The 144,179-nt window shown below is 43.9% G+C and overlaps 3 protein-coding genes across 3 annotated transcripts; all 3 read right to left on the reverse strand.

Moving 5' to 3' along the window:
• Positions 1-36,088: 36,088 nt before the first annotated feature.
• On the reverse strand, positions 36,089-88,214 carry LOC137439482 (uncharacterized). The gene is made up of 10 exons (XM_068135258.2): positions 86,842-88,214; positions 86,598-86,706; positions 80,796-80,879; positions 73,654-73,725; positions 56,831-56,863; positions 54,080-54,145; positions 53,520-53,576; positions 50,998-51,103; positions 49,765-49,867; positions 36,089-37,715 (listed from the first exon to the last, which is right to left on the reverse strand). The coding sequence occupies exons 1-10, from the start codon at positions 87,986-87,988 to the stop codon at positions 37,708-37,710; spliced, it is 1,785 nt and encodes a 594-aa protein (XP_067991359.2). The 5' UTR covers positions 87,989-88,214; the 3' UTR covers positions 36,089-37,707.
• A 1,625-nt stretch (positions 88,215-89,839) lies between these two features.
• On the reverse strand, positions 89,840-108,394 carry LOC144888761 (uncharacterized). The gene is made up of 3 exons (XM_078767946.1): positions 108,155-108,394; positions 106,886-107,976; positions 89,840-89,984 (listed from the first exon to the last, which is right to left on the reverse strand). Exons 1-3 carry the CDS (start codon positions 108,269-108,271, stop codon positions 89,840-89,842), a joined length of 1,353 nt encoding a protein of 450 aa, XP_078624072.1. The 5' UTR covers positions 108,272-108,394.
• A 3,296-nt stretch (positions 108,395-111,690) lies between these two features.
• LOC144888762 (uncharacterized) lies at positions 111,691-121,598 on the reverse strand. The gene is made up of 3 exons (XM_078767948.1): positions 120,170-121,598; positions 119,239-120,133; positions 111,691-111,703 (listed from the first exon to the last, which is right to left on the reverse strand). Exons 1-3 carry the CDS (start codon positions 120,306-120,308, stop codon positions 111,691-111,693), a joined length of 1,047 nt encoding a protein of 348 aa, XP_078624074.1. The 5' UTR covers positions 120,309-121,598.
• Positions 121,599-144,179: the final 22,581 nt, after the last annotated feature.

Below are 144,179 nucleotides of genomic sequence, written 5' to 3' on the forward strand. Positions count from 1 at the left end.
ATGTTGTTTAAAGGAGGCTTTCATGGCTGGCATTGTCAGCAAAATGTAAAGGGAAAGTTACAGAGGGAAAATCACATCCTGGAGAAAACTAACCTTAATGCCTAACTAATTAACACTGCTTCACCCCTCGTGTGAAGACACATAAACAATCTTAAGCTACAGTTTCCCGACTTAAGTACATCGAGATTTCTCTGACACGTCCACGGTCCATGCTACAATTATACAATCCTACCTTCCCTATGGGATCTTTTATCTACCCCCATAAACGTAATAATACATATACTGGACGGACAGACAAACACTGTTCCAGACAGCATTGCCCTATGCCGTAAAAAGGATCCAAAAATTCCAAATTGTCCTTTTTTTTTTCCAAATGTTAGTAAATGTTATTTTGCCCAAAATACTCCGTGACACTCACTGATAAACATCTGAAAGTTTGATGAAGATCTGTTTGGCCATTTCTGAGAAAAATGGTGAAACACACACAGAAAGACAGACAGGTAGACAAACATCTATCTCTCTTATAGTATAGATATAGAAACCCAGGGTATATATATATGGGAGCGTACGCTGGATCAGCACTTCACTGTGTCCTTGTATGACTCCTCAGCACCATCCCGACACACACCACTGTGTGTGCTTTGGAATGAGGTGTTTTTTATGGCGGCCGGAGTGCAAAACCTGCCACCAACCTCCTTGAGAAAGGACCCAGTACCCTGGTACTTATCTATCTATAATTCCAGCAATCTCTGTGTGTATGTTTGTATGTTTGTATGTTTGTATGTTTGTATGTATGTTTGTCTGTGACCGCTGTTTCTCGACAACTACCGGTCCGATATACTTGAAACTTGCCAGGTATATTGCTGGGGACCCGAGGATGTGCCTTTTCAAGGTTTTAAATTAATCGCAGAAGTAGTTACCGAGCTATGTCCAAAAAACGATTCAACCAATCAGAGAGCAGCGAGCTATCACGTGTGCCGAACGTGGCGAACAGACTCTGCCTCGGATGGCACATTTGAGAGCGTATTCATTTATTTCCCGTCGGCAAACTATGTTGCCGTTAAACTATGTTTTAAAACTAATTAAAACTAATTTGCGATTCATCGTAACTGCGATTTGCGACCTTCCGGACAGTCAAATGAGGATGTCACTTCCGGACTTACGTAGCGGCTAGCGGGCGCCATTTGGAGGAGCTGGGAGGACTCAGCCGTGATAGAGTGAGCCTGAGTGAGTATATCAAGACAAGAACAAGATCTAGAAGGAGGTATGTACGGTGCGATTCATATAATATATTGTTTAGTTATCGTCGATGAGGAATTTGGGGGCCCGATTAACTGCAGCGCCATCCGAGCTGCGGCGTCGGGACGATACATTCATTGTACGGTAACATCACGCACTTACGGGCACGTCCTATATATATAGTACGGGCATGCCCTAGTATAGAAAAATACAATACAAATTGTTTATAGCGAATTAATTTTGACATTTATATTATTTATTTATTTTTGCAGGTAACCCATGGGGCAACTAACAACAGAGGAAAGAATCTTCATTGTCAAGAAGAACGAAGAGCTGAAATCGGTGATAAGAGTAATAATTGACAATCAATTCCATAGACGTAATACACCAACCTCAACGACTTTACGTCATACAGTTTCAAAGTGGAGAGGGACATGTTCTGTGGTCTGTGATGAACAATATGGAGGACACTGGACATACGAGTAGCATTCGAACTCCAGAGACCGCATAAAAACAATTAACAAAGTGATTGCGCATATCCCTGGAAAATATTGACCAAAACGCATTTCACATGGAATTGGAGCATCTCCAAGCAGTTCCTAGTAGTGGCAGGAGTATCATGTGGCAGAACCTTCGAGTAGTGCCACAAATGTCATGTTGACTTCAATGGTTTTGGTAAACAAACAAAAAAGAATTGTCGGTTTTGAGGCATGGAAAAAGCAGCCCACTTTGGTGAGTTACCCCTCCGCTTGCCAAAACAATAATATGATGTGGTCTCAGTTACCCACCAATCTGGATCACCTTGGCCTACAAGATCTCCTGACCTCCCACCTTTAGATTTTTTTTTAGTAAAGGAAAATGTTTTCAAAGTGAACCCATTAAACATTCTTGATCTCAAAGATGCTGTAACGAGAGTTATGTCCAGACTCTCACATGAAACACTTCAGAGTTCCTTTGTGTATCAAATAAATCTCTCACCTTGTCAAATACTACATCGATCCTTTTGTATGCACTTCCTTTTTACAACACACATTTCACAAATGCATCTGCCACATGACCAAATGTTTTGGCCTTGTCTGGCTTTCCAAGTGCTACAACCAGTGCTTGGCCATCAATAAATCAATCCTGAATCCCCAAAATTGCAATGAGAGGGATGGCAAAGTGGCTCACTGGAGGTACTGGATGTACTTGGCAGTGATTTTTCAAGTCTCTCAATTTTGCCTTTATGGGGAAACTCAGCATAGCAATTTCTGTGCCACACAACTGGATGTTTTTCATCTGATTGAATGTATTCTTCAATACGGTCAATTGCATCCAGATTTTTCACATCTTTTACTTTCCTACGGTTTTGTGCCGCAAGTTCTAAAGTTTGCAATCCTTTTTCTGTTCCAGCATGCAATACATCCTTATTTTCAGAGACTTGACAGATAAGGCATGCAGTGGCTTGTGTGGAAGAAGTCCGTTTTCTTTTCAGGCTTGTATCTTGTGTTACGGATTCGTCACTTCCGTCTTTGTGGCTGTCATCCACTTGAAGCATTTTTAGTTTCATGTACTATTATTGTTACAGTTTGAGTGTGAAATGGAGATAACTGTCTTCAAAGGTAAAAATAATGTCTCAGAAGGAAAACGAGATGGGTGAGGGCGAAAACGGAAGAAGAAGAGGCGGCGAGCGAGCGGATCGAGTGAGATCGGGAAAGGAAGGCCTATCTGCTTCGAGGTGTCGAGCGGACGCTGGTGGACATTGGTCACGAGCGAATATTGGTTTCCCCGGGAAGGGATTCCTGTGACAGTGTCGTTATTGCTGTGGCAAATAAACCTACGTGACGGGTTTTGCTTTTGGTTCCGAAAGTGAATCATCGCTGGAGAGCAGGACGTCACTTCCGTCCACGCCCTATATGGTGTTTGCTGTGCAAGTGAGGTTTCCTTGTACGTGCGTTACTTGTTATTATTGTGTGGTTTTAATACAATACTTGGTTTATGTAACCACTGATTGGTGTGGTTTCACCATTGGTCATTGGCACACATAATAGCACATCTTTCTGCCGTGACTCCTTTCGGGGCTCGGAGGTACACCATGGCCGGGGTTTTGGGAGGAGCACGTAACACTTGCTCCATGTTGCAGCCATCCATGACAGTCTGGAAAAGAAAATACATAACACTACTACTACAACTTTCTTGTTCCCAAAAATGTGGGTATAGCCACCAAAATCAACTTTCTACATTGTTTAGTAGCTGAAATATAAGCTTTTTAGTGTGAATTGGTGGCCATTTTGAATTTTGTCATTTTGGGCATGTTAACTTCAAAATTCAGCTTGGCAACATTGTTTTTTGAATTCAGCATCCACAAACACATAGGAAAAGATATGTTGCCGACTTTCTCAAAGGAACGCCCGTGGATTCATTGATTGGCAACTTTTGGAAATATCCGACCAGTCTACTTATGCGATAGTGCGTTCCGTCTAGAGTCCCTGTATATAGAGAGTTGTGTCAACTCAAATTTGGACGCCATTTTGTGTCTAAGTGTGTCGGATTAGATATACATGTACATTCGCGATATGGGGTGATATATTCTAAACCTGCTAAAAAAAAATTTACTACACATATTTAGTCTTATTATTACATACAGGTGATATTTGTTTTGTCAAAAACTCAGCTATTGCCGTGAAAAAGAGCTATGTGGTGATATTAAAAGTGGTATGGCAATGCATATTACAAGCCAACACTGCATATAAGAGCTAACATTATAAGTACTAGGGCATGCCCGTACTATATATATATCTAAAATTATATCCCCCCCCCCCTCTATTTACATGAAATGGTTTGGTCCATTCGCAAAGCCAAAGCGAACGGCTTGCGAGTACGGTGACAATCCCCCCCCTCTATTTACATGAAATGGTTTGGTCCATTCGCAAAGCCAAAGCGAACGGCTTGCGAGTACGGTGACAATCCCCCCCCTCTATTTACATGAAATGGTTTGGTCCATTCGCAAAGCCAAAGCGAACGGCTTGCGGAGTTTGGTAAATAAATCGCCATAGCTCGGTAACTACTTCTCCGATTAATATGAAACCTTGAAAAGGCACATCCTCGGGTCCCCAGCAATATACCTGGCAAGTTTCAAGTATATCGGACCCGTGGTTGTCGAGAAACAGCGGTCACAGACAAACACACACACATACACACACACACATACACACAGAGATTACTGGAATTATAGATAGAAGACAAACCAATGCTGTCGTTCTCTGAATTTTAATAACTTTTAGAAAGGAGTGTGGGTTTTTTATTTTTCTCCTCCAATCTCAGCAGCCGTTCTTCAATAGAATCACTAGTATCTTGGCCCTCTTGTGTATCAGTGTCCATAGGTTCACTCTCAGCTACAAAAGAGCACATATACAATTAATGGCCAACTGGAAAATTGGTATGTACAATTGCTCAGTATTCTGTAGATAAATGTTGTAATCGGGAAAGATAATTTTATACTTAACGTTAAATATAACACAATTTTTTTACAATTTAATTTTGCAAAATATTTAGAATAATGTCAAAAGAAAATGGCAACAGGAAGATAGTCATCATAATCTGAACGTACAATAATTATAGTTCAAAGAGCTATACAAATATAGACAAGCACATGCCTGTCATTTTGTAATCGTTTAAAATACTAGGGCATGCCCGTACTATATCTATATCTAAAATTATATCCCCCCCCTCTATTTACATGAAATGGTTTGGTCCAAAGCGAACGGCTTGCGAGTACGGTGACAATCCCCCCCCTCTATTTACATGAAATGGTTTGGTCCATTCGCAAAGCCAAAGCGAACGGCAGTTACGAATCGCAGTTACGATGAATCGCAAAGTAGTTTTAATTAGTTTTAAAACATAGTTTAACGCCAACATAGTTTGCCAACGTGAAATAAATGAATACGCTCTCAAATGTGCCGTCCGAGGCAGAGTCTGTTCGCCACGTTTGGCACACGTGATAACTCGCTGCTCTCTGATTGGTTGAATCGTTTTTTGGACATAGCTCGGTAACTACTTGTCCGATTAATATGAAACCTTGAAAAGGCACATCCTCGGGTCCCCAGCAATATACCTGGCAAGTTTCAAGTATATCGGACCGGTAGTTGTCGAGAAACAGCGGTCGCATACACACACACACACACAGACAGAGATTAGTGGAATTATAGATAGACTAGGGCATGCCCGTACTATATATAAGCTAGGACGTGCCCGTACGTGGGTGCCCGTTCCTTGCCAAAAAAAAAAAAAAAAAAAAATTTGTGTAGGGGTGTGTGTGTGTAAACATCCTAGGGCGTGCCCGTACGTGGGTGCAAAAAAACATGCGTGCAAACAACAACAACAAAAAAAAACTTTGAAACCACGTGGCAGTAACGACCACAGAACCCCCCCCCCCCCCTCTATTTACATGAATGGTTTGGTCCATTCGCAACGACCACAGAACCCCCCCCCCCCTCTATTTACATGCAATGGTTTGGTCCATTCGCAACGCCAAAGCGAACGGCGAACGGCTAAATCGCCATAGCTCGGTAAGTACTTGTCCGATTAATTTCAAACCTTGAAAAGGCACATCCTCGGGTCCCCAGCAATATACCTGGCAAGTTTAAAGTATATCGGACCCGTGGTTGTCGAGAAACAGCGGTCACAGACAAACAAACGTACAAACGTACAAACAAACAAACACACAGAGATTACTGGAATTATAGATAGATGTCATTGATTGAACATGTCCTGCCATGATTTTGTAATAAATAAAACAATTCTTACATTGAGATTCATTTGAGGAGTCAATACGTTCATGAGTGGAGTAGGTGTGATCGGACAAGTTTGGTAGATGTAGTCTCTCAGTTCTGGACGGTCCACGCTTCTTGGGGGAGTTGCGCAGCTTCACGGGTTTCCGGTAGCTAAATATTGTTGGAACTGCAGAGCACTTCAACCTCTTTTTGTCATCAGCTCGCCCCCTCTCAAACTGATTCACATCGAAATGTTCCTGCAATCATACAATGAGTGTCCTTGATGTATTTATTTATTGAAATTTTTATTCTAACACAACACAGTTTAATTTTAATGAGCTGTCATGTACTAGTACTTCCACAACAGAAAATCACATGGACAATCTTCCGGAAGATGGCCAGACAAATCGCTAGCTCTATCGACCACATGTATATTGATATCAAACAGGGATGACAGCTTTTGAAAGTTGAGCCAGTTTTAAATGTGGGTACACAAATACACCTGTTTTACTGCATTAATCACCTAGAAATATTGTATGTTTTGGGAACGATAGCTGTCACCAGGTTAAATATATAGGGATTGTCCAATGTGCAAAATCTTCCATCACTACAATTTGGCCATAAATCCCGGGGTGGGAAATATTTGAGCAAATATGCCACAAGACGCATGAGCACTGTACAAAGCAAACAATAACTCGTCAAATTTTGGACGTATGGATGGCTGCACAACCCGCAAAAAAATTGAGCAGGTCCCCCCCTAAAATTGCTTTTATGATTGCCGATTAGGCTAAAGATTTTAAACCAAAAAAATAACTTGCCTCGGAATAAGTTTTGAATGGACAGACAGACAACTGAAAACAAAACGGACCATGGGTTTCCCACCCCTATAAAATCAAAATTAATTCCCTCTGAAAAAGTACAGTGACATTGCCCGCAGACTACCCAACCGCAGACCAGGCAATGTCACTGTACCGGGACATTTCATCAATCAATGACAATATGCGGTCCGCTAGGACTACCCGAAAAAAATTGAGCAGGGTTCTTCCCACGGAAATGCATTTTTGGTCAGCTCCTTGAAGATTATAAACAAACACAAATCACTTCCCTTTAAAAGGGTTTTCAACGGACAGACAACCAAAAAAAAACCGAGCAGATAGAATTGCTTTTGAACATCGATCATCAAGCGGCGTGGGCCTACTATACCTGGCAGAGTCTCGAGGAGTCGATCGCTTTCCAGCTCTTTCGTCTGACTTTCGCTTCCCAAATTTGTCTTCTGACTTTATCACTTGGAAATCTATACATCTTATATTTCCCAGATTGGTTTGAACAACCAAAAGCAGAACAACCAGTCATTTTGTTTGGCAATAAACAACATTCCCGTACCAAGCTGACGTTCACGCACGGTGAAGTTAGACACAAAATGGCGCCACGAAATCACGTGACCAGAAATCTCGGGTCAGCGCATGGCGCAACTCTCTTTATACAGGGTCTCTAGTTCCGTCCATCAGTCAGTAAGCACTTGCAACTTCTTCTTCGAAACTGCTGATGGGATTGTGACCAAACGTGGAACAAATTCTATTTGGTATGCATGTTTGTTCACGGCATTTAAAAAAAATCATGGCTGAGGGGTCTACCAGGGGTCAAAGTAGGTCCAGGTTTGACCTCTCAAAATAGGAATTTGCCTTTTCCTCTGAAACTACACACACCATTTTGATGAAACATGACCACAACCTTCTCACGTGTTGTACCAAAGTTTGTTCACGGCACTGAAAAAAAATCGAGCTCGAAGGGGGTCCACGAAAATGGTGGGGGGGGGGGGGGGGGAGGAGGGAGAGAGGAGCAATCTGACACAACAAAGGGAAATCTGACGCAACAAACCTGGGCAACATATAATCAGCATTGGCCTACAGGCCTAATGTGTTAGGTCCACCAGAAAACCAAGATGGCCACCACATTATTTTGTCTTGGTGCTATAGTGGGTGGAGTCAAGAGAAGATTTGGGTGTGGTCTGGCAGCCGTCCGACCAATGGGTGCACTCGACCGTGGATTTCAAAAATCGACCCCCAACAAGAACCCCAACAACAGCACCGCAAAGCTCTTGTTGACCTGCGATATGTTGCAGGTAAAAATAATGTTCAAATACACCACAAAACAGTTTCCCTTCTCGATAGACTATTAGTCCTGCGACATAGCAGACCAATTGTTCAAATTGTTCTAAAAGCACCAAAATTGGCACACATGTAGATTAATATATTCTAAACATTTTTGGATATGGAGGCATTCAAGATTAGCCCTGTGGAAGATATGGCGGCCATTGTTCAAAATGGCCGCCATTTACCATTAGCGTCATTACATAGACTTCATTATGTGTCGTTAGTATGGTGCTAGATGGGCCAAAATTCCTTTTTTTTTACATCAGAATTAACATCAATAAGTGTTTAACAGATATTTAGATACAAAATATCTGTTATCTGTTAAATAACAGATATTTAACAGATATTTAGTTTAACAGATACAAACCTCTCGATGACATGCATTGTATCCTCTTGGATGCTTGTGGGTGCATTTGCCAGACTCAGCAGGGCATCAGTGAGTTCTGGCAGCGTGTTCCATGTTGCCCAGGCAGATTTCTTCCCATGTCCGACGAAGGCTGACACAGTATCACACCCTGTGATGGCATGAAACATTGGAAGAGTGCATTTTGAATGAATCTTGAATGAATGAAAAGAGAAAGAAAAAAAAAAGAGAAAAAAAAGAAGAAAAAAAAAAGAAAAAAGAAAAAAAAAAATGAAAAGAGAATCTTGAATGCCTCCATATCCAAAATTGTTCAGAATGTATTAATCTACATGTGTGCCAATTTTGGTGCTTTTAGAACAATTTGAACAATTGGTTTCGTATTTTTTACTATGCCGCTGGGCTATATGGAGAACTGCGCTCATCTGTGGGATTTGAGTCTTTCGGATCACAGTTCCTTCGGAGGCCGTGGTCAGCTGACAACGCCAAACAGGTAAACCCTGCACAGATGTGAGGGATCTTTGCATCACTCCCAGGAGATCAATCCGGCCTGGTCGAACAGAACAGAATGGGGAAAAACAACAACAACCATCATCACCACCACCATCACATTGATGTAAGAACCGGAGAGCTGTGCCTTCGAATGAATGGTTCTGCTCACAGGTGTGGTAAGTGAGACTACAAGTTGGGTTTAACTGCAGGTAACCCACGTTATGTGCAATGCATGACATGAGCCTTAATGGACACGACAAACAATTCACCACTTTTTCAGGAAATTAATTTTTCCGCTCTCACCTATCCTCATAATCTCCCAAAACCATGCTTCGGTATTACCTTGGCATGGAAACTCATAAAAGACAGGTGACCAATCAAGTTTACCTTTCATTACGATATGACGGTCAGATAAACCAACAATTAATCACATTTATAGGGAAGCTTTGAAGTTAGCAAAACTATTACTAACTGAATATAACTTGCGTGGTTGAGTTTGCTGACAAATCCACTGATCCAAGTGACACACAAAATTTTCTGATTAATCACGTGATTTCCGACGATAAACAAACCATCCAGCTATGGAAGCACGGGCTAAGAAGAAATCTCGGGCCAAGAATCTCCTGCAGTGCCAAGGTGGTTTGGGTGGAAAAGATTGTGGCTGAGATTGTGACCGCAAAGCCAGAGAGGTTTGAATGGAAAAAATACCCTGATACCTCAACCCTGATAAAAAGAAAGAAATTGTGCTCTCCAAACCCTTGCTGAGACCTTTACTTCTCATTTGGTCATATAGTTTACCCTTGGATTTGTGGAGTCTGGTGGGGAAGGTTTTGGGCCCTGGAGTCTTCATTTCTGCTCCCGACAATCTACCCGACAATGGATGGAGGCCTAGCTCAATGTCAGACAAGACATCAAGGCCGTATCTCTTGACATATCTCGAGTATCCACCACAGTCTGCCACTCTGCACGTTGCTCTCCAAACTCTCTGCCTTTGGCATCAAAGGTCAACTCCACTCGGGTTACTTACAGTGCATTCAGAAAGTATTCAGACCCCTTAACTTTTTTCACATTTTGTTATCTTGCAGTCTTATGCTGAAATCGTTTAAATTCATTTTTTCCCTCATCAATCTACACTCAATACCCCATTATGACAAAGAGAAAACAGGATTTTAGAAAGTTTTTTGCAAATTTATTTTAAAAAATATGAAATATCACATTGACATAAGTATTCAGACCCTTAACTCAGTACTTAGTTGAAGCACCTTTGGCACCGATTACAGCCTCGAGTTTTCTTGGGTATGACGCGATAAGCTTTGCACACCTGGATTTTGGGATTTTCTGCCATTCTTCTCTACAGATCCTCTCAAGCTCTGTCAGGTTGGATGGGACCGTCGGTGGACAGCCATTTTCAGGTCTCTCCAGAGATGTTCGATTGGGTTCAGGGTTCTGGTTCAGGGCTCTGGCTGGGCCACTCAAGGACCTTTACAGAGTTGTCCCTAAGCCACTCTTGCATTGTCTTGGCTGTGTGCTTCGGGTCATTGTCCTGTTGGAAGGTGAACCTCCGGCCCAGTCTGAGGTCCTGAGCGCTCTGTTTCAGGTTTTCATTGAGGATATCTCTGTACTTTGCTCCGTTCATTGTTCCCTCAACCCTGACCAGTCCCCCAGTCCCTGCTGCTGAAAAACACCCCCACAGCATGATGCTGCCACCACCATGCTTTACCATTACGATGGTATTGGGCAGATGATGAGCGGTGCCTGGTTTCCTCCAGACATGACGCTTAGAATTGAGGCCAAACAGTTCAAGCATGGTTTCATCAGACCACAGAATCTTGTTTCTCACAGTCTGAGAGTCCTTTAGGTGCTTTTTTGCAAACTCCAAGCGGGCTTTCATGTGTCTTTCACTGAGGAGAGGTTTCCGTCTGGCCACTCTACTCTAAAGCCCAGATCGGTGGAGTGTTGCAGTGATAGTGATGGTTGTCCTTCTGGAAGTTTCTCCCATCTCCACACATGATCTCTGGAGCTCAGCCATAGTGACCATCGGGTTCATGGTCACCTCATTTTTCAAGGCCCTTCTCCCCCGATTGCTCAGTTTGTCCGGGCGGCCAGCTCTCGGAAGAGCCCTGGTTGTTCCAAACTTCTTCCATTTAAGAATTATGGAGGCCTCTGTGCTCGTGGGAACCTTCAATGCAGCAGAAATGTTTTTGTAGGCTTCCCCTGATCTGTGCCTCGACACAATCCTGTCTCTGATCTCTGCAGGCAGTTCCTTCGACCTCGTGGCTTGGTTTTTGCTCTGATATGCATTGTCAGCTGTGAGACCTTATATAGACAGGTGTGTGCCTTTCCAAATCATGTCCAATCAATTGAATTTACCACAGGTGGACTCCAATCAAGGTGTAGAAACATCTCAACGATGATCAAGAGAAATGGGAGGCACCTGAGCTGAATTTCAAGTGTCGTAGCAAAGGGTCTAAATATTTATGTCGATGTGATATTTCAGTTTTTTCTTTTTAATAAATTTGCAAAACTTTCTGAAATCCTGTTTTCTCTTTGTCATTATGGGGTATTGAGTGCAGATTGATGAGGGAAAAAATGAATTTAAACGATTTCAGCATAAGGCTGCAACATAACAAAATGTGAAAAAAGTGAAGGGGTATGAATACTTTCTGAATGCACTGTACTTCCTCTGCTCTCATAGCCAACGTGTGGCTCTCGACGGAACCCTTTCATATCCTCTCTCTCTGTTAAAGCTGGAGTTGCCAAGGCAGTGGTCTGCGCCATATTCCTGATCTTCATCAATGATCTCTCTGACTCTGGAAAATCCCCTTAATCTATTTGCTGATGATTCCATTCTCTGCAATGAGATCCCTCATTCTTCAGGCAGATAGGGAACCACAGAATCTTGTGGTATGGGCTCTTCCCTCTCTGCAGACTTTGATAAAATCACAAAATTGGAATAGATCCTTCAATCCTGAGAAATCCCACACTCTCACTATCTCTCTGTGAAAGGGAAGTCTGGCAAACCCTTCCATGTAACTGCTTAACTTAACAACGTTCTTAATTTGGGTCTCGCTATCAGCCATTATCTTGCTTGGGCAAACCACATTTCAAAGGTGGCCTCAAAAATCCAGTCGCCAACTGGGCATCCTCCATCGTACAGCTTTCCTCAGCACACCTTAGCTCCTATCCACGTGCAATGCTTTCCTCCGCAGCATGATGGTGTACTGCTCTCCCCTCTGGGCTGGCCTCACACGTTGCTCAGCTTGACGCCATGGAAACCAAGGCCTTCAACACCATTGGTTTCTCCTGTGATGAAGCGGAGTCTATCTCTATGGGCCTATTGTATTGGCTATCACCTTCAAATTGCAGAGAGGTCGGTGGTCTCTCTGTCATCTAATCTCCCGCCTCCTTTCTGTTTTTCACCCTCTGCTTTTTACAGCGGCCCGTAGGGCAATGTCATCTGGAACAGCTTTTGTCTCTCCGTATGTATGTATGGCCCTTCCCCCGGCATTTTACGGGTTTATTCCCTTTAAAATAAGTTTTCTCTGCAACCGTTGATCTGATTCACACGGAATTTTCACCATCAGAGCGCTTCCTCCTGCCGATAAAAAAAGAAGATAATTATGACGTCATCAGTCAAGTGGTATGGGCGCCATCTTGGAAAAAACGAAAAACTTTGCACTTCTACATTTCCGAAACCGCTCCATGGAAAAAAAAATTGAAGGGTGGCTCATTGTAAAGAACTCCGCATGGGGAATAACATATGTTAATGATGATGTAATAGGTGCGTTCATAATGACGTCGTAAATCGATAAGTAGAATGCTTGATCAGAACAGGATAAATTTTATTGAGCGTGATCTAGGGAAATATTGGTTGAGAAAAAAAATATGATGACGTCATCGGTCATGCGGTTCAGCAGCCATATTTTTACGGCGTAGCCCATTGAGCTATGCCATGTGGAATAGTGTTAGTCTCTCCTCCCGGTGTATGTATGTATGTCCCTCACAAATGTCCATCAATCAGAGCTGACGATCTGGTCACATGACAGGGGGACAGAAGTTCCAAACCCGGCCACACCGTTGTTAGACTATCGGTCTTGTTTAGTTAAACAAGCGGCATATCAGAACCAGAAAAGGGTCTTCAGTCTAGCACAAGTGCTGGGATGTGTTCCATTACCAATCAGGTTGTAGAGCGCTCGCCAAATGGCTTAAGCACTCAAGCTAGACCCAAATGAAACGGTTGATAACGAAGAGCTGGCTTTGTAAGCGATAATATAACATACCCCTGGATCAGCTTTTTGCGTGAGTTTGCTTTACGGCTGGCGGTGTCAGGTGCGATATAGTGGGCTACTAATCGCATAAAATAATGAAAAATACATCTATGGGAGAAGTCAGGGGGGGTCACGTTATTCTTTTTAATACTGACAATTGTTAATATTATTATTGTTGAGTGGTGATCGGCCGGGGAGGGAGTAGGGACCTGGCGTTGCGGCTACATTGCTATGATTAAAGACCATTCTCTGTATGTTCTGGAGTATGTGGGTCTATCATGTTGTGAGGCACAGAATGTAGCTCAGGATAGAGATAAATGGCGAAATCCCTTATTGGGACAAAGAGGATAAGTAATTATTATTGTTAATATTATTTATATTATTATTTTGCAATACTGTAATGTTATTATTATTATTATTATTATTATGCTATTATCATTATCCCTGTTATTACTTTTGTCATTTGAAGAGTCTTGGAAAAATGCCATGATGAGGTGGAACAAGCTGCTACATATTGTCGTGTGCTTGCCCTCTGGTGAACACCGCCGGGGCGGCACAGATAACCAAACGAGCTTTAACTCCGAGGCGTTCAATTCAAAAACTAGATGGTATTCATAGAATACTTACCCTGTGCAGTCAACTTGGTGTGAGCCAACTCTTCTATTTTTGAACGTTTCTTTTTTTTAAAATCCAATATGGCTGCCAGACCACGTGAGCGATGACATCATAAATTTATATTCTCTAAATAATTGTTGCATAGATCATGCTCAATAAATTTCAAACTGATCACACTAAGCGTTGTCCCTGTCGAATTATGACGTCGTAATTATGGCACCAGTGATGTCATTGTTAACAACACCAATTCCCCATATGGAGTTATTTACAATGAGCCACGTTTCAATTTTTAAAATGCTGACACGGCACACACTTTACTTTACTGAAATGCATACACAAATGTTATATTTTTGTCAAAAATTGTCGGAATTTCGCCAAATCTGTTTTGGTCGTTTGTTAATATACCTCAGCGATTGACAAATCTGAAATTAGAATTTTATTTGAGGTCATAATGACCCCGTGAGGTCGCTCCGTACGTTGCCTGCTCATCATTTGCAGTGTGATAATTAATTCCATGCCCACTCTAGAAGACTTCTTCTTCACGCAATAACAACTTCTAGCTTCAAGACCGTACATCCAATCATCTTGAAATTTTGCACACATGTTACACTTCATTACCTCTACTATAATATAAAGTTTCACGTCAATCAATGAAGCGGTTCAAGAGGTACAATTTTTAAAAATATTTTCGTTTATTTATTTATATCTGCCAAACCACGTGCCTGATCGCAAATTCCAAAAGGTGCTTTTAGTAGCTGATATACTGAACACATCTGTGACGTTTCCCCTCGATAGGATCGCAAATGAGGGAGGAGCTTGGATTTAAACGTTTATGCTTAAAAACGTCATAACTCCGAAACCATGTGACGCATGACGTCATTATCGCTGACTTTTTTTTGTTCGTCATGGGTATGCGATTCTGCCTGCAAAGTTTGGCCTCGATCTGTTCAGTTGTTGAGGAGGAAATTGGATGTTAGTGGTTTTTCACTCAAAACAATATGGCGTCCGAACCACGTGACCTACGACGTCATTATAATTTTATTTCTGCATCAATTTCTACCGGGAAGATGCTCAAGAAATTTCATCCTGATCGGATAAAGTGTTTTACTTGTCGAATTATGACGTCATAACAGCGGCAGCTATGACGTCATGATTCACACATGTTATTCCGCATGGAGAGTTCTTTGCAATGAGACCTGTCTCAATTATTTCTGTGCAGCGGTTTTTGAGATATGGAGGTGCAAAGTTTTTTGGTTTTTCCAAGATGGTGCCCATACCACTTGACCTGTGACGTCATAGTATTCACTAAAATATTCTACAGGAGTGCCACCTATGGTGAAAATTTCATGTCAATCGGACCAACGGATGCCGAGAAAATGAATTTTTAAAATGCAGACACGCACGTACGTACGCACGACCTACGGATGGACCCAAATGCTTAACCCTGCCTTTTGCTTTGCGAGCGCAGGGTAATGACGGTATTCTTTCCACGCGAGGGAAAGGGGGATGACGAACTTACCTGGACGACTTCCACCCGACTTCTTTGCACTTGGATAAATTAACTGAAACGACACGGAATTAAACTGTACAAAAATACCGGCTTTATTAAAGACAATACCAGTAACAAAATAAAACACGGCCAAATAAAAACTGATTCCTAAATGGGACGTCCCCACATACAGACTCGAATACGGACAAAGGGAAGTATAAAAGAATGAAAATAAAAGTGTGTTAGTTATTGTGGGGACTTAGCTCCGAGTTGCTCTTGAACCCCGTCAGGAATCGTCAAAGATCGTCTGAGGCCTTTACGTCCTTGCGTGCGAAAACGTGCTCGTTGGCGCGCAGTAGGCCTTGGAGCGCAGCCCGCTCTTCCAGCCGCGCTTGTCCTCACGATCTCGCCCACCAACCCAACACCATGGCCAGACGATGCAAGGAAGCCCAGAGCCTTGACCCCTGCCGTCAAAAGCCAGGACTCGGGAAACAAAGAAGAAGAGCGATGTCGGGACATAACCGTTCACCACCAGATCCAGAACCCAAGAGAGAAAATGTCCACCGTTCTAATTGTTTTGTACTCGAGGCTCTGATGTTCACGACGTCCCCGTGTCCGCTCCTATCAGCGAGTCCCATATTACCAGTCCTTGCGGCAATCAAATCCCGGAACAATCACTGCTCTTCGGGGCGTGACTTCACGGACCTTTTGTGCCTGTGTGCCCACCAAGTCGGTGTTATCCACGGTAGTGCTCAATGTCCTGTTTCCGGTTGGTTTTTATTTAGTGTCATAAATGGGCGAATACCTGGCTATGTGTGTGCTGCGTGTGTCATAAGGAACAGAGGAAAAATAACAGAGGCCATTACATACAGGGGTTTTATTACCCATTAACATAACCCACCCCTATTACCCATGAACATAACCTAACTAATTAACATAACTCACCCCTCGTGATGGGAACGAAGATTATGCTCTTCCACGACATATGGTCTACCGGATCCCTACTTATGATACATGAGGGTTTCTTCTTCTTCACGACAGTGGGAGCACACTACCGATGCAATTCTACCTGGACTAAGGTATTGCCTACCCCCCACAAACATAACAATATATACACCTTTCCAAGGGAGAAAAGGGGCAATATAACATGGGAATTCCTCTGGATTTCTTGCAGTCAAGTTCAGTCTAAAGCAACAAAGGCTAAGCACGTGTGAAAATAATATGGAGGCCTTTTACTCGTGATACAATTGAGGGTTCTGAAGCATCACTCATAATACCCTCTACCACCACCACCACCACCAGGAGCGGTGCAACACGGTACACATTTACAAAGATACAGCAATTTGCATCATGCCACCATTGGAACTCCTGGTGAGGGTGGGAAATGAAGTCATATGACCAACCTATGTCATATGACCCATAGTTCCCTTGGCAAGCTTAGTTGGTTGAGATTACATAAGTAACGACCGAATACATCGACGTCAGACAGACAGCTCGAATGAGCGGTCCCACTGAGACATTATTGCATGGGGCCCCCAAATCAATAATGCCGCACCTGGGTGCATCACAGGATAGATGGACAGAATTACATGAAATTCTCCTTTTCTGTTTTCATGGGTCAATTTCACTTTCGAAGATCACAGCTTGCATGCGTTGGAGATCTACGTCAATTTGAATGGTGACTCATTGACCTATGTAGCTGTGTGGGATTATATCACTCTATCCATTGCCACATGCAGTAGGCTAGCTTCATCTGCTAATCCCACAAATAATTACAAGATATAATGAAATGTCTGTTGACCTTTCAGAATGATCCTGGTATTTGATAAATAACTGGAAACAGCTGCAAGGAAACAAGACATTTCAGGTTTCCCTCTGATTCAGCATCTCGAGTTCTGGAAAACCTGCTGGAGGAGAAAACAAAATGTCACTTATAACACAGGCACATCCGGTGGTGAGGCTTTGTGGTGTGCCCAATACATCTGCCTGGTTATATGGTTATTGCCATGTATATTCCAACGTTGCAAGTACATTTCAATGATAAACTCACGTTGCATAAATTGAGCTATGCGAGATCGCAAGCTAACCCTAACCTGTTAAAACAAAATGAGGAACTTCAGTTTGTGCGTGTCCTCGTCCCTTCCCCCTCTACCACCAAAGTCATCATGGGGTGAAAAAGTTTATAATCATTCCCTAAAGATCCTCGACTTTTTGCATCGCATTGTAATTTATCGATAGAACATTCTCATTCTGATGTACTATAATCTGTTATGGAGCGTTGGTGCTGCCGAAGCCTTTTCTTGACAAGGGTTATCCTGGGTGCTTTGCCATTGGCTTCCCAGGAGTATTTAGGGGAGCGGAGGGTTTTGTAATCTGATATAAAATACACATATTAGAATATGGTATAAGAATGATGAGAGCTTCTGTAAGGCGATTAATGAAGTGGATGCTGTTGCTATGTTCAGTTCATACAATATATATACATATACACATACAGTGCATTCAGAAAGTATTCAGACCCCTTCACTTTTTTCACATGTTGTTATGTTGCAGCCTTTTGCTGAAATCGTTTAAATTCATTTTTTCCCTCATCAATCTACACCCAATACCCCATAATGACAAAGAGAAAACAGGATTTTAGAAAGTTTTGTAAATTTATTTTAAAAAAAAAACTGAAATATCACATTGACATAAGTATTCATACCCTTTGCTATGACACTTGAAATTTAGCTCAGGTGCCTCCCATTTCTCTTGATCATCTTTGAGATGTTTCTACACCTTGATTGGAGTCCACCTGTGGTAAATTCAATTGATTGGACATGATTTGGAAAGGCACACACCTGTCTATATAAGGTCTCACAGCTGACAATGCATATCAGAGCAAAAACCAAGCCATGAGGTCGAAGGAACTGCCTGCAGAGCTCAGAGACAGGATTGTGTCGAGGCACAGATCTGGGGAAGCCTACGAAAAACATTCTGCTGCATTGAAGGTTCCCAGAGCACAGTGGCCTCCATAATTCTTAAATGGAAGAAGTTTGGAACAACTTGGACTCTTCCTAGAGCTGGTCGCCCGGCCAAACAGATCAATCGGGGGAGAAGGGCCTTGGTAAGAGAGGTGACCAAGACCCCGATGGTCACTCTGGCTGAGCTCCAGATATCCTGTGTGGAGATGGGAGAAACTTCCAGAAGGACAACCATCACTGCAACACTCCACCGATCTGGGCTTTCCTGGGTCCATCTCTTGAGACTAGAGGTCTCAGCGCTGAGGTTTCTATCTTAACGGGATCCTCAGATGTGACAATATGTTATTACCTCCGCCACCAAAGGTGGATAGAGGTTATGTTTTCACCCCTGTCTGTCCGATTGTGAACAAATTTTCTCAAAAAGTTGTGGACGGATTCGAACGAAATTTGGCAGAGATGTAGCGAATGTGACAAGGACGAAATGATTAGATTTTGGTGAAGATCCGGATTCGGCTACTACAATTTTTTTAAAGTGATTCTTCACCATTGGGAGATGGGGCCAAAAACGATACATAGCAGGATATCTCAAAAAGTTGTTGCTGGATTTGGATGAGACTTGGTGGACCGGTTGGGTGTGTAACATGGAAGAAAAGAAAAAAAAAAAAACACCTTTAGAGGCCATTTTTCCCCGCAAAGCAGGGGTTGGCCTTTTTCGGGAACTGTGGTTGTTGTTGTTTTTCGGTCCCCTTTTTGAAGCAATGTTTTACGGCCGGATGCCCTTCCTGACGCCAACCCTTTTTGCTGCCTTTAACGACAAGCAGGGAATTACCAGTGAACTGGTACTCAATTTGCCGACCTCGGAAGGATGACAGGCTGAGTCAACCCCCCTGCCTGTAATTCTACACGGATTACACGATGTGTAACATGGAAGAATCGATTAAATTTTGGCGAAGAATGTTTGTACATTATATAAAATCTGTATTGTGATTTTCTGGTCTACTCTGAAACACAAAACGTAAACTGTTCACCCGGTGGAGGTGTGCTCTCTACTGAGTGCTGTTTTAGTTACCCTCGCCAGAGGAGAGGACATTGCATGTGAGTCCGTTTGTCTGTCTCTTTGTTTGACCGCACAGAATAAATTTTTTTTTCTCTGCAACCGTTGGTCCGATTGATAGGAAATTTTCACCATAGGTGCAACTCCACCTGTATAATTTTTTAAATAATTATGACGTCATAGGTCACGTGGTTCGGCCGCCATCTTGGAAAAACCGAAAAACTTTGCACTTCTATATCTTGGAAAGTGCTGAATAGAAAAAATTGAGACATGCCTCATTGTAAAGAACTCCCCATGGGGAATAAAATATGTTAATGATGATGTCATAGGTGCCTCCATTATGACGTCATAATTCGACAAGTACAAAACTTCATCCAATCAAGATGAAATTTCTGGAGCACCATGTCGGCATAAACTGGTGGAGAAAAAAATAATAATGTTGACGTCATCGGTCATGTGGTTCGGCCGCCATCTTGGAAAAACGGAAAAACTTTGCACCTCTATATCTCCGAAAGCGCTGAATATAAAAAATTGAGACATGTTTCCGGTAGTTTCCGGTCCGGTCGTGAGAGGACGCTGGCGTCACTTGCTCGCCGCTTCTCTGACTGGACCATTGTCCGTATCTTGCTTTCCTGGTGGTCGTGGCGGATTTTTGGCCATTGAGTCTGCCCTCTGCACGGTCCCGGCTCTGCTCTGCTGCTCCTGGCTTCACCTGCTCGGCTCCTTCGCTGTTTCCTCGGGCTCACTCTCGTGGGTTGTGCCCATTGTTTGCAGCGGCGGTGGTGGCGGTTTGCCGCCGTGATCTTGATTAGCGGCGGCGGTCGTTTGCCGCTGCATTTGCCGCTTTGCCTCCTCAACCTTGGCCTCGTGCTCGTCTCTTCGCTCCTGTCTGCCCTCTGCATGGTCCCGGCTCTGCTCCTGGCTTCACCTGCTCGGCTCCTTCGCTGTTTCCTCGGGCCCACTCCCGTGGGTTGTGACGATTGTTTCGCCTCCTCACCCTTGGCCTCGTGCTCGTCCCTTCGCTCCTGCTGGCATGGCTCTGCGGTACTCCGCCGCAAGGCTTCTCCTGCTTAAAACCCGCTCCACCCCATCATGCATCTCTGCAATCAAATCGAATGGACTCCTGCGTCGACCCAGGTACATTCACCGTGGCTCCGGTCGTAAATTGTTTATTTACAATCAGGTCACTCCATCCCCATCCTCTGGTCGGCTCAGCGCACTCCCACTCATCGTCCCAACACACCTGGTCACAACAACGCACAAAATCGCACCTCCTGTCTGCGAACCCTGGCCAAATCACCTGGATTCATACCCGCCGTACAAAACAACATCAAGCTCACCCTGTTCAATACCTCAACCTGGTCCCTCAACAACAAATGCCTCATCCTGAACGACTACATCCTGGAAAATAAACTGGACTTTCTCTGTCTCACTGAGACCTGGCAACAACCACTGGACTACTACACGCTCAACCTCACCACACCCAATGGATATTCTTACATCAATAAACCACGCTCGGAGGGCCGAGGTGGTGGAATTGCCGTTATTCACCGACAAGACATCAAGACCAACCTCATCTCCATCTCATCTGCTCCATCATTTGAACACCTGGCTTTTAAACTCTCTGGTCACACACAGTCAGTCATGGCTGTTGTCTACCGCCCTCCCAAACCACATCCATCATTCCTGTCTGACTTCTCCTACTTTCTGACCCAGCTATGTTCCCTCTCCCCCTCAATCCTCCTCCTTGGTGATTTCAATATCCACATGGACTCCACTGACTCCACGCTAACCACTGACTTCACTGATTTACTCACCTGCTTTAACCTCACTCAACATGTCAACTTTCCTACCCATAACCGTGGTCACATTTTGGACCTTGTCTGCTCTACTGGACTAATTTTGCACCATCTCTCTGGCTCCGACCTCACTCTCTCTGACCACCTAGCCATCACTCTGACCATCAACATCCCCACCCCAGCACCAAGGCATTATCGCACTATCAACTTCCGTAAGCTAAACGCTCTTTCACCTACCTCATTCTCATCGACCCTCTCTGAAAAAATGTCCACTTCTCCCTTCGTTGACCTCCACACCCCTTCTGACCTCACTGACTACTACAACCACACTCTCTCCTCCTGCCTTGACCAACTTGCGCCTATAAAAACCAAAACAGTTTCTTTCACCCATTCTGCTCCCTGGTTTACCCCTGAACTCCGCCTGATGAAAACTCGTGCTCGCCAACTTGAAAGACTCCGCAATAAAACAGGTCTCACAGTTCACTCCCAGGCCTACAAGGACCACATACAACACTATAAAGATGCCCTCTCCCACGCCCGCTCCGCCTACTACTCTCAAATTATCCACTCTGGCTCCGGAAACCCAAAAGCACTCTTCTCTACAATAAACAAACTCCTCAGCCCCCTGAACACCACCACCCAGTCATTCACAATAGACAACTGCATCTCCTTCCTTTCATTCTTCCAACGCAAAATTGAAAACATCTACAACAGTTTGACCACCGCCGCACCTGCTCAAACCACCTGCCCCCCCTTATCCTGCCATCCCCTGTCTCAATTCTCCCCAGTCTCCCCTACTGACCTCTCTGAACTCCTCATCGGAATGAAAACTGCCACCTGCACTCTTGACCCCATCCCCTCCAGCTTTGTCAAGGCCTCCCTTCCTGCTCTCTCTCCACTTATCATTGCAACAATAAACTCCTCCCTGTCTACAGGCATCGTCCCACCATCCCTCAAAATTGCTGCTGTTACCCCCATTCTGAAAAAACCTGGACTAAACCCTGACATCCTAAATAACTTCAGACCCATCTCCAACCTACCCTTTCTGTCAAAGGTTTTGGAACGCGCTGTAGCCACTCAACTCAAACATCACCTCTCTGCCAATAACCTGTATGAAACATTCCAATCCGGATTCCGCTCCTACCACAGTACTGAAACTGCTCTCCTCAAAATCACCAACGACCTTCTCCTCTCCTCTGACGCTGGCAACCTCAACATTCTCATCCTCCTCGACCTCAGCGCCGCCTTTGACACCATCGATCACACCATCCTCCTCACCCGACTTGAAACCACCTTTAACATTACCGGCACTGCCCTCTCTTGGATTAAATCATACCTCTCTGACAGACGTCAGTTCATCTCCATCAATAACTGCAAATCCCCCACTGCTCCCCTCCCCCAAGGTGTCCCCCAAGGTTCAGTTATTGGCCCCCTCCTCTTCATCCTTTACCTGTCCCCCCTCGGTCACTTAATCCGCCGTCATGGTCTCCAATTCCACTGCTTCGCCGATGACATCCAGCTTTTCATCTCCACCAAGTCCATCTCCACCGCCACCCACTCTATCCTGACAAACTGCATCACTGAAATAAAATCCTGGCTTCAAATCAACTTCCTCAAACTTAACTGTGATAAATCTGAAATAATCATCATTGGCCCAAAAACGCTCACCAAGTCCACCCATAACTTTGCCCTCAACATCGACGGTTTCCCAGTATCCACCTCCCCTCACATCCGGAATCTTGGCATCATCTTTGACCAAACCCTCTCCTTCGACAAATACACTAAACAGATCACAAAGACAGCCTTCTTTCACCTGAAAAACATCGCCTGTCTCCGCTCATCCCTCTCCTCCACGGCTGCAGAAACCCTCATCCACGCCTTCATCACCTCCCGTCTGGACTACTGCAATAGCCTCCTTTATGGTTCACCCTCAACAATCACCAATAAACTCCAATACATTCAGAACTCCGCTGCCCGTCTACTCACCCATTCCCGGACCCGTGACCACATCACCCCCGTCCTTTACAAGCTTCACTGGCTCCCCATCTCCCAGAGAATCCAGTACAAAATCCTCCTCTTGACCTACAAAGCCCTCCATAACCTGGCCCCATCCTACCTGGCTGACCTCCTCTCCAGACACACTCCCACCCGCAACCTCCGCTCTGCTGGTACCAACCTCCTGACCCCCCCCCCCCCATCCGGACCAAATTTAGATCCTGGGGGGACAGGGCCTTCTCCATCGCTGCTCCCACCCTCTGGAACTCGCTATCTCACACCATCAGAGACTCCTCCTCACTCACCACATTCAAAACATCACTCAAGACCCACCTGTTCAACACTGCATTCAACATTTAACCCACAGCATCTAACCCCTGACTATCTCCTCTCCTTCTCCCTCCTTTGTGCTTTGAATATTTCCCTATTGATTCTTCTTTTTTGCAATTGTTTTTATGTTTTGCTATGCATTATGTTTTGCACTCTGTCAAAGCGTCTTTGGGCTTCCTGAAAAGCGCTATCTATCTATAATTCCAGTAATCTCTGTGTGTTTGTTTGTTTGTACGTTTGTCTGTGACCGCTGTTTCTCGACAACCACGGGTCCGATATACTTTAAACTTGCCAGGTATATTGCTGGGGACCCGAGGATGTGCCTTTTCAAGGTTTCATATTAATCGGACAATTACTTACCGAGCTATGTCCAAAAAACGATTCAACCAATCAGAGAGCAGCGAGCTATCGCGTGTGCCGAACGTGGCGGACACACTCTGCCTCGGATGGCACATTTGAGAGCGTATTCATTTATTTCACGTTTGCAAACTATGTTGCCGCTATGTTGGCGTTAAACTATGTTTTAAAACTAATAAAAACCATTTCATCTAAATAGAGGGGGGGGGGGGGGGGGGGGGATTGTCACTCTACTCGCAAGCCGTTCGCCGTTCGCTTTGGCGTTGCGAATGGACCAAAACATTTCATGCACCAAACCATTTCATGTAAAGCGTTCGCCGTTCGCTTTGGCGTTGCGAATGGACCAAAACATTTCATGGACCAAACCATTTCATGTAAATAGAGGGGGGGATATAATTTTAGATATAGATATAGTACGGGCATGCCCTAGTATAAAATAAATGCATTATTATTATTATTATTATTATGGCTCATTGTAAAGAACTCTCCATGGGGAATAAAATGTGTTAATGATGATGTCATAGGTGCCTCCATTATGACGTCATAATTCGACAAGTACAAAACTTCATCTGATCAAGATGAAATTTCTTGAGCATAATCTAGGAATAAATTCGTTTAGAAAAAAATAATGACGTCATCGGTCACGTGGTTCGGCCGCCATATTCGTCCTAACATAAAAGCCTTAAAAACCACTGAAAATACATCCTGGCAAGGGTTTGCAATCTCTGATTGCTCTTTTTCTTTTTAGAATATGTTATGACGTCCGGAGACTTAACCTGAGCTGAATTTCAAATTTTTCAACTGTGGAATTGAGCTTAGAAGCTGTTTCACTGCTAAAAAAAAAGTGTTCATTTGTTCTCCAGGCGTCTACGGATGCCTCCGGGCAGACGACTCGGATAAAGTACACCAAACACAAAAACGGCAACCACAACAATTTAATAATAATAATAATTCATTTATTTTGTATAGCGCTTTTCCAGAAGCCCAAAGGCGCTTTGACAGAGTGGAAAACATAATGCATAACAATACATGAAAACAACAATTGCAAAAAGACAAGAATCAAGAAAACAAACAGCAGCGATATACGGCATATATATAAGACAAGAATCAAAAAGACAAGACAAGAATCAATAGGGAAATATTTAAAGCAAAAGGAGGGAGAAGGAGAAGAGATAGTCAGGGGTTAAATGCTGTGGGTTGAATGTTGAATGCAGCGTTGAACAGGTGGGTCTTTAGTGATGTTTTGAATGTGGTGAGTGAGGAGGAGTCTCTGATGGTGTGAGGTAGTGAGTTCCAGAGGGTGGGAGCAGCGATGGAGAAGGCCCTGTCCCCCCAGGATCTGAATTTGGTCCGGATGGAGGGGGTCAGGAGGTTGGTACCAGCAGAGCGGAGGTTGCGGGTGGGAGTGTGTCTGGAGAGGAGGTCAGCCAGGTAGGATGGGGCCAGGTTATGGAGGGCTTTGTATGTCAAGAGGAGGATTTTGTACTGGATTCTCTGGGGGATGGGGAGCCAGTGAAGCTTGTAAAGGACGGGGGTGATGTGGTCACGGGTCCGGGAATGAGTGAGTAGACGGGCAGCGGAGTTCTGAATGTATTGGAGTTTATTGGTGATTTTTGAGGGTGAACCATAGAGGAGGCTATTGCAGTAGTCCAGACGGGAGGTGATGAAGGCGTGGATGAGGGTTTCTGCAGCCGTGGAGGAGAGGGATGAGCGGAGACGGGCAATGTTTTTCAGGTGAAAGAAGGCTGACTTTGTGATCTGTTTAGTGTATTTGTCGAAGGAAAGGGTTTGGTCAAAGATGACGCCAAGATTCCGGATGTGAGGGGAGGTGGATACTGGGATACCGTCGATGTTGAGGGCAAAGTTATGGGTGGATTTTGTGAGCGTTTTTGGGCCAATGATGATTATTTCAGATTTATCACAGTTAAGCTTGAGGAAGTTGATTTGAAGCCAGGATTTTATTTCAGTGATGCAGTTTGTCAGGATAGAGTGGGTGTCGGCGGAGACGGACTTGGTGGAGATGAAAAGCTGGATGTCATCGGCGAAGCAGTGGAATTGGAGACCATGACGGCGGATTAAGTGACCGAGCGGGGACAGGTAAAGGATGAAGAGGAGGGGGCCAAGAACTGAACCTTGGGGGACACCTTGGGGGAGGGGAGCAGTGGGGGATTTGCAGTTATTGATGGAGATGAACTGGCATCTGTCAGAGAGGTATGATTTAATCCAAGAGAGGGCAGTGCCGGTGACGTTAAAGGTGGATTCAAGTCGGGTGAGGAGGATAGTGTGATCGATGGTGTCAAAGGCAGCGCTGAGGTCGAGGAGGACGAGAATGTTGAGGTTGCCAGCGTCAGAGGAGAGGAGAAGGTCGTTGGTGATTTTGAGGAGAGCAGTTTCAGTACTGTGGTTGGAGCGGAATCCGGATTGGAATGTTTCATACAAGTTATTGGCAGAGAGATGATGTTTGAGTTGAGTGGCTACAGCGCGTTCCAAAACTTTTGACAGAAAGGGTAGGTTGGAGATGGGTCTGAAGTTGTTTAGGGTGTCAGGGTTTAGACCAGGTTTTTTTAGAATGGGGGTAACAGCAGCAATTTTGAGGGAAGGTGGGACGATGCCTGTAGACAGGGAGGAGTTTATTGTTGCAATGATAAGTGGAGAGAGAGCAGGGAGGGAGGCTTTGACAAAGCTGGAGGGGATGGGGTCAAGAGTGCAGGTGGCAGTTTTCATTCCTATGAGGAGTTCAGAGAGGTCAGTAGGAGAGATTGGGGAGAACCGAGACAGGGGATGGCAGGACAAGGGGGGGCAGGTGGTTGGAGGGGGAGCGGGTGCGGCGGTGGTCAAGCTGTTGTAGATGTTGTCAATTTTGCGTTGGAAGAAAGAGAGGAAGGAGATGCAGTTGTCTACTGTGAATGACTGGGTGGTGGTGTTCAGGGGGCGGAGGAGTTTGTTTATTGTCGAGAAGAGTGCTTATGGGTTTCCGGAGCCAGAGTGGATAATTTGAGAGTAGTAGGCAGAGCGGGCGCGGGAGAGGGCATCTTTGTAGTGTTGTATGTGGTCCTTGTAGGCTTGGGAGTGAACTGAGACCCGTTTTATTGCGGAGTCTTTCAAGTTGGCGAGCACGAGTTTTCATCAGGTGGATTTAACTTTAAACAGAGTTCTTAAAGAGTGAAATTCAAATAGGAAATTATCAAAATACAATTTACCGCAGTGAGCACACAAAATTCCAGCCAATGCCTTGCCAGCTAGAGCTCAACATGGCGGAGTTCCAAACACGAGGTGATATGTAACGTTGGTTTTTTTTATAGGTATATGTTTGTTGGTATATTTATATAACTATATTAATACATTGAAAGCAGATCACACAAAAAGGTGAAAAAAGAGTGTGTACGTAATTGCTGAAAAGGACTCCCTGTCGACTGCATCGCCATGGCTTGCAAAAACAGCTTTTAAAGCACGTCGATCCCGCTGGTTAATTATTTTCATTGCAATCAGAGAAGTTACACTTTCTGCACATTCCTTCATCTTTTCTTCACTCAATATAATCGTCCAAACAGCAGAAAATGACATGTTTAATGCTTTTTTTGAATAAATACGCTTAGTTATAATAATTAGAATCGGTAATTTATTTAATTTTTAGGATTCCACTCCAGATTCGACATTTATTTAGTCCACGAGATGCGATCTTCAAATCCGTTATAATATTGCCATAATATACTTTAATTATTCTGTGAGAGTAGTTCGTATTTCCAAGGCAAGGCTTTTTGAGTTGGCCGAATCAAAAGACCCCAGCGAGGTGATGTTGAGCTGGCCAAGGATAAAGCCTTTCATGAAGGTAAGCACCTATGTCTCTTCAAAAATGGTGTTTATATTGAGCATTCACCCAGTTTATTCACCCATACAACACCCAGTTTTCATACATGCATTCCATTGGAGTTCCCTTAGTAAACATGCAAAGTGTGGTGCTGCTGGGTTTCATGGTTTTGGAGTCATGGAGGATACACACACACACACACACACACACACAAGCAAACAAACACACACTGACTGACGCATTGTTTTTATCATGTCTAGAGGTATGCACACTCACCTCTATGTCGTCTAGCCTGGGTTTGAATCCCAACGCAGCTAAAAACTGTCAAGCCCAGTGCTTCACGGACAGGATGATTCATCAATGCGTGTGCTGTCCTTTGGATGGACGTTAAACTGGGCATCCCGTCTGCTTGTGGCGGACACGAAAGCTCACTGCCGTGATGGCATCATTCCGCGCACCAAGTGGGCGGCGGCCATGCCCGAGGGGTAGGCGTGGCCGCGGGATATACACCGGGCGCGCAGCCCGGAGCGCTCCAGTGCTACAGTTGAGCTCTTATAATAAAGACTCTTTAAACTCACCGCGTTGTCCGCTTCCTCCTTGTTATACAAGTTGCGCGCGTAGCACCGTGCTTCATTGGTGACCCTCTGACGTTCTGGTCAGCCGTCGCTGACCACCCGAACCCACCACAGCAATGGCAACCAACGCGGTCCAAATCAAACTCCCCGAGTTCTGGGAGACGCAAGCCGAAGTCTGGTTCCTGCAGGCAGAAGCCCAGTTCCGACTTCGAGGCATCACGGTGGACGAGACCAGGTACTGCCACGTGGTTGCCTCCCTCGGGCCCGGCACGGCCGCCCGCGTCATGTCGGTCCTGAGGAACCCACCGGCCGACAGCAGGTACGAGGCGATCAAGCGTCTCCTCCTTGCCACGTTCTGCCTCACGGTGGACGCACGGGCCGACCGCCTCCTGGATCTCCCCGAGCTCGGTGACACACGACCGTCGGTCCGCATGCACCATATGCTGTCGTTGATGGGCGACGAAACCCCGAACGCTCTATTCCGGGCGTTATTTCGACGCCAGCTGCCGGCACGAGTCCGCCTCGCGTTGGCCGGTTCTGCGACGACGGAACCCCGAGCTCTCGCTGCCGAGGCCGACAGGTTCTTCGCGGCTTTGGACATGCAGGCGAGTTTTGGCGCGGCCGCCGCGGCTCTCGGGGCTGACCCTGATGCTGATGCACCACACCTCGGGGATCTCGAGGCTGATGCGCACTTCGTGTCCGCCGCCACGCCCCGCCCACCACCGCCGCCGTGGAGAAAACCGCGGCCTCTGCCACCGTCACCGCAAACCTGGTGTTTTTTCCACGCACAGTTCGGCCACAAGGCTCGGCAATGTTGCCCGCCGTGCTCATTCGGCAGGTCGGGAAACGCCTGGGCCGGCCCTCGGTAGTGGCACTGAGCGCCGGCCGTTCAAACAGCCTACTGTTCATCACGGACACCTTATCCGGGCGCCGTTACCTGTGCGACACGGGAATGCAGGTGAGTGTCGTTCCCGCCGGTACGTCCGACAAGCAGTCCGCGGGCCGGGGCCCCGCGCTGCTTGCTGCCAACGGTACGTCCATTCGCACATACGGAAAACGCTGCCTTTCTCTGCGGTTCGGAGGGCAGGTTTTCTGCTGGTCGTTCGTCACTGCCGACGTGCCTATGGCACTGCTCGGTGCGGACTTCCTCTGTGCCAATGGCCTGTTGGTGGACGTAAAGCACAGAAGGCTTGTCCAGGCTGAGATGTTCAGCTCGCTCGCTTGCGCGCTGCCCGCCTCGTTGAGCAGCTCCCGGAGCGGCTTATCGAGCGGCTCGCAGAGCGGCTTGCTGAGCGGTTCGGTTCCGGCCAGGTTCATCTGTACGCTTCGGGCAGCGAACGAATTCACCCGCCTCCTCACCGGTTTCCCGGCCCTCACGCGGCCCACTTTCACGGCGGGGGCCGTCAAGCATGGGGTGGAACACCACATCCCCACCGCCGGGCCACCGGTCTACGCCCGGGCACGCCGCCTCGAGCCGACGAAGCTCGCGGTAGCTAAAGCGGCGTTCGCTACGCTGGAGCGGCTCGGCATCGTGCGGCGCTCCGAGAGTGCTTGGGCGTCGCCGCTCCACATCGTGCCAAAGCCCGGCGGGGGATGGCGACCATGCGGGGACTACCGGTGCCTCAACGACGCCACCACCCCCGACCGCTACCCCGTCCCCCACATTCAGGACTTCTCCGCCCGGTTGGCGGGCATGTCCTTCTTTTCGAAGGTGGACCTCATACGCGGCTACCATCAGGTCCCCGTCAGGCCGGAGGACATCCCGAAGACGGCGGTCATCACGCCGTTCGGGCTTTTCGAATTTCTTCGGATGCCCTTCGGGTTAAAAAATGCGGCTCAGGCGTTCCAGCGACTAATGGACAGCGTCTTGCGCGACTTGGATTTCGTCTTCGTGTACCTGGACGACATCCTCGTCGCAAGCGCGTCCCGCGAAGAGCGCCTACACCATCTCCGCACGCTCTTCGAACGTCTGGGCCAGCATGGCCTAATCGTGAACCCCGCCAAGTGCTGGTTCAGCATCGCCGACATCGACTTTTTGGGGCACCGCGTCACCAGGCACGGGGCCGTCCCCCTACCGGCCAAGGTGGAGGCGGTGAAGGGGTTTCCGCGCCCCCGCACGATCAAGGGGCTCCAGGAGTTCCTGGACATGGTGAACTTTTACCATCGGTTCCTGCCCCGCATCGCCCAGCTCCTGCGCCCCTTGCACGAGGCCCTCCGAGGCAAGCCGGGCAAAGGTGACGTTACCTGGACCGAGCAGATGGACGCGGCGTTCGCGGGCACGAAGCTCGCCTTGGCTAACGCCACCATGCTCGCGCACCCGGCGCCCGATGCACCGATCGCCCTCACCACCGACGCCTCAGATCACGCGGTGGGCGCGGTGCACGAGCAATGGGTGCGTGGTGCTTGGCAACTGCTGGCGTTCTTCAGCCGGCAGCTTCGCCCGGCCGAACGCCGTTATAGTACCTTCGACCGCGAGTTGCTCGGGCTTCACCTGGCGGTCAGGCACTTCCGCCATCTGCTCGAGGGCCGTGCGTTCACGGCCTTTGTCGACCACAAGCCACTGGTCTTCGTGATGGGCAAGGTCGCCGAGCCGTGGTCGGCCCGGCAGCAGCGTCACCTCTCGGCCATGTCCGAATATACGATGGACATCCGGCACATCGCGGGGAAGGACAACCCGGTGGCGGATTGCCTTTCCTGGTCCGTCACCCACGCAGTCCACCTTGGCATCGACTATGCCCGGATGGCGGCGGACCAGGCCGCCGACTCCGGCATCCAGGCCTTGTGGACCGCCGTCACGGGCCTCCGCGTCACCGAGCTGCCGTTCGACGGCGCGGGCACGGCCCTCTTGTGCGACGTCTCCCTCGGGCGGCCTCGCCCCATCGTGCCCGCGGGCTGGCAGCGCCAGGTTTTTGACGCCATCCACAGCCTGTCCCACCCGGGCACGAAGGCCTCCCAGAGGTTGGTCGCCGACAAGTTTGTCTGGCATGGCCTCCGTAAGGCAGTCCACGGCTGGACCAGGACGTGCCTCGCGTGCCAGCGCGCGAAGGTGCACCGGCACACCCAGGCCCCATTGGCCCCGTTTACGGTGCCAGAACGTAGGTTCGACCTCGTGCACTTGCACCTGGTGGGACCTCTGCCCCCCTCGCGGGGTTTCACCCATGTCCTGACAATGGTGGACCGCACCACCCGGTGGCCGGAGGCCGTGCCTTTGACGGCGACGACGGCGGCGGACGTCGCGCAGGCATTCATCGCCACCTGGGTTGCCCGGTTCGGCGCCCCCTCAGACATCTCGTCCGACCGCGGCCCCCAGTTCACCTCGGAGCTCTGGGGGGCGGTCGCGCGGGGGCTCGGGGTCCAACTGCACTGAACCACGGCCTACCACCCCCAGGCCAACGGCCTGTGCGAGCGGTTCCACCGCTCATTGAAGGCCGCGCTCCGGGCCACCCTCCGCGACGGCGGCTGGGTCGACAGGCTCCCCTGGGTCCTGCTGGGCCTCCGGACGGCGCCCAAGGACGACCTGCACGCATCCGCGGCGGAGTTGGTCTTCGGACAACCGCTGCGGGTGCCGGGCGAGTTCCTCCCCGACCCCACGGCACCATGGTCCGCGGCGCGGGAGCGCTCCGCGCTGCAGGAGACAGCCCGGAGGTTCGCCCCTCCGGGCTGTCCTGCGGGCGGACCCCCCGGCACCGCCCAGGCCCGCCGCCCCCCAGTCCTGCACCCATCCCAGGTGCAGCCGGAGGCACCCCAGCTGGCATCCCTGCAACCCGGACGCCGCCGGTCGCCAGAGGGCGCTTCGGCCGGGTCATCCGTTTGCCCCGCAAACTGGCCCTCCAGGTGCGTGGGAATTCTGGGGGGGCGCATGTGGCGGACACGAAAGCTCACTGCCGTGATGGCATCATTCCGCGCACCAAGTGGGCGGTGGCCACGCCCGAGGGGTAGGCGTGGCCGCGGGATATACACCGGGCGCGCAGACCGGAGCGCTCCAGTGCTACAGTTGAGCTCTTATAATAAAGACTCTTTAAACTCACCGCGTTGTCCGCTTCCTCCTTGTTATACAAGTTGCGCACGTAGCACCGCGCTTCATGCTGACATTAGTTGATGGACGTTAATGATCCGACTATGTCTGCAAAGAGTAGGCAAGCTATCACAGGCATCCTGAATAAATTGCAAATTCCTGCTGGGAAGGCAATGCCAAACCACCCAGTTTTACCCTTACCAAGAAATCGCTTTGGCAGCAATTGCCGAAATGAAAATTTGTTCTGTAACAGAGTATGGTACATGGTACATCAGAGATCATTATATATATATATATATATATATATATATATATATATATATATATATATATATATATATATATATATATATACAGACTTGGCATTTAATATAGAATTTTTTTTTTTTCTTGACGCATTTACTTTCTGAACTCAGTAGATCAATCTGGTGAGTTTCTTTTACCCTTCGGTGATTTCTTTGTTGAAAGAACCATGTCACTGATTGTCTTTCGCAGCAAGAAGTCAATAACAGGATTATATCACAGGTGGCGTGACAAAATGTAAGGACAGGTACATTTGACGATTGGCTTCACAATCGGGTATATAAGGGTTGTTGCGTTCTGTATTAGTGGAAAACAACTGCTGCACGTCTACAAAAGTTATTGCCGCTTCCCCTGGAGATGGTCCGTCAACTCGACAATGCTGTTTGTCATGGAGTGGTGGCTTTACGAAATTCTGGCATGAAACAGCGTGCTATTGCTCGGCAGTATGGCATCACTCAAGGTCAGGTGTCCAAGATCCTGAAACGAAATGCTCAGAGGGGTGTCCCTACTCCAATACCGAGGCCAGGACGTCCACGCAGAACCACAAGGAGAGATGATCGCCAGCTGCACCGGTTAGTCTGCAATGGCCGTACCAAGTCAGCTAATCGGCTTAGGGCTGAGTGGCAGCATCTGACAAATGTGTCTGTATCCAGAAGGCTAGTCAATCAACGACTGGTTCAAGCAGGCTATCGTGCCAGGCGTCCCCTGAGAAAGCCACACCTGACCAGACAACACAGCCAGCGCCGATTGCAGTGGGCCAGAGAGCACCGTCAATGGCAGCCAGGACACTGGAATCACGTGACCTTCAGTGACGAGTCTAGATTTCTGGTCTATCGTCAAGATGGCCGCGTCCGAGTGCGCAGACAAGTGCATGAAGCCCACAACGAAGATTGTATAGTGCCAAGAGTCCAAGCTGGAGGTGGTGGGGTGACGGTTTGGGCTGCTTTTCATGCAGGGGGCAAAACTGACCTGGTTGTTCTGAATGGAAACCTGAACCAGTTCAAGTACAGGGTCATTCTGGAAGAAACATTGCTTCCATTTGCTCGTGCAGCCTTTCGAGGAAACTTTGTCTTCCAAGATGACAATGCACGGCCTCATCGTGCTCGCATGATCCAATACTTTCTTGCTGACCGTGGTGATGAGCATATGGAGTGGCCTGCCATGTCCCCGGATATGAATCCAATAGAGAATTTGTGGGCAGAATTAACGCGTCAAATCGACAACTTGGACCAGCAGCCTACCTCTGTGCGTGAATTGCAGCAGACTATTGTAACTGCATGGCAAGCGATTCCTGTCCAAACCTTGGAAAATCTCGTGAACAGCATGCCTCGATGTGTACGTGCTCTCCTGAATGCTCGTGGGGGTTACACGAAGTACTGAACTGTAATTTTACTGTCCGTAATCCCAGTCATAATTTAGCTTTTGTTTTTGTTGAAAAAAAATTTGGCTAATGTGCAAAATAAAGAGATACTTCTGGAAAACGTACAGAAGTTTAACACAGTACTGTCCATGAATTGAGTTCGATATCAGTTCACATCACTTTCAAGGATCAATTTATTTGCTTCAAAATGTCAAATGTGGTTTTTGTTTCTTTTAAAGGTCACATTAACAAAATCTAGAATAATTTCAACATAATTCCAATTAACTTTTGGTTCTAAGTCATCTTGAAAAGTAAGTTCACCCCCACAAAAAAAATATTCCATATTAAATGCCAAGTCTGTATATATATATATGTATATGTATATAGTGTATATGTATATATGTATATATGTATATAGTCTGTATATATATATATGTATATATATATATACAGACTTGGCATTTAATATGGAATATGGAATAAACATAAATGTGGAATAATATGGAATAAACATAAATGCAAAATTCGCATGTGGAAAAAGTAAGTACACCCTTGGCTCGAATAGGTGGTATTGCCCCCTTTGGCAGAAGCAACCTCAAGTAGGTGTTTCTTATAACTGTCTACCAGTCTCTGGCATCGACTGGGAGAAATGTTTGCCCACTCCTCCATGCAGAATTCTTTCAGCTGTGCGATGTTTAAGGGGTTTCTTGCATGCACAGCTCGTTTCAAATCCCCCCACAACATCTCGATGGGATTTCGATCCGGGCTTTGACTTGGCCATTCCAGAACCCTCCATTTCTTTCTTTTCAGCTTTTCCCTGGTGGATTTACTGGTATGTTTAGGGTCATTGTCATGTTGCAAGATTCACCTTCGGTTGAGCTTCAACTTTGCGACAGATGGCCTCACATTATCCTCAAGCACCCTCTGGTACAATGAAGAATTCATAGTGGATTCTATGATTGTGAGCTGCCCAGGCCCTGATGCAGCAAACCTGCCCCAAACCATAATATTTCCACCACCATGCTTTACAGTTGGTATCAGGTTCTTGTGGTCAAATGCTGTCTTTGGTTTTAGCCAAACATGTCTCCTGGTACTGTGGCCAAATAGCTCTACCTTTGACTCATCTGTCCAGAGCACATTGTTCCAGAAGTGCTGGTCTTTGCCTCGGTGTTCATTGGCAAACTTTAGTCTTGCCTGGATGTTCTTTCTGGACAGCAAAGGGTGTACTTACTTTTTCCACATGCAAAATTTGCATTTATGTTTATTTAAATTATACAATGGACTACAAAATGTAAATGTTTCATGATATTTGTTATTTTATATCACCTTTATCTATCAATATTGTTGAAATGAAGATCAAATCGCTGTATGTTGAAATATGTTGAAAAAGTCAAAGCTTTACATGGGGTGTACTTACTTTTTCACGTGACTGTACCGTAAATTTTTTTGTTTTTTTCCATACTGAGCACTCTTTTCCATCAAGCAGGAAATGGATTATTTTGGTAAACATTCAGAATAAATCATTCTGCCTGAATTGCTTGGACAGAAAATTAATTCACGAATGCGAACCAAGGGTACGAAAATGATCCATCATATTCTCTCCCTTTGACCAAATGTAGCGGGTTTGTAATCAGCCAGGCGAGTGTGCAGATCTGTGGTGTCCCTGTGGCCTTTGCCACAGTTACCACATTTGAAAACTCGTTGCAAAGAAGGAAAATGAGGATCGCAGTTGCAACCAAGTTATATGCCACAAACAGTCAGTGGATAGATAGCATTCACGTTTTGCTCCTTTACTTATAACTGACCTTGAGTGAGCTGGTAATTCCTGCAACTTTGGAGGTTCTGCTGAAGCAATGAAGTTGAGATCGTTACACATGTAGTAAAAACTGTCTTTGTCGATGCTTTTCATTCACTGGGTGCAGATGAACGATTTCTGAATTTTTCATGACGATTGGTTTTACCGGCCCCAATATACGTCTTCCAAGGAAACACAAGGAACTTGGACACAGCAGGAGGAGGCCATTTGGTCCACGATGCCTGTGATTCATGCAAACCTCATCAGTTAAAACAACAAGGCAATGATGTTAACCCATTCTTAGTGGGGCAAGCACAGGGAATATTAATTTATTTTTAGGGAGTGAAGAATGAACAAACACCCCCGGCACATTCACTTTTTAATGATCTCAATCACAATAACTACACATGTATGCAATCAGCCATCCATAGACCCAAGCTATTCCCCAGCCATGTCCCCAAATGTACATGCATCCCGATATCCCCAAAGCTTCCACCTGCTGATCGAATTCCAGGTTAAACCTATCTACTGTTTTTTCTGCCATGACATTTCCAGAAAGACTATTCCACGCATTAAATACTGAGTGACAGATCCCTGCCTGACAACCATCGGAACTCTCTTCTCTAATCTCAGGCTGTGACCCTGCTTTGGTCACTGTTACCTTGAGAGAAAAAAAGAAAGGTTGAAAAGGAATTATTGCAATATGGAGACATGGGAGGAAGGTGGCAGGATAGATCGGTCTCTTAGATTTCATCAGTCAAGTGGAAGAATGCAAATCTGCATTTCTATGCAATATATTAATGTCACCGGCAGCACAAAAAAATGTGACACCATTTAATTGTTATTATTGCTCGGAAAATTGACAAAGCAGAACACCAAATGGGGTCACGAACTCCGATTGAATCATAACCACAAAATGTCTGTCCTCCTGTGGCCGTATGATAAAATGTGTTACCCCATTAGCACAGTGTAAATACTATATATATATATATGTGTGTGTGTGTGTGTAGACTCCTCCCATGCTCTTCTAGCCGAAGAAAGTTGCGTAAAGCAACCCTGAACAGCTACACGAGGTATAAGCCCTTTGCAGTTTCAAACCCTTTCCAGAGTTCCTCCACAGCTGCACAAATAATACATACGTAAGAATCCCTATACTACACACCCCATCAGCCACCGAAGTATAAGTGTCTGGCGATGCTCAAACTCATGCAATCATCGACGCATATCTACGTCAAAAATCCCGATCCAGCTTCTTAAACAGTGAGACTTGGCAAAGTCACATGGCAAAGAGGAGGCAAATTGGAAAAAATGGAAGATAAAAGGTTTCTTGTTCCACTCCTCCTGTGGTCATTTTACGAGAACAACCTTTCCGGGAAAAATAAAAACAGTGTGAACTGTGCTTGGTGTGATACTAATGTTTTTTTGTGGACTCTGTTTACATCGGTTGTATGTTGTTTCAACCAGAAGAGTTTCAAAAAAGAAGAAAGAAACCAACCCCTAGTGAACACTATTCACCAGCATGTTTACCGCAGTGCGTGGTGGAAAGGTCGTCGTGAAATGAGGCCACAAAGCAAAAATCACATGGGCAGGAAAATAACAAAAAGTGCTGAATGGTAATTCTCTTCACCAGAGCTATAACAATAATGACAAGCTCCCCCCAACTGTTAAAAAGAAGAATAAGCGTTATTTAACAATTATCTAATCCCCAACATCGACAAGACTTGACAAACACCAGGAATCTATTTTGATGTGAACTCCAAAATGCAAGTGGTAAAGCCATTGCTGCCCGACGACGACGAGACGGGTTGATAAATGCAAAAGGTAAAACACAGAAAGATCTTGCTGGCTTTGTTCGTGTCTCTAGCTCACAACCAGAGGGCATGGGGATCGGTTTCGGCCCATTAACCGTATCGTCGCAATCCGTGAAGCAAAATGAAGCTGGGCTTGGGAACTCCAGTTTTGTTGATCTTGGATCTCGGTGTCTCCTACATACCTGAAGGAGAAAGAAAGAAAGTAACAATAAATTAATTAATTAATAAAATTAAATTTATAAAGATCATTGTATTTCAAATGGTACAAAAACTTTTACCCTTTTAAAAACGTTTCAGAGCCAACCACATGACCGTGGGAATTTATTTTTTGCAACTGGCTGGAAACAACTTGGAAAAGGATGAACACTAGTGCATGACCATTACTTCCTGGGTGAGGGATAAACTTTTACATGCTGTCTGGTGAGATTAAAGAAAACTATAGACTTTTGTAAACTAAAATCCCTCTCCTCCTGTCGCTGATGAGGAAGTCCCCTCGAGGAATATTGGGTTTGCAGGTGACGAAGTCTTCTTTAGCCAAAAGGAGAATTCTTCCTCCGAACTCTCAATATAGCAACGCAAAATACCCCACAGGTCTTGCCTGGCATCAAGCTCAGAACTTTTATACTTGGCCGAGTCTTTTGTACCAGCACATCGACGATAAACTTTGTCAACCTATTAACAGAAATCTGGAACCAATAACTTGTTGGGTATTTTAAAGAGAGACGAATGCAATACTCCGTGAGAAATCGAAACAAGTTTAAAAAACTGGAATGAATGAGGAATGGCTAACAGGATAGCTCGGTAGCAGGCAATGGTGAAATAGGTGGCACACTCACCTTTGAGCTGTCTAGTCTGGGATCAACCCACAACCCGATTATAAACTAACGGACAGGTAAATATCAATGAGGATACCTCATTTAACCTGGTGTTGGCTTAGCGGATCGGGTGCAGGCTTGGGATCCGAGGATCCTGAGTTTGAATCCCGGTCGATCGGTGAATTCAACGCCAGGGGGGTTGACTCAGCCTGTCATCCTTCCGAGGTCGGCAAACTGAGTACCAGCTTGCTGGGATGAATGATCCCGGTGTGTACCCCAATTTAGAATAGGTACACCGTATCCCTGCTCATCATAAGAGGCGACTAAGGGTTGGTGTCAGGAAGGGCATCCGGCCAAAAAGCAAAAAAACATTGCCTCAAATAGGGAACCATGATTGTCATGCGGCCCGCAAGGCTAACCCCTGCTCTAGCGGGGAAAAATGGCCTTAACACGATCATTCATACCATTTATTTGAGTCAAGCTGGCGGTTCCTGGATCCTGCCAGAGATCGTGCGTGCAAGCATTTGCCAATGGGCATTAAAGATCCCACTATACCTGTGGACTATGCCAGGGGCCATGTCTCCAAGTAATCAGTAATGGGCGTTAACAATCTCTTAATTCTTCCTTTTATTCTGGTTAAGTGGTTATTGCATCCCCTCAAACGTCCAACTCGTCCTTGGAAAAATGCCCATACTAGCGGTGTTGGAGCGGTGACCCGTCCAGGACCAAAAACAACACCTGGCAAAGGGCGGATGAGCCCCCGTAGGCAGCCAATGGCCATCCAGTAAGGAGATGGTGTCTCCTAAAAAAAAACACCCATCCGGTTTGGACCGGTTCGAGTCATACCAAAGACTTTTAAAATAGTAAGTGCTGCTTCTTTGCTTGAAAAGGATAGAGCACGAATAATCTCCATCGGTTGGCATCCATGGGGAGGAGGAAATTCCTCTTGAGGAAATGCCCCGCTGAGTATGGTGAGAAAAGCGGCGCCATGGTTATGATGTCACTGGTACCCAGAGTATCCCAGGAAGTGACGTTAGTGACGGCATTTCCCTCAAGCTCAGTGGCTGTGTTGGGTGTTTGTCTCATCAGTGTGTCTGTGTGTGTGAGTGTGTGTGTGTGTGTGTGTGTGAGCACTATTTCGAGCATTAGCCCACGTATAAAAAAAAATTGACTGTTACATTTTGAACACAAATCAGAACATGAATTGGAAAATGAACTTGACTTGTAGTTTAGCAGTACTTGTTCTCTGAATTGTTCCGATTGTGCATGCACAGAGAGTTGCTCCAGTCAGTTCTGGTTGAACAGAACAGGCAGAGAGATAGCCAATCAATCTCACAGGAGCAACCCAGAGATCCCTCACATCCAAGATGTTGTGTGTGCTCTTGCCTACGTGAAGCCAGAACCGCGCAGCCTTCCATGATAATTTTTATTGTGTGTGCAGAGACCTGGCAGTGGTTGCAGGTGTCGTCAAGTCTATGTTTGTAGTGTAAAAGCTGTTGGTGGTGCTGGGGAGTAGTTTTTTTTCCTGTGTCATTGATGGATGGAGGCTTTGTGCCCAACATACTGTTTGGGCCCAGGTTGTTTATTACGTTTATGGTGATATACTGTAGGTATGGATGTCATTTTTGGAGCTTCCGTTGTTTGGTGGGGGGGGGGGGGGGGGGGGGGTTTACAAAGGATGCCACTGCAGTGTCTTTGTGGAGTAGTTTTAATGTGTCTAGCGGCCCGTGGGTGGTTGTACATGTCGTGGCATCGGTGATTAGGGTAATTTAACCTGTTAAATAAAGTGCTGTAAAAGACGGTGTATAAACTGCTGAAAGTAAACTTCTGAAAATGTTTTTTTCTACAACCTTTACAATCTTTATTACCTTCGCCAGAGGTGAGGGTATTGCACATGGACCCGTTTGTTATAACAAGCATTGAACATTTTCGTCATATGCCGGTCTGTCTCGTTTGTATGTTTGTTAGTTGCAAAATCGAAGATTTTTCAAGTATATTGGTCGGTTCCGTTTGTGGTTCTGTCTGTTTGTTTGTCTGTTTGTCACCGGCCTACAGGTCACAATTCTAAACCGATCGTCACGAAACTTCACCAAGTTGTATAAGTCCTCCCAATTGAGAAGCCTATTGATTTTGAGGTCAAAGGTAATCTGGAGGTCAAATTTCTAAAATCGCCATTTTAAATCCTATTGACTTGAAAATTGAATAGCATTTGTATATCAAGTCACTAAATTTGGAAATGAACTATTTTTGAGGTCAAAAGGTCAAAGGTCAACTTAAGGTCAAATTTTAAAAATCATCAATTTTCATCTAAAAAGCCGTCAATTCTCAACCGATTGACTTGAAAATTGAACAGCATTTGCATATCGAGTCACTAATTTGGGAAACATACTATTTTTAGGTCAAAAGGTGAAAAAGTCAACTCAAGGTCAAACTTCCAAAATCATCACTTTTTATCTGAAAAACCGTAAATTTTCATCCGATTGACTTGAAAATTGAACAGCATTTGTCCATTGAGTCACTAAATAGGGAAACCAACTATGTTTGAGGTCAAAAGGTCAAAGGTCAACTCAAGGTCAACCTTCCAAAATCATTTTTCATCTGAAAAATCGTCACTTTTCTTCCTGTTGACCCGAGCTTTGATCAAGATTGTCAATTTTAATCTTGATGAAATGGACAATTTGCTGTATCAATGGAATTTTTTTTCTTGGGGGGCGTTTGGGGGGCGTATTTTGCAAGTATCGTGCTCCGCATGACGTCTTCTTGTTTGTTTGTTTATATGTATATGAGCGTGATAAATTAGGAACGCTTTCAGTTATCTACGTCAAACTTTACCAGACGATTCTGAAGGAAAAAAGTGAGACTGTCAATGTTTTTTGACGATATAGGTCAAAGGTCAAGGTTCTCTTGTTTGTCTGGGTGATATCTCAGCCATCCTTTGAGGTAGGAAGCTGAAATTTGGCCACAATAGTGGGCAAAAATGTTAGTTTTTGTTTTTTGGTTAATTGATCATTTTTAATTATTATTGATTTATTAAGTAATTATTTATTTCATTTCTCATCTGGGCAATACTTCAGACACATTTTGAGCAAAGACGGTGTTGTGCTTAAATGGGGTAAACAATAAAGGCTATTCAATCACAAGAATAAATATATAAACTTCATCCGATGTTAATCATGATGGTTTAGGCTGCCAGCTTATCATGTTGAAAACAAATGGCTGTGCATGAAGTTATTAAGCTGACCGTGCCAAGCTGATATGGTGCCAACTTAATTTGCTGGCCACATTGGATGGAGCTGGGCCATGTTGGGTATGCCGTTGACCTTTTTCCATTGGGTCACTGTTTACTGTGTGTTTAGTAAGCCAAGAACTCGAGTTTGGGACAGGTCCAGCATGTTTGTGGCCAAAATAGTGCCACCGACTTTGTCTCGATCACAGTGCCTTCAGAAAGTATTCATACCCCTTGACTTTAACATTTTGTTGTGTTACAGCCTGAATTGAAACTGGATTAAATTGAGATTTTTTTTTTGTCACCGATTTGCACATAATACCCCATAATGACAAAGTGAAAACATGTTTTTAGAAATTTTAGTTTTTAGCAATTTTTAGTACGCAGTGTTCAAGGACTCGATATACTTTAATTTAAATAAAATAATGATTTATTCAAGTCTGTTTCTGGTGTTTGTTCCCCCTCCATCCCCTCCCTTACCTCCAACAGCTAAACAGCTGACTTCCCATGACAAAAGCTGAATGCCTCAACTCTGTGTTTGCCTCAAAATATTGTGTCCCAAACCCATCACTTTCTGTACCCACCTTACCCAGTCAAACCCAGCTGCTCCTGGACTCTGTGTCCTTCTCTCCTGACGAGATGGAGAAGTTTCTGTCAAACCTCGACTCTGATTCTGCAACTGGACAAGACGGCAGCAGCCCACGGGTCCTAAAATCCAGCTCTGCTGCTCTATCTCACCCTCTCTTTGTTCTCTTCACCCTCTCTTTTGATCAAGGTCATCTGTCATCGGCTTAGAAATTAGCCAACTTACTGCTTTACACAAAAAAGGTGCAAAATCAGATGCTTGCAACTACAGACCAATCAGCCTGCTCCCAATCATCAGCAAGGTCATACAATCCCAATCCATCATCGCTTCTGATATTAAATCCTTCCTCTTCTCCAAAGGCTTGATCTCTGATCATCAATGTGGATTCACACCAAGTCACTCCACTCTGGACTTGCTGCTTCTATCTCAACAATGGATGGAGGTCCTCAATGCGAAACAGAAAATCAAAGCTGTCTCCCTTGACATATCATGTGACTTCGATACGGCCTGGCACCCCACCCTGCTCACCAAATTCTCCTCCTATGGTATCTATGGAAATCTCCACAAATGGCTTGCCTCTCTGGTCACAGTCAACGTGTGGCCCTGAATGGAATTCTCTCATCGCCTCTTCCTGTCCAGGCTGGAGTTCCTCGAGGCAGTGTTATGGGCCCTGCGCTTTTTATAATCTTCATTAGTGATCTCTCCGACTATCTGGAAAGTCCTCTCTATCTCTTTGCTGATGACTCCACTCTCTGATGCTCCATATCTCAACCCTCAGATCGGCAGTCTGCAGCCCCTTCACTCTCTGCAGACCTGGACAATATCACAAACTGGTCAAACAAGTGGAACATGTCTTTCAATCCTGACAAATCTCACACTCTCACTATGTCTCTCTGAAAAGGCCATCTGGACAACCCTCCCATCTACTTTCTCAATAATCCTATCGAAGAGGTTCTGTCACTAAGCTTTTGGGTCTCATTATCTGCCATGATCTTACGAGGGAAAACCACATTTTCAAGCTGGCCTCCAAAGCCAGTCGCCGTCTGGGGATCTTCTGTCGTGCGAAGTCCTTTCTTAGCAATACTGAGCTTCTCACTACATACAAAGCGTTCATCTGCAGCTTGATGGAGTACTGCTCTCCCCTGTGGGCTGGTGCTCCTGCCTCACACAAAGCTCGGCTTCACACTGTAGAAACCAAAGCTTTTAGAATCTGTGGTATCTCCTGTGATGAAGCTGATTCTGAGGGCCTTTCACTCTCTCACTGCAGGCAGGTTCGGTGGTCATTCTATCTTCTACTGACTCCTCTCCGGCACAGCTCCTCCAGCTCTGTCTGTGCTCTGTCCCCCACATATTCCTGCAGGACACACCAGGTCTGCCAGCAATCCTCTTCTGATGAAACTGCCAAAATTAAGAGTCTCTGCTCTCCTTCACTCTTTCATTCCTCTTTTTTCCCACCTATGGAACAAACTCCCACACTCTCTTCAATCCCAATCCTCCCTCCAGGTCTTCAAAATAGCTGTTCACCACCATGGCAAAATAGCAGAATCATTGGAATCTCCTGCGATGTAGTCAACTCCGAGGGCCTTTCACTCACTCACCGCAGGCAGGTTGGTGGTCTTTCTGTCTTCTACCGACTCCTCTCCGGCCTTGCTCCCCCAGCTCTCTCTGTGCTCTGTCCCCCCAATATTCCTTCAGGTCGCACAAGATCTGCCTGCAACCCTCTTATGGTTAAACTGCCAAAGTCTAGGCTCTCTGCTCACCTTCACTCTTTCATTCCCCTTTTCTCCCGCCTCTGGAACAAACTCCCCCACTCCCTTCAATCCCACTCCTCCCTCCAGGGCTTTAAAACAGCTGTTCACCACCATCTCTTATCTTCCCCCATCGAAAACCTTGATCTTTTCTACCCCCGGTAATTCACCCCAGAGTCCTTGCAGTGTTCATATGTTTTATTCCTCTCCCACCTCCCCCCAAGTCCTCCCGATGTCCCTGCTCTCAAATGTTGTGTTTGTGTCCTTCCCCCTCTCTCCCCATCTTGTCTGCCGCTCCCCTTGTTTTTTGTGTTTTGTGTGTCGGTTTGTCTTTTTGTGTGATTAATGTTAGCTCTTTCACGAGCCTCGATCTTGTATCCCCCCCAAAAAAAAAAAAAAAATCTCCTATCTTCCCCCATCCAAAACATTGGTCTTTTCTACCCCTGTTAATGCACCCCAAACCCACCTCCTTCCAATTCCGTTTTCTTTACTGAAGGTCTTTGTAGTGTCCATCTTGTTTATCCCGTGTACCCAGCCCCAGCCATATCCCTTCCACAGATCTCCCGATGTCCCTGTTCTCCACCTCTTTTGTGCTTGTGTGCTTCCTTCGCACTCCCCCTCCTGTCTCCCACTCCCTTTATTATATTATTATGGCCTCCAACGTCTCACAAACTCCAACGACCTCCATCTTCTCCAACTATTATTACGGCCTCCAAAGCCAGTCGCCGACTGGGCATCCTCCGTCGTGTGAAGTTCTTCCTTGGCACCTCTTAGCTCTTCACCACATGCAAAGCTTTCATCCGCAGCTTGATGGAACACTGCTCTCCCCTCTGGGCTGGTGCTCCTGCCTCACACCTGGCTCGGCTTTCAGGATCATTGGAATCTCCCGCGATGTAGCTGATTCCGAGGGCCTTTCACTCGCTCACCGCAGGCAGGTTGGTGGTCTTTCTGTCTTCCACCGACTCCTCTCTGGCCTAGCTCCCCCAGCTCTGTCTGTGCTGTGTCCCCCAAATATTCCTGCAGGACGCATTAGAACTGCCAGCAAACTTCTTCTTGTGAAACTGCCAAAATCAAGACTCTCTGCTCACCTTCACTCTTTTATTCCTCTTTTTTCCCACCTCTGGAACAAACTTCCACACTCTCTTGAATCCCACTACTCCCTCCAGGTCTTTAAAACAGCTGTTCACCACCATCTGTTATCTTCCCCCATCCAAAACCTTGATCTTTTCTACCCCCGTTAATACACCCCAAATCCACCTCTTTCAATCTCCGACTTCATTCCTGAAATTCCTAGTAGTGTCAATTTGTTTTATACCGTTTAACCCTTCCCTCCCTCCCCCCCCCCCCCCCCACCCCAGGCCTCTCCCTTCCACAGATCTCCCGATGTCCCTGTTCTTTACTGTTGTGCATGTATGCTTCCCTCTCTCTTACCACCTTGTCTCCCCCTCCCTTTATTGTTTTACAGTGCATTCAGAAAGTATTCAGACCCCTTCACTTTTTTCACATTTTGTTAGGTTGCAGCCTTATGCTGAAATCGTTTAAATTCATTTTTTCCCCTCATCATTCAACACTCAATACCCCATAATGACAAAGAGAGAACAGGATTTTAGAAAGTTTTGCAAATTTATTAAAAAGAAAAAACTGAAATATCACATTGACATAAGTATTCAGACCCTTAACTCAGTACTTAGTTGAAGCACCTTTGGCAGCGATTACAGCCTCGAGTTTTCTTTGGTATGACGCGACAAGCTTTGCACACCTGAATTTGGGGATTTTCTGCCATTCTTCTCTGCAGATCCTCTCAAGCTCTGTCAGGTTGGATGGGACCGTTGGTGGACAGCCATTTTCAGGTCTCTCCAGAGATGTTCGATTGGGTTCAAGTCAGGGCTCTGGCTGGGCCACTCGAGGACCTTCACAGAGTTGTCCCAAAGCCACTCTTGCGTTGTCTTGGCTGTGTGGTTGGGGTCATTGTCCTGTTGGAAGGTGAACCTTCTGCCCAGTCTGAGGTCCTGAGTGCTCTGTTTCAGGTTTTCATTGAGGATATCTCCGTACTTTGCTCCGTTCATTGTTCCCTCAACCCTGACCAGTCCCCCAGTCCCTGCTGCTGAAAAACACCCCCACAGCATGATGCTGCCACCACCATGCTTCACCGTTGGGATGGTATTGGGCAGGTGATGAGCGTTGCCTGGTTTCCTCCAGACATGATGCTTAGAATTGAGGCCAAACAGTTCAATCTTGGTTTCATCAGACCACAGAATCTTGTTTCTCACAGTCTGAAAGTCCTTTAGGTGCTTTTTTGCAAACTCCAAGCGGGCTTTCATGTGTCTTTCACTGAGGAGAGGCTTCCATCTGGCCACCCTGCCATAAAGCTCAGATTGGTGGAGTGTTGCAGTGATGGTTGTCCTTCTGGAAGTTTCTCCCATCTCCTCATAGAATTTATGGAGCTCAGCCAGAGTGACCATCGGGTTCTTGGTCACCTCTCTTACCAAGGCCCTTCTCCCCCGATTGCTCAGTTTGGGCGGGCGGCCAGCTCTAGGAAGAGCCCTGGTTGTTCCAAACTTTTTCCATTTAAGAATTATGGAGGCCGCTGTGCTCTTGGGAACCTTCTATGCAGCAGAATTTTTTTTGTAGGCTTCCCCAGATCTGTGCCTCGACACAGTCCTGTCTCTGAGCTCTGCAGGCAATTCCTTCGACCTCATGGCTTGGTTTTTGCTCTGATATGCATTGTCAGCTGTGAGACCTTATATAGACAGGTGTGTGCCTTTCCAAATTATGTCCAATCAATTGAATTTACCACAGGTGGACTCCAATCAAGGTGTAGAAACATCTCAAAGATGAGCAAGAGAAATGGGAGGCACCTGAGATAAATTTCAAGTGTCATAGCAAAGGGTCTGAATACTTATGTCAATGTGATATTTCAGTTTTTTCTTTTTAATAAATTTACAAAACTTTCTAAAATCCTGTTTTCTCTTTGTCATCATGGGGTATTGAGTGTAGATTGATGAGGGAAAAAATGAATTTAAACAATTTCAGCATAATGCTGCAACATAACAAAATGTGAAAAAGTGAAGGGGTCTGAATACTTTCTGAATGCACTGTATGTGTCCGTTTATGTTTTTTTGTGTTTTATGTGGTAATGTGTGTTTAACGTGCTCGGTCTTACACGAGCCTCAATCTTGTATACAAAAAAAAAAATGTTCTGTGCGTTCGCTCTTTTTCGAGCCTCGACTTAGTATACAAAAAGAAAAAAGTAATAAGAAGGTTATTTGTATTCTACAATGTTCAAGCATATAATTCAATCATACTAAAATATGCAATTTGGTGTCTGTCCGTCTGACCGCAATGCATTTGGTCGTTACTTCTCCAATCTCAACCACACTTGCCAGGGGAACTAAGGGTCACACAACTGAGGTTTAAGTGACTTAAATTGCACCCGTCCCCAAAATACCCTCCGTCCCCAAGGGGGATTTCAGCCTTGGAGGAACTTTGTTTTAAAGTGTGTATAACGCAGCGTGGTGTTTCCTCGGGCACAGTACCTACTGGAAGTAAAAATTATTATAACCACAAACTATTCTGTCAATTCGTTCCATCGTAATAATTACCTTTTTAAACAGTCGCTGCTGAAATAAATTTGGAGGAAACCCGACGTCCTTGAGGCATTGTATGCTTATCGCATGGCCCACAGACTAATGGATCCAAGGCATCTCAAATTGCTCGGCCTCCAGGTAAGATGCTCAAATGAGTATTTCCACATGAATGACGTATCCCATGGTCTGTGTGATTTTTCAAGCCATAGGATTTTGTGGACTGTACATGGATTGTTTATAACTTATATCTTGGGGTCTCATGTGTCATTTATCCCAGCCATGGCTTCAAGTGCGACATGCGATATTGCCCTGAGACCATTACAGCCCAATTGTGGCCTTTATTCGATGCATAACCCCTTTTTTTAATGCACACGCATGTCTAAGCTGTCCAGCCTGGGTGTTTCCCAGCGCAGCTATAAACCCAGAATCCCAGTTTCCCAGGCCAGAATCTCGACCCAGCTATAAACTGTCATCCTGGTGTTTCACAGGCAGGGTGATTCATCAATGTGTGCTATCCCTCCGATGGATGCTAAACTGGGCGTTCTGTCTGCTGGGATAAATTGGTGGGTGTTAAAGATCTCACCACGGTGTCCGTCACATAGAGTTGGCAAGCTATCACCGGCACCCTAAACAAATTACAAATCCCTGCTCTAAGCTTCGTCAAATACGAGGCCTGGTCAGCTGGTTCATGAAAGACTTGGGCCAAGCTTCCCACATCCAACCCGACAAGAACATGGGAATAATTGTGGCCGTTAAACAATCTATAATAATAATAATAATAATAATACTGAGTATAAATCCACCGCCATTCACATTATCAATATGACCCACCGCCACTTCCCCTCTCCCCACCCCCTGGCTGCTCCTGTATGGAGCAGGTGTTTCTAGTGTAAATAAAATAAAGATTGTAAAACTCGTATAAATAAATTAATTCCAGAGGTTTACTGAAGTTTTACCGCCGTTGATGCATTGGCCATTACACCACCTTATTTAACACGTTAAATTAGTTATTATTGCATGTTTTTTGTGTCCTTCATGACGTCCTTAAAAACTGAGTTTCCTGTTTGGAATGATTTTCAATTTTGTTTGTCGACAGACTTATTTCTTTTTGGACAGACATGAATAAATTGCTTTACCCCGCTTTATACTTTGCATGCGCGGGGTAAAAAGCACTTTCTTACTTCAAGGCAAAATTGTCAGTATGTCCTGTCATAGAACTCACCTGTGGCTTTCAAGCTTCTGTTCTGCATTGTTATTTTAGACCTGATCTTTGTTGTTGAGGTTTCTCATATCTTCCAGATTCTTCTTCCTCAAAATAAAATTCATTTTAAAAAAAATATTCCTTTTTTTTTTTTTGTATAAAAGATTGAGGCTCATGTAAGAGCTGACATCAATCACAAAAAAAAAACCAATCGGACAAACAAAACATACAATAAAGGGAGCGGGAGACAAGATGGGGAGAGAGAGGGAAGCACACAAGTACAACAGCAGAGAACAGGGACATCGGAAGATCTGTGGGAGGGAGAGGGCTTGGGGGGAGGAGGTGTGGGAAGTGGGGGGGGGGGGGGGGGGAGAGGTTTAAAACACATGGACACTACTAGGACTTCCAGGAAAGAAGTCAGTGTTTCAAAAAAGTGCATCAGGGGTAAATTAACGGGGGTAGAAAAGATCATGGTTTTGGATGGGGGAAGATAAGAGATGGTTGTGAACAGCTAGCTATTTTAAAGACCTGGAGGGAGGAGTGGGATTGAAGGATTGTCCCAGAGGTGGGAGAAAAGACGTTATTTAACTTCACGTTATTTAACTTATTTTTGTTTGATTGTGGTGTATCATTTCTATCCCTCTCTTTCCTCCATCATTTTTCAATCCACCCCCATCCTTCCCCACAATCTTTATTTATCCCCATTAACCCGTTACAACCTAACCCTCTTATTTTCAAGTTGCAGGGTTTCCTTTCTCTTTTTTTTCTCTTTTTTTCTCTCTTTTTCTTTCTTTCTTTCTTTCTTTCTTTCTTTCTCTCTTTCTCTCTCTCTTTCTTTCTCTTTCTTTGTCTCTTTCTCTTTCTCTTTCTCTTTCTCTTTCTCTTTCTCTTTCTCTCTCTCTCTCTCTTTCTCTCTCTCTACCGTTTGTTCATTCCCTTACTTATTGTGGTTCAAGAGTTTCCCCGCTGCCCTACTGTTACTTCTACGCTCCATAACCTCACTCTTCCATGAGCCTCAGTCTTGTAGAAAATAAAAGTCATGTGTGTTTCACAGTTGTTGTAACTTACCTTGTACTTTCTTGTAACAAGGGTTGCAGTGCACTCTCTGATCGATAACAAACATGGACGTACCCTCACCGCTATCCCCAAATGGTGCGTCACATTTGGTACACTGGAGGAATGGGAGTTTGGGGGTCAATGGGTAAAGGAAGAAAAATTTTAGGCAAATACCAATTGAGCTTAAATCAATGAAGATGCATGTTACGTTAATGATAAAAAAAAATTAGGATACTGTAACTATATTCAAGACAAGCAAAATTGATATACCGAATTCAAAGACATCAGAGATGATTATAAGGTGTGGGCAAGAGAATTTTTATAAATAAATAAATATTATGTTATAGGGATTTACTGGCAAAGGTAATTAACCTATAACGAAAATAGATAAATAAAACGTGAGATATTGTTTGACGTCCTGCATTCCACCAAGTACTTCAGCTTCCAATATCATCAGTGTCAAACACCATGAATCACATCACTCTTCAATTTTAGTAAATAATTTTTGCTTGTGTTACAACAGTAACTTCCCGAAACAAATGGAATAAATGCCATTGCTCGCAATAGCATAATTCCATAACTGAGAACACCACAAACCACCACATTGCAAGAAATGTGGAAGGCAACGTGGCAACGCTGGCCGAGTGGTGAGGACGTCGGAATGGTTTCACAGGGGTTGTGGGTTCAAATCCACCTGATGGTGATGATATTGAGGATTTGGATACGGAGCTTCCTGAAACTGTGATCGTCTTGGGAAGCTTAGCATGTCATCATCGGATTTGTCAATGAATTGTCACCCGACTATCCTTCAGGGAGGAGGTATTCTGTCTGCCCTACCAAGGTACGGTCTGCTTTCTGGTTGACGCTTTAGTGCCCGAAGGCAAAATGGCGCCTTTAAAAGGAAGCGCAACATACATCGCTATAACTCAATAAGAAAAATAAATAAATAAATATTATGTCATGGGGATATATTTATAAATGACTCAGCATTCAGCTTGAGACTTGAAGTGACATCAGAGGCTATTGGAGTCGACTCTTCTTTTTGGAGAGCTTAAGGACTTCCCTTGCCAACATGAGAAAGTGAAAGAATAATTAAAAAGAGCTGGGCCTAGGTTTTGGGACCATGTTGGGTCTGTAGCCAATCATACAGTTTTCTGCAATTGCTGTCGGGAAGATTAACCAACAAACAAACCAGGAACAACCAATAACATTGAATTGCACTGTATTTTGATCACAATCTCTTACCCGGAAACAGTCGGCGTGATAGTAAAGGTTGTAACAGTCAAGCAGGAACTTTGTTTTTCCTTTCAGGGATTCTCCACAGCGAGAACAATTCCTCTCATCAGATGGTCTGCAACAAAAAACATCAAAGGCAAAGAATAAAACAGAGTAAATGTGAATGACATTTTAAAAGAAGAAGGAACTAGAACGGCACTCTTCGAAGTCGAAACGGTCAATTTAAATACTTCCAGCTGTTCTTCAGCATCACATTTTCACCGGGCATGATATGTGACCTTTGACCTCTTGATGCCAAAATATAATCAGTTCATCTTTGCTTCATCATATATACTTGTACCAAGTTTGGTCAAAATCCCATCATTACCTTCGCAAAAGCGGAAGGTTATGTTTTGATCGCTGTGTATTTATTTGTATGTCTGTGTGTGTGTGTGTGTGTATGTTATTCGCATAACTCAAAAAGTATTCAACCGAATTGCATGAAATTTGGTGGGATGATTGGTTATTATACGGGACACATTTGATTAGATTTTGGGAGCAATCGGGTCAAAGGTCAAGGTCAAGGTCACGAAAAGGTCAAAATCGTATTTTTGTTGTTCTGTTCCCTACACTCCCATGCCAAGTACAGAACAGTAGCTGCGGCGAAGGTATGCGCTCTACCGAGTGCCCGTTCTAGTTGGTTCATAAATTAGTGCAAGAACAGAATTTTTACCATACAGGACATCTGACCTTTGACCTCTTGACCCCAAAATCTAATCAGTTAATCTTTGCAGCATCATATATACTTATACCAAGTTTGGTCAAAATCCCATCACTGATTCACAAATTAGCGCAAGAACAGAATTTTTACCAAACAGGACATCTGACCTTTGACCTCTTGACCCCAAAATCTAATCAGTTAAACTTTCCAGCATCATATATACTTATACCAAGTTTGGTCAAAATCCCATCACTGGTTCACAAATTAGCACAAGAACAGAATTTTTACCAAACAGGACATCTGACCTTTGACCTCTTGACCCCAAAATCGAATCCGTTAATCTTCGCAGCATCATATATACTTATACCAAGTTTGGTCAAAATCCCATCACTGGTTCACAAATTAGGGCAGGAACAGAATTTTTACAAATAGGACATCTGACCTTTGACCTCTTGACCCCAAAATATAATCAGTTAATCTTTGCATCATTATACATGCTTGTACCAAATTTGACTTAGATCCCTTCAGTCATTCGCAAGTTATCGCGGTAACAAAAACATATTATGCACTCTGACCTTTGACCTTTTGATGCCGAAATATAATCGGTTCATCTTTACACCATAATATATGCTTGTACCATGTTTGGTCAAAATCCAATCACCGGTTCACAAGTTAGCGTGGTAACAGAATTTTTACCGAACAGGACCTCTGACCTTTGACCTTTGACGTTTTGACCCCAAAATCGAATCAGTTCATCTTTTCACCATTTATACATACTTGTTTCATGTTTGACTTAGATCTCTCTTCAGCGGTTCTTAAGTTATCGTGGTAACGAAAACCTATCTCGGACAGATGGATGTACGGACAGAGGGACGGACGGACAACGTAAAAACAATGCAACTACGTTGGCGGAGGTAGAATTTTTTTTTAAACAACATACTTGCAAATAAAGTACATCTTGCAAATAACTTGCAAATAACGACCTAAGGCATGATTAATTATCTGACAGGAACAAGTTACTTTTGGCATGGACCCAAGTCATAAGAACGTATTTTTCCCCATAAAGCGACTAAGTCGTGGATTTTATGGTTGCAATGTGTTCAGTTAAATATCTTACGTCCATCAGATTGAAACAAACGCCTGGTGTTGGCTTAGGGTTAGGGTGCGGCTTGGGATCAAAGGATCCTGGGTTCCAATCCCGGTCGATCGCTGAATTAACGCCAGGGGGGTTGACTCAGCCTGTCATCCTTCCGAGGTCGGCAAATTGAGTACCAGCTCACTGGTAATTCCCTGTGTGTCGCAAGAGGCGACTAACAGGGTTGGCGGCAGGAAGGGCATCCGGCCGTAAAACATTGCTTCAAAAAGGGGACCACGGTGCCCGAAAAAGGCCAACCCCTGCTCTGCGGGGAAAAATGGCCTCTAAAGGTGGTTCATCAGATTGAAACAGGCCAACAGATATGAAGGGGTCAGAAAGATAACTTGGAGGTACACACTCTGAGCTGTCTAACCTGGGTTGGATCTCATCCCAGCTACAAAATGCCATCTTGGTGTCTCACAGGCAGGGTGATTCATCAATGTGGGTGCCGTCCCTCAGATGGACCTTAAACTGGGTGACCTGTCTGCGAGCATTAGTTGATGGACGTTAAAGATCTGACGGTGTCCTGCGTGAAGAGTAGGCACCATTAACAAATTACTAATTCCTGCTCTAACTTGCATCAGAGGCACAGCTGCACTCCCAAACCATGACAACAGCCTTGTGCTGCATATGAAAGAAGAAGAAGAAGAAGAAGAAGAGAAAGAAGAAGGAGAAGGAGAAGACAAAAGCACTTACATTTCCTTTCGCACTTGCTCCTCCTTTTGTGAAAAATTTTCCTCACTTTTTGTCATGCTGTATCAATGGTGGGATAAAAACATGTGTGACGTCAGGAATACATTTAGGCCACGTGGTAATATAATGAACAACAAAAATAAAGAGAAACTTGAAAACTGCACAAAACCTACAAATGTAATCAAACTTGACAACTCCATAACCAACCACCTCAACTACTCAACTTGTACCCACATTTGAATGTTGCTAACTCAGCTCGGGAGACGAAGGGTTCCAAAATGCAAACCAAAATAATGATGATTATAAAACAAAACCAAGTACCCATTCTATCATGCGTGTTATGCATGGCCCAATCAAGTTTAGATCGGGGTATGTCATGACTAGCAGACCCATCTGGGAGGGCAGGAAAAGCAAAAGGTTTAGCCAAAGGTAGAGGGGTTAGGAGGTCCAGGAGAAGAAAGGAAGGGATCGTCAGAAGAATATTGTTGCCAAGGGTATGTATACCTGTTGGTGGAAGTGAAACCCAAAAATGGAATCCAGAAGAATTATTATGAACCACAAACCTGATATGCTCCGTGACTTGCTGTTCCTCTCTATCCCCAGCATGCTCTGCGTTGTGCTCTTGCGGCCTGAGGTCAGGCACACAACATGCAATGTGCAACGTTGTAACTTTGGAGAAGCAGGATGGGGATCAAAATGGTGAAGTAAGAGGATGGTTCACATTTGACCTGTAAGTATGCTTATATAAGGTAGAGTAGTGAACATAGATTAATTATTTTTGAGGGAATTTGCTTTTGGTGTTGCTAACCAATACCCATGAACATGCGTTTCCCACTCAAATGCATGTGCTCAAAAACAAAAATGGCGGCGAAGGAGATAATGAAGGACGGAGGAGTGGATAATTTTGAAATTTCCGGTCAACGAAAGCATCAGCTTTTGTAGAATGAAGCCTGTTGAGATTTTCAGATGACTGGTCGAACAGAATCTGCCGATTGTCTGCGAAAGACATCCTTAAGAGCACCTTGGGGGCAATACGTTTTTGATGAAGAAAACACTGATGTTATCGCGGTTAGGGTGCGGCTTGGGATCCTGGGTTCGAATCACGGTCTATCGCTGAATTAATGCAGGGGGGTTGACTCAGCCTGTCATCCTTCCAAGGTCGGCAAATTGAGTACCAGCTCACTGGTAATTCCCTGTGCGTCGCAAGAGGCGACTAACAGGGTTGGCGGCAGGAAGGGCATCCGGCCATAAGACATTGCTTCAAAAAAGGGGACCACGGTGCCCGAAAAAGGCCAACCCCCGCCTTGCGGGGAAAAATGGCCTCTAAAGGTGGTATATATACACTGATATTATCGATACATCATGGCATTCTCAGTCACCAATATGAACCCAATTGAGCATTTATGGGATATTCTGGAACGATGCCTGAGAATGAGATAGCGATTTCCACCTCCATCTAACAGGTGTGAGTTGATTGACCTTCTCATGGAAGAATGGTAACCCTAACCACATCCCTCCTGCAGAATTCCAAATGCAGGTGGACTCGATGCCACGGCGCACGCAGGCCATACTGGCTGCAGGTGGTAGCCCAACGCCCTATTAAGTGACTTTACCTTGCTGTTTCCATTTTTTTCCCCACTACCTACTCTACCGGTCAAAAGTTTTAGAACACCTGTTTTTTTCAGTTTTATTGAAATTTACGCAGTTTAATGTCCAGTGAATAACCTGAAATGGTACAAAGGTAAGCAGTAAACTGCTCGAGGTTGAAAAAAAGTTTAGATTAGCAAAAACGGGAAAATAATGTAAATTGCACAGTTATATTGTAAAAAAAAGGCCTTCTTCAGGGAACATGTAATGGGTTAACAACTTACAGCTATTCTGCAGCAACGTAGGTAAATTAAGCCTTGAAACTTGATGCAAACAATTCCTACAGGTGGCCCAACCTCTGCTGATTACTTGATTACAAACCCCCTGTCTGTATAAAAGCAGTATTGGAACAGACTGTTATTACACCCTCTTAAGCATTATTTGGACAATATTGCACTGCAGGAAGTAGTATATTGGAAACTGGAGGAAACTCTGACAGGAAGAGGTCTGGCAGACCCAAAGCCACAACAGAATCAGAAGTCTAGTTTCTGAGAGTCAGCAGCTTGCGTGATAGGCATCTCACAGGACAACAGCTTCAAGCACAGCTTAACACTGGTCGAAGTAAGCAAGTCTCAGTTTCAACTGTGAGGAGAAGACTTCGAGCTGCAAGTTTGACAGGTCGAGTGGCAGTAAGAAAGCCATTGCTAAGATGGCAAAATAAGAAAAAGAGGCTTGCCTGGGCCATGAAGCACCATCAGTGGACTACTGCAGACTGGAAGAAGGTCTTATGGACCGATTAATCAAAATTTGAAATCTTTGGTTCATCATACAGGGTTTTTGTACGCCGTCGAGTAGGCGAAAGGATGGTTCCTCAGTGTGTGACACCAACTGTCAAACATGGAGGAGGAAGCGTGATGGTCTGGTGCTCTTTTGCTGGATCCAGAGTCGGCGACTTGCACAGAGTGACTGGCACCCTGAATCAAAAGGGCTACCACAGCATTTTGCAGCACCATGCAATACCCTCTGGTATACGCCTAGTTGGTCAGGGGTTCATCCTACGGCAAGATAATGACCCTAAACACACCTCCAGGCGATGTCAAAACTACCTTCGAGGAAAAGAACAAGACGGTAGGCTTCAAATCATGGAATGGCCAGCACAGTCTCCAGACTTAAACCCCATCGAGCTGGTTTGGGATGAACTGGACAGAAGGGTGAAAGCAAAGCAACCTACAAGTGCAACACATTTGTGGGAACTTCTGCAACAGTGTTGGGAAGAACTTCCCGAACAATATTTGATTTCCATTGCAGAAAGAATGACACGAGTGTGTTCGGCGGTTATATCTGTAAAAGGTGGCTACTTTGCCGAGTCAAAATTTATATTACATTTTGTTAAACAAAATGATTCTTTGATTTCTTTTTTTATCTCCAATTGTTTATTTGCTCTTTGCTTAATTTCAGAGTACATTGAGACATTAAACTGCGTAAATTTCAATAAAAACTGGAAAAATTGAGGTGTTCTAAAAATTTGACCGGTAGTGTATATACTCCTGGTCAATTTTGAAGCATCCTCAACCACAACTTGATGAAATTGTAACTTCCCCACTTGTACGACATAGTAAAGGAGTGTGCAAATGCAGTATGGTGCCTTTGTAAACCATCAATGAGATGTATGGGTAACCAAAACCAAAATAATTTAAATAAATAGCAGACAGCAGAATATTTCTTACCTGTGAAAACTTGCTCGAGTGACCGAGTTCTCCCTGCAAGAGGCAAACACATATTGTAACTAATCTTGCTTTCCTGTGCGAATTACCTCTTTACAGCATCTCTAGTAAGATAATTATTTATTTTTTAAACAACAACTTAGGACACCAAACAAGTGCAACCCATTAATAGCAATCTCCTGTCACCTGCCAAAATATTACACAATACACCTCCAGTAGTGGGTTGGACCTGATATTAATCTGTATATATGCTGTCACCTTGTTTACTGATCAACTTTTACTTGATTTGTGCAACCGTCACATATCTGTGACTTCTCATGTATAATGCGCTAACAGTTTCACATTGGTGCTCTGTTTGTACCAAAAGTTCTGCTTCCTGGTGGATGTTTCTCCCATTTGCAGGTGTACCTAAAAAACTGTCTAGACTCGAGGTGGACACACAAACCTGTTTAGCCAGTGACTAAGTCAAGCTATTATTGGGTATGCACCTTGTGAAGTCTCTTACATATACCTCTGCTTACCTGCATTGCAAAGGGAACGGACATTCACAATCTGCAGCTGCTCTTTGTTTCCTGGAACTCTTATGGAGTGATGCGGAACACATTCCGATGCATCGTAATTCATAAACACCTTTACGGGAACGATTTATATAATTTCTTGGGGACACTGTAATTAATTATTTGGCCAGTGGTCGTCAAGCACATATAGGCTCAGAGGAGTAAAGGGAACACTTATAGTATTGTTGCGAATATGGAATTTGGCCTCCATATCCGCTTGTAAATATTCCCCTATTTTCTCCAATACTCCCCAACTTTCCCCAGTCCCCCATTCCCTAGTCCCATTGCATGTAAATAACAATCAGTAGAGCCGACCTTCCCCTTATTCCCCCATTAAATGTCGTGCCCAGGTCCACCGCACCACACGTAGCCAACTTTCGGACATCTTCCTTGTTATTCTTAATCTATGTCAGTTAAGGCCTCGTTTCCATTAATTATGACTCTTCGTTGCACCAGAATGTGATTATATGGCATCAGTAGTGAGTTTAGGACCTTTCCCATACCTCCTCCCATCTTCTTCCCCAAACAACAACAATAACAACAACTACAACAACAATTACAACAACAACAGAAGAGATGGCGGCGGAGCGGGGGAGGATGCGTCCTCACACCGGCTCGATTAGCTCCAGACCATGCGCTCCACGGGGTTACCCCGAAGGGGCTGGCTGTCAGCTCCTCGTCAGGGGCGGAGCCAGTAACCCCCCCCGCACGCACCCAATGAGAAGCAACGTGCCGATTCCACGAGGCGGAGCTAACGAGCCGAGGGCGTGTCACTCCCCGCCGGATATACGCAGCCGCTTGCCGGACGTGACGAGAGATGCGCCCCCAGCCTGGAGAGAGAAGTCGCCACCCCTCGAGCGCTGCAATACCTCCACCGCATCTCTTGAACTGGACCGTACGTGATCCTGCCCTGAGCACAGGTGCACCTGGAGCGATCGCTACCCGCTTTCCTGGCCATCAAACCCCGTGTGAGTGAGCCTTGTCCCGCGTTTACCTGTCGTCTGTCCGGGGATAATATAAGTGTGTTTAAGTGCCCACCTTCCTATGTTTCCCTCTTGTCCCTGTAATCTAAACCTTCCGCAATTGTAATAACAACCTTTGAGAACCGTATCCCTGGTGTCGTGTCGTATTAATTCCAGCCGTGTGTCTTCTTTTTCCTTCATTGGTCTAGCATAGCGCGACTAGTCAACCCCGGGTGCAATCGGGGTAACTTGTGCAGACGTGGTCATACCATAAAACCGCTCGGGAAATAACATCCAAGCCACGTCTGTAACAATTGGTTGTCAGGAGTTGGATTCGAACCTGGGACTAAATTTATTTAGCCCAAATTTTGGAACACCAATTGTACTATTAGAGTAACAATTGGTGTCGAGGAGTGGAATTCGAACCCGGGACTAAATTAGTTAGGCCCAAATTTTGGGAGGGAAAATCGATTCGGAGCGCGTTTCCCGCGCGAAATTATAACGGCGAAATTTCAATTTGTTTTACGAAAATAAAAAATAAAAACCGAATTTTGAAAGTCGCGCTATGGCGGATCAAGACAGCTGGGGTCCGGTAAAGGAGAGTGAGGTAGGGTCGATCCAGGACCAAAATGAGGGACAGGAGGAGAGCGAAGCAGTGAGGGCGGCAGGTTCGCAAAATAGCGCCGTCACGCACGAAGAAGCGGGCGCGCAAAATGGCGCCTCGCTGATCACCGCGCCAGCGACCGTGGCAGCGCCCCCGGTGGATTGGAATTTGTTTTTTATGCAAATGAAGGCCCTTATGGACAAGAATAATGAAGAAATGGAAAGCAGAATAATGATGGGAATGAGGGCTGATAGTGAGCGGTTGGGAAACCAAATGGGGGTAATGAGGGACGAAGCGAGGGCTCAGAGTGAGCAAATGGGGGTAATGAGGGACGAAGCGAGGGGTACCAGTGAGGGGTTAGACAATAATTTTGAGGAGTTAGACAAGAAATTTGGGAAGATAGACAATAATTTTGAGGGGTTAGACAACGGGATAAAAGAAGTGAAAAATGGGTTAATGGGGGTAGAAAATAGAATGGCTGCCCAGGAGAATCAGATAGAGGGAGTGAAAAATGGGTTAGAGGGGTTAGAAAACAGTATGGAAGGCAAATTGAGGGACATGAGGGACCAAGCGGAAAGGGAAGTTAAACAAATGGAGCAGCAGATAGAGGGGGTCAGAATGGGGGTAGAAACCAAACTGGATGCTCACAGGGAGGAAATGGAGCAGATGAGGGTGGCATCTGGGCAGGAGATGCAAGTGATGGGAGAGGAGATCAGAAGAGGAGTGAGTGAGGAGGTCGGAGGAGTGCGCGAGGAGGTGAGGCACTGTAAGGAGCGCATGGAGAAAGAGGTGAGAAAGGGGACTGTAAAATTGCAAGGTGGTATAGAGGAGTTGACGCTGGGAGTAGAACAACTGACAGTGGGACAAAAGGAGTTGGGGGACCAGGTAAAGAAGAACACAGCGGTAATAGAGGGTTTAAAATCGACACAGAAGGAGATGAAAAAGGACGTAGGGGTAATTAAAAAAGAGTGTCAGACGGTACATGAGGACCTGACGAGGAAAATGGACAAGGTGGTAGAGGTAATGGAGGTTAAAGAGCGGGAGGTGCGGGAGCACATAGAAAAAAATAAAGTGGAGTTAGAGGAAGAACTTAAAGGGGCGCACGAAGAGATGAAGGAGATGAAGCAAAAATTAGAAGAAGTGGAAGAAGGGGTGAGCGAAATTAAAAAGCGACGGAGAGAGGATAAGAAAGAGATAAAAGAGGAGGTAAAAGAATTGGTCCAGAGTCTGTGTTCGGATCGTGATGATGTGCTCATTAACCGGATGAGGGATTCGCAGGTGATGGAGGAGAAGCGAAGAGAAAGAGGACCCGGTGTAAGTGGTGACCAATATGGTCGTGCGTATGATGCGCCAGGTGATTTAATAAGCTTGGGGGTCGAGATAGACCCGGATGTTCGTGAGAGGCCAAGAGTGAGGTGTATGGCTGGTCCGGAGGGTATGGAACGAGAGGTGCAAGGTGTGGGTGAGCAAGGTTGTGGTGGTGGTGGTATGGAATGGGTAGCGGGTTGCGGAGGTGTGACCCATGCATCGACACCAACAGGGGTAGTTGTTGGAGGGACCGGGGAGGCACGAGAGCCCCTTGGGGGTAGTGTACTGTGGGGGCCCGGCCGGTTCGGCCCCGCGCTGACCCCGCAAGGGGCGACGCACGGGGTCCGGCAGGCGGGCAACGACTCACATACGAGGTGGTCCCACAAGGTCCCACTCGCGCCGTATGACGGCAAGAGTGATCTACGCGCGTACCTGGCGCAGTTCGACTGTGTGTGTAAGGGCAACGGTTGGGGTGAGGACGAAGGTGGAGTACACCTGGTGGCCGCATTGCGCGGCGCGGCGGCGGAGGTGCTGACGGCATTACCAGCGGGTGCTCTCACCCTGCCAGCCCTCCGCGACGCCCTAATTAATCGATTCGGCATAGAACAGCAGAGCGAGCTTGTTAAAGCTCAGCTCGCGCTGCGAAAACGCAAGCCCCAGGAAGCCATCGGGGAACTTGCCCACGACATTCGCCGCGCAGTGGGGATCGCACATGCTAGCATGGCAGCGGATTCCCGGGAAAGCCTGGCGCTGGACCATTTTATCCAGGCCCTCCCGGATATTGAGCTCCGGCAACAGCTCGCCATGTGGCGCCCGCAGACTCTGAGCCAGGCGGCTGACGCTGCGGCCCGTTGGGAAGCAGCGAGGCCCCTGGCCCGAGGGGGCGAGCGTCTCGCAATGGCGGTCCGCCAGGTGGGACCCCCGATGGAGGGCGGACCCCTTAGGGGACCCGCCCCCGACGTGGGTCCTGACCTGGCGGGCATGGTCCGGAGGCTGGTGGACCAGCGCCTGGCGGGACCTGGACCATGGCAGGCGGCCACGGAGGTGGCCCGCGGTGGACCACGAGCGGGTAATCCAATTCGGACCTACAGGGGGGGGAATTTGGAATTCCGGAGGCAAGCACCTTATCAGGTGAGGTGCTATACCTGCAACCGCCTGGGTCACCTGGCGCGGCACTGTCGAAACGCGCGCCGGGATGATCCCCGGCAGTTGAGGTCCTCAACTCCGCCCAGGGGGGAGCGGGTTAGCCGACCCCAGACACCCCCCCGCCAGACCCCGGGAAACTAGAAGGTGTCGGGCACGTAGGGCGGTGTTCGGCAGCAGAGGATGGAGGAGAGCCCTCATTGACGCGACAGGTCATTTATTGTGGCCAAATTGGAACCGGTAGCCTGACAATTAGATGCAAAATTGCCGGCGTGGGGGTAGACGCCGTAGTGGACACAGGAGCTAGCGCCACGATCATCAGCCCTGTGGTCCTTGATTCGAGCGCAGGTGGCTGGGATAAGATCCAGCGCCTGCAAAATTATAGTTTGCAGCTTGCTACCGGGGTAACGGCCCCGATCATAGGGCGTGGTTCTGTGACCCTCAAGTTAGGGTCGGTAAGGAGGGAGATAGATGTTTGGGTGGCGGAGGTGTGCGACCCATGTTTAATAGGGTTGGACCTGTTGACTGCCAGCGGTTGTAAAATCGACTTGTGCCGGGGGATCCTGCAGGTGGGAGTAGAAGAGCTGCCGTTAGGGGGAGTGAGCACGGCCGAGAGAGCGGAGCTGGAGGCTTCCGAGGCCGTGACCATCCCCCCAAGGGCCGAGGCGATAGTGCCGGCCCGGTGGGCAGCTCGCCCAACATGGCAGGAGTCCTGCGGCCTGGTCGAACCGGTGGCAGCGCAGTCCATACCGGGTTTAATCGTGGGCCGCACCCTTGTAAAAACGGACGGACCGGTAGTGGCCGTCCGAGTAGTAAATGTGAGTACAGAACCACGCACTATAGTAAGGGGCACGAGGGTAGCTGGCTGCACCCCAGTTGAGGAAGTCGCGACAGTGAGGGGCGAGAACGTCCAGCCGAGCCGACCCCGGGGGGAGCCTTCAATAACAAGTAGGAATTGGCCCGATCCCATTTGCGAGATGGTAAATCGTAGTAGCGTAGAGTTGGGAGGTACCCAGAGGGAGGCCTTACACAAACTGGTTGGGTCCCATTTGGACCTCTTCTCCCTGTCCACCGAGGATATTGGACGTACGGGCCTGGTGAAACATCAGATCCACACCGGTGAGGCCCGGCCTATTCGTCAGGCCGCCCGACGGCTCCCTTGGAGCAAGAGGGCGGAAGCTGACGAGCAGGTTGCAAAAATGCTCGACGCAGGTGTGATCGAGCCCTCGGGAAGTCCTTGGATGTCACCTGTTGTGCTGGTCAAAAAGAAGGATGGGACCACGCGGTTCTGCGTGGACTATCGCCAGCTAAACAACGTGACACTCAAGGACTCATATCCCCTGCCAAGGATTGATGACACCCTCGATGCCGTTGCGGGCTCAAATTGGTTCACAACTTTGGACCTCAAGAGTGGGTATTGGCAGGTGGAGATGGATAGGGCAGGGAAGGAGAAAACGGCATTTTCCACAGGTAAGGGACTGTATCAGTTTACTGTGATGCCGTTTGGTTTGTGTAACGCCCCCGCCACCTTTGAGAGATTGATGGAGCATGTACTAGGCGGCATGCCATGGCAATCATGCCTGGTGTACCTGGATGACGTCCTGGTACATGCCCAAACGTTCCCCCAGGCACTAGCTAATTTGGACCAGGTGTTCGGGTGCCTCAGACAGGCAGGGTTGAAGCTGAACCCGAGTAAGTGCACTTTGTTTGCAAGAGAGGTGGCCTATCTAGGTCACGTGATTGGCCGCGAGGGGGTAAAAACAGACCCAGACAAAATTAAAGCGGTAGAGGAGTGGCCCGCACCACGTACCATCAAAGAGGTGCGGGGATTTTTGGGACTCTGCTCCTACTACCGGCGCTTTGTGGCGAAATTTGCGGAGTTGGCCCGTCCCCTCCACCGGCTTACGGAGAAGGGGACGCGATTTAATTGGACACGGGAGTGCCACGAGGCCTTCCAAAAATTGAAGGGGTGTCTAACATCCGCACCCCTTCTAGCTTACCCCACTAGTGACGGGACATTTACCCTGGACACGGATGCGAGCCAGGAAGGATTGGGCGCAGTTTTGTCTCAGACACAGGAGGGCGTGGAGAGAGTGATTGGTTATTATAGTCGGGCCTTAAGTAGGCCCGAGAGAAATTATTGCGTCACTCGCAAAGAGTTATTGGCTATGCTGGCTGCCATGAACCATTTCCACCCGTACTTGTACGGGCGGAAATTTTTGGTTAGAACTGACCATTCCTCCTTGCAATGGCTCCTTCGGTTCAAGGAACCGGAGGGCCAAATTGCAAGGTGGTTGGAAAAGTTGCAGCAGTACGATTTTGATGTGGCCCATAGGGCCGGGAAGGCCCATGGTAATGCGGACGCACTCTCTCGGCGTCCTTGTCTGGGGGAAAACTGTAAATTTTGTGCGAGACACGAGGAGAGGGAGCAATTGGGCGATTCCGCCCCGATTCTCGTCGTCCGGGCAACCCGGGTGAGAGGGCCAATTTTGCCACTAACCGCGGACGAGGAATTTGGAGAGTTGGCTTGGAGCACGGCCCAGCAGGAGGATCCTGTTCTGGGGCCGGTGTTCCAATGGGTCAAATTGGGGCAAAGACCAAAGGGGGAAGAGGTCACCCCCCTCGGGGCACAAACAAAGGCATATTGGGCTCAGTGGCAGACCCTGGAATTGAAAGGCAACATCTTGTATCGCAAGTGGGTGGAGGTTCCCTCTGATCGAACTTCCTGGCTGGTGATAGTCCCTGACAAATTCAAGAACGTCATATTGCAACAGGTGCATGGTACCCGCTCCGGCGGCCATTTGGGCAGGACAAAGACAATATCTCGGGTCCGCCGGAGGTTCTATTGGGTGAATATGGGGCGCGACATACAGGACTGGTGTCGGAGATGCGACGCCTGTTCTGCCAAAAAGGGACCAGCACGGAGGATGAGGGCCCCCCTTCAATTACATCAGGTGGGGGCCCCCCTTGAGCGGGTGGCTATGGATATTCTAGGACCGCTGCCCCGCACCCGCCAAGGTAATAAGTATATCCTCGTTGTGATGGACTACTTCACCAAGTGGCCGGAGGCCTACGCCCTCCCCAACCAAGAAGCAGGGGTGGTAGCGCAGGCCTTCGTGGAAGGATTTGTGTGCCGGCATGGGATTCCACAGGAGTTGCACACCGACCAGGGACGAAATTTTGAGAGCAAATTACTAAAAGATGTGTGCAGTCTCCTGTCAATTCGAAAAACCAGGACAACGCCTTTAAGACCTCAATCTGACGGGATGGTGGAAAGATTCAACCGAACTTTAATCCAACAACTGGCACTGTTCACCACCACCCGTCAGGATGACTGGGACGAACATCTCCCTTATTTGCTTATGGCCTACCGGACCAGCCAGCACGGGGCCACCGCATGCAGTCCAGCGTTGCTTATGTATGGGCGGGAGTTACGGGCTCCCGCCGACTTGCTATGCGGTCCCGTGCCAGACACAGTGGTTAACCCGCCGAGGGAGGGGTACGCACGTCACCTAGAGGAAGGCATGGAGCTAGTCCATGCCTTCGCCCGCCGCCAACTCCATCTGGCGGGGGAAAAGATGAAGCGCAGGTACGACGACCGGAGCCAGGGGAGTCAATACGCTCCGGGGACGAAGATTTGGTTCTTTAATCCCCGGAGGCGGAAGGGAAGGTGCCCAAAACTCACCTCCCCCTGGCAAGGCCCAGGAGTCGTCCTGTCGCAAATCTGTGACGTGGTCTTTAAGATCAAAATGGGGCCACGAGCCCTCCCTCGGATCGTCCACGCCGACCGGATAAGACCTTACACCGGCGAGCAGGCGCCCCCGTGGATTGCCTCGGCTTTAGATGCCGAGGCGGGACCCAGTACCTCTGAATAAGGGGGGCTTATTAGTGCCAGAGGACTGGGGGATTGAGGAGCGATAGGCCCGGTGGGAGAGGGTGGCATCCCTGCCACCTTTCCCATGGTGGGGCAAAGGAGCAATAGCTTATGGGGTGTATGGCAGTGAAAACTAGCCCGGGTGGGTTAGGATATTGTGTGTAGGGATCTAGAGAAGATGACCTTAGGTAACGTTAAGGTTAGTTAGTGACTGATACCTGTAGTGGGGACGCAGGTAGATTAGTATGGATGATAATGACGAGGGAGCGCAATAGTTTAAAGGGACGACTGGGAAGCGCAAGTTTCAGAAGGGAGTAGTTAGCTGAGATGATGCCGTGTTTGTGAGAATTGAACAGGTGTGATTGCACAGGTGTGCAACTGGACAGGTGTGTGGAGCAGTGTATGAGTAATGAGTGTGTGGATCAGCGCGAATGCGCTTGGGGAGAGAAGGGTGCAGGTGGCACCAGGTGTGAGAGCACAGGTGTGCAGGTACAGGTGTGTGGAGAGAGTTGGAGTAAGTGGTACGGAGTGGTGTGCATGGTGCGAAGGTGTGGATGGGGGAAGAGTGGACCCCTTTCACGAGTACCCGGGGCGGGTAGTGTAAGTGTTAGGTAGAGGGTACAGGTAAATTGTGGTTGGATATTGGCATTTGTGGTGCGGTTGCAGAATGGTGTTGTGAATGGGTGCATTAGTGTTGTGGAAATGGCTGGGCGTGTAGCCTGTTAGTGTGTGTAGTTGGTTGGGCACTCCACCACTGTGAGGATGTCGGCCAGGTGAGGCCGCAGGTGGGCTCTGGGAGCCGGTAGTTGTGAGTGGGTGCCTGAGGATCCCGGGTGTGGATCGGGCAGCCCAGTGCCAGAGAGGGCACGGAGTGGGGAGAGAGCCAGAGGGCCTTCCCCAGGTAGTTAGGTTAGGGTGAGGAGCAGGTAAGCTCGGAGGCAACTGCAGTGGTGGAGGTGTGCAGGTGGGTAGACCCACTGGGAGAGGTACACGCCACAGCCCAGAAATTGTGCGAGGGCACCGGGAGATGAATCGGGGGAGTGAGACCCCAAATTGAAGAGCACCACAGTTTGGCCAATGGGAATTGGTTTTTAGAACCCATAGTGTAAGAGGGCCAATGGTTTGGCCGGAGAGAGACCCCGGGTAGTGTAAAGTTGTTAAAGTCATTTAGGAAATAGTTAGGATTGATGAACCTGTCGCACCATACGCAGCCACTTACCTGTGGTGATGATGATGACTCCACACCTGTGTTTTCTTTGTTTGTTGCAGGAGATGAATTGCTGTGTGGGTTGGTGAGACGCATCACGACGTGGATGAGACATTGGGGTGATTCCATCTCTCCCTCCCTAGGAGGGACTGATGATGAATTGGTAATGGCAAATTATGATGTTGAGTTGGAGATGGCAAATTTTGATGAGAGTTGAAAATGGCAAATTTGATTGGTTAGGAGGGAGAGAAGACGAATTTGGTATATGGGAGGAACGGGGAAGACAGTAGGGATGTTTGTTGATTTGTAAAGTAGATGATTATGGGTAGTGTTGTGTTTTGTGGATACAGTAAGGGGTAAGGGAGGGGCCATGTAGGTTACCTGGTGGGGGGGGGGGGGCGTACGATAGGAACGTACCTGTCTCACCTGGTTCCCATGTGCCCCCAGTGTGCATTACCTTATATTGCGTGCACTTTTGCGCCCTTACCACCTTACTCACTTGTTTCTTCTTTTGTCTCCCACCTCCGAGGATCTGGCTTTGGGGTAGAGAGAGAGGAGAGAGAGGTGCTGGCTACGCAGTTGTGGGCCTGCACTTTCGCTGTTGGCTGCCTGGATCGATACACCATATGGACCGCAATGTTTGTGGCCACCCACAATGGACCGCAGTTCGTTTGCGGCCAAGCACCACCCGGGGATGGACCTATGGGTCAACGTGGCACCTATGCCATACAGGTGAACCACTTATAGTTAACACCACCAAGTGCACCACAAGAAGAGCAAGAGACACCTGCAGGGTTAGGGGTTGTCGAATTTATTTTTATTCCAATGAACAATGGTGACTGCACCGATTGGTGGTGGGGTGGTGCTTTTGATGCTCGGGAAGGGTGCTCTGCACGTTATTAAAGGCCGTCGGCCACAGAGCACTCGTGGGTTGGTGTATCGATGCTGGCAAGCGCGCTCTCTCTATGCATAACATCTGCATGTGTTCCTCCAAAAACAGGTCCTGGATCGTAGTGTAAATAGCAGCATAGTCTTGTAAATAATGCTCCCTACCGGCTGTATGTTTAGTTTGAGAATTCTTTCCGGATTCGGTTATCCTGTGGGTGTGTTTCTGTGAGGAGAAGGGTGCAACGTCGCAGGGGGACATATTTACTCATTTGTGAATATCTGTAAAACTGTCGCACTCAGGGTAGAGTTAATAGTAGAGGGAACTACATTGCGTGCCACACTAAAGTAGGTAAAAATTTATCGGGTCGGGACGCCCCGAGGGTAGAGAAGGGTGCAATGTTGCGAATATGGAATTTGGCCTCCATATCCGCTTGTAAATATTCCCCTATTTTCTCCAATACTCCCCAACTTTCCCCAGTCCCCCATTCCCTAGTCCCATTGCATGTAAATAACAATCAGTAGAGCCGACCTTCCCCTTATTCCCCCATTAAATGTCGTGCCCAGGTCCACCGCACCACACGTAGCCAACTTTCGGACATCTTCCTAGTTATTCTTAATCTATGTCAGTTAAGGCCTCGTTTCCATTAATTATGACTCTTCGTTGCACCAGAATGTGATTATATGGCATCAGTAGTGAGTTTAGGACCTTTCCCATACCTCCTCCCATCTTCTTCCCCAAACAACAACAATAACAACAACTACAACAACAATTACAACAACAACAGAAGAGATGGCGGCGGAGCGGGGGAGGATGCGTCCTCACACCGGCTCGATTAGCTCCAGACCATGCGCTCCACGGGGTTACCCCGAAGGGGCTGGCTGTCAGCTCCTCGTCAGGGGCGGAGCCAGTAACCCCCCCCGCACGCACCCAATGAGAAGCAACGTGCCGATTCCACGAGGCGGAGCTAACGAGCCGAGGGCGTGTCACTCCCCGCCGGATATACGCAGCCGCTTGCCGGACGTGACGAGAGATGCGCCCCCAGCCTGGAGAGAGAAGTCGCCACCCCTCGAGCGCTGCAATACCTCCACCGCATCTCTTGAACTGGACCGTACGTGATCCTGCCCTGAGCACAGGTGCACCTGGAGCGATCGCTACCCGCTTTCCTGGCCATCAAACCCCGTGTGAGTGAGCCTTGTCCCGCGTTTACCTGTCGTCTGTCCGGGGATAATATAAGTGTGTTTAAGTGCCCACCTTCCTATGTTTCCCTCTTGTCCCTGTAATCTAAACCTTCCGCAATTGTAATAACAACCTTTGAGAACCGTATCCCTGGTGTCGTGTCGTATTAATTCCAGCCGTGTGTCTTCTTTTTCCTTCATTGGTCTAGCATAGCGCGACTAGTCAACCCCGGGTGCAATCGGGGTAACTTGTGCAGACGTGGTCATACCATAAAACCGCTCGGGAAATAACATCCAAGCCACGTCTGTAACAGTATGTTGGGAAGTTGTGTAAAAACCGAAAGCACAGTGTATGGAATATGTAGATAGTCCCTAACAAGTTGTCAAAATAGTGTTACATTGCTGCACTGCTGCAGCCAGAATCAAGACCATCTCCAGCTATTTGGAGCGACTCAGCTGAGGTCAAAGTCGTCTGTCCTGTTTTCCAACAGTCGACGCCTGCAGGCAATGGATGATACCCATCCTTGGCCGCACCACAAGGCAGCAGAACAACCCTGTTGTGGTATTGTGCAAGCAATGAATCACTGCGGTTTGCTGCCAATGTTAACTATTGCCGTATAATAAATGTTCAGGTAATGACGATCCAAGCTGTGACGGGTAGCACTAGTTCAGCCACGTTGAGTACTGTAGTCAGCCGGAATTAAAGAATACTTGTCATACACATTTCATCGAAAGAAGAAACGCCTATAAAAAAAAAACATAGGGGCAATACCCCTGGCACTCACCTGGTAGAATAAAAACGGACTAAAGGTATTTTAAACCAATTTCAATGCTTGCTAGAAGACAGGGCAGCATGTAGAATCATGCCAACATAATTATAAAACTTTAAATAAACAAACAAAAAAATACCTATTTTGGGGAGCAACTCACCCCCTCCCCCCTCCCACCCCGTGTACCTCCTCAGACCCCAATTTTTCCAAACCCTTGAACAAACATTGGTACATCAACAGATGATGAAGGTTGTGGTGACGTTTCATCAAAATTGTGTGTGTAGGTTCTGAGAAAAAAAGCAAATACCTATTTTAGGGGGCAAGCGCCCCCCAACCCACCCGTAGACCACCTTAGCCCCCAATTTTTTTAATGCCAGGAACAAACTTTTGTTCAACACAGGTGATTGAGGTTGTGGTCAAGTTTCATCAGAATTGCATTGTAGTTTCTGAGAAGAAAGCAAATACCTATTTTGAGGGGCAACCCCCCCCCCCCATCGACCCCAATAGGGGCAGATTTTTTTTTAATGCCGTGAACAAACTTTGGTACATCATGGGTGGTGAAGGTTGTGCTTAGGTTTCATCGAAATAGTGTGTGTCGTTTCAGAGGAAAAAGCAAATTCCTATTTTGGGGGGTCAAACCTGGATCCACTTTGAACCCCGGTAAACCCCCTTAGATCCCGATCATTTTAATGCCGTGAACAAACTTTAGTCACAACACAACAAATATCATTTGTGCCAAATTTGGTCGCAATCCCATCAGCGGTTTCGGAGAAGAAGTTTCAAGTGTTTACGGACTGACTGACGGACTGACGGGCGGATGGACTGACGGACTAAACTTAGTTCCAGGTGAGCTAACAAGAAGAAAAAAACAAAATGTCATAGCCCCCGTGGTTTTGGTAATTTTGCTGTATGGAGTTAAAGGCCATAAGTCGGCCATCTGTCGTTGGATTACAAAACAAAATATTCTGCATATGTACACTCATGTATTGTCTTTGTGCCAAGTTTGAACGAAAGCAGTCCATGCATGTCGAGAAATTGTTGGAGACACATTTAAGTAACAAAATGGCCGCCAGTCGGCCATATTGGATCTGACCTCGAAAATAATGGCGTGCATATGTAACCCATCATTCATTATCTGTGTGCCAAGTTTGAACAACATCGGTAAATGCATGTCCATTAAATGGTTCAAGACATGGTCAATATTGGGGTTTTTTTACAACTAAAATGGCCACCAGTCTACCACAGTCAGCTATCTTTGATCAGATCGCAAAATAAAGTGAGGTGCACGTGTACGCCATCATGTACGATTTGCTTCTGCCAAGTTTGAACAAAATTGGTCCATGCATGTCCAAGAAATGGATGGGGCACATGTCTAAGTAACAAAATGACCGCCAGTCAGCCATATTGGATCTGATCTCTAAACAAAATAATGTGCATGTGTAAGTCATCATTAAATATTGGTGTGCCAATTTTGAACAACATCGGTACATGCATGTCCGAGAAATGATTGAGGACGTGTTCAATATCAAGTTTTTTACAACTAAAATGGCCGCCAGTCAGTCATCCTTGATCGCATCCCGAAACAAAATGATGTGCATATGTATACCGTTCGTCCTCTGTTGTCTTTTTGCCAAGTATGAACAAAGTCAGTCTATACATCTCTGAGATATTGTTGCGGACAGATGGACGGACGGACGGACGAGACCTAATCCATGAGCCCCCGTTTTGGACGAAGCCCAACGGGGGCTAAAAAACTAGTGGGTTCGTAGAACACCTTATACGTCGTGCAGTCCTGAGAAAAAGGACATGGGAAGAGCTACCCCCTCCCTTTTTATTTGGATGAAATTAGCTCAAGCGTTGCATCGCTGTGTGATGACATTTTGTCCGAATCTCAATGTTGCCCCACCCTGAGCACGAGCGGAAGATTTGATTGGTCGAGATGGTGTAAATTTTTGCCAAAGTACTGCTAAAGTACTGGTTTTTGGAAGAGCAAACAAGGCGATTTGTGTTCTGCAGTATTCAAAATATACAATTCAATTGAAAGAAGTAAAGTTTTAGAGGCCGTAGAAACGAAAGAAAAAAAAACATTGAATCGAAAGTTTACCGCCGTTGATGCATTTGGGATACACAATCTTTTACACCACCTTATTTAACACGTTAAATTGGTCATTCGTGCCTGTTGTTTGTGTCCTTTATGACGTCGCTAAAAACAGTAAGTTTCCTGTTTGAATTAATTTTGAATTTTGTTCAGACAGACAAATGGAATATAATGAGATAGGACAAGCTGAGTTGTATTTTTTAAAATAATAATGAGAACAAGCAATTCATGAGATAAGAAAACACGACAGCAGAAAGGGGAGCATGGTTGAAACAGCTGCCTGCTTGCAGACTGAAATTGACGTACAATATCATAATGAATTAACTACAACGGTACTAGGTAGAGTGAAAAAGATGGCATCATGTGAGTGGCATCATGTCATGGCATGAACAAATGATAAATAGATAAATTATATATAAAATGATATATAAATAAATAAATGATAAATAAATAAATAAATAAATCAATAAATGATAAAATGATAAATAAATGATACCATTACAACATAGTATCATGAAGATGACATCATGTGAGTGGCATCATGTGATGGCATGAACAAATGATAAATAGATAAATGATAAATTATAATTATATAAAATGATATATAAATCAATAAATGATAAAATGATAAATAAATGATACCATTACAACATAGCATCATGAAGATGACATCATGTGAGTGGCATCATGTCATGGCATGAACAAATGATAAATAGATAAATTATATATAAAATGATATATAAATAAATAAATGATAAATAAATAAATAAATAAATGATAAAATGATAAATAAATGATATCATTACAACATAGTATCATGAAGATGACATCATGTGAGTGGCATCATGTGATGGCATGAACAAATGATAAATAGATAAATTATATATAAAATGATATATAAATAAATAAATGATAAATAAATAAATAAATAAATAAATAAATGATAAAATGATAAATAAATGATATCATTACAACATAGTATCATGAAGATGACATCATGTGAGTGGCATCATGTGATGGCATGAACAAATGATAAATATACACAAAGAATTAAGTTAAGCACCCCCCCCGTTTTTTTACAACCTCGCACATTACAAGTTTGTTGTCGTCAAAACAGTGTAATATACCCATGATATTGCTATATTTTCTGGAGAAGTGATATTATGGTCACATAAAAACATAACAATCATGCCGTTTTCAATATTTTATTCTGAATAATTTAAGGTGAAATTTTTTGGGAATTTTAGGCATATTTTCACCTCAATTTAAGTATGGAGCTATAGGTCCATCACGGACAGTGTGGATGACGTTTATGTTTTCTAACGTACAGTCATTGTTCTGAGAAGACCTCTAGCGATCTTTGCGTCAATAACGTGTGTAGGACCCACGTGATCGGATCACTGACTCAACCCTACGTCTCATAGACCCTGTAAGCCGTCGTATGCGTTGCTGTGGCAGGTTGTTCCATTCCCGATGTAATGCACGTTCCAATTCATCCAGATTGGCTATTGGAGGGACCATCTTCGCAACCTTAGAATATATGCCAATGTATACATATACACAAAGAATATATATTAGGGGGTGCTTAACTTAATTCTTTGTGTAGGGGTGCTTAACTTAATTCTTTGTGTATAGATAAATGATAAATTATAATTATATAAAATGATATATAAATCAATAAATGATAAAATGATAAATAAATGATACCATTACAACATAGCATCATGAAGATGACATCATGTGAGTGGCATAATGTGATGGCATGAACAAATGATAAATAGATAAATGATAAATTATATATAAAATGATATATAAATAAATAAATGATACATAAATAAATAAATAAATGAAAAAATGATAAATAAATGATACCATTACAACAAAGCATCATGACGATGGCATCATGTCAGTGCAATATGCAGATGGTGAGATCCAGCGTCATTTTAATCATTGCCTCGGTCTCTAAACTTCCCTTTATGACAATAATATGAAATCTCGGATTTTCAGTTTAATCTCGACATTATGATCCGTGATGTTAAAGCTTTTTTTTTCTTTTTGATTATTGGCACAAGCATGCCAGTGGCATCTCAAGCTAGCAAGGAGATGGTTTTTATCACATCATGAAGACCCTCAAGCAACAAGGTCATACAGTTCCAAGCGAGAGGTGACTCCTGGTACTTGCTTATGAATCGATGGATAACAGGGTGAAGATACAACACTTTACCTGGAATCACTTTACCTGGATTTGGGCCTGTCGTCGGTGTCAGGTGCAGCACTGCTCACGTTACTCTGTTTCTTCGCCATAACCACCCTGCAATAGCAACATCAATGAGCGTCCACAGAACACGCTCAAATAAAGCTGCCTATGTATTTTAAAATGTCAAGTAAACAAGCATTGCTGAATACCGAATACGCAAGTATCGAAATCATCAACAGATGTTTTGGATTTTTTTTTGTATACAGGATCGAGGCTCATGAAAGAGCTAACATTTATCACACACACAAAAAAAAATCAAACAGACACACAAAACATATACTAAGGGTAGAGGTAGACAAGATGGGGAGAGAAGGGGAAGCATACAAACACAACATTTGAGAGCAGGGACATCGGGAATGTGTGGGAGGGCTTGGGGGGAGGAGGCGTGGGAAGGGGGGGGAGGGGTGGGAGAAGTATAAAACACAAGGACACTGCAAGGAATTCCAGGAAGGAAGTTGGTATTTCGAAAAAGTGAATCTGGGGTGAAATTAGCGGGGGTAGAAAAGATCAAGGTTTTGGATGGGGGAAGATAAGAGATGGTGGTGAACAGCTGTTTTAAAGACCTGGAGGGAGGAGTGGGATTGAAGAGAGTGAGGGAGTTTGTTCCAGAGGTGGGAGAAAAGAGGAATGAAGGAGTGAAGGTGAGCAGAGAGTCTTGATTTTGGCAGTTTAACCAAAAGAGGGTTGCAGGCAGATCTTGTGCGACCTGCAGGAATATTTGGGGGACATAGCCCAGAGAGAGCTGGGGGAGCAAGGCCGGAGAGGAGTCGGTAGAAGACAGAAAGACCACCAACCTGCCTGCGGTGAGTAAGTGAAAGGCCCTCGGAGTTAGCTTCATCGTGGGAGATTCCAATGATTCTGAAAGCTTTGGTTTCAACAGTGTGAAGACGAGCTAGGTGTGAGGCAGGAGCACCGGCCCAGAGGGGAGAACAGTATTCCATTGAGCTGCGGATGAAAGCCTTGTATGTGGTGAGGAGCTCAGGTGTGCCAAGGAAGGACTTCGCACGACGGATGCCCAGTCGGCGACTGGCTTTGGAGGCCAGATGTGAAATGTGGTTTTCCCAGGAAAGATCATGGCAGATAGTGAGACCCAAAATCTTGAGTGACAGAACTTCTTCAAGAGGATTGTTGAGAATGTAGATGGGATAGTTTTTCCAGATGGTCTTTTTGGAGAGACAAGGTGAGAGTGTGAGATTTGTAAGGATTGAAAGACATGTTCCACTTGTTTGACCAGTTTGTGATATTGTCCAGGTCTGCAGAGAGTGAAGGGGCTGCAGCCTGCCGATCTGAGGGTTGAGATATGGAGCAGCAGAGAGTGGAGTCATTTGCAAAGAGATAGAGAGGATTTTCAAGAGAGTCAGAGCAATCATTAAATGAAGACCAGAAAAAGCACAGGGCCCAGAACACTGCCTTGGGGAACTCCAGCTTGAACAGGAAGGGGAGATGAGAGAACCCCATTCAGGGCCACATGTTGACTGCGACTAGAGAGGAAGTCCGCAAGCCAAGCGTGGAGATTTCCATGGATACCATAGGAGGAGAGTTTGGTGAGCAGAGCGGGGTGCCAGACCGTATTGAAGGCACGTGATATGTCAAGGGAGACAGCTCTAATTTCCTGTTTGGCATTGAGGACCTCCATCCATTGCTGAGACAGCAGAAGCAGCATGTCCAGAGTAGAGTGACCAGGTCTGAAACCAAATTGATGATCAGAGATCAAGCCATTGGAGAAGAGGAAGGATTTGATATCCGAAGCAATGATGGATGTGATAATTGGGAAAAGGCTGATTGGTCTGTAGTTGCAAGGATCTGTTTTTGCACCTTTTTTGTGTGAAGCGGTGATGTTGGCTGATTTCCAAGGTGATGGCAGATGACCTTGAGCAAAAGAGAGGGTGAAGAGAACAGAGAGAGGGTGTGAAAGAGCTACAGAGCAGGATTTTAGGACCCGTGGGCTGATGCCGTCAGGTCCAGTTGCAGAATCAGAGTCGAGGGTTGAGGAAAATTTTGTCAGGAGGAAAGGACACAGAGTCCAGATAAGTTGCTTGTAGTTGCTGTTCTATCAAAAATTTGTTTTACCGAAACAACCCTCACACCCTCCCACGTCAAGGCGTGTCTATGATTTACTGCCATAGCATTCCCCAAAATAAATAAATACATGATACATTTCATCCAATCCATTCAATCTGTAGTTACAATCTGGGATAATAGAGAGTTTCCTTCATTTATCTGGCTCGAGATTGTCTTTCTGGGAAAATTACAAATTCCTACCCTGACTGTCTCACCAACCTTAACTTGCGAGGCATAGGTGCTACACCACAAAACCTTTCAACATGTGTTGCGGGAGGGTATTGTTCCAAAGTTGACTGAAATAGGCTGGAACTAGATTATCCTGGTTGACAGTTAAAAACCGGGATGACAGTTTATGGGTGGGTCTGGATTCTAAACCAGGCTACGAGTGAGTGTGCAATAGGGTGGTCCAAAAAACATGGATCTCTCCGATTTTGATGCTCTACTGGATTATTGTTAGAAATGGTCTAAAACATTCACCCACCAAATATTTTCGCTCAATTCCATCTAGAAACTCATACACACTTCAATTGAAATATGGCGTTTTTCACCAAATTTGGCTAAATGAGAACAATCCAATAGCAACCCAGGTGGAAAAAGTACATGCACTATTGTACTAAGCCATTTTGTGGTTCATGACTTTTTGCATGCGCTTGCGCCTGTGAGTGTGAAATCATCATGGTCGAAACATGTTTGACAATGCTTGAAACATGTTTGAAACATGTTCATACATGTCTGACTCATGTTTCGACCATGAGGACTTCACAGGGGTATGTACCATCAATGACATTATTTAGGAAAAAAATATTTCTAAAGTCTTTGTAAGTCATTAAAATTGACCAAAATGACAAATGTATATGTTGAGTGTGTATGAGTTTATAGATGACTCAGATGCAAAATATTTTTTGGGTGAATGATCTCGACCATTTCTAACAATAATCCAATAGAGCATCAAAATCCAGATAAAAAAGTGATTTTTTTGCATTTTTGGACCACCCTAGTGTGCATACCTCGATACCATCCTGTTAGTCCCACTGCAACAATGGATGTACCTTAAAGCAAAGGTTGTTCGTGATGATGAAATAGATCACTAATATTGTTCAAACAGAGAAAGTGGGAATGACAGCCACCGAATGACAAAATAACATTAGCATACCCAGGTAGCAATGCATAACTTCCCATAAACCAACCTGCAAGTAGAACATGAAGGTTGGTTATGCAATGTGGCCGATACTTATACAGTGTTTGCTTATACGATCAAGCTAAACTCACCAAAAAGGTCACCGAATGTTTCAGATTCCACACTCCCTTCCTCAAGACCTCACATTCAGTAATCCTTTTGAACCAGAGCATGAAATCCTACCTTGAGGGCGTACACATATTACAAATGCACCCATGGGGTAAAGGGTGGGGATGGAAGGTTTGGGTGTTTGAAAAGAAATTGAGAAAAGAAAGAAGTAAAGTATAAAGAAAGGATATGTAGAAAGAATGAATTGTGAAGGAATGAGGGGAAGGGTTAATTAAAGTCAATTTTGCATATGTAAATGTCACCTGGATTATTGGCCAGAGATGTTATAGCTATATTTATTAGATTGGGTTACTAGCCAATTGCTAATAAGGTACCTCCATCGAGCATCTTCCTGAGATAATACTTGTAGATACGAAATAATGCCAAGTACAAGTTCAAACCTGTGTGTACAAGTTCAAACCTGTGTGTACAAGTTCAAACCTGTGTGTACAAGTTCAAACCTGTGTGTCCACGTTCAAACCTGTGTGGACAAGTTCAAACCTGTGTGTACAAGTTCAAACCTGTGTGTACAAGTTAAAACCTGTGTGTACAAGTTCAAACCTGTGTGTACAAGTTCAAATCTGTGTGTACAAGTTCAAACCTGTGTGTACAAGTTCAAACCTGTGTGTCCAAGTTCAAACCTGTGTGTCCAAGTTCAAACCTGTGTGTCCAAGTTCAAACCTGTGTGTACAAGTTCAAACCTGTGTGTACAAGTTCAAACCTGTGTGTACAAGTTCAAACCTGTGTGTACAAGTTCAAATCTGTGTGTACAAGTTCAAACCTGTGTGTCCAAGTTCAAACCTGTGTGTCCAAGTTCAAACCTGTGTGTACAAGTTCAAACCTGTGTGTACAAGTTCAAACCTGTGTGTACAAGTTCAAACCTGTGTGTACAAGTTCAAACCTGTGTGTACAACTTCAAACCTGTGTGTACAAGTTCAAATCTGTGTGTACAAGTTCAAACCTGTATGTACAAGTTCAAACCTGTGTGTCCAAGTTCAAACCTGTGTGTACAAGTTCAAACCTGTGTGTCCAAGTTCAAACCTGTGTGGACAAGTTCAAACCTGTGTGTACAAGTTCAAACCTGTGTGTACAAGTTCAAACCTGTGTGTACAAGTTCAAACCTGTGTGTACAAGTTCAAACCATAAATGAATTATTATTATTAAACCTGTGTGTACAAGTTCAAACCTGTGTGTACAAGTTCAAACCTGTGTGTACAAGTTCAAACCTGTGTGTACAAGTTCAAACCTGTGTGTACAAGTTCAAATCTGTGTGTACAAGTTCAAACCTGTGTGTCCAAGTTCAAACCTGTGTGTCCAAGTTCAAACCTGTGTGTACAAGTTCAAACCTGTGTGTACAAGTTCAAACCTGTGTGTACAAGTTCAAATCTGTGTGTACAAGTTCAAACCTGTGTGTCCAAGTTCAAACCTGTGTGTCCAAGTTCAAACCTGTGTGTACAAGTTCAAACCTGTGTGTACAAGTTCAAACCTGTGTGTACAAGTTCAAACCTGTGTGTACAAGTTCAAATCTGTGTGTACAACTTCAAACCTGTGTGTACAAGTTCAAATCTGTGTGTACAAGTTCAAACCTGTATGTACAAGTTCAAACCTGTGTGTCCAAGTTCAAACCTGTGTGTACAAGTTCAAACCTGTGTGTTGTTACATATTTATGTGAATGTATGTGAATTACTATTCAGGGCTTTGCTTATCAATGTGTCGTCGATTAAAGGTTGTTGTGATTAAAGGGTCAGGAGCCCTTCTGAGAAAAAGGAGACCGGAAACGGAAGAAGAAAAGACACGAGGTCCGGGAGACGCGACGAGTTTTTCTTCCTCGCCAAGCTCGGACGCGAGCGGTATCGATTGAGCAACGTAAGAGAATCGGCGTTTAAAAGCCCGTCTGGCGAGAGGAGTTACCGGGACGTGTAACTACCCTTTGACACGTCAAGTCACTGTGGGTTCGTGCACGAAACCAAGCAGCTGGCACAGTTCGCCTCACCGTCTACAAGGCCGCTTACGGGTCGCACCTTGGGCCGCGCGCGCTGGGCAAGCCGCGTGTTGCTTTGCCTGCTTTACTTTACCCGCTTTGCTTGGCCAGGAGGTGCGCGCTACAGCCGTGGTTCCCGGTACGGGACGTGCCCGGGGAAAGCACGTCAGGAAGGGTCCGTTCAACCGCCCACGTGCGGAGATCGAACTACAGGAGTACGGAGACATTGAGAGAGACATTGACCATGGAGGGAGTCGGGAGTGGGGCTCACGTGAGGATTGTATAAGATGGCCATCTTAGAGTTAATGTAGATGAGTTTACATCTTTGTACTATTGATTGCTGATTGTTGATGGTTGATTGCTTGGGGAATATATCATTGATTATTCCGGATCCTTGGTGTGGGGTTTTTTTTCTTGGTTGGAATTAATATTGATTGCGTTACGAAAGCGCAGAAATAATAGATCTTTCTGGCGGAGTTCCTCTCACGGTCCGGGGGTCACCGAGACCAGGTCGTCACCGGGAGGACCACATAACAGTGTCCAAGTTCAAACCTGTGTGTCCAAGTTCAAACCTGTGTGTCCAAGTTCAAACCTGTGTGTACAAGTTCAAACCTGTGTGTACAAGTTCAAACCTGTGTGTCCAAGTTCAAACCTGTGTGTCCAAGTTCAAACCTGTGTGTCCAAGTTCAAACCTGTGTGTCCAAGTTCAAACCTGTGTGTCCAAGTTCAAACCTGTGTGTCCAAGTTCAAACCTGTGTGTCCAAGTTCAAACCTGTGTGTCCAAGTTCAAACCTGTGTGTCCAAGTTCAAACCTGTGTGTCCAAGTTCAAACCTGTGTGTCCAAGTTCAAACCTGTGTGTCCAAGTTCAAACCTGTGTGTCCAAGTTCAAACCTGTGTGTCCAAGTTCAAACCTGTGTGTCCAAGTTCAAACCTGTGTGTCCAAGTTCAAACCTGTGTGTCCAAGTTCAAACCTGTGTGTCCAAGTTCAAACCTGTGTGTCCAAGTTCAAACCTGTGTGTCCAAGTTCAAACCTGTGTGTCCAAGTTCAAACCTGTGTGTCCAAGTTCAAACCTGTGTGTCCAAGTTCAAACCTGTGTGTACAAGTTCAAACCTGTGTGTACAAGTTCAAACCTGTGTGTACAAGTTCAAACCTGTGTGTACAAGTTCAAACCTGTGTGTACAAGTTCAAACCTGTGTGTACAAGTTCAAACCTGTGTGTACAAGTTCAAACCTGTGTGTACAAGTTCAAACCTGTGTGTACAAGTTCAAACCTGTGTGTACACGTTCAAACCTGTGTGTATAAGTTCGAACCCTTCCTCTTTTTTCCCCCACCTGTAGAACCAACTTCCACATTCTCTTCAATCTCATTCTTCCCTCCAGGTCTTCAAGACAGCTGTTCACCACCATCTCAGATCATTTCCCATTCAAAACCATGATCTTCTCTACCCTCGTTACCCCACCTACATCCCCTTCCACCCCAATCCCTCCTTCTTCCAAATGTCCTGTTTTCCCTCCTGAGGGTTTTCTTCTGTATCCATCTTGTCCACCCCATGCATCCTCTCCTGCTCCCCATTCCTCCCCACATCCATCGTTTCTCCAAGTTCCCTCAATATTGCTCTTAAACTCTGCTGTTGGTGTTCCCCTCTCGCTACTGTTCCTTTTGTCCTGTTACATCCTGATTCGTTCAGTGTACTGGCACTTCCATGAGCCTCGACTATGTATAGAAAAAAAAAATCAGCTTTGATTACAATGTGCAACCTCATCTTGCCCCATCATCATGGTACTGTGCTTACTCTTCTGTGGAGTTAACGGGCGATGAAGGGTGTTCACGATGACCAGCACCCGGTACATCCGGGTCTTGGCAACCATACTTGGGACTGGATAGTGGGGTTGAGCAAAGAAAAAGAGGAAAAAACAAAACACCACATTAGTGAAATTAATGACAAACGATACAAGTGATTAAAACTGCAGGATAGAATATCTAAGTTCTGTGTGCAATATGGTGGGACAGAACTCTATACATAGTGCATTCAAAAGTATTCAGACCCCTTCACTTTTTTCACATTTTGTTATGTTGCAGCCTTTTGCTGAAATGGTTTAAATTCATTTCTTCCCTCATCAATCCACACTCAATACCCCATAATGACAAAGAGAAAACAGGATTTTAGAAAGTTTTGCAAATTTATTAAAAAGAAAAAACTGAAATATCACATCTATATAAGTATTCAGACCCTTTGCTACGACACTTGAAATTTAGCTCAGGTGCCTCCCATTTATCTTGATCATCTTTGAGATGTTTCTACACCTTGATTGGAGTCCACCTGTGGTAAATTCAATTGATTGGACATGATTTGGAAAGGCACACACCTGTCCATATAAGGTCTCACAGCTGACAATGCATATCAGAGCAAAATCCAAGCCATGAGGTCGAAGGAACTGCCTGCAGAGCTCAGAGACAGGATTGTGTCGAAGCACAGATCTGGGGAAGCCGACAAAAAAATCTCTGCTGCATTGAAGGTTCCCAAGAGCACAGTGGCCTCCATAATTCTTAAATGGAAGAAGTTTGGAACAACCAGGACTCTTCCTAGAGCTGGCCGCCCGCCCAAACTGAGCAATCGGGGGAGAAGGGCCTTGGTGAGAGAGGTGACCAAGAACCTGATGGTCACTCTGGCTGAACTCCAGAGATCCTGTTCCGGAGATCTCCGGAGATCCTCCGGAGATCCTGAGATGGGAGAAACTTCCAGAAGGACAACCATCACTGCAACACCCTGCCGATCTGGGCTTTATGGCAGAGTGGCCAGACGGAAGCCTCTCCTCAGTGAAAGACACGATTGCTCAAAAATTTAAACGATTTCAGCATAAGGCTGCAACATAACAAAATGTGAAAAATGTGAAGGGGTCTGAATACTTTCTGAATGCACTGTATAATATATATATATCTATCACACACACACACACACACACACACACACACACACACACACACACACACACACACACAAACACTCTTGCACCATACTCTTCAGAGTGTCAGTGCTGCCGAAAAAGCTTCCCAAGCAAGGGTTATACTGGGTGGTTTGCCATTACCTTTCCAGCAGTAGTGAAGGCAAAAACTTGTAATTTGTTCAGGGTGTCGCGAGAGCTCGCTTGCTCTTTGCGAAAGACACCATGGGGATCTTTAACGTCCACTAACTAATGCTAGCAGATTGGACACCCAGTTTGAGGTCCATCCGAGGGATGTCACACACATCGATGAATCGCCTGTGAAGCACAGGGTGACGGTTTGTAGCTGGGTTGGGATTCAAACCCAGGCTGGATACGTAAGAGGCGAGTGTGCGTACCTGTAGGCCACCCTGTTAGCCCAGGACAGTGTGCGTACCTGTAGGCCACCCTGTTAGCCCAGGACAGTGTGCGTACCATGGCGTCCTTCGGATGAGGACGTAAAGGCACATTTAGGTTGAGAATGGAAAAGACCTTATGGCATCTTGCAAATAAAAAGAAGAGGAGGACAAAGTGTGCCGATACCCGGCCAAATTTCGCACCTGTGTTTTTAATTCTTTTTTATAACAAGTACCATCTGCAGTATGTAGGAATTTTTGGGAGTGCCTCATGAGGTAACATTCCGATACATATGAATGAGTACAATTAGAAAGAGAGGAAAAAAATGAAAGTTTCTATACCTCGGCTTCTATATATCATCAAAGCATTCCTACAAAATCGTCTCTTCCCCAGTATCTTAACTTGGTTTATCACCAATAGAAGAACAACTGACAATAGTCACATTAGACCTTGAAGCAGAGATAAGGAATGTCAAAAACAAACAACAGAACACTCAGGAATGCAGGAGCTGTTTTTCAAAGTTGTGGTTTCAAATCTTCAGGAAAAACAAGTTCGATATTAGCAATGAAATCTCGAATTACATGTTATACAAGGTCACGGTACACAGGACCATAGGATGTGGGCAGAAAATGTAGTTCACCGAGGTATGGTTGGGTGATTGTATATCTGCGTTGTGACTGCCATGTTGTGATGTTGTGTTGTGATGGTGTGAGAGTCTCGTCAAACAGGGAATGGGGTGTCAGTGTTTTTTTCTTTGTTTTTTTTTTGTATGCAGAATCGAGGCTCATGTAAGAGCTAACACATTGAACATGAAAACATGCACAAACACATAAAACATACAATGAAGGCAGCGGGAGACAAGAGGGGGAGAGAGGGAAGCACACAAGAACAACAACAGTAGAGAACAGGGACGTCGGGAGATCAGTGGAAGAAGGAAGGCTGGGAGAGAAGGGAGGCGTACACGGTATAAAGCAAATTAACACTTCTAGGAATTTCAGGAAAAAAGTTGGGGACTGAAAGAGGCGGATTTAGGGTGTTTTATTGGGGGTAGAAAAGATCAAGGTTTTGGATGGGGGAAGATAAGAGATGGTGGTGAACAGCTGTTTTAAAGACCTGGAGGGAGGAGTGGGATTGAAGAGAGTGAGGGAGTTTGTTCCAGAGGTGGGAGAAAAGAGGAATGAAGGTGTGAAGGTGAGCAGAGAGTCTTGATTTTGGCAGTTTAACCAAAAGAGGGTTGCAGGCAGATCTTGTGCGACCTGCAGGAATATTTGGGGGACATAGCCCAGAGAGAGCAGGGGGAGCAAGGCCTGAGAGGAGTCGGTATAAGACGACGAGAGAGGAGAGAGGAGAGAGGAGAGAGGAGAGAGGGGAGAGAGAGAGAGAGAGAGGGAGGGAGAGAGAGGGAGAGAGAGGGAGAGAGAAGGAGGGAGAGAGAGGGAGAGAGAGAGAGGGAGAGAGACCAAAAAAAAAAACCCTCAGAATCAGCTTCATCGTGGGAGATTCCCATGATTCTGAATGCTATGGTTTCAACCGCGTGAAGCCGAGCTAGGTGTGAGGCAGGAGCACCGGCCCAGAGGGGAGAGTAGTATTCCATTGAACTGCGGATGAAAGCTTTATATATGGTGAGGAGCTCAGAAGTTCCCAGAAACAACTTTACACGACAGAGGATGCCCAGACGGTGACTGGCTTTGGAGGCCAGCTTGGAAATGTGGTTTTCCCAGGAAAGACCATGGCAGATAGTGAGACCCAAAAGTTTGAGTGACAGAACTTCTTCAAGAGGATTGTTCAGAAAGTAGATGGGAGGTTTGCCCAGGTGGTCTTTCCAGAGAGACAAAGTGAGAGTGTGAGATTTGTCAGGATTGAAAGACATGTTCCACTTGTTTGACCAGTTTGTGATGTTATCCAGGTCTGCAGAAAGTGAAGAGGCTACTGCCTGCCAATCTGAGGGTTGAGATACGGAGCGGCAGATCGTGGAGTCATCAGCAAAGAGATAGAGAGGATTTTCCAGAGAGTCGGAGAGATCATTGATGAAGACCAGAAAAAGCACAGGGCCCAGAACACTACCTTGGGGAACTCCAGCCTGAAAAGGAAGGGGAGATGAGAGAATTCCATTGAAGACCGCACATTGACTGTGACCAGAGAGGTCTGCAAGCTATGCGTGGAGGTTTCCATGGATACCATAGGAGGAGAGTTTGGTGAGCAGAGCTGGGTGCCAGACCGTATCGAAGGCGCAAGATATGTCAAGGGAGACAGCTCTGATTTCCTGTTTGGCATTGAGGACCTCCATCCATTGTTGAGACAGCAGAATCAGCATGTGCAGAGTAGAATGACCTGGTGTGAAACGAAATTGATGACCCGAGATCAAGCCATTGGAGAAGAGGAAGGTTTTAATGTCAGAAGCAATGATGGATTCCATGACCTTGCTGATTATTGGGAGCAGGCTGATTGGTCTGTAGTTGCAAGGATCTGTTTTTGCACCTTTTTTTTGTGTAAAGCGGTGATGTTTGCTGATTTCCAAGCAGATGGCAGATGACCCTGAGCAAAAGAGAGGGTGAAAAGAACAGAGAGAGGGTGAGATAGAGCAGCAGAGCAGGATTGTAGGACCCGTGGGCTGATGCCGTCTGATCCATTTGCAGAATCAGAGTCGAAGTTTGACAGAAACTTCTCCACCTTGTCAGGAGAGAAGGACACAGAGTCCAGGAGCAGCTGGGTTCGACTGGGGTAAGGTGGGTACAGAGAGAGATGGGTTTGGGACACAAGACTTTGAGGCAAACACAGAGTTGAGGCATTCGGCTTTGTCACGGGCGGAGTTCAGCTGTGTAGCCGTTTGAGGTAAGGGAGGGGATGGAGGGGGAACAAACACCAGAAACAGATTTGACCAGACGCCACCAGGATTTGGATGAGGGAGACAGGTTTGAGAGTTCAGTCTTGAGAGTAGAGAGATTTTGTTTCCTGGCTCTCCTGAGGGTAGACACACACTTGTTCCGAGATTTGTGAAAGGAACTGAGATTGTCTTAATTTGGCTTTTCCTTCCAAGAAGCAAAGGCAAGTTGTTTCAGGGTAACTGCCTCACCACAAGCTTCAGTGTACCATGGACGGGAGGAAGGGTAAGACAACTGAAGACGAGATGGGATAAATCTGTGCATGAGAGAGAGCAGTTTGCTTTGGAAGAATTCCCAGGAAGAATTGATGTCAGAGGCGGTAGAGATGGGAGACCAGTCCAGATGATTGATGGCTGCTTGAAGACCGTGCCAGTCGGCCTGAGTGAAATGCCAGACTCGGACTCTGAGGAGGCTCTCTGAGAACGGCCAGAAATATTATCACTTTAACAAGCACATGGTCAGATGAACCGATTGGAGCAGAAGAAGAGCAGCAGACATTTGCAGGGAAGTTAGTCATAACCAAGTTCAGAAGAGAAGATGCTCCGTTGACTGAGATCCGGGTCGGGAAATTGACAGATTGTGTCAGTCCCAGTTGTTCGCAGAAGTCCTTTGCTGAGGTGCCGTGGCTGGTGAGAGAGGAACCCACACCCAGCCAGCTGGCATGATGACAGTTGAAGTCGCCACATATGAGGAAGAGAGACAGAGTTGGGATGAGTGGATAGAAGTTGGTCCATGTTGTCAGACAGCGAGATGTAAATGGAGCCGTCACTGTTTGGAGGACGGTACAGAACACATATGAACAAAAGGTGAGTGCGGAGGGGAAGCCATAGCCAGAGGTGCTCCTGGGGGGTAGGGTGGAGAGAGGGCAGTGCAAGGAGAGTGAGGAAGAGAGTTTTTGATAAAGATAGCAACCACACCACCAGGACGAGGCTCAGGTCTATCATACCGGAGGAGGGAGTAACCAGGAAGAGATATTAAAGAATCAAAGACATCTTGAAGGAGGAAAGTTTCTATTAAGCAGATTAAGTCTGGTTTGTCAGAAGACAAACCCTACAACTGTTTTGCCCTCCATCGTCCCCCACTCCCAAAATCTTTTTTTATATAATAAAATTATTGGCATATACATATTGTGTACCAAACAATGGCGATGTCTGTGCTTGCTCTACTGTTCTCATTTCAACTCCACCTCCGACACCTTCTCCCCCAGTAATTTTTACTTCACAAGCTGTTACATTTCATTGACATGGTGTCAACATAGCGCAGGCTTGATCGGTCGAATGGCCTCCTCCTGCACCAAGTTTCTTGTGTACAGTGGAAACCATGAAATACCCACCTCACCCTCCTTTCATATTCCTCAGAAAGAGCAGGTCTTACCTTTTATCCTGACCTTGAAGATGTTCATCTGAGTTCTGGATCCAGCTTTGGTCTTGTTTCAATTGTGTGTGAACACTGGAGCCTCTGATAGCAACGGATCTCTCTGCTCCTGGTGACAATAATAAAATGGCATTCCTTCCATCATGACGACCTCTTTTTCAATCTCATCATCATTGCTCATGCTCGAGTCAAACTACAATATATCCACATTCCTTTCCCCATTTCTACCAGATCAGACACTCACCTTCTTCAGCATCGTTTTCTTCAGTTGAAGTCTTTCCCTTTCTCATAAGCTGCCCATCGTTACCTTGAAGTCTTCCCTCTTTATCTTGACTCATCAGCTGCCTATTGTCACCCTGAAGTCCTCCATCCTTATATTGGCTCATCAACTGTCCATCATTACTCTTGCTCATCAACTGCCCATCGTTACCTTGAAGTCTTCCCTCTTTATCTTGACTCATCAGCTGCCTATTGCCACCCTGAAGTCTTCCATCCTTATCTTGGCTCATCAGCTGTTCATCCTTACTCTTGCTCATCAACTGCCCATCTTTACCCTTAAGTCTTCCCTCCTTATCTTGGCTCATCAGTTGCCTATCGTTACCCTGAAGTTTTCCATCCTTATCTTGGTTGATATGCTGCCCATCCTTACCGTGAAGATGTTTATCCTCATCTTGGCTCGTTGCAGGGTCATCCTGGGGTTCATCCTCATCAGGTAACGAATTAAAAAATGAAGTTCTCATCTCACCAATCTTTTTCATGCTAAGGTTATTATGTTCTTTCACATCCAATTCTCCATCCTCCATCCTATTGCTATTCTTGACCTCATCTCCGCTGTTTTGGCTCGTTGCAGGGTCATCCTGGGGTTCATCCTCATCAGGTAACGAATTAAAAAATGAAGTTCTCATCTCACCAATCTTTTTCATGCTAAGGTTATTATGTTCTTTCACATCCAATTCTCCATCCCCCTCCATCCTATTGCTATTCTTGACCTCATCTCTGCTGTTTCCCTTAACTTCCATTTGACTAAAAACCCCTTTCTCCTTTTTCATACTTACGTTCTCTTCTACATGCATTTTTCCTGAGCTAGTTTTCATTTCATCTGCATCCATTACTCCATCCTCCACATTATCTATCCAACTGTCTCCTCCACTCGTGTGGCTCACATGTGAGTCTTCATCTTTCAAGGCCTTCAGCATTTCTTCACTGGCGTTTTCTTTCAAGCGGCCTTTTCCATTCTGCTTTTGCGACTGTTTGCCTTCTACCTCACCTGGAAAACTCTTAAAACTCTCCGCCTCTTCCTGGCTTTTTCCTTCACCTTGTTCACCGTCAGAATTCTCAACATATTTCCCATCTTCTCCCATGTGACGTTCCTGAGAATGCTGTCCTCCCATTGCAGTTTCACCACAATTGCCAAACTATTGAACAAACACAGTCAAGGAGAATCTGGTCGCACGAAGAGAGACAAACTAAAGAAGACGAAGTACCTGATCATAAATTGCTACCATAGGTGCACTCTAAAAAAAAAGAAAAAAAGGAGTATAGGATGGAGAGTCAGCCCGACAAAGCAATTCCTCGCAAATAAAACAAACACCTGGAGAATGTAACCTTATAGCTATCAGAAGGATGGGCCAAGCTTTGGAGGCTGGTCCAATCCACGTTGTTAGTAGCAGAGCCAGTTAGACCTGTCTTCCAGGTAACCCTGATTAATTTGTAGGCGCAGCAACTCGACCACATAAAACCATAAATAAAAAAACAAGTCGTCTAATGGCATTTTTGTGCATTTCAATACAAAAAAAATACCAACTTTTTTTTTTTTTTGCAATGAACATTTTAATTTCTGGCCTGGCAGGATAACCTTGAGGTACACACACTCACCTCTAAACGGTCTAGCCTCTGTTTGAATCCTGACATCGCTAGAAACTGTCATCCCAGATTCCTCAATGTCTGTGCCGTCCAGGATTAACCCGGGCATCCCAGCACGGTGTCCTTCGTGAGGAGTAGGTAAGCTATCATTGTCGCGTAGAGTAGGCGAGAGTAAGCGACCTATCGTTCTACCTCTAAACGACACAGTCGAACGTCAAGCCGGCTCATGAAATAATTGGAATAATTGCTGTTGTTAAGGAAAAGAAAGAAAAACAATGTCTCATTTCTAATCCTGATGGATTTAAACATCACATCATCTTGTGTCGAATTTTGAACAGAAGAGTGCGGCAGCTTCATCGCAAAGTTCATTTGGGACCACTTGTAAATTTTAATAAGTCGATTCAAGTTCAAAACTTCTTTTGATTCTTCATGCGCTCAGCAATGCTAAAAATTTTAGTGTAAATTTCTAGCCATCAACCTGACAAGTGTCAAATGCTGTGTGCACCCACGCAGTAAAGCGAATATATGCCATTCCTGGTGTTGGCTTGCGGTTAGGGTGCTGGCTTGGGATCCTATAGGATCCTGGGTTCGAATCCCGGTCAATCGTTGAATTAACACCAGGGGGGTTGACTCACTGACTCAGCCTGCCATCCCTCTGAGGTCGGCAAATTGAGGACCAGTTCACTGATAATTCCTTGTGTGTCGCAAGAGGCGACTAACAGGGTTGGCGGCAGGAAGGGCATCCGGCCATAAAACATTGCTTCAAAAAGGGGACCACGGTGCCCAAAAAAAGACCAACCCCTGCTCTGCGGGGGGGAATGGCCTCTAAAGGTGGTTCTTTATCAGAAAATTGCTTATGTCTAACTGAGAGCGTGAAGAAACACAATATGGTGGAAGTTAACCTTGTTTTTCACATTACAACTCTTCTCCCTTTAATATGATTACACCTTACTTCAGCAGATAAATTAACTTTGATGAGTTGTTAGGATGGTATAAATGTAATCCAATTTTGGAAAGAAATGTTTTTATGCTCTTAAGGAAGACGTACAGTACCAGAATTTTTCTTAAACCTCTCAGAGTGAGAATTAGTTACAAAAGAAAGGATTAACTTTTGTATTGCAGAACATTCCAAAGATGCGAGATGAGCAGGCAAGAGCTGCCTGGGGCGGCAATGATCGAACGAGAAGAAGTCATACTTCAACCAAATGGAATCTGTTACACCCCAAATATAAGGTAATGTTTTTGAGAAAAGCAACAAATGAATGTAAAAGAAGCAGGAAAGTAAAAAAAAAGAAAAAAGAAAGAAAAAAAAAGACAAGCTAGAAGAGGAGGAAGAACATTTTCCCAGGATTTTATTTTCTTCTTCTGAATGGCCACAGTTATTCCCACGTTAATGTGGGCTTGGCTGGAGGAAGTTTTAGGCCCAAGTCTTTTACGAACTGGCTTACCAGGCCTGACACTCTACTGAGCAGTTTGGGCAGGAATTTGCAATTTGTTCTTGGTGCTGCCGATAGCTCACCTACTCTTCACGGAGGACACCGTGGGATCTTTGATGTCCACAAGCTAATACCGACAGACGTCCATCCCGTTTCACGTCCAGCCAAGGGACGGCACACACATTGATGAAATCCCCTGCATTTGAAACACTGGGAGGACAGGGATTCGAACCCAGGCTAGACAGCTAGGAAGTGTGAGTGAGTATCTGTACCTCCAGACGATCCTGCTTGCCCTTTTTCTCTGGAAATATTATAGGTACTGAAATTCAAGTCATTCCTTTCTTCATTCTTTAACCCTGCCTAAGAGTAGTCCCACATTACTTAAGCCATCTTACTCAGACAGATTCAACAACCTCAGGGGTAAGTATCGGGGATGCTCTTCGCGGTGGTTGTACCCCCCCAACACAAGTCGGGATTTTCCCCATTCTTCCCTGCTGCCCGGATTCGTCAGGGCAGTGCGGTCACGGTCAAAGTGCCAATCGGTCACAAATGGACCAGCCCTTTCCCTGTTGTGTTTGTCTTTCTCTCTCTAACCCTGTCGTGGCCCTTACTTTGTGAAGGCCGAGGTACACCATCCTGGATCTATGGGTTGCTCCTGCGAGATCGATCAGCTGTCTCAGTGCCACGCCGGCTTGTTCGAGAGAACTGTCCGGGGCTATACAACAACAACAACAACCTCTGATCCCACTCACTGCTCCACAATGATGGCCGCTGGAACATGACAACAAAACCTTTTGCTTCCCGGCCACTCATCCCTGCACGACATGAGTTGATCACAAAATCTCCATAATCAGATATTTCATAAAAAGTGATTTTAGAGCAAGGCACAAAACTTCCCAGGTGAGAACTTCCATCAAATTAGTCATCATACTCACAGAAGCTAAGATGTCAATTGTGACAAAAATACAACAGCTGGCAAACTTTAAGAGACACCTTTGCCTTGGAATCCAAACTGGCTGTACCTGTACACTGTACAAGTTCAAATAATTTTTGCATATATTACGAATTTACAGTGCATTCACAAAGTATTCAGACCCCTTCATTTTTTCACATTTTGTTATGTTGCAGCCTTGTGCTGAAATCGATTAAATTCATTTTTCCCTCATCAATCTACACTCAATACCCCAGAATGACAAAGAGAAAACAGGATTTTAGAAAGTTTTGCAAATTTATTAAAAATAAAAAACTGAACTATCACGTAGACATAAGTATTCAGACCCTTTGCTATGACACTTGAAATTTAGCTCAGGTGCCTCCCCTTTCTCTTGATCATCTTTGAGATGTTTCTACACCTTGATTTGAGTCCACCTGTGGTAAATTCAATGGATTGGACATGATTTGGAAAGGCACACACCTGTCTATATAAGGTCTCACAGCTGACAATGCATATCAGAGAAAAAACCAAGCCATGAGGTCAAAGGAACTGCCTGCAGAGCTCAGAGACAGGATTGTGTCGAGGCACAGATCAGGGGAAGCCTACAAAAAAAATTCTGCTGCATTTAAGGTTCCCAAGAGCACAGTGGCCTCCATAATTCTTAAATGGAAGAAGTTTGGAACAACTTGGCCTCTTCCTAGAGCTGGCCGCCCAGCCAAACAGATCAATCGGGGCAGAAGGGCCTTGGTAAGAGAGGTGACCAATAACCCGATGGTCACTCTCGCTGAGCTCCAGAGATCCTGTGTGGAGATGGGAGAAACTTCCAGAAGGACAACCATCACTGCATCACTCCAACGATCTGGGCTTTCTGGCAGAGTGGCCAGACGGAAGCCTCTCCTCAGTGTAAGACACATGAAAGCCGCTTGGAGTTTGCAAAAAAGCACCTAAAGGACTCTCAGACTGTGAAAAACAAGGTTCTGTGGTCTGATGAAACCAAGATTGAATTGTTTGGCCTCAATTCTAAGCGTCATGTCTGGAGGAAACCAGGCACGGCTCATCACCTGCCCAATACCATCCCAACGGTGAAGCATGTTGGTGGCAGCATCATGCTGTGAGGGTGTTTTTCAGCAGCAGGGACTGGGGGACTGGTCAAGGTTGAGGGAACAATGAACGGAGCAAAGTACAGAGATATCCTTAATGAAAACCTGAAACAGAGCACTCAGGACAGTAGTGTAATAATGTTGCTTCTGGGACACCTCCGTTTAACATGGGAAATCCCTATCTAATGTCATTTACCCCCTTGTCTTTTTCAAAAATCATAAACACCTCTATTTCTCCCACCCTCATCTTTATGAACCTTTTGTCTGTAGTACCTATCCTTAATGTTGTTCATTAGACCACTCAAACACTACAAATATTTGTTTTCTCTTATAGACCTATCATCCTTCTTCTACATATCATCTGGCAGATTAATCTTTGACCCATTCACTTCCATATTAATTCTTTCCCTCCCTCATTGCCCCTAAAGACCTCTATTTCTCTCACCCTGTTCTTTACGAACCTTCTAACCTTTTGACATGCTATCCTTATTCATTAGACCACTTAAACACCTGTGATCCTTCTGACCTTATGGACCTTTTAACCTTTTACTCTTAATATCATCTGGTGAATATAACCCACTCAAACATCGACCCGACAAATATTTGTTTATGCGTGGGAAATAATTTAATTATCTTGCCACTCTCTTCACCATCTAATATATTAACAAAAAATATGTTTGAGTTTGGTTCTTTATTAAGATATTTTAACTGAGCTAAGATAAAATGGTAAACCTCCCTCAATGTTCTTGTTTGAGCACCTCCAGTGCCACATACCATTTTAAAATTAAAGTATATATTTTCCTGACAACCATCAAAGTTTTCCGTCCACTCAAAAATATTTCCATCTTTTTTACCCAATTCACCGGTATTTAAATTAATTCTCTTATTTGTTTTGTGAATTTTTTTACCAGTTGCCTTTTCAATTATACCTATTTGATATTTTTCACATTCATTATGTTTTCCATTTATATACCAAGGTTGATTACACCTCCACTCTTTAGTCTGGTTGATACTTGGTTCTATCATTTATATAATAGTAAAAAAGGCGGCGGTAGCCCGTTAAAATCCCCAACCCCCCCCCCCCCTTTTTAACTTATCACTTATATATATCTTATCACTTATGTATATCTTATCACTTATATATATCTTATCACTTATATATATATCTTATCACTTATATACTTATATAACCATAAGGGAGACTATCAATTCCATTTTCTAAAATAAACCTCTTATCATCAAAAGCCCCCAATGCTTTCTTATTTATCTCTTCTGAATATAATTGATGTTTATAACTTCTTATTCCATTAATCTTTCTAAACTCTTCTTTCTTTGTTGTTAAACAGTTATAATAATCCTTAAAGTTTATTGTTTCTTTAATAACATTTTTCTTTACACCTTTTAACTTCTTATCAGTCTTTTCAACGTTATTCACAATGTATTTATAAGCATAAGCCTTTGACCTCAATCCCACAAATTCACTCATAACATTTCCTCCTAATTCATCCTTGAACTTTCCAATCACCTTTTTATTTTTAGAAGAGAACAACTCACTCTCTGGACTGTAATTACTCGTGTCATAGATATTAATGTCTCTTTTCATGTCTGAATAAACATCGTTGGTATTAATTTTCAAAATAAAACTATCTGTATCCATATAAAGTAGATTAACATCATTTTGATATTTCTTCCTCAAGTTATTATAAAAGTAATCATACATTAATGACTTTGATAAATCAAGAATTGTTGTTCCAATATAAATAGGTTTGTTCATTTCAATACTCTCTTTAATCAAATGGATCGCACAAAAGTTCTCAGTAAAGACCTCAGCTCGAGTAAAACTCGGTCTATTAATTAATTTTGATGCTTGTTCCCAAGATGTTGATAGTCTGATATTTTGTCTTTTCCTCACATTCTCCATAGTCTTACCAAAGACCGCATTATTCATCAATTTATAAAAGTCTTTCTCAAAATCTGTTTTTGACTCTGTTCTTCTTTGTGTATTAAAATCAATGTACCCCTTTAACCAATGACTTTGATTGAACTTTAGAACCCTATGGATCTTCTCTACTCTTAGACCTTTTGATAAATATTGTCGCAAATTTCTTTGGTGTAGAACATAATTTTTCTTGTTATATAATGTAGTAAGTAATTTTTCTGTTGATTCACCTATATCAAACGATCGTTGATAATCACTCAACCATTCTTTCTTTGGACTTTCTTTCTCACAAGCAAATGGGAGATCTTTGTGTAGGTTATGGAGTTCCTCTGGATATTTTAAATCAATTTCAAAATAATAACCAACTTTTTCTTCATCCAATTCTTTTTGTGTAGAGATACATACATCTTGTAAAACGTTTTTGTAGTCTTTTTCCTTTACCCATCTAAGTTTTCCATAAGGAAGAGCCTGAGACATTGCCCAGCCATACAGGTTGTTCGCGTCATAGTACATCAAGTAAGAACTCTCTTTCGTTGGATCATAATTTGGAAGATATTTGTTATTTGCTTTTGCGTATCTACTCGAGCAGACTTGTGAAATTCCACCTCTTTTTGCCTTTTCAATCATCAAAAGCATATCAACATCGGTTATCAAATCCAAATCTTGTTTTGTCATTTTCAACATCGCACTCCAGGCCAATCCAGGTGCTGTGTAGTAGTGAGCAGGATCCAATCCATATCCAGTGCGACAAACAGATCTAAAGGCTTCAAATACATCGGCCAATAAAAGCACATCAGTTTTGAGATACAAATCGTGATACTCGCCAAGATTCTTGATGTTATATTTTTCCCAAACATTTTGTGCGTGTACATAATCTTTATCAGATATATGACTATTATTTAATTTGTTATAGAAATTTTCTTTTGAAGGAAGTTGTGTTTCATTGAATCTCTCAAATGAGTCCATATAGTCATAGGGGTACATTCCCTTTTGTGTTAGAAAATCTTTATCTAAAAAATACTCTGAAAGACATGGAAACTCTTTTAGATTTTGAACCAAGTTAACCAATGGACTTGCCATGAATTTAAATGTATCAAGAAATCTGATATGAGTAATAGGAGATGTGTGAATTGTTTTTGTGAATGAAATGTATTTCTGATCCGTGTTTGGAATTGCTGAGATACTTCCAGAAGTCTTTGAGAGTTCCTTGATAAATAGATGTGTATCATAATGAGCGTTGTTATGAAGAAAGACAGGAATGAAAGAGGGGAGTTGATAATTAATATTACAACTTTGATGAGCCGGACCTCTATATTTACCAGTGAGATGACAATGGTCTCTAACCTTTAGACCTTTACCAATTTTCTCCTCACAAATATGACAGACATTGTTTTTTATAAATTCCCTTTTTTCTTTACTTGTTAAGGACATTGGTTTATTGGTTTCTCTCATTATCTTGGTTAATCGAACACAGTCTTTTTCTAGTCGTTTCACAAACTCCTCTGGGGTATTTGAGCCCCTATACATCTCTAACTTGTTATATTTATCACCAACGGATGATTTGATATAATAACAAAAACCACAAGGAGTATGTTTTTGATATTTATTTGTGTATGATTCTTTTGGATCTTGAGAAGCAGTATCAATTTTTTCTAAAATACTTTCAAAATCAGCATATATAACAAATGGATGTTTGATCTTTTTATTTTCATCTTTGAATGTGATCTTTGAGCCTTCTTTAGGCATATTGATTACCGTTGATTTATGTTCGCCACAATAATTTGAATGTTTATCTAATCTTTCTTGTGAATTGAAGAAGTTAAGACAACGCAAACAAATATATATTTTATTTGTTCTCTTACAGACTTGTGGTTTTATTAATTTAGCAATATCTTTGATGTATGTATAATGTGAATTTTCGTCTGAATTAAAATATAGAAGATTAATATGAGTTTGTTTACAATTGTCAGAAAGCTTTAAAACCTGAATGTTGTTTGTTTCTGTTAGACCATAAACATTAACTGATAAATTATTCATCTTTTCAAATTTAGGAATATCATTTAAAGTCATCGGAAACTTTAGATCTTTCGTATTTAATGTATTCTCATATTTTTTATAATGAGATACTCTTTCATCATGAAAATGTGGAGGATGTAAGTGTGCTAAAATAGACCAGAGAAAACATTTATTGTCTTTATTTTTGATATTGATAACTGCTTTTCTATTTTTGATAACACTGGGTAAATCAATGTAAGAAGAAGCTTTTAGAGGATCTGATTTAAGAATATGAATGTCTATGTAAATAATTTTTCCTATATTGAATCCACTTCCTACGATTGAATTATCCACATCTTGCTCTTGTTTAATAAGTTCATCATAGACTCCTGATGTTTTAAAATCTTGATATGAAGATATAAAGTGTGGCTCAGTTCTCATGTATGGTGCATCTATAACTCCTTCATCCTTTGTCATTTCTAATTTTACTCCCATATAAAATTTAAGTGGTTTCATTTCCTTTAGTGTTTTTTCAATCAACGTTTGAACAGCAGGTTTAACTATTTCTACAGCATCAACTATAGACTCTGGTTCAGGAGGTTTGAAGTTAAAGACTCTTATTTTAATATGTCCTTTGAATGCTCCATCAGAGTTTTTAGTTGTGATAAAATTTGATAAATGTAGATTTGTTTTAAGATGTATTTTGAAGCCTTTCTTGAGGATATTTTTATTACATGTAGAACAGTGTTTTGTTTCAGGTGGAAGAGGGGAAAGTTTGTTTAAAATGTTGTATGTATGTTTTGCGGTGAGAATATGTTGTTTATAATATTTTACTTCCTTCTCGCAAGTATCACAATAAACCATATTTATAGCGTGAGAAAACGTGGTGTTTTATATATATCACTGTGCTTAAAATAAAACACTTTTGAGCTTTACAGCTCCGTTTTATATATATCACTGTGCTTAAACTAAAACACTTTTTCACTCAGAATCATCTAAGTCATAACTATCACATGAATACTCAGAATCATACTCAGAGTCATCAATAAAGCTACTCTCATAACTATCATTTGAGCACAAACTATTAGTATCATAACTATCATCTGTGTTCAATGAAATACTATCATCACCATCATCCAAGTTCAATGAAATACTATCATCACTATCGTCCGAGTTCAATGAAATAGTAAAATCTTCACTGCTGTATTGACTCATATTTAATTAGCAAGAAAAATATTCCCATCAATATCTATATACTTTCTTTCATTAACAGATTCAATCTCTACAATTTTTATATCAAAAGTTATCTTTAAATAATCTCTAACTATCATAGAACGAAATGACATTTCACCAGAAATATTAACATCATTCATTTTACTTAGATCTACACCCTTTGGATTATTAAAGAAAATACAAATGTCTCCTCTAGAATTATTAATGGTCTTATCATTCTTTTTCAAAGTATCGTGGTCAATCACTTTTTCAAGCTTTGAATAAATTGCCAGGAGTAGAGGAGAAACTTTTGTTAGATTTACTTTAATGGATGTCTTTCCAGGTATAGTTAGAGCTCTTCCTTTAAATGAAATAGAGGGGCTCATGTTATTTTCCATAACTGGTTTTACCCAAAAATTTCCATATTTATCTTTGTTCAATTTAACATCTTTGACATATTTTTCTATATCTTCCACCGAAGTAGAGATTGATTGAAATTTGTCTTTTGTGCTTTGAAACATTGTATTTATTAATGAATAAACTTGCGTTTAGTTTAAGTAAAAATTTACCACATAAATATGATAAGTTCTGAAGGATATTTAGAATTTCCAGACTCTCCATATGATAAATTAGAGAATTGTCCGGCTTGTGATAGAGTGGGGCTTAATGATGAGGATTCATATAAACAATGTTTATTCTGTGATTATATTCTAATTAATGATAATAAGAAATATAAAAAAACATATAACTCTTTTAAATTAGAACCAAAAATGAATTACTTTACAAGATTAATAAGAGAGATGAATGTTAAGCATTATGGTGATAATACACCATTTCTTACAAGGAAAGAGACTCTTTGTATTGAGGAAATGTATAAGGGTTTAATGATATTTATTATTCAAAATAATTTTAATGGAAATGTTAATACAAGATACTACATAAATAAAATAATGAATTATTTTGAAATTAAACCAGAACTCAGGATAAAATATAGAGTTTCTAAAATAGCTCAAAAAAAGTTGGATGACTTGTTTTCCAAATATATAAATGAATGATTTTTTACCCGTTTGGGAAAATAAGATAAAATTTAATAACCATAAAAACATTCCAAATTCATTGAGATGTCTAATAGTTGGTTCAAGCGGATGTGGGAAAACCTGTTTACTTTTAAAGATGCTCCTTGGTCCTAATTTTTTAGATTATGATAATTTAATAATTTTTACAAAGTCAAGTTTTCAACCCGAGTATCAACTACTCTCACAGGGTTTTAATGCAGGTCTTAAAAAGGAAGACATTATCGGTTTATTTAAACTTCAAAACAAACTGAATGATTATAATATTGAAGATATAATACAATTATTTTGTGATACACAGAAATCAAAATCGAAACCCATAACTTGTATTCTCAGTGATAATACGGATGATATACCTTCACCTCAAGATTTAGATAAATCAAAAAAGAACCTCGTCATCTTTGATGATTGTGTTAATGAGAGAAACCAAACAGTAATGGATAGCTACTATACAAGAGGGAGACATTCTTCTTGTAATTGTATATATCTTAGTCAATCATATTTTCAACTCCCTCGACGCTCAATAAGAAACAATGCCAATACTTTTATTTTATTTAAGTTAAATTCAATAGATGTAAATAATTTTTGGAGAGATAATTGCTCTACGTTATGTAGTAAAAAAGAATTTGAAAATTATATGAAACACACGATTGGAAAATATAAATATATTGTTGTGAAACAAGATGAGATACTAAATGATATTTTTCAATAAATAAATACAGAAAATGAATACTGAAGAAAGAGAAAGAAAGTTTAAGGAACATCAACAATTAGTTTCAAAAGTTGTTAAACAACAGGAAGAGATAAAGAAGAAACGGAGACAGAAACTAACTGGTGAAGAAGCCTTTGAAAGAAAACAAGAGAAATTCTTTAAACCACTTTTGAAAACTCAACACTCACCTACAGTACCCACGGTAGAATTTACTCCGAAAAAACTTCAAATGCTCAAAGATTTTAGTCAGATAACAAAACAAGAACTTGGTGAATTAGAATATGATGACGAGGGATTATTTCGGAAACTTGAGGAGGTAAATCAACCCCCTAATTATGTTGTGGAAGCTCTTCAAAACAATGAATATTCGGCGGGTTCAAAAACCAGAGCAGGTCTCATTCCAACAGAAGAACCAGCAGTGTTTCATCTTGTGGAAGAAAAGGTATTGATATTTAATGATGAATTGATGTTCTTGAGTTCTACTCAACCAAATGTTAAATTAACTCCAAGATTAATGTTTCTTCTAACAAACCCCGGATTCAGCGGTTCAAAATATTTTGAGGAACCACTTGATATGGAAAGAGAGGAAGATAGGGTATATATTGAGTTGCTAAATGCACTTGATTATGGAGTTTCTGTTGCTGGTAAAAGTAAGAAGAATGAGAAGGAGAAACATATTATTGATGCTTTAAGTAAGCTTGGTTCGGGTGTTAGTTTTCTTCCAAATGACCCATCACAATTAGTTAATAGGCTATTATTGTTGTTAGGTAGTAAGAAGGCTGGAAACAACAATTGTTTTAATGAATCCTCAGCCATTTTAGATCAGTTGATGAACATGAAAATAATTAATAAATGTCAATACAAAGATATTTTATTAGATATTAAATAAGATGAGAAGCACAATTCTTAGTTTTAATTTCACAACGAGCGATTACACAGCTTCATTCCCTTACCCACTACAACTTGACCCCCTTACCTCATATGAGGCATCTTTGTTGTCAATGGAAACTTACAATACCCTTTTTAATATCACAGAGAAAAACAACAAGTTTAGTTATAATCCAGGAAGTGGATATAAAACTATAACCGTTTCACCTGGAGCTTACGAGATTTCTCAAATATCTTCAGAAGTCTCTCGCCTTATGAAAGAAAAAGGTGATGAACCAAAAAATATTGTAATAGATATTCAAAAACACACTTCAAAATCAACTATTAAACTTAAAAATAATTATAACGTTGATTTCACGATTGAAAATTCGTTTAGAGAGCTATTGGGTTTCTCTTCAAAAAAGATTGAAAATAACGGGACGTTTTACAGTGATAATGTTATCCAAATATCCTCCGGTATAAATTCAGTATTAATTCATTGTGATTTGATTGATGGTGCTTATAACGATGGAATAAGAACAAATACAATATTTTCATTCAGTGCATACTCAACCCCGATTGGTTATAAATTTAATATGGAACCAAAAAATCTTGTCTATTTACCTGTGTCAGGAAAAACCATATACAGAGTAAATTTTAGGATAACCGACCAAGATAATCGTATGATATCCTTTAATGATGAAATTATATCCATCAGAATTCACCTACGTGAAGTTTTTCAATAAATAAATAATGGTTATTGTGAGAAAACACGAGTTGGGAAAATATAAAATAATTACAGGGGAGGGCATGTTCCTTTCACCAGACTATACAAGGTATGTGGGTAGAGGATACTATAAACCTAAGAGACAACGAGGTGTAGGTCATCAATTTCGAAATAAAGGAGATGGGATAATTGATACTCTAATGGGTATTGGTTCAACCATCCTTAAACATAAAGACCTAATTGGTTCAACTGCTTCTGCCGTGGGCTCCGTTGCGGGTGCTATAAAGAGTATAAAAGATGCTCAAAAGGAGTCTCATAAATTACAAGCAATCAAAGAAATAAAAAAAGGTAAAACTCAACTATCTTCACAAGAACGACAAAAAATCATTAAAATACTTGGGTCAGGGTTTCAACAATTTTAATGCTATATAAATACAAGTATGGAAGCGATTGATAGTATCTATGATTTGGATGATACGATTATCATTTCAAACTCCACTAAAAAGGAAGACTATTTTAAGGTAAATGCTATAACAGGAACAGACTGGAATTCAAACGGAACAAAAAGTTTTGAAATAAATAATCAACAAACTTACTTGAATATAGCTGATAGTTTCTTGCTGTGTAAATTTAAATTCACTAAGGCTGCGAATAATACTAATGCTACACTCGTAAATGATTTCTTCTGGAAAATGTTTGACAGTGTCCGCCTGTATATTGGAACACAAGAGGTTGAAGCAGTTGATTATGTCTCTGCTACATCTGAAATGATGAAATTTACACTATATTCGTTTAGTGATAGAATGGGTAAGGGAGCTGTTGAGGGTTTTCCTGATATGTCAACGGGTACAAACGCAGACCCTGGTTATAGTCAAAGGAAGTCAATGTATAATGATGACGCAAAAGCTGAGAATAGTTTTACCGTAGCAGTACCTCTGAAAGGTATATTTGGATTTTGTGATTATGATAAAGTTTTGTATGGGCTTAAAATTAGATTTCAACTACAAAGGAATGATAATGTAAATAGATTGCTTTTTGGGGATGAAAATGCTTTTGGAGAAAATAATAAATTTGTTATTAATGATTTGTGTTGGTATATCAGTGAATATACTCCTAATCTTAAAACGGAAGAGATGTTAAATAGAAGACTTAACTCAAAGAAACCGCTAAATGTATCATACCTTAAAAGAAGATGTCAACACGTTAAACTGGAACACACTACCTACACTTGGAATTTAGGTGTTCTTCAAGGAAAGCCACGATACCTCTGGCTCATTTTTAAAAAAACAGATGGAGAGGACGGTACTAATAAGAATAATGCCCTGAGTGATAATGCAAAGGTAAAACAACTTCGGGTTTCTCTTGATGGCACATTTTATCCGCGAGATAGATTGGAAATTGATTGGGAAAAAAATGATTATGCGGAAGCCTACAAGTCCTACCAAAAGGTGTGTGAAAGTAATGGTAATAATGATCCTATTTTGGATATGGTTGCGTTTCAAAAACTTTATACAATCTACGCAATTGACCTGAGTTCTCAAAAGGAAACTATAAAGTCTAATCGAGTGGATACTTCTCTATACATTGAAAGAGGGGAGAGTGAAGAGGTTAATGCATATTGTTTGCTTTTGGAGGAAACAGAATTACAGATTAATACAGATAATGGTGTTATGATTAATATCACATAGGTTTTTTCTCATAAATAAATGGTTGGGGTATATGTTAATCAAATCAATCTTAATAAATTAACATCTTGTATTCAAAATCAAAAGCCTTGTATTATTAATGTTAATACAATTCAAAGAAAAGGAGCTGTAAGAATTGATGTTTTACTCACACACACACAAGTAAAAACACTAAATGATGTTGGATCACTTAAAATTAAAATGACGAAACCTATGTTAAAGAAATATTCAATAGACGAGTCAAGAGGAGGATTTCTCCCGTTTCTAATTCCTTTATTTGCTGGTTTAAGTGCGGCGGGAGCATTGACTGGTGGTATTTCAGCAGCGGTAAAAACTGCTAACGAAAGGAAGGCACAACTAAAAGCTCAAAAAGAATTGGAAAGACATAACAAGGAGTTGGAGAAACAAATTAGTGGAAGTGGTGTAATTGTAGATTTTGCTCAAAAACTTGAAAGTCTACCTGATAAAGCTAGATTGTTGGTTGGAGATATGCTTTCCTCTATCGCTCAAGCGGGTGTTAAACTAACTAAACGGGGTAATGGATTGTATCTTTCTCATAAATAAATGGATAAATGGTTTAAACAATTTGGAAAGAATACAACGTCAAATATAGAACTAGCTAAGTATTGTAAAACACTAAAAATTGATAATGTGGTTATTTGTATGAGAGATGAATTAACACATATAAATAAGAATACAAAGAATATTATTATGAATTTAGACACACAGAATGGTTCTCATTGGGTTTGTATTCATAATAGTCAGGATAAATATTATTTTGATAGTTATGGTATGCCACCACCTGTTGAAGTAATACAATTCTTACAGAATGGTGTTTATCAAACATTCCAAGTTCAAGAAATTAATTCTAAATGTTGTGGCCAATTATGTTTATATGTATTATTTCAACTCAACAATAATGAAAATTTTTATGATATCATTTTTTATCTAATATAAATGACCTATGTTGGAAAAGATGGTTCTATCTTTGGAAAATCCTCTCAGGATATTGATTTATCAAATTATTATACAAAGGCACAGGCTGAACGACAAAAATATAGTGTAAGTAAAAATATTAATATGAAGAATACTTATAAATTAATCAATTATCCAAACCCTACAGATGCGAATGACTTGATTAGATTCAGTGATTTATCACAATATATATCTTTAAAGAAAACAGCACGTTTTGTGAAACAAGTAAAATTTACAACCACAACACCTGGTTATACTGACCATACACCTTTCCTCATTGAATTTAACTACCTGCTTACAATTAAATTTTATAAAGAAGGACATTTAGTTAATATGCGAATTAATAAATGGGGGTATGATATGCCTGATTTAGGGTATAATTGGTCTTTTTCAATAAACATAGAAGACCTACATGATTTAAATCAGTCTCGTAAAGAAGAATATTATCCACTTGGTGAAGATAAGGATTTATGTGGAAGTACAATTAGTAAACAACAAATACGTGATTTTAAGAAAAGAAAAATATATGATAGTATAGCGATGGTTCGCATGACAAAGAAGGAAGGTAATGAGATAAGGATAGAAAGCCGAGGAATACAAACCGATTTGGTAGTGGGAAGATGGGGTGGTATTACCTGTCATAATATTAATCTCACATATATTTCTGATACATAAATGGCAGGAAGAAGACTACAAGAGAATTATAATTTTTGTATTCAAGGATACCTACAAGAAAAGGGTGCTCGGTATTACATACCTTATGATTTGGAGCATATACATGGGAATTTTGTCATAAAAAACTGGCCTTATACTGATATTGTTAAACCCACAAATAGAGACTTGTTTAAAATATTAAATAAAAATGAACTTCTCAAAGTTATGAAATATAAAACTCTTTTAGAAATCGTCAACAAATCTTATTGGTATCCTATTATGAGAAAAATAATTATAGATACAAGAATATCTCAAAATCCAGATGAGTATATGTATAATATTCTTTGGGGTTCAAACTCAAGGGTAGCAAGGGATGAGGAAGGAGTTGAAGAAGAGAAGGAGGAAAGAGAGAAAAAGGAGAAGGAGGAAAGGGAGAGGGAGGAGAAGGAGGAGAGGGAGAAAAAGGAGGAGAAGGAGGAGAGGGAGAAAAAGGAGAAGGAGGAAAGGGAGAAAAGGGAGAAGGAGGAAAGGGAGAAAAGGGAGAAAAAGGAGAAGGAGGAGAGGGAGAAAATGGAGGAGGAGGAGAGGGAGCAAAGAGAGAGGGAGGAAAAATATAAAAAGATGGAAATCAGTGAGATTCATAAAAGATTGAGTGTATTAAAGCAAATAAATCAATCTCAACGCACCGAAGAGGAAATTAAAGAATTAACAACTCTTATGAAGATAATGGTTTCAAAAATAAGAACGTCAATGTCTTCAATTTCAGGGAGGAGATTTAAACGAGAAAGTGGTGAAGAAGAAGAAGAAGAAGAAGGAAAAGATTATGTGATTGATGATGTTGGTGTCATTGACTTTAGTTAGTTTTTATTTGTAAATAAATGGAGGAGAGAGTGAAGGCATTCCTTAGGATTCTTTATGTTTTAAAAATAAAGATTGAAATGTATATGTTGAAAACCAAAAAGGTTTTGATACTCTGTCGGAATTTTTCTGATAAATAAATATGAGTTATTGTCTCAAATGTAAAAAGAAAACTAAATCTAAAAATATCTCTTATGTTAAAGCTAAAAATAATAGAGTTTATCAAAAAGGAATATGTCAAGTATGTGGCTCTAAAAAGTGCCAATTCATCTCTCCTAAAAGAGGAGGAGACATACAAAAGTTTCTGTCAGGAAGTAAATTTACAACAACTGGAATTCCAGGGGAATTACACCTTCCAGGGTATTCTTTCTGTGGTCCAGGAACAAACTTGGATAAAAGATTAGATGAGGCTGACAATCCTAAACCTTGGTCTAAACCTACAAATAGGGTTGACGAAGTGTGTATGAAGCATGATATTGCTTATGGGAAAACCACTACGTTGACTGAAAAACATAAAGCCGACAGCGAAATGTTGTATAATTTGTCTTTGATACAAAATCCAACGTTGAGAGAGAAAGTTGATAGGTTTATTGTGAGAAATTTGATAAATGCTAAATTGAAACTTGGTCTTGGTTATTCCTCAAAAAACTATTAGGCTCTAATGATGTCATCAAGACTGAGGAGCTTTTGGCTGAAGAATTACACAAACCTATAATCACAAAGTTTAAAAGAAGGAAGGTTTATTCTAAATACACCGACCACATATGGTCCGCTGATTTAATTGAATTGAATAATGACAGGGGATACAGGTATGCTTTAACCGTTATTGATTTGAGGAGTAGATTTGCCTGGGTTGTCCCTTTAAAAAATAAAAGGGGTGATACTTTAATGTTAGCCTTTAAGCTAATATTTGATCGGGATAAAAGGAAACCAAAGAAGTTATGGACTGATGAGGGAACAGAGTTCTATAACAAAATATTCATGAAATTTCTTAAGGGGAAGGGTATTAAATTATACAGCACCTTTAATGAAGGAAAGGCAGTTGTTATTGAGCGTTTTAATCGTACTTTAAAAGAGAAATTATATAAAAAATTCACACAACTCGGTTCTCAAAAATGGGTGTATTTAATTCAGGATATTGTAGATAATTACAATAATACAGTTCATTCATCAACACAATCAAAACCATCAGAAACATTTACAAAATTAGAATATGAAAAGGAGATTAATTTGAGAAAGCCCAAGTTTAAAGTTGGTGATATTGTAAGAATATACAAATGGAAAAGTCATTTTGAGAAAGGTTATACACAAAAATGGACTCGTGAATTATTTAAAATCATTGATGTAATGGATACAGTCCCTTGGACCTACAAATTATATGATTTAAATGGAGAAGAAATCTTGGGTTCATTTTACTCACAAGAATTACAAAAAACACAAGTAAGCAGATAATACCCTTGAAAATAATAAATAAATAAATAAAATGTAATGGGGATACGTTTTTATATCTGTGAACCCCAAACACAGAATCCCACAACTTTTTAGTTGGGGCTTAACTTTTGTGTGTGTATAATGGGGATACGTTTTTAAATCTGTGAACCCCAAACACAGAATCCCACAACTTTTTAGTTGGGGCTTAACTTTTGTGTGTGTATAATGGGGATACGTTTTTAAATCTGTGAACCCCAAACACAGAATCCCACAACTTTTTAGTTGGGGCTTAACTTTTGTGTGTGTGTGTATGTGCGAGTGAGTCATAATAATATACAAACCCTAACCCAACCCAAGCCCTAACCCAACCCCATCCCTAACCCAAACCCATCCCTAACCCAACCCATCCCTAACCCAACCCCATCCCTAACCCAACCCCATCCCTAACCCAACCCCATCCCTAACCCAACCCCATCCCTAACCCAACCCCATCCCTAACCCAACCCCAACCCTAACCCAACCCCATCCCTAACCCAACCCCATCCCTAACCCAACCCATCCCTAACCCTCACATTCAAAATCCCAACCCTAACCCAATCCCATCCCTAACCCAACCCCAACCCTAACCCTCACATTCAAAATCCCAACCCTAACCCAACCCATCCCTAACCCAACCCCATCCCTAACCCAACCCCATCCCTAACCCAACCCCAACCCTAACCCTCACATTCAAAATCCCAACCCTAACCCAACCCCATCCCTAACCCTCACATTCAAAATCCCACCCAAACCCTAACATAATCTTTCTTTTCTTCTTTTTTAAATACGTATTTCTTTTTTTTTTTTTCCTCTTCCTCCAATTCTGTCTTTCAAGGCTTTTAAGTTTGAAGAAGTAGAAATGGGAAGAAAGAATTTTCCAGCATTTTCTTCCTCGAACTTTCTTGATATTGCTTAAATCAAGCGTCATTAAATAAAGAACATTGTTCATTGCTTTAGAATCCAAAGAGTCTCCAAGAGGAACCCCACAGGTAGAGTCTCCAAAATAAAACCAACTTTCCAAGTTCCCAAGGTATAACCACATTCCTGTTGAGCCTCCAAGATAGGTATCACATTCCGAGTCATCAAAACAAAACCCCCATTCCGAGTCTCCAAAAATATAACCATCTTTCCAAGTCCCCAAGGTAAAACCACAATTTTCAGAAATATTGGGGGTTTCCGTGATAAGTCTCACATAGTATAACTGCGGACCATCAGGGAAAACTTCCCTTTCCCAATTTTTTAGGGTTTCTATGATGTGTCTCACATAGTATAACTGCGGACCATCAGGGAGAATTCCCATTTCACAATTTTTTAGGGTTTCTATGATGTGTCTCACATAGTATAACTGCGGACCATCAGGGAGAACTCTCCTTGCCCAATTTTTTAGGGTTTCTATGATGTGTCTCACATAGTATAACTGCGGACCATCAGGGAGAACTCTCCTTGCCCAATTTTTTAGGGTTTCTATGATGTGTCTCACATAGTATAACTGCGGACCATCAGGGAGAACTCTCCTTGCCCAATTTTTTAGGGTTTCTATGATGTGTCTCACATAGTATAACTGCGGACCATCAGGGAGAACTCTCCTTTCCCAATTTTCAGAAATTTGTGGGTCTCCAATGTATGACTTGTATTCTGGCTCATCAAGGTAGAACTTGTTCAGTGGGTTTTGTTTTGATAACTCACAACAAGTATCATCATGGTAAAACTCTTTTTCAGGATTTTGTGGATCTCCAAGGTATAACTCTTTGGCTGGGTCATCAAGGTAGAACTCGTTCTGGGGGTCTTGGTTGTTCAAAATGTCTTCAAACAAAAAAATAACTTCATCCCAAGTTGTGTTAAAAGCAGAATTTTCATTTCGTATCTCAGATACAATTTCCTGTGAAAGAAAATAACAATGTATTAATTTAATACAATATTTTTTATTTGTATAAATCAAGCTCTATGAATATTAAAATAAACTTTGTTAACTCTTACACGAGTCTCATCTTAAAAAAAAAAAAAAAAAAAAAAAAAAAAAAAATTAAATAAATAAATAAATAAATAAACAAACTTACCTCCATTGATAAGAGGTTCGAGTCCAGTTCATCAATCTGAAGGTTGAGTTCTACACAGGTAGTAGGACTCCATGGAATAGCAAAGTTATCCCATTCCATTTCGGCATAGTAGTCCATTCTCAAGTGAAGCAGAAAGCGTGTTTGAAAAAGCCTGTGTGGTCGGTGCCTTTTATAAGGACTGGGTGTGTCTTCCTGTGGAAATTCCCTGGGCGTGTCTTAACTGGAAATGATGTGATGGAAATTCCCTGAAAATGATGTAATGTATTACCTGGAAATGATACAATGCTGAAGAGTTTATAAAGTGGGTGGGACTTAGCAAAAGTGGGAGGAGCTTAGCAAAAGTGGGCGGGGCTTAGTAAAAAGGGGGCGTGGCTTAACAAAAAGTGGGCGGGCTTAGTAAAAAGTGGGCGTGGTTTACCAAAAAGTGGGCGGGACTTACCAAAAAATGGTATGTGGCACTGGAGGCGCTCAAACAAGAACATTGAGGGAGGTTTACCATTTTATCTTAGCTCAGTTAAAATATCTTCATAAAGAACCAAACTCAAACATATTTTTTGTTAATATATTAGATGGTGAAGAGAGTGGCAAGATAATTAAATTATTTCCCACGCATAAACAAATATTTGTCGGGTCGATGTTTGAGTGGGTTATATTCACCAGATGATATTAAGAGTAAAAGGTTAAAAGGTCCATAAGGTCAGAAGGATCACAGGTGTTTAAGTGGTCTAATGAATAAGGATAGCATGTCAAAAGGTTAGAAGGTTCGTAAAGAACAGGGTGAGAGAAATAGAGGTCTTTAGGGGCAATGAGGGAGGGAAAGAATTAATATGGAAGTGAATGGGTCAAAGATTAATCTGCCAGATGATATGTAGAAGAAGGATGATAGGTCTATAAGAGAAAACAAATATTTGTAGTGTTTGAGTGGTCTAATGAACAACATTAAGGATAGGTACTACAGACAAAAGGTTCATAAAGATGAGGGTGGGAGAAATAGAGGTGTTTATGATTTTTGAAAAAGACAAGGGGGTAAATGACATTAGATAGGGATTTCCCATGTTAAACGGAGGTGTCCCAGAAGCAACATTATTACACTACTCAGGACCTCAGACTGGGCCGAAGGTTCACCTTCCAACAGGACAATGACCCGAAGCACACAGCCAAGACAACGCAAGAGTGGCTTAGGGACAACTCTGTGAAGGTTCTTGAGTGGCCCAGCCAGAGCCCTGACCTGAACCCAATCGAACATCTCTGGAGAGACCTGAAAATGGCTGTCCACCGACGGTCCCATCCAACCTGACAGAGCTTGAGAGGATCTGCAGAGAAGAATGGCAGAAAATCCCCAAATTCATGTGTGCAAAGCTTGTCGCATCACACCCAAGAAGACTCGAGGCTGTAATCGCTGCCAAAGGTGCATCAACTAAGTACTGAGTTAAGGGTCTGAATACTTATGTAAATGTAATATTTCAGTTTTTTCTTTTTAATAAATTTGCAAAATTTTCTAAAATCCTGTTTTCTCTTTGTCATTATGGGGTATTGAGTGTAGATTGATGAGGGAAAAAATGAATTTAAACGATTTCAGCAAAAGGCTGCAACATAACAAAATGTGAAAAAAGTGAAGGGGTCTGAATACTTTTGAATGCACTGTATCTGTAGATGAAATACCTCTGCTGTCAGATTGCTCAATCAGCCTTGTATGTATAATATCCAATTTGTGTATGAGAATTTGTCTTTGGAAACTTTGACGTATCAGCAACCGTTGAATCGACTGCTGGCACTTGATAAATGTTTGTGAGATAAAATAAGCAAATGTTAACATGACACCAAAATTGGAAGAACAAAAGAACAGATTTCATCAATGAAAGTTGGAATGAGTGAAAACAAATTGTTCTACTTTGCCTCCGCAGGTGTGGCATCGACATAGGTAGGCACCTCCCTGAAGCAGCAATGTTGATCAGTGGCATTGCTTCATCGTCCATCTATCTGGAATCGACTGTTCCAGTGAAATTATGCTATGGCCTCTAACATGGTTTGGATCATCACATTCTTTTACAGACAGATGAGGATGGTAGATTCTGTGTGGGAGACAACCTTCGTTTCCATCTAACAGGTAGTGTGACAAACTAAACTAGGGAGTTCATAGAACACCTTAACTCACACTGTCTTAACAAGGTCATGGGAGGGGTCTGCGAGCGGCAATTTGATTGGCCGTGATGACATAAAATCCCGTAATACTTTGTCTAAGTGCTGCTAAGTGGAGGTTTTTTAAAAATGCAAACAAGGCCATTTGTGTTCTAGATTGCACAAGTATATAATTAAATTGGAATAAAATAAAGGTTTTCATGGTTGTAGAAAAAACAAAACTGCCATTTTACCGCTGTTGATGCAACGTCTTTTACACCGCCTTATTTAACACACTAGTACACCCGCTCACTACGGGGGCGGAAAAAGGGTCATTCCTCTTTGGGGTATGTAGATTACAGTCGATCTAGGGTCAGATCTCAAGAACATTGGGCTTGTGTTCATTTACCAAGTTTCTTGTGGAGAGATCGCCATTTGGTTTGAGCATTTGAGCAAGCATTCCATTCAAAACCGTTAAGGAACGGCTGGCTTGGCAAGCACTAGCTCGCTGCTTGGTAAAGGAGCACAATCCGAGCTTCTCCCTTTCAGTTTCGTATGAAACAGCAGGAGCGAGTTTCAAAAGTTCGCTGCGAAAAATGCCACGGTAGCGGCAGGAAGGGCCATGTTATTAACCCAACATTTGTGGATGACGTAGAGTACAGTAGATCTTCGCTCAGTTCCTGTAAGTAAACCTTACTTCACGGATGTCGGTATTCCTCCAAATTTCTTCATTTAGTGTTACTAGGGCATGCCCGTACTATATATAAGCTAGGACGTGCCCGTACGTGGGTGCCCGTTCCTTGCCAAAAAAAAAAAAAAAAAAAAATTTGTGTAGGGGTGTGTGTGTGTAAACATCCTAGGGCGTGCCCGTACGTGGGTGCAAAAAAACATGCGTGCAAACAACAACAACAAAAAAAAACTTTGAAACCACGTGGCAGTAACGACCACAGAACCCCCCCCCCCCTCTATTTACATGAATGGTTTGGTCCATTCGCAACGACCACAGAACCCCCCCCTCTATTTACATGCAATGGTTTGGTCCATTCGCAACGCCAAAGCGAACGGCGAACGGCTAAATCGCCATAGCTCGGTAAGTACGTGTCCGATTAATTTCAAACCTTGAAAAGGCACATCCTCGGGTCCCCAGCAATATACCTGGCAAGTTTAAAGTATATCGGACCCGTGGTTGTCGAGAAACAGCGGTCACAGACAAACAAACAAACGTACAAACGTACAAACAAACACACAGAGATTACTGGAATTATAGATAGATAAACAGCATTAGCGACTGTTTAAGAAGCTAAGCATACGTGTTTGAGGTTTATAATATTTTTACTTCCTGTAGAAGCCGTTGCTCCCACAGAAACGCCATTTAATATAACGATAAGCTATTCTGCATTATAACTCAGCCCAACCGTCTACACATTATCACTGCAGGAAAAAACGCCTTGGGGAAGTGGGACATTATTAGCATAAATATTGTTTTGTAATAACATTAACAATACTAGGACGTGCCCGTACGTGGGTGCCCATTCCTTGCCAAAAAAAAAAAAAAAAAAGTCTGGGCGTGCCCGTAAGTGCGTGATGTGACCGTACAAGGAATGTATCGTCCCGACGCCGCAGCTCGGATGGCGCTGCAGTTAATCGGGCCTGTATCGGCAGAGTTATTATAAACGTGTACTACAATCGATCGTACCTTACAACAATCAACACAGATTGCAACGTCAAATAAATGAATACGCTCTCAAATGTGCCGTCCGAGGCAGAGTCTGTTCGCCACGTTCAGCGTCACTATGACTATCCGTAAGTCCGGAAGTGACGTCCTCATTTGACTGTCCGGAAGGTCGCATATCGCAGTTACGATGAATCGCAAATTAGTTTTAAAACATAGTTTAACGCCAACATAGCGCCAACATAGTTTGCCAACGTGAAATAAATGAATACGCTCTCAAATGTGCCGTCCGAGGCAGAGTCTGTTCGCCACGTTCGGCACACGTGATAGCTCGCTGCTCTCTGATTGGTTGAATCGTTTTTTGGACATAGCTCGGTAACTACTTCTCCGATTAATATGAAACCTTGAAAAGGCACATCCTCAGGTCCCCAGCAATATACCTGGCAAGTTTCAAGTATATCGGACCCGTGGTTGTCGAGAAACAGCGGTCACAGACAAACACACATACACACACACACAGAGATTACTGGAATTATAGATAGATGCAATTAACATTAATTTTGTTATTAAAAGCGTGTTTGGAAAAACGCCACGATAAATCTTCTTTGGAAATACGCCACGATAAAGCTAATTTAACATTGATACACACCTCAACATGTAACCTCATTGACGGCAATGACGGGGAAAACCCGCTCGGGGAAAAAAAACCCCTTTGGGTGGGGGGCAAATGAATGTGCTACAACCTTCATTATGTAATCCATCATCATCCTGTCAAGTTTGGTTGAGATTGGATAAGTAACGACGGAATGTGTTGGCGTCAAAAATTCATCAGACAGACACGAAATGGTGTATTTTAGTATGACGACGACTATGACGACGACGACGACGACGACGACTATGACGACGACGACGACGACGACGACTATGACGACGACGACGACGACGACGACGACTACTTTCGTCCTTTGTGCCTGTTGTTTGTGTCCCTTATGGCGTCCTTAAAAACAGCAAGTTTCTTGTTTGGAATGGTTTTCAACTTTGTTTAACTGCCAGAGAGAGCAAAATAATTATCTCTCTCCTCTCCATGTATGTGTGATCGGGACAAATTCAGATAAAGTATTGCTAAACGACAAGTTTGTTTTCCGATTCATGTTCAAAATTTAAATTTCACTTGAAATTAATTTGTTCCTTGATCATAAATTGATATTTGTAGACAGAGTAAACCAACTGCTTAACACCACTTTTCGCTTCGTGTGTGCAGGAGAATCCTTTAAAAATTGTAAAGTTCACACAGCCAATGCCACCGAAGAGGTCAGACCAAAAGACCACAAAGCCAACTTGAATTGCACTCGGTAGAGCACATACCTCCTCCAAGCTGAACAGTTTACGTTTTGTATCCCACTGATAGGCCGGATCTGGATCCGGAGCTGAACCAAAATCGAATCGGTTTCTTCTTCTCACCTAACCAACTCAACCACCAAATTTTGTCATAATCCATCCACAAGTGCTATATAACATATCGTGCTATATAACACTTTTGGCCCTACCACTTAATAATAAAGAATCACTTTAAAAATTTTTTTTATCGTATCAGATATTCACCAAAATCGAATCAATTGGTCCTTATCATACACCCAACCTGTCCACGAAATTCATCCGAATCCGTCCTAACTTTTTGAGATATCCTGCTCACAGACAGACAGACAGACAGACAGACAGGGATGAAAACATAACCTCCATCCACCTTCGTTGGCAGAGGTAATAAAAGGACTGCCACAGCCTGTTCTAATATCCGTGACTTGCACGTGAAAGGGAAATAAAACAGCCAATGCAGAAGGTATTGTTACAGACACGACTTTGATGTTAAAGTGGGCCGAGCGGAATGGCCGTCGTGTCCGCACAAATTACCCGACTATACTCGACGTTGACGAAGTCGCGCGATGCTGGCTCAATAAGAAAAAGAAGACACCCGGCTGGACTACAATAACACAATACGACACCAGGGGTTCAGTTCTCAAGACCTCCGGAGGAGGTTATATTAAGGCGGAAGGTTAGATTACAACTACAAGAGGGACAGCATAGAAAGACAAGCACTTAGACACAATCTTATATTATTCCCAACAGACGACAGATAAACGGGACAAAATGCTGACTCACACGGGGATTGATGGCAAGGAAAGGCAGGTAGCGATGGCTCCAGGTGCACCTGGGCTCAAAGGTCAGAATCGACTCGGTCCGGTCCAGAGATGCGGGGAGGTCGCAGCGCTCGGATGGCGTCTTGTCTGCTCAAGCTGGGGGCGCATCTGACTCAGCGCTCGCAGGTGGCTTTCCTTCTCCAAGCTGGGTGCGCATCTCTCGTCACATCCGGCGCGTGGCCGCGTATATCCGGCGGGGAGTGACACGCCCTCGGCTCGTTAGCTCCGCCTCGTGGAATCAGCACGTTGCTTCTCATTGGGTGCGTGCGGGGGGGTTTACCAGGCTCCGCCCTTGACGAGGAGCTGACAAGGAGCCCCTTCGTGGTAACCCCGTGGAGCGCATGGTCTGGAGCTAATCGAGCCGGTGTGAGGACGCATCCTCCCCCGCTCCGCCGCCATCTCCTCTGTTGTTGTTGTAATTGTTGGGGAAGAAGATGGAAGGAGGTATGGGAAAGGTCCTAAACTCACTACTGATGCCATATAATCACATTCTGGTGCAACGAAGAGTCATAATTAATGGAGACGAGGCCTTAACTGACATAGAATAAGAATAACTAGGAAGATGTCCGAAAGTTGTCTACGTGTGGTGCGGTGGACCTGGGCACGACATTTAATGGGGGAATAAGGGGAAGGTCGGCTCTACTGATTATTATTTACATGCAATGGGACTAGGGAATGGGGGATTGGGGAAAGTTGGGGAGTATTGGAGAAAATAGGGGAATATTTACAAGCGGATATGGAGGCCAAATTCCATATTCGCAACATTGCACCCTTCTCTACCCTCGGGGCGTCCCGACCCGATAAATTTTTACCTACTTTAGTGTGGCACGCAATGTAGTTCCCACTACTATTAACTCTACCCTGAGTGCGACAGTTTTACAGATATTCACAAATGAGTAAATATGTCCCCCTGCGACGTTGCACCCTTCTCCTCACAGAAACACACCCACAGGATAACCGAATCCGGAAAGAATCCTCAAACTAAACATACAGCCGGTAGGGAGCATTATTTACAAGACTACGCTGCTATTTACACTACGATCCAGGACCTGTTTTTGGAGGAACACATGCAGATGTTATGCATAGAGAGAGCGCGCTTGCCAGCATCGATACACCAACCCACGAGTGCTCTGTGGCCGACGGCCTTTAATAACGTGCAGAGCACCCTTTCCCGAGCATCAAAAGCACCACCCCACCACCAATCGGTGCAGTCACCATTATTCATTGGAATAAAAATAAATTCGACAACCCCTAACCCTGCAGGTGTCTCTTGCTCTTCTTGTGGTGCACTTGGTGTTAACTAAAAGTGGTTCACCTGTATGGCATAGGTGCCACGTTGACCCATAGGTCCATCCCCGGGTGGTGCTTGGCCGCAAACGAACTGCGGTCCATTGTGGGTGGCCACAAACATTGCGGTCCATATGGTGTATCGATCCCGGCAGCAAACAGCGAAAGTGCAGGCCCACAACTGCGCAGCCAGCAACTCTCTCTCCTCTCTCTCTACCCCAAAGCCAGATCCTCGGAGGTGGGAGACAAAAGAAGCAGACAAGTGAGTAAGGTGGTAAGGGCGCAAAAGTGCACGCAATGTAAGGTGATGCACACTGGGGGCACATGGGAACCAGGTGAGACAGGTACGTTCCTATCGTACGCCCCCCCCCCCCACCAGGTAACCTACATGGCCCCTCCCTTACCCCTTACTGCATCCACAAAACACAACACTACCCATAAACATCTACTTTACAAATCGACAAACATCCCTACTGTCTTCCCCGTTCCTCCCATAAACCAAATTCGTCTTCTCTCCCTCCTAACCAATCAAATTTGCCATTTTCAACTCTCATCAAAATTTGCCATCTCCAACTCAACATCATAATTTGCCATTACCAATTCATCATCAGTCCCTCCTAGGGAGGGAGAGATGGAATCACCCCAATGTCTCATCCACGTCGTGATGCGTCTCACAAATCCTCACAGCAATTCTCATTTCTGCAACACAACCAAAGAAAACACAGGTGTGGAGTCATCATCATCACCACAGGTAAGTGGCTGCGTATGGTGCGACAGGTTCATCAATCCTAACTATTTCCTAAATGACTTTAACAACTTTACACTACCCGGGGTCTTTCTCCGGCCAAACCATTGGCCCTCTTACACTATGGGTTCTAAAAAACCAATTCCCATTGGCCAAACTGTGGTGCTTTTCAATTTGGGGTCTCACTCCCCCGATTCATCTCCCGGTGCCCTCGTACGATTTCTGGGCTGCGACGTGTACCTCTCCCAGTGGGTCTACCCACCTGCACACCTCCACCACTGCAGTTGCCTCCGAGCTTACCTGCTCCTTACCCTAACCTAACTACCAGGGGAAGGCCCTCTGGCTCTCTCCCCACTCCGTGCCCTCTCTGGCACTGGGCTGCCCGATCCACACCCGGGATCCTCAGGCACCCACTCACAACTACCGGCTCCCAGAGCCCACCTGCGGCCTCACCTGGCCGACGTCCTCACAGTGGTGGAGTGCTCAACCAACTACACACACTAACAGGCTACACGCCCAGCCATTTCCACAACACTAATGCACCCATTCACAACACCATTCTGCAACCGCACCACAGATGCCAATATCCAACCACAATTTACCTGCACCCTCTACCTAACACTTACACTACCCGCCCCGGGTATCCGTGATGGGGGTCCACTCTTCCCCCATCCACACCTTCGCACCATGCACACCACTCCGTACCACTTACTCCAACTCTCTCCACACACCTGTACCTGCACACCTGTGCTCTCACACCTGGTGCCACCGGCACCCTTCTCTCCCCAAGCGCATTCGCGCTGATCCACAACACTCACTACTCATACACTACTCCACACACCTGTCCAGTTGCACACCTGTGCAATCACACCTGTTCAATCCTCACACACACAGCATCATCTCAGCTAACTACTCCCTTCTGAAACTTGCGCTTCCCAGTCGTCCCTTTAAACTATTGCGCTCCCACGTCATTATAATCCACACTAATCTACCTGCGTCCCCACTACAGGTATCAGTCACTAACTAAACTTAACGTTACCTAATGTCAATCTCTTCTAGATCCCTACACACAATATCCTAACCCACCCGGGCTAGTTTTCACTGCCATACACCCCATAAGCTATTGCGCATTTGCCCCACATGGGAAGGATGGTGGATTTGCCATCCCACCACATCGGGGGTCTCTCACTACCAATTTTGCACATCAAATTTCAACCAATTAAAAATTTGCCAATCACTACCCATCATCTGCCAATCACTACTGCCAATCCCTTGCCAATCATCAAATTTTGTTTTTCTCCAATTTTGGGTCCAAAACACTAACCTCATCACCCAGTCTACTCACTAATACCTCTCGGTGCGCCAATCCCTGTCCAAAGCCCGGCTTCGTAAAGCCAAGCAATGGATGCTGGTTGTTTTGTGCCAGCGGCTGGATGCGTCCGGCACTCGGTGCAGGGACGGAGGTTTACCCGGCCCGAGATCCCACGCACCTTCTCGGCACGGAGCCATCCCATGGCTCGATCTCGGCCTGCCGGAATGCCTCACCAAAAAGTGGTCGCCATGACGACTCTTTCTATCGGGCCGCCCGCTCCGCCTAGTGGAGCACGGACGTTCAAAGCGAGGCCCAGCACGGATCGCGCACGGCGGTCCTTTTGAACCCGCCGTGGCTCGGATCCCCGCTGGTTCTCGCGGCACGCGAAGCCCGGCACGCACCGAGGGCCGGCTTCGGCTAAAAGTCGACCTGACCTTTAACCCGTGTAACGTCGATGCTTCACCTGCATGCTTACACCCCGCAGCCCGTTCCTTGCTCATACATGCAGCTGTTCCCATTCTCCTTGTACCGTTCCTTACACACCCAGGTACACCCATTCCACTCACAGCCTTGGTCACACACCTGACCACCGAACACTTTGGCACACATTCGTTGGTCGCACACCTCACCAACACACCTCTTCGCGCCCCCTCCTCTGTCACCTCCTCTGTGACAATCACAGGTGTGCTCTCATTCGCACACCCAACCACGTGCCTCACTACCAATTCCAGCGTGCATTCCCACTCACGCTCTACCATTCCAGGTGTGCATCCTTCCATCCCAGGTGTACATCCTCGCTCACCTGTCACAACTAACTCACGCTCCATGTCACTCTCACTACTTTCACCTCCATTCCTGACAGAGCACTCACCCTTACTCTTGACAGCGCACTCTTTCCCCATGCACCTGTCCGTCACACACCTTTCTCGCGCACACTCTCCCGTCACACCCTCTGTAACACTCACCACAGGTGTGCATTCTTCCTTGCCTTTGACAGCGCACTCTTTCCCCATGCACCTGTCCGTCACACACCTTCCTCGCGCACACTCTCCCGTTACATCCTCTGTAACACTCACCACAGGTGTGCATTCTTCCTTGCTTTTGACAGCGCACTCTTTCCTCATGTACCTGTCCATCACACACCTTTCTCGCGCACACTCTCCCGTTACACCCTCTGTAACACTCACCACACCGCGCTTCCATGTGCTCCCTCGCACACACGCTACGACCGACTCATTCTCGCCAACACCCTCACTCCTTGGCACACACTTTTTCCTCACACACCCCCGAGTCGGACTTTCTTGCACACCTCCTTTTTCGCACACCAGACCTGTCGCACACTTCACCCACGGCCTCTCACGAACACCCGGGTCTATCTCGACCCCCAAGCTTATTAAATCCCCTGGCGCATCATACGCACGACCATATTGGTCACCACTTACACCGGGTCCTCTTCCTCTTCGCTTCTCCTCCATCACCTGCGAATCCCTCATCCGGTTAATGAGCACATCATCACGATCCAAACACAGACTTTGGACCAATTCTTTTATCTCCTCTTTTATCTCTTTCTTATCCCCTCTCCGTCGCTTCTTAATTTCGCTCATCCCTTCTTCCACTTCTTCTAATTTGTGCTTCACCTCTTTTATTCCCCGGTACGTCTCCTCAAGCTCATCCTCTAAGGCTACCTTGACCGTTTCCATGTGCGTCCTCACCTGCCGGTCCTTCGTCTCCATTACCTCTATCACCTCGTCCAACCTCGTTGTCAGTCCCTCACGTACCATCTGACATTCCCTCTTCGTCGCTACCAAGTCATCTTTTAGTTCTTTCTGTGTCGCTTTTAAACCTCCTAATACCGCAGTGTTCCTTTGAACCTGCTCCACTAACTCCGTCTGTCCCACCGTCAGCTGCTCCACCTCCTGCGTCAGGTCCTCTATGCCCCCTTGCAATTTTACAGTCCCCTTTCTCACCTCCTTCTCCATGTGCTCCTTACAGTGCCTCACCTCCTCGCGCACTCCTCCGACCTCCTCACTCACTCCTCTTCTGATCTCTTCTCCCATCACTTGCATCTCCTGCCCAGATGCCACCCTCATCTGCTCCATTTCCTCCCTGTGAGCATCCAGTTTGGTTTCTACCCCCATTCTGACCCCCTCTATCTGCTGCTCCATTTGTTTAACTTCCCTTTCCGCTTGGTCCCTCATGTCCCTCAATTTGCCTTCCATACTGTTTTCTAACCCCTCTAACCCATTTTTCACTCCCTCTATCTGATTCTCCTGGGCAGCCATTCTATTTTCTACCCCCGTCATTGTACCCGTGCTTTCCTCCGCTTCGCTCAACCAGCGCTTTTCGACCCGCGTTACTTCCTTGTGCACCCCTGGGACCCTTTCGCCCAACTTGCGGTCTCTGTCCCTCTGCTCCCTTTCCTTCCTATCGGCCCTCATTCCGTTTATTGTTGCTTCGATTTGCTCACTCTGAGCCTCCATTTTATTACTCAACCGCTCACTAAATCGCTCAATTTGGCTCTCCATACTCATCTGTACAGCTGCCTGTAACTGCGCAATGAGGGCCTGCATGTCAATCGGCTGCATGTTAAAGCCCGCTGATACAGCCGGCTCGGCTACCGCGCGCTCGTGCGAGGCGCCTTTTTGCGCGCCTGAAGCATCGTGCGCGAGAGCGCCATTTTGTGCACCTGCTACTTCGTGCGTGACGGCGCTATTTTGCGAACCTGCCGCCCTCACTGCTTCGCTCTCCTCTTGCCCCTCAATTTGGTCCTGGATCGACCCTACCTCACTCTCCTTTACCGGACCCCAGCTGTCTTGACCCGCCATAGCGCGACTTTCAAAATTCGAGTTTCGTAAAACAAATCCAAATTTTTTTTTTTTTTTTTTTTTTTTGTTATAATTTCGGCGAGCACAGTAAATGCGCTCCGCTCCGGATCGATTCTCCCTCCCAAAATTTGGGCCTAACTAATTTAGTCCCGGGTCTCCGAATCTCACTCCTCGACACCAATTGTTACAGACACGACTTTGATGTTAAAGTGGGCCGAGCGGAATGGCCGTCGTGTCCGCACAAATTACCCGACTATACTCGACGTTGACGAAGTCGCGCGATGCTGGCTCAATAAGAAAAAGAAGACACCCGGCTGGACTACAATAACACAATACGACACCAGGGGTTCAGTTCTCAAGACCTCCGGAGGAGGTTATATTAAGGCGGAAGGTTAGATTACAACTACAAGAGGGACAGCATAGAAAGACAAGCACTTAGACACAATCTTATATTATTCCCAACAGACGACAGATAAACGGGACAAAATGCTGACTCACACGGGGATTGATGGCAAGGAAAGGCAGGTAGCGATGGCTCCAGGTGCACCTGGGCTCAAAGGTCAGAATCGACTCGGTCCGGTCCAGAGATGCGGGGAGGTCGCAGCGCTCGGATGGCGTCTTGTCTGCTCAAGCTGGGGGCGCATCTGACTCAGCGCTCGCAGGTGGCTTTCCTTCTCCAAGCTGGGTGCGCATCTCTCGTCACATCCGGCGCGTGGCCGCGTATATCCGGCGGGGAGTGACACGCCCTCGGCTCGTTAGCTCCGCCTCGTGGAATCGGCACGTTGCTTCTCATTGGGTGCGTGCGGGGGGGGTTTACCAGGCTCCGCCCTTGACGAGGAGCTGACAAGGAGCCCCTTCGTGGTAACCCCGTGGAGCGCATGGTCTGGAGCTAATCGAGCCGGTGTGAGGACGCATCCTCCCCCGCTCCGCCGCCATCTCCTCTGTTGTTGTTGTAATTGTTGGGGAAGAAGATGGAAGGAGGTATGGGAAAGGTCCTAAACTCACTACTGATGCCATATAATCACATTCTGGTGCAACGAAGAGTCATAATTAATGGAGACGAGGCCTTAACTGACATAGAATAAGAATAACTAGGAAGATGTCCGAAAGTTGTCTACGTGTGGTGCGGTGGACCTGGGCACGACATTTAATGGGGGAATAAGGGGAAGGTCGGCTCTACTGATTATTATTTACATGCAATGGGACTAGGGAATGGGGGATTGGGGAAAGTTGGGGAGTATTGGAGAAAATAGGGGAATATTTACAAGCGGATATGGAGGCCAAATTCCATATTCGCAACAGTATCATGGATAGGCTCTGTGTGGGCCAACCACCTTTCATGAACTCCACTATCAGGAAATAATCAAGGGGAGGGCTTGCATTGTGGAAGAGATAAAATCAGTTTGAGCCTCAGCCCAACCGTCTACAAATATCAACCACTGCCATTTGCTTTTGATTTTAAACAGAGACCAGGGAATCTCCATCCTCAGCACAAAGCACATTGCAAATGGTTGCTGGTAGTATTTGATTAGCGAAGCACAATTTGCTAAATCCCTCACCAATGACGTCAGGCAGGATGACTCAAATCGACAAAATATTTACAAAAAGATCAACTGCTATTCCAGTGTGACTCCAGCAGAGGGCTCCGCAGTGTGTGCTTTTATTTATACGAGTTTCCTTTCGAGAAAATTTAACACAGTAGGAGACCATTAGGCCCATTATGCCTGCACAATGGTTGCCAACCTATGGCTGTTTGTCCGTGCTCTATCCTTACTAAATGTTGAGTAAGGAAGCAGCATGTACCATTTAAAAAAGTCTTTCATAGAGTTTGAACCACCGATCCCCCAGACTCAGAGCGAATGCCCATTTGCCAGAGAGTCTGGTGTGTTGCCCTTAATATCTGAAGAAGGCCATTCACATGAAATTTGTGAACTACCTGGTCAATTTATTTATAGTGAAGAAGTTGCTACCAAGCCAGCAACCCTGCTCTATTACACCAGGCAGTGTAACCTGGTGGTAAGCAGCCTCCAATAAGACATTAGCACTTGCTAACCGCAGTCCTGGCAGGAATTTGCAATTTATTTTCAGAGGTATGGATATAACTCACCGACTCTTTTTGAAGGCCACCGTGGCATGCTAAACGTCCAACAACTAATGTCAGCAGATGGGACACTGTTTAATGTCCAGCTGATGAATGGCGCCCACATTGATGCAAAAACCTTGTCTGCGAAACACCAAGGTGAAAGTTTATGGCTGCGTCGAGATTCGAACCCAGGCTACACAGCACAGAGGCGAGGGCACATACCTCTCTCTACCTCTAGGTCGAGGCTATCTTGCCAGCCCACTAGTGGTACTAACCTACAAAGGATGCGGGGACGGTAGGCCAACTGCTACATCTGCAATGTGGCGGAAAAGCACATTTTAAGTGCACTAATTATACCTGTCGCATTTTTTTTTTTAGTATACAAGATCGAGGCTCGTGTAAGAGCTAACATTGATCACAAAAAGACAAACTGACACATAAAACATATGATAAAGAGAGCGGGAGACAAGATGGAGAGCAGGGACATCGGGAGATCTGTGGGAGGGAGAGGGCTTGGGGGGAGGAGGCATGGGAAGGGGGAAGGGTGGGAGAGGTTAAAAAAACACATGGACACTGCTAGGACTTCCAGGAAAGAAGTCGGTATTTCAAAAAAGTGGATCTGGGGTGAATTAGCGGGGGTAGAAAAGATCAATATTTTGGATAGGGGAAGATAAATAGATGGTGGTGAACAGCTGTTTTAAAGAGCTGGAGGGAGGAGTGGGATTGAAGAGAGTGAGGGAGTTTGTTCCAGAGGTGGGAGAAAAGAGGAATGAAAGAGTGAAGGTGAATTTAGGGGAGATAAAACAATTTTCAAAAACTGGGGATTACTAAATGTGATAATTCGTGGAATTTTTCTTCAATTCACTTACTTTCATTAAAAACAAGTGCCATTGGCCAATAAATGTGTGGTGCTGGGAACCCAAGTTCAAATCCCATATTCGATGTTGATTTGTCCATTTACTACTTAATAATGTGCTTGTAATTAATGTAAAAACTACACTTTCATCAACGTGTGTGCCATTCCTCATATGGATGTCAAACGGGCATCCCATCTGCCAGCATTCGTTGGTCGATGTTAAATATCCCATGGTGTCCTATGTGAAGAATTGGGGAGGTATCGCTGGTAACGTGAACAAATTCCAAATTCCTACCCTAATCAGCAGTTGGCAATGCATGAGAACAGCCGCACCCTCAGCCAATGATGCTACTCCATAGCCTTGTGCTGCATTTGAACAGAGAAGATCAGATGTTTATTACTTGAGCTATGGTCTGCAAAATAATTTTCAAAGGGCATATGACCCACTCGTGGTATTTTGCCCAGGAGTTTGTGTGTATCCTTGGAGCCTCAATGTTGTATTCTGTTACAGTTTAAAGACGTCACTTGCTTATACGTCTTGCTTATCAGCTGCAATATTGGCGCTACTGGCTTATGCGCTAATTCCTTCCATGCATGTTTTCATTATCTATAATAAACCTCTTGTGAACAGTCCGAGTTCGTCTGGGAGCTTATTCCTGGAATGGGGAAAGAGGCTTGAGCCCCCACAAGGATTGGCCATTGGCCAATAAATACCTGTTGGGCAATGGCAATAAATATACCTGTTGCCCCAAAAATTAAACCAGTTCGTCTTTGTATTACAATCCATACTTGTACTATGTTTGGTTGAAAACCCCAAGGTGGTTTACAGGTTATTGTGAAAGCAAATTATTTTCAACAAGAAGAAAAGACATAAAATGTCATCGCCCCGTGGTTTTAGTTATTTTGCTGCACGGAGTTTAAGACAGTCAGTAGGCCATCTTTGGTCGGATTACAAAACAAAATCTTCTGCATATGTATACTCTCGTGTATTATATATGAGCCAAGTTTGAATAAAAGTCGTCCATGCATGTCGAAAAATGGATGGGAACACTTTTACGTAACAAAATGGCCACCAGTCGGCCATCTTGGATCTGATCTCGAAAAACATGGTGTTTTTCACCTTTTGTTGTCTTAATTCCCGGAATTAAATTGCATTAAATCACACTTTTTCCATCTTTATTTACACATCGTAACCCACAACTTCCAAGTGAATAACAAATTCTACAAATTTCAGGAAATTAATTAAAAATACAAATCTAGAATATCTTGGTTGGATACATGTCCTCCCCCCTAAGTTAATACTTGGTGGAATGGAAGCACCTTTGACAGCAATTACAGCTGTGAGTCTGTTGGGATAGGTCTCTACCACCTTTGCACACCTTGATTGGACAATATTTACCCATTCTTCTGTACAAAACTTTTCAAGCTCAGTCAAGTTGCGTGGGGAGCATTGATGGACAGAAATCTTCGAGTCATGCCACATATTTTTGATTGGATTTAGGTCGGGGCTCTGACTTGGCCACTCAAGGACATTTGTCTTTGTGTTCCTTAGCCACTCCAGTGTAGCTTTGGCTGGGTGCTTTGAGTTGTCATGCTGAAAGGTGAACTTGCGTCCCAATTTCAGCTTTCTTGCAGAGGGCAGCAGGTTTTCCTCTTGAATGTTTCTGAATTTTGCTCTATCCATTTTCCCTTCTAACCTGACAAGTGCCCCAGTCCCTGCTCATGAGAAACATCCCCATAACATGATGGGGGCATATGACCTTTGACCATCCCTTTGACCATGGGTTTGCGTTGTGCATTTAGGCCAAAAAAATCCATCTTGGTTTCGTCAGACCACAAAACGTGTTTTTTTCATACCTCAAACGGGACTCAAGGTGGGCGTTTTTGAGTAATGGCTTCCTTCTTGCCACCCTATTGTACAAACCAGACTTGTGGAGTGCTTGGGATATTGTTGTCACATGTACACAGTGACCAGTCTTTGCCATAAAGGCCTATAGCTCTTTCAAAGTTATCATTGGCCTCTTGGTGGCCTCTCTGATCAGTCTCCTCCTTGCTTGGTCATCCAGTTTGGAGGGGCCTAATATAGGCAGGGTCTTGGTGGTATCATACGCCTTCCACTTCTTAATGATTGTCTTGACTGCGCTTCAAGGGATATTCAAGGCCTTTGAAATATTTTTATACCCATCCCTTGATCTGTGCCTTTCCACAATTGTATGCCAGAGGTCTTTTGACAGCTCCTTATTTTGTTTTTAATGTTTTTATGACTTTGCTTATTTATGAGAGAGCACCCAACTTTATATCTTCTTCTTCCTCTTCAAAAATAGAGTTATCATTCTCTGCACCATCTTCCTATATCAGCATCTGTTTTACTCGTGTAAACAAATGATTTGCAATAACTGCCTGAGCGCTGACCTTTGACAAATATTATGATTTTAAAAACAACAAAATTCATCACTTTTAACCATACATTGTGCGTTTATTTGGAGAATATTTTCTTAGGTAAGTTTATGTTAACGAGTCATTCATTGTGCAGTTACCATATATGACGTCTTAGTCGTTTCTAGAATTTTGATTGTACCATTTCAGCAACATCGTCACCAGTTCCAAATTTGACTAACATTTGCCAAGACAATAGATAAGGCCCAAGGACAAATGCAATAAAGAGTTGGCCTTCACCTGGAAAAACCTGTGATTTCATATGGATAACTGTATGTGATCACTTTATCACCTGCAACAGGATTTCACGACATCAGTGACTATGGCGGCCCATAATATCACACATTAGCCAAAACCATCGTTCTCCCAGCAGCACACCTGTAGCACATCAACAAACTAGAACGGCACTCAGTGGAGAGCATACCTCCACCAGGTGAACAGCTTACGTTTTGTATCCCAGAGTAGACCAGAATATCATAATACAGAATCACATTTAATCAAAATCATCCCCATCCATAACTTTTTGAGATATCCTGATATATATATATATCCACAATCTCTCCAGATCTCTCCTGGAAAGTTTCGCACAAATCCGTCTATAACTTTTTGAGATACCCTGCTGTATATAGTTTTTGGCCCTATCTCCCAATGGTGAAGAATCACTTAAAAAATTCTAGTAGCCGAATCCGGATCTTAACCAAAATCAAATCATTTCGTCCGTGTCACATTCGCTTCATCTCTGCCAAATTTAGTCCGAATCCATCCACAACTTTTTGAGATATCTTGTTCACAGACAGACAAACAAACAGACAGACAGACAGACAGGGGTGAAAACACAACCTCCATCCACCTTCGGTGGCAGAGGTAATAATGTGCAGACAAGCCATGTGCAGCATTGGAAGACTAGTCCTGATTGGGAAGGCCAGTGTCGAACTGTGTCGGCAGACAGGCAGGACAATGGATAGAATCAACAGTGACATTGATCGAAGTATGCTAACCACCGTGGGAAGCAAAGTGAAGTTGATATTTCAGGCATAACCCTTACTTTTTGCTCCAACACCAGTTTAATGTCTGGAACATCAGCTTCTGCTTGCCTCCCATACTTCCCGAGCAATGGTCGGCTGATTTAACACACCCGACTCAACATTACTTGGAATATTAAGTGCAGCTTGTGCAGGGAATGCATTGGATGAATCTGTGCTGAGATTTTAAAGATGTAATGTTTGGGTGCAATCTTACCTGCAGATGTGGGCGCAAACCTGGATTGTGGGGACTTGGAAAAAATGAAGCCAGGGTTGACTTCCTGTGACTTACTTGCCATGGTCTGAGAAAAGGGCACAAGTGACAGGAAAGAAGCAAGAATCAAATGCTGTTCTGACAAAGGTTCATCAATGGTAAAACACAATCCATGAGATGGATAGATTTCATGAAAAAAATGCATACTCTAATAAAAACAATCGGCACATTATTTGACCCAGATGAACTTTTAGTCGATTTTGATCTGAAAATATTGCACCTTTTGAACATTTCACAAAACAAACTAGAACAACACCCAGTAAAACGCATACCTCCACCTGGTGAACAGTTTATGTTTTGTATCCCACTGATCTGGATCCAGACCTGAACCAAAATCGAATTGGCTCATTCTTGTTACCTACCCAACTCATCCACCTAGTTTCATCACAATAAATCCACCATGTTTTGAAATATCGTGCTATATATCGCTTTTCACCCGATCACTCAATGGTGAGGAATCACTTACAAATTAAATGATTATCGTATCCAAATCCATATTCAGATCTTCACCAAAATCGTATCGCATCGTCCTTGTCAGACACCCAACCGGTCCAACAAGTTTCGTCCAAATTCGTCCACAACTTTTTGAGATATCCTGCTATGTACAGTTTTTGGCCCTATCTCCCAATGGTGAAGAATCACTTAAAAATTTAAATAATTCTCATATCTGAATCCATATTCAGATCTTCACCAAAATCGAATCTCTTTGTCCTTGTCAGACACCCAACAGGTCCACCAAGTTTCGTCCAAATCTGTCCACAACATTTCGAGATATCCTGCTATGTATCGTTTTTGGCCCTATCTCTCAATATCTCTCAATATCTCTCAATGGGGAAGAATCACTTAAAAATGCGAGTTGCCGGATCCGAATCCGGATCTTCACCAAAATCGAATAATTTCGTCCTCGTCACATACATTACCTCTCTGCCAAATTATATACGAATCGGTCCACAACTTTTTGAGATATCTTGCTCACAACAGACAAACAAACAGACAGACAGGCGTGAAAACATAACCTAGATGGCGGAAGTAATTAAAGCACCCGGATCTTCACCAAAATCGAATAATTTCGTTCTTGTTGCACACCCAACCTGTCCACCAAGTTTCGTACGAATCTGTCCATAATTCTGGTATATCCTGTTCACAGACAGATCAACAAACAGATGAAGAATCGGTCAGAGACCGAGGACTTGCCGGAATATACTTTTTTAAAATCGGCCATTTTGGACAAATATGGCGGCCGAACCACGTGACCGATGACATCATCATTATTTGTTTACTATCTATTTTGTCATCATTATCTAAACTAATTTATTACTAGACTATGCCCAAGAAATTTCATCTTGATCGGATGAAGTTTTGTACTAGTCGAAGTATGACGTCATAATGGACGAACCTATGACATCATCATTAACATATTTTATTCCCCATGGAGAGTTCTTTACAATGAGCCATGTCTCAATTTTTTCTATTCAGCACTTTCGGAGATACAGAGGTGCAAAGTTTTTCGGTTTTTCCAAGATGGCGGCCAAACCACGTGACCGATGACGTCATCAATTGGGCACAGTCTATTCCAGGGCAAGACAAATATGTGTGTAAAGTTTGGTGATTCTACGTGCAACGGTGTAGACGTAGTGCTGCGCACAGACAAACAGACAGATGAAAAATCGGTCATAGACCGAGGACTTGCCGGAATTTACTTTTTTATCGGCCATTTAGGACAAATATGGCGGCCGAACCACGTGACCGATGACGTCATCCATAATATATTTTATTCCCCATGGAGTTCTTTACAATGAGCCATGTTTCAATTTTTTCTATTCAGCACTTTTGGAGATATGGAGATACTAAGTTTTTCGGTTTTTCCAAGATGGCGGCCGAACCACGTGACCTATGATGTCATCATTAACATATTTTATTCCCCAGGGAGAATTCTTTACAATGAGCCATGTTTCAATTTTTTCTGTTCAGCACTTTCGGAGATATGGAGGTGCAAAGTTTTTCCGTTTTTCCAAGATGGCGGCCGAACCACGTGACCTATGACGTCATCAATTGGGCACAGTCTATTACAGGGCAAGACAAATACGTGTCATGGCGATTCTACGTTCAACGGTGTAGACGTAGTGCTGCAAGCAGACAGACAAACAGACAAACGAACAGATCAACATACTTGCCGGAATCTTTTCCGGCAAGTAACAAACGAACAGATCAACATACTTGCCGGAATCGTTTCCGGCAAGTAACAAATAGACAGACAGACGAACCAACCGATCAACATACTTTCCGGAATCTTTTCCGGAAAGTAAAAATGTTCTTCACAAGGGTGTCCCTTAAGTTTGGAGAAGAGATGAAAATCTGACGGAGCCAAGTTGGAGCTTATGATCCTTTGTGGTGGTATTCCATGACCGGCTCGTATTCTCAGGATCGTCATCGGACAGCAAGCTCTCATCTCCGTGGAGTCAATCATCCCAACTCTAATTTCCAGTGCTTCACAGCACTGACAAGACAAGTTGTCCTTTGCCCTCTTGTCTAGAATTGCACTGAGACATCTGGTGTCAGAATCAAAAAACCTGGCATCCAGCAGCAAATGTGTGGACTCCGCTTTGTTTCATTTTAATATTTTACCCCTTTGAGAAAAAGCCTCTAATCTCTCCAAACTCTAGGCCTGGTATTGGCTTAACGGTTAAGGTGCCTGGCTTAAGTTCTTAGGGTCTTGACTTTGAGACCTCCTCGTGGCATTGAAATAACACCAGGTGGGTTGATTCAGCCCGTCATCCTTCCCGAGGTCAGCAAAATGAGTACCTGCTTACTGCGTAAGGAGTATTATTCGTCGGAGTGGCGACCCATCCAGGATTGTACTCCTTAACCAATGAGGCTGCGTCGGCAACTCCTACAACTCCTCATTGCGTGAAAGGAATAGTTATTATTATTATTATTATCTCCGAACTCTACAACTTTATTTGACTACCTAAATTCCTGCCATGAGGCCATGACATCTTCTCACCCTCAAGCTGAAGGACTCTTTATGAGACTTCAATGTACACGACATCGGACCTGGAAAAAGTGTTCTTCCTCTGACTCACATTCAGGCTTCATCTCCGCTCGAAATCATTGCAAATATGTTATTAGAGAGGCGAAGCATTCCTTTATCGAAAAGAAGAGTGACAACCTCTCCTCTTCTTTCACGAATAGGTATTTTTAGCCTAAAGTATCTCCAACAACTTCTGTCGCTCTACCTTTCCTTCACCCTTCCATTCTGATGATAGTATAGCTGTCTCTCCGATTGACAAATCAACTTTTTTCGGTTTTCTTCTCTTCTGCAATTCCACATTGGATGATTAACATTCCAACATCCCCGAATGCACTCCTCATCAATCCTATGCCTCTCCCTATAATCACTTTTCATCGATAAAAAACATACTTCTCTCTCTGGAAATAAGCATGGTGTATGGACAAGATGGCATTCCTCCTCCTATCTTGAAGGAGTGTGCTTCAGAACTTACAAACATTTCCTCTTTCCTGGAAACATGCATTAGTCCAGGCTATTCTCAAGAAGGGTGATCGTTCAAACCCTTCCAACTACCGTCCGCTTCCTCTGACTTTTACTACTTCCAAAGTCTTTGAATGTCTTCTCAGTTCCCATTTCCTCAAGCATCTTGAATCTCACAATCTTCTCTCTGACCATCGTTATGGCTTTCGCAAGGCAAGATCTACCAGTGATGTCCTTTCTTTCATTACGAATGTCTGGGCCTCTTCTTTGAGAGACTTTGGGGAAGCCTTTGTTGTAGGCCTTGATATCTCAAAAGCCTTTGATAGAGTTTGGCGTCGGGGTCTGATATCCAAGCTTCCCTCCTTCAGCTTTCCTCCTTCACTCTACCCTCTCATGTTCTATCCAGTCATTCTATCCCCGTAAAAGTTGAAAGTTCAACCTCTTCAAACTTCCTTATCAAGAGTCATGCCCCTCAGGGTTCTATCCTGTCTCCGACACTCTTCCTTCTTGTTATCAATGACCTTCTTTCTTCTATGAATAACTAAATGCATTCATATGCTGACAACTCAACCTTTCATTCCTCTACGTTTGTCGCAACTGCTCCACCTTCTCTTGCTCGATCCACATTTCATTTTATCACGACTACCTTTATAAATTCGGGTCTGGACAGTATTTCTCAGTGGGCCAAATGTTCAAATTTCAAAATTCTCAAAAAAAGAAATTTTAAAAAATTCTCAAAAATTTCAATTTTTTAAACAATTTCTCAAATTCTTCCTATTTCTCTGTCTAATACTCTTCTCAACTGTCCCATCTCCTTTGAGGGCTCTACAATTTAACCACTCGATACAGTAAATATACTTGGTATTGCTGAAACATCAAATCTTCCTTGGAAACCTCACATTGTACGACAACCTGCTACGTCTGCCTCGAAATAATCGGCAAGCCATGACGTCACGTGATTATTGTGTGGTCGTTGGTAATTCAAGCCGTTATGACGTTTGTTTGCTTCCCTTCACCCCTAAGCTCTGAGACTCTTTACTTTCTCATGTCTTTCCATACAGTTATAACCTTCCCTTTTCAAAAGGCAAGTTTTCCACTTCCTCAAAAACTCTGATTATTTTTCCTTCGGCCACTTCTCTATTTATTTAGTTATTTTTTGTTGCATTTAAGGCCTTGCCACCATGAGGATGCTACAGTCCATGACTGGAACATTTAACGTAAAAAAAACCCTTTGAAGTGAATGATGAGCCAACTGAAAAGTCAAGAACACAGACATATACTAGAATCACGTGGTATGCTCCAATGGCAATAAAATAATTAAAATAATAATTAATAACAAGCATTCTGAGTATTGCGCTGCAATACATGTCCCCGACCAAAGTTCAAAGTGCCATAACTTTGTCAAAAATGATCGAACATGCAAATTTATGCACGGTTGATGCTGGTTTTCAAACTTGAGCTGAGGTATGCTGAGACACATGTGTGTCACGCCTCGCCTCGTTGATAAGCCCGCAAGGACGCTCCGTGCAGCAGCCTGCACGTATTCCACTGTGTGAATTATATAATTACCAACTCATGGTCTGAGGTACTAGCGATTCAAGAGATATCCATTTAAAAAAATATTTTCGTTTAATTAATGATATCTGCAAAACCACGTGCCCTATCGCAAATTCCAAAAGGACGTTTTAGGAGACTGACATGCTGAACAAATCTGTGAAGTTTCCTCTCGATTGGATCAAAAATGAGGGAGAAGCTCGGTTTTAAAGGTTCATGCTTAAAAACGTCATAACTCTGAAAGCATGTGATGCATGACATCATGCTCGCTGACGTTTTTGTTCGTCATGGGAATGCGATTCTGCCTGCAAAGTTTCGCCTCGATCTGTTCAGCCGTTGCAGAGAAAAAGGGGTTTTCGTGTTTTCACGAAAAACTAAATGGCGGCCGAACCACGTGACATCATAATTACCATTAAAATATTCTACAGACAGAGTCCCCCCTACGGTGAAAATTTGATCTCAATCGGTCCTATTATTGCAGAGAAATTGGTTTTTAAAGGAAATTAAAACTTACAAGCATTCTGAGTATTGCGCTGCAATACATGTCCCCTACCAAAGTTCAAAGTGCCATAACTTTGTCAAAAATGATCGAATATGCAAATTTATGCATGGTTGATGCTGGTTTTCAAACTTGATCTGAGGTATGCTGAGACACATGTGTCACGCCTCGCCTCATTGATAAGCCCGCAAGGTCGCTCCGTAGAGCAGCCTGCACGTATTGCACTGTGTGAATTATATAATTACCAACTCACGGTCTGAGGTACTAGCGATTCAAGAGATATCCATTTTTTTAATATTTTCATTTAATTAACGATATCTGCCAAACCACGTGCCCTATCGCAAATTCCAAAAGGACATTTTAGTAGACTGACATGCTGAACAGATCTGTAAAGTTTCCCCTCGATTGGATCAAAAATGAGGGAGGCGCTCAGTTTTAAAGGTTCATGCTTAAATGCTTAAAAACGTCACAACTGTGAAACCATGTGACGCATGACGTCATGCTCGCTGACTTTTTTGTTCGTCATGGGTATGCGATTCTGCCTGCAAAGTTTGGCCTCGATCTGTTCAGCCGTTGCAGAGAAAAAGGGGGTTTTTGTGTTTTCACGAAAAACAAAATTATGGCGGCCGAACCACGTGACCTGTGACGTCATAATTGCCATTGAAATATTATACAGACCGAGTGCCCCCTACGGTGAAAATTTGATCTCAATTGGTCCTATTATTGCGGAGAAATTGGTTTTTAAAGGAAATTAAAACTTAAAATGGCACCGAGTTAAGGATCATCAGAATTATCAGAATTTCCAAAGTTCAAAGTGCCATAACTTTGTCAAAAATGATCGAAACGTCGTGAAGTTCGAACTTGATCTGTAACTTATCATGAGGAAACCATGTGCCAAGTTTGAAATCATTAGCATTAAGCGTTTAGAACAAAAGTCCGGAAAACTGTTCTTTGCGTGACGGACTGACGGACTGACAGACGGAGGGACGGCGTGCAAACCTATAGTCCCCTCCGGTGTACACCGGTAGGGGACTAATAATAAACAATTGAATAAAATAACTAAAAGGTTGAAGTTGGAATACTACGAAATGACCGTAACCACAAAAGCAAAAGTATCTAAAATGGAAACACTTTAACAAATGGAAACTTCACCCAACTTGAACTACAGTACCACCACATTTGGGGTTTTTAATACACTTTTTTTTTTTTTTTTTGTATACAAGATCGAGGCTCGTGAAAGAGCGAACATTAATCACACAGAAAGACAAACAGACAAACCGACACATAAAACAAATGAAATACTCACCATAATTGTTGATAAATGATTCGGAATTGTGATATTTTCAGGACACAGACAAACTCGCGCATGTACACAATGGCTAATAAGAAGTAACTGCACAAATTATGTAGTCTATCTTCTATCTATATATATACAAGAAAGTTTTTGTTACTTGGCAAATTCTTTTTTGTTTTTTTGCAAGTATGTTGATCACTCCGGTTTGTGTGTGTGTTGTGTTTGTTTGTTTGTCTGTATGCTCACTTATACTTGCCTACAGGTCACAATTTTAAACCGATCTTTATAAAACTTTACCAAATGGTAGAGTTCGTGGTCCGACAAAATCCTATATATTTTTGGGGTCAAAAGGTCAACAGAAGCCAAAGGTCAACAACCATTTCAAATTTCTAAAATCCTCAATTTTCATCCGATTGACTTGAAATTTGAATAGGATTGACAAATCGCTGAATTCAACCACCAACTATTTTTGAGATCAACATAGGCCAAAAGGTCAACATAGGCCAAAGGTCAACCACTTTTTATCAAATTTCTAAAATCCTCAATTTTCATCCGATTGACTTGAAATTTGAATAGGATATACATGTCCGCGAATTGAATTCAACCAGCAACTATTTTTTAGATCAGCATAGGCCAAAAGGTCAATATAGGCCAAAGGTCAACAACCATTTCAAATTTCTAAAATCCTCAATTTTCATCCGATTGACTTGAAATTTGAATTGGATTTACATATCGGCTTACTGAATTCAACCACAAACTATTTTTGAGATCAGCGTGGGCCAAAAGGTCAACGTAGGCCAAAGGTCAGCCACTTTTTTTAATTTCTAAAATCCTCAATTTTCATCCGATTGACTTGAAATTTGAATAGGATTTACATATCGGCTTACTGAATTCAACCACCAACTATTTTTGAGATCAGTGTAGGCCAAAAGGTCAACGTAGTCCAAAGGTCAACCACTTTTTCTATTTCTAAAATCCTCAATTTTCATCCGATTGACTTGAAATTTGAAGAGGAATTACATATCGGCTAAATGAATTCAACCACCAACTATTTTTGAGGTCAACATAGGCCAAAAGGTCAACATAGGCCGAATTTCTAAAATTAACAATTTTCATGAGATTAACTTAAACTTTGAAGACGATTTGCATGTCAGGTAATTGAATTCAACCACTAATTATTTTTGAGGTCAAAATGATGCTCCACTGAGTGCCATGCTACTTTGTTCTGTTTTGCCAAGTGTCACTCTATGAGTGATTTTTCATTTGTTTGTTTGTTTGTTTGTTTGGCTGCACGCGCTAATCTCCTGAACAGTGAAAGATGGGAGGAAACCTCTGAAACAAAAAATGTCCGGACGGGCCCCGGGAAGGTTATAGGCTAGGTGGCGAGGCCGGTCGAGGCTGCTTCAGCCGGGCTGGACCCATTTGGCAATTAAAAGCTGAGCTGAATTATATTCGTCAATCTTCTACGGCCGTGAGTAAAAGCTGAATTATAGTAGTAAATTCATTCAAAAAGAACTTAAAATGTCGGGACGGACCCCGGGAAGTTTATAGGCTAGGTGGTGAGGCCGGTCGAGGCCGCTTCGGCCGGGCTGGGCCAATTTTGCAATTAAAAGCTGAGCTGAATTATAGTACTCAATCTTCTACGGCCACGAGTAAATCTGAATAGTAGTAGTAAATTCATGCAAAACGAACTAAAAATGTCGGGACGGGCCTCGAGAAGGTTATAGACTAGGTGGCGAGGCCAGTCGAGGCCGCCTTGGCCAGGCTTGGCCCATTTCGCAATTAAAAGCTGAGCTGAATTATCGTAGTCAATCTTCTACGGCCACGAGTAAAAGCTGAATTTTAGTAGTAAATTCATTTAAAAAGAACTAAAAATGTCGGGGGACGGGCCTCGGGAAGGTTATGGGCTAGGTGGCGAGGCCAGTCGAGGCCGCTTTGGCCGGGCTGGGCCAATTTCGCAATTAAAAACTGAGCTGAATTATAGTAGTCAATCTTCTATGGCCACAAGTAAAAGCTGAATTATAGTAGTAAATTCATTTAAAAAGAACCTGGGCAACGCCGGTGCTTTCGGCTAGTTTATTATAATCGTCATATTCAGCATGAACATGAGATGATGCATAACTAGAACAGCACTCGGCAGAGCGCATACCTCTGCCAGGCTGAACGGTTTATGTGCTGTATCCACTGATAGGCCGGATCTGGATTCGGACCTGAACCAAAATCTAATCGGCTTTTTCTTGTCGCCTAACCGACTCATCCACCAAGTTTAGTCATAATCCATCCACTACTTTTTAAATATCATGCAATATATCGTTATTGGCCCCATCACTCAATGGTGAAGAATCACTTTAAAAAACTAAAAATTTCTCATATTCAGATCTTCACCAAAATCTAATCACATTTCATCCTTGTCATACACCCAAACTCTCCACCAAGTTTCGTCTGAATCCGTCCTTAACCTTTTGAGGTATCTTGTTCACAGACAGACAAACAAACACACAAGGGTGGAAGCATAACTTCCACCAACCTTGGATGGCAGAGCTAATAAAATGGAAAATTGAATGAGAAAATGAGATTAGGAAATCAAATCAGCACCAGAAGCACGAGTGGAAGAGATGTTCAAGTGCCAGGAGCCTTTGCCGATATCAATGAGTAGCCATATTTGCTTTGATGCTGTTGATCACCATACAGAGTACAATACAATTTACGAATATAATTTGAGCATATTAATTTGGGTCGGGGTACAATGAAGCCGAAGTGAAGTGCATGAGCCCCATGCCGAGTTCTGAAGGAAAGTCAAATGACAGTTTGGATGTAACGGGAATGCAGATATTGGAAAGCGATTCCAATGCGTACGTGTATGCTGCCATTGGAAGTTGGAAGAAGCTTTTCTCCCAACCTTTCCCTGATAGTTTGTACAACCAAATGCTTGACACTAAGGCATCTTGCATGCTGGGTTCTGGTGAAATTAGGTCACATTCTCACGAAGTTTTGAATACTCTCGCAGCAGCCTCGGGAGAGAGGGAGAGAGAGAGGAGGAAACTAATCTGCGAGAGGGTTGGGTTAGATTTTGTCAATTGAGGCAGAAAAGATTGCTAGTAGGATTAAGGAACCGCCTTTAGAGGCCATTTTCCCCCGCAAATCAGGGGTTGGCCTTAATTTCGGGCACCGTGGTCTCCTTTCTTTAGCAATGTTTTATGGCCGGATGCCCTTCCTGCCGTCAACCCTGTTAGTCGCCTCTTGCGACACACACGGAATTACCAGTGAACTGGTCCTCAATTTGCCGACCTCGGAAGGATGACAGGCTGAGTCAACCCCCTGGTGTTAATTCAGTGATCAACCGGGATTCGAACCCAGGATCCTAGGATCCCAAGCCGGCACCCTACCCGCTAAGCCAACACCAGGCTTGTTAGTAGGATTAAGGACACAGGATTATTGTGAGTCAAAGAAAGCCAAAGGCCCACAAGCGTCGCTTTTCAAATGTTGATAATTTTGAAGATCCAGGAGGGGAAATGGTTGTTCTTGATCTTCCGGTTTTTTCACTTCATTTTGCTCAGTCGAGGTGGTCCACCTGAGTTCCTGTATTAGTTGAAGATAGGAGGATTAGGTCGTGCAGTTATTTCGCGAGAAGATACTGGTGCTGGTAGGGCTGCATACGGTGGCCTATTGAATCCCATTTGGATATTCAGTAGCTTCATAAAGAGATTAACCACATCACCCCCGTCCTTTACAAGCTTCACTGGCTCCCCATCCCCCAGAGAATCCAGTACAAAATCCTCCTCTTGACCTACAAAGCCCTCCATCACCTGGCCCCATCCTACCTGGCTGACCTCCTCTCCAGACACACTCCCACCCGCAACCTCCGCTCTGCTGGTACCAACCTCCTGACCCCCTCCCCCCCCCCCCATCCGGACCAAATTCAGATCCTGGGGGGACAGGGCCTTCTCCATCGCTGCTCCCACCCTCTGGAACTCACTACCTCACACCATCAGAGACTCCTCCTCACTCACCACATTCAAAACCTCACTCAAGACCCACCTGTTCAACACTGCATTCAACATTTAACCCACAGCATTTAACCCCTGACTATCTCTTCTCCTTCTCCTTCCTTTTGCTTTGATTATTTACCTGTTGATTTTTGTCTTTTTGCACTTGTTTTTTGTACTCTGTCAAAGCGTCTTTGGGCTTCTTGAAAAGCGCTATATAAAATAAATGTATTGTTATTATTATTATTATTATTCAGGGACTTAACCTTTCCCTCGAGTTTCCCTTCAATTTACCGGTTTTCATCAAGTCTTTAACTCTGCAGTTATTTACTGCAACTTAAATAAGTCCACTCGGTACATTTCGTCCTCCAAACCTTCCCTCGTCCTTGTCTATTAGCGAAACATTGTGACATTCCAGGTATTACTTCAGTGGGATTTACAGTTTGTACTCTACAGTATTGTGCAAGTAACTAGAGCTTCCAGGGAAGCAGAACGCAACTGAACTGACTGGACAACTTTAAAGTAGGTCAGTTGTCTGTACTAGATTAGACTTAAATGAAAAGCCAACAACCTTGTGTAATAATTTTAAGGTCCTTGTATCCTTATACTTGTACATTTTCACTTCCGTAAATGTTGTGTTCACTTCTTTCTCAGTTTCAGCATCCTAAATTCTTGTGCTTTTCTTAAGAGCTGAAAAAAATATGCCGGCCTATGGCGGCCATTTTGTGACAGTTCGGGTTGACATGCGATAGCAACCTACCTTGTGTGGTAAGGGTTAAACATTCTAAGTTTGACCAAAATCTGTTAATATTTGTGGACGCTAGAGTGTTAACGTCGTTTTCATGACCAAAAACGAAATGGCCGCCTAAGTCCGCCATTTTTCAACGGAACGGGCTGAATTGTAATACCAACCTGATCCTTGGGGTAAGGATGCTGCATGTTAAGTTTGATCAGAATCGGTTGATATTTGTGGACGCTGGAGTGTTAACGTCGTTTTCATGACCAAAAACGAAATGGTCGCCTAAGTCCGCCATTTTTCAACGGATCGGGCTGAAATGTAATACCAACCTGGTCCTTGGGGTAAGGATGCTGCATGTCAAGTTTGATCAGAATCGGTTGATATTTGTGGACGCTGGAGTGTTAACGTCGAAAAGTTAACGGACGACGGCCAACAGACGACGACAGACGACGGACGCCGGAGGGTTCAGTATATGATGAACTCAAGTTGAGTTAAAAACCGAAAACAAGCTTTTTTGGTCTTTTGTTGATGGTTCCTATGACTGGTGAAGCGTACCTGTTGCTTATCAATCACCTTTACACATTGTGGTTGAGGTTGGCTCCTTATCCACCAACAAACATGCCAATAAGGTTGGCCCGCTGTCCTGTAATTATCATTGGCACAACCTTATTTAAAGAAATGAAACCACCACTAATTAGCAAAGCTGCCCACAAAGGCAGAGCTCAGGTTCAACCACAGTGCGATCAGTTCCTGACCAACACCACATGTGGTAGAAATGTCAGACCTGAGTTTTGTCTTGCTCGGCACCTGGGATAGCTGGTCGTGCCTTTGTTTTGGAATGTGGATATTCCCAAGCAAGAAGTATGTTTTTCAGAATTGAACAACTTGCTGCCCCCATTTCCGAAGGAAAGCCGACTTGGGAAGGCCCAATTTGATAGAAATGTTGCCAATCACAGGAAGGCAATAATCAGTAAATGTTAATGGTCACAACTACTCCACAACTTTGGAAAGCACACGTTGCTTTGCCACATGAAAGGGTCATGTAAAGTTTGAATGTAATTTCCCAATACCTTTGGTATTCTAGTGTAAGCAAATAAAAGCCATTTGGTCACCTACTTTTCACACCTGTTGACAAGAAGAAAACAATTAATGACTTCGCCCGAGTTTTTTTTTTTAGTGAAACCTCACAGACCTTGGATTGATCAAGTGGATCCCATGTAAATTGGGTTTGATTGTGATTACGAACAGAACTTATCAGCCTGATTCTTATCAGGCCGTAGCATCATAGAGCTCAACACTCCTCAAATGGGGACAAGACTAGAGTCCCTGTATATAGAGTTGTGTCAACTCAAATTTGGACGCCATTTTGTGTCTAAGTGTGTCGGATTAGATATACATGTACATTCGCGATATGGGGTGATATATTCTAAACCTGCTAAAAAAAAATTTACTACACATATTTAGTCTTATTATTACATACAGGTGATATTTGTTTTGTCAAAAACTCAGCTATTGCCGTAAAAAAGAGCTGTGTGGTGATATTAAAAGTGGTATGGCAATGCATATTACAAGCCAACACTGCATATAAGAGCTAACATTATAAGTAAGACAAACCAATGCTGTCGTTCTCTGAATTTTAATAACTTTTAGAAAGGAGCGTGGGCATATCCAATATTTTTTAAAGGGTGCCGAGAGCAATTCCGGTGTAGGACTTCCAGCCGACATATAGTCTAACACACTTAAAACAAATTCTGTACGTGGTATTGCCATATTTCTATAGTGTACAACTTTAGTTTTATCGACATTTATATTCAATTTCCATTGTAATGATTTAACAAGCTGCAAGTCAGCTTCTGTCTCTGACATAAGGAAAACGTCATCGGCATCTAGTAAGATTGAAACGTTCATTTATTACTACACCCTTGCCCAGAACTCTGATGGATATTGCCTGATCGATTAATATGTTTCATAGCTGGCGACTTAATTAACACTTAATTTTCGACTGCGCCAAGCCGTAATTAAACAGAGAAAAAACTTTTAAAAATACCTGCAGTGTGCACGGTTCGTCTAGTCGAACAGATATGGAAAAGCACAGATACGACGTCGTATTCACCATAACTTGTTTAATTTCACCAGGAACACGATGAGGCCAACACAGTAAACATTCAGTACAAAACTTGGTTCATACATTCAGTACAGAACATGATTCATACATTCAGACCGTAAGAAAACTCTGCCCGTAATACAACACTCTGACCAGACCAACACTTCATCCCACTACGTTCACTCCTCACAAGTGAAACTCATCACTACTCCGTTCACTCCTCACAAGTGAGACTCATCACGACTCCGTTCACTCCTCACAAGTGAGACTCATCACTACTCCGTTCACTCCTCACAAGTGAGACACCATCACTACTCCGTTCACTCCTCACAAGTGACTCATCACTGCTCCGTTCATTCCTTTAAATCACTTCCCTTTAAAGGGGTTTTCAACGGACAGACAACTAAAAAAAAACCGAGCAGATAGAATTGCTTTTGAACATCGATCATCAAGCGGCGTGGGCCTACCTGGCAGAGTCTCGAGGAGTCGATCGCTTTCCAGCTCTTTCGTCTGACTTTCGCTTCCCAAATTTGTCTTCTGACTTTATCACTTGGAAATCTATACATCTTATATTTCCCAGATTGGTTTGAACAACCAAAAGCAGAACAACCAGTCATTTTGTTTGGCAATAAACAACATTCCCGTACCAAGCTGACGTTCACGCACGTTGAAGTTAGACACAAAATGGCGCCACGAAATCACGTGACCAGAAATCTCGGGTCAGCGCATGGCGCAACTCTCTTTATACAGGGACTCTAGACAAGACGACGTCAACATGATGCCTTTTGAAAACAGTATACCATTGTGTGCCAGCACCCAAAACAGTATACCATTGTGTGCCAGCACCCAAAACAGTATACCATTGTGTGCCAGTATCCAAAACAGTATACCATTGTGTGCCAGTACCCAAAACAGTATACCATTGTGGGCCAGTACCCAAAACAGTATACCATTGTGTGCCAGGACCCAAAACAGTATACCATTGTGTGCCAGTACCCAAAACAGTACACCATTGTGTGCCAGTACCCAAAACAGTATACCATTGTGTGCCAGTACCCAAAACAGTACACCATTGTGTGCCAGTATCCAAAACAGTATACCATTGTGTGCCAGTACCCAAAACAGTATACCATTGTGGGCCAGTACCCAAAACAGTATACCATTGTGTGCCAGGACCCAAAACAGTATACCATTGTGTGCCAGGACCCAAAACAGTATACCATTGTGTGCCAGTACCCAAAACAGTACACCATTGTGTGCCAGTACCCAAAACAGTATACCATTGTGTGCCAGTACCCAAAACAGTACACCATTGTGTGCCAGTACCCAAAACAGTATACCATTGTGTGCCAGTACCCAAAACAGTATACCATTGTGTGCCAGTACCCAAAACAGTACACCATTGTGTGCCAGTACCCAAAACAGTATACCATTGTGTGCCAGTACCCAAAACAGTATACCATTGTGGGCCAGTACCCAAAACAGTATACCATTGTGTGCCAGTACCCAAAACAGGATACCATTGTGTGCCAGTACCCAAAACAGTATACCATTGTGTGCCAGTACCCAAAACTGTATACCATTGTGTGCCAGTACCCAAAACAGTATACCATTGTGTGCCAGTACCCAAAACAGTATACCATTGTGGGCCAGTACCCAAAACAGTACACCATTGTGTGCCAGTACCAAAAACAGTATACCATTGTGTGCCAGTACCCAAAACTGTATACCATTGTGTGCCAGTACCCAAAACAGTATACCATTGTGTGCCAGTACCCCAAACAGTATACCATTGTGGGCCAGTACCCAAAAGAGTATACCATTGTGTGCCAGTACCCAAAACAGTATACCATTGTGTGCCAGTACCCAAAACAGTACACCATTGTGTGCCAGTACCCATAACAGTATACCATTGTGTGCCAGTACCCAAAACAGTATACCATTGTGTGCCAGTACCCAAAACAGTATACCATTGTGGGCCAGTACCCAAAACAGTATACCATTGTGTGCCAGGACCCAAAACAGTATACCATTGTGTGCCAGTACCCAAAACAGTACACCATTGTGTGCCAGTACCCAAAACAGTATACCATTGTGTGCCAGTACCCAAAACAGTACACCATTGTGTGCCAGTACCCAAAACAGTATACCATTGTGTGCCAGTACCCAAAACAGTATACCATTGTGTGCCAGTACCCAAAACAGTATACCATTGTGTGCCAGTACCCAAAACAGTACACCATTGTGTGCCAGTACCCAAAACAGTATACCATTGTGTGCCAGTACCCAAAACAGTACACCATTGTGTGCCAGTACCCAAAACAGTATACCATTGTGTGCCAGTACCCAAAACAGTATACCATTGTGGGCCAGTACCCAAAACAGTATACCATTGTGTGCCAGTACCCAAAACAGCATACCATTGTGTGCCAGTACCCAAAACAGTATACCATTGTGTGCCAGTACCCAAAACTGTATACCATTGTGTGCCAGTACCCAAAACAGTATACCATTGTGTGCCAGTACCCAAAACAGTATACCATTGTGGGCCAGTACCCAAAACAGTACACCATTGTGTGCCAGTACCCAAAACAGTATACCATTGTGTGCCAGTACCCAAAACAATATACCATTGTGTGCCAGTACCAAAAACAGTATACCATTGTGTGCCAGTACCCAAAACTGTATACCATTGTGTGCCAGTACCCAAAACAGTATACCATTGTGTGCCAGTACCCCAAACAGTATACCATTGTGGGCCAGTACCCAAAACAGTATACCATTGTGTGCCAGTACCCAAAACAGTATACCATTGTGTGCCAGTACCCAAAACAGTACACCATTGTGTGCCAGTACCCAAAACAGTATACCATTGTGTGCCAGTACCCAAAACAGTATACCATTGTGTGCCAGTACCCAAAACAGTATACAATTGTGTGCCAGTACCCAAAACAGTATACCATTGTGGGCCAGTATCCAAAACAGTATACTATTGTGTGCTAGTACGCAAAACAGTATACCATTGTGTGCCAGTACCCAAAACAGTATACCATTGTGTGCCAGTACCCAAAACAGTATACCATTGTGTGCTAGTACCCAAAATAGTATACCATTGTGTGCTAGTACCCAAAACAGTATACCATTGTGTGCTAGTACCCAAAACAGTATACCATTGTGTGCTAGTACCCAAAACAGTATACCATTGTGTGCCAGTACCCAAAACAGTATACCATTGTGTGCCAGTACCCAAAACAGTATACCATTGTGTGCTAGTACCCAAAATAGTATACCATTGTGTGCTAGTACCCAAAACAGTATACCATTGTGGGCCAGTACCCAAAACAGTATACCATTGTGTGCCAGTACCCAAAACAGTATACCATTGTGGGCCAGTACCCAAAACAGTATACCATTGTGTGCCAGTACCCAAAACAGTATACCATTGTGTGCCAGTACCCAAAACAGTATACCATTGTGTGCTAGTACCCAAAACAGTATACCATTGTGTGCTAGTACCCAAAACAGTATACCATT

The sequence above is a fragment of the Myxine glutinosa genome, chromosome 14 (genome assembly GCF_964187855.1).
Source record: "Myxine glutinosa chromosome 14, kmMyxGlut1.1, whole genome shotgun sequence".
In the NCBI taxonomy this organism is placed as follows: Eukaryota; Metazoa; Chordata; class Myxini; order Myxiniformes; family Myxinidae; genus Myxine; species Myxine glutinosa.

Coding starts and splice junctions, on each gene's coding strand:
- LOC137439482 (XM_068135258.2), bottom strand. CDS start 87,988: ATGGGAGGACAGCATTCTCAGGAACGTCACATGGGAGAAGATGGGAAA. Junction 86,707..86,841: donor AGAAAACGATGCTGAAGAAG/GTGAGTGTCTGA, acceptor TATTGTCACCAG/GAGCAGAGAGATCCGTTGCT. Junction 80,880..86,597: donor CTTCAAGGTCAGGATAAAAG/GTAAGACCTGCT, acceptor CCCACTATCCAG/TCCCAAGTATGGTTGCCAAG.
- LOC144888761 (XM_078767946.1), bottom strand. CDS start 108,271: ATGGACTACTATGCCGAAATGGAATGGGATAACTTTGCTATTCCATGG. Junction 107,977..108,154: donor CGAACCTCTTATCAATGGAG/GTAAGTTTGTTT, acceptor TTTCTTTCACAG/GAAATTGTATCTGAGATACG. Junction 89,985..106,885: donor AAAAAAAAAAAAAGAAATAC/GTATTTAAAAAA, acceptor TCCTCCGTGAAG/AGTAGGTGAGCTATCGGCAG.
- LOC144888762 (XM_078767948.1), bottom strand. CDS start 120,308: ATGGCGGGTCAAGACAGCTGGGGTCCGGTAAAGGAGAGTGAGGTAGGG. Junction 120,134..120,169: donor CGTCACGCACGAAGTAGCAG/GTGCACAAAATG, acceptor ACGATGCTTCAG/GCGCGCAAAAAGGCGCCTCG.